Raw genomic sequence first — 140,620 nt, 5'->3', positions numbered from 1 at the left:
TCTTTGCAGAATTTGCTAACTCCACATCCTTGTCTCAGTCCTTCACTCCTCCCCGTATAGCCTGGAGGCAGAGTATATTTTTCCACCCACTTGATGCTGACTTTGGCCAAAGGTGTGTGAGCAGACACGAAGGTGAGCAGAAGCTTTCAGCACATGTGCTGGCTAGTATTGCTCTCGTGCATGAGAAGAACATGTGCGGGAAGCCACTGCTGAGGAATATGAATGACACTAAGCAGGCACGGCCCAGCCTGGCGGTTAGTCTGGGTCAGCAGAAGCCCTGCTGCCCAAAGGCCCGGGTGGGAAAATTGTGCTTCGCACAGAAGGCCACTGAGTTTTGGGGGTGTGGCTTAGACAACACGTTTGTGGCCATGGCTGACTGGGACAATCTTTAAAAGAATGAATAATAAAAATAGCTACGTATGACATTTGCTAGTGTTCGGACTTCCACATCCACTCTATCATGAAACCCCCACTTGATGGGTAATGATACTAAGAGAGAGCTAATGGTGGCAGCCCCGACGCCTGGGTCTCTGCACTTGCAGTTTCCTCTGTCCAGACTGCTTTTCCCTCCCTCACCCCCTGGAGGTCTTTGCTCCAATGTCACTTCTCAGGAAGGCCCTCCCTGTCCATCCTATATAATAAAGAGGTAATATGCAAATTGACCCTCACGCCCTCACAAGATGGCCACCCCCACGTTGTCACAAAATGCCACCTCCACATTGTCACAAGATGGCCAGCAGGGGAGCAATTAGATGTCAATCAGACCAGCAGGGAAGTGGTTAGGGGGTGATCAGGCTGGCAGGCAGAGGCAGTTAGGGGCAATCAGGCAGGCAGGCAGGTGAGTGGTTAGGAGCCAGCAGTCCCGGACTGTGAGAGGAATGTCCGATGGGTCCCAGATTGGAGAGTGTGCGGGCTGGGCTGAGGGACACCCCCTCCAGTGCACGAATTTCATGCACCGAGCCTCTGGTCCTATTATAAATTAAAATTCCCATCTCACTGACATTCCCTATTTCCATTCCCTGTTTCTTTTTCCCTCCCAGGATTTATCACCTTCTAACAGGCAATATCATTTTTTTATTTATTTCATTTCTTTCCTCTCTTCCTCCTCTAGAATGTCAGGGCAGAGGTGAGGGCAGGAAAGTTTGTTTTGTTCACCTCTAAACCATGACCCTGATCCTGGTTTTCCTCTCCTTAAGAGCCTCAGTCCTTTCCCAGCACTCAGGTCTGTCTTGCCTTCTCCCTGTAACCTCCCAGGTCTCCTTTCCCCTTGCTCACTCTGCCCCTGCCACTCTCACCTCCTCCCCGCTCCTCCAACAAGCCTGGCACACTCTGCCCCAGGGTCTTTGCCTTGGCTGTTGCCTCTGTCCAAAACACTTTTCTCCCAGACTGGCACCTTCTAAGTGAGGCCTTCTCTGAGTGCCTTCTTTTGAATTGTCAATTAGTAGGTGCCCAATAAAAATTCATTGAATAAGTAGAAAGGAGGGAGGGATGGAGGGAGGGAGGCAGGAAGGGAGGTAGAGAGGTAGGGAGGGAGGAATGAAGAGCTGTTAGCCTGCTTTGAAGAAGATAAACATTCAGGAGATGGAATTAGAAAAGGGCCCTAAGGTGTCCCTAACCTTGGAGTCTAACACTTCACATTCCTATGTGGCCTTATCTCTCCATGCACAAACATTCCCAAGGCCTCCTCTGAACCTGCTCAGCTGCCAGGGGGTGGGGGTGGGGGAGCCACAAGAGCAGAACAGAGAAGGCTCTTTGGACTTTGCATGTGGGGGAGTACAGCATGGCAGAATCACAGATCTGCTCAGCTGGAGGTGTGAATGTCCTGGCACTGAGCACACTGCTAGAGGAAGGAGCAGGCCCCGCCCTGCCCCAGTCCCAGATGTAAGTGAGAGGACTAGAAATCCGAAGGCAGGGAAAGGCCCTCCAGGGAGGCAGTTACAGAGAGGAGGAGGCAGTGAGCAGGGCCTTCTCCATGGCCTGTGTCTTGTGGTCCCTGAGTTCCCCTAACCACACCCACAAGAAGAACGGACTGGTGGGAGGAACAAATTCACCCTATAAGCCTCCATGTCCTCATCTGTAAAATGGGCAAATGCAGACCGAGGACTCATGAGATCATAAGCAGGCTAGCACTGAGCGAACTCTTGCTTTCTTGTGCACTTACTCCTCTCACCCTCCCAGCAGCTCTACGCTGGAGGCAGTATTCGTGCCCTCGACAAAGGAGGAAACAAGCACAGAGACAGTTAATAATTAGATTGCAGCAGAACTGGTCCCCATTTTTACCCTCACATCTTCCCCACCTCTACTTCAAATAGCCTTTCCCATGCAAGTCAAACACCTAGAACAGACCATTAACTGAAGGCGGTAAAATATTTTGCCAGGAGGCTGGTAAAGGCAGCTGCCTTAATGGAGGGGAGTTCAGGAGGGGCATCTGCATTCTCTAAGGACTGGCCCTGGGGCAGCACCTGGCCTAGCACCAGGCCTGTTCCTAGCACAGGCCTGGGTTTCTGACACAAAGCCGGGCATGGCCCCCCTGAGTCACTGAGAATCGAGTTGGGTGAGTTATGCAGTCCCTCTGAGTCCTGTTAAGCAGAAGTTGGCTAACTGCTCAGGAGGAAATGTGGCTCAGACTCTTGCCCTAGGGCTTGGCCAGTGAACGTACCTGGGCAGAGATGACGTTCACCCTGCTCAGGTCTGGACCATAACTCCTCCTATGAGACCCCGCCTCCCTACCCCTCTGTCCGCCCCGGCCACATGTTTTCTTCCCAGGTCTGCCTTATACCCAAGATGAATTAGGAGTCACGTGTTGAAGGTGGCAACGTCCCCATAGGCCTGGGTTCCTGAATGACTCCATGAAACAGCCACACTTTACCCCATCACAACCACCCATTGAACTTTATGTGAGTGATATCCAGGCTTCTGTTATGCTAAGCCATTGAGATCTGTCTTTATCTGCCAAAGCACCTAGGACTACCCTAATACACCTACATTTCTCATCTTTCAAATGGGGATAATAATTGGTATCGTCAAAAGTTAAGTTGGTTAAATTAAATATAAAGTGTCAGCATGCGGGGAACATTCAGTCAATGTTTAATTAAATGTTGATGAATGTTTGAGTGAGTCCCTTGGTTTGGTTGGTGTGTTCCTCAGGCAGGTTTGGGCTATCTGTGGCAGGGTGACCCGTTGTTTAAACCATGCAGGCATTGGCTGCTTACTTTGTAAGTCACCTGGAAGTAGGCTGTTCCGGAGTTCCTCCCTTGGCCCAGCAACATCAGGCCCTCCCACCCGCCCACTCAGCCATTCTCGGCATGCTGGCTCGGGTCTTCATTCTCACACTTGCCCCTTCATGGTCATGGCGGCTCCAGGCATCACGTGCCCACCCTGGAAACAACCTACATGTCTATCAACAGGAGAGCAAAAATGTGAGCAGTGATATTTCTCCAATGAAATACCATCCAACAATTCAATGCACTGCACTACACATAGCAGCACTGATGAATCTCACAGACGATGCTAAACAAAAGATGCCAAATAAAAAGAAGACAAGACTCCATTACATTTAAAAAAAAGAAGAAAAAAAAAAGAACAGGCGAAAGCAAACAATCATGTTGTAGGGATGCATACTTGGTACAGACGCTCCTTGACTTGTGACAGGGTTACATCCCAACAAACCCATCGTAACTAGAAAACATCACAAGTGCATTAAATACACCTGACCTACTAAACAGCATAACTAAGCCTCGCTTACCTAAAATGTACTCAGAACACCTTCATTAGCCTACAGTTGGGCAAAATCATCTTGGGGCTGCTGCCCAGCATCATGAGAGAGTATTGTACTGCATATCTCTAACCCAGGAAAAGATTAAAACCCAAAGTTCCTTCTTTTTCACTGAATGCATATTGCTTTAGCATCAGTTGTAAAATCAAAAAATCATTTAGTCAAACCATCATAAGTTGGGGATCATCAGTAGAGTGATAAAACTGTCTAGAAAAGAGGGGAAGTGATCACCATAAAAGTCAGAATAACGGTCATTTTGGGGGAGCGGGGTGGGGTAAGGGTTAGGAGACACATTAAGGGATTTCTGAGGGCACGTACAGTGTTCGATTTTCTGCCCAGGTTGGTGACTCCCTGAGTAGTATTTGCCTTGAGGTAACTCACTGAGATTTTCATTTCTGTTTGGTGCAATTTTCTGTTGTATGTTCACAGTTCGCAATAAAAAATTATTTTAACTACCTCTGTTTCTCTGGTCCCAGTATTTATAGTCACACAGACTCTTAACTTTTACTCTCTGGAAGCAGCTTACACTTTCTAAAAAAGTCCTTCGAAAACATTAAAACACCATGCTCGCAGGCGGCTGTTACTCCCCTTTTCAGTTAAGGAAACGAAGGCACGGAGGGAGGGCGGTGAGCAGTGGCAGAGCAGGAGCCAGAGCTGCAGCCACCTCTGATCTTCCACTTTTTCACAATGGATTGTTGGGAGAAGGGAGGGGGGGGGCGGTGCAAATCACGTTTTTGTAAATTGATTTTATTCAAAATGCCCTGGGGAGCCTGCCACTCGGGAAACCCCAGACTGAATTCATTTATTAATTGATTCAGCAAATATTTATCAAGGGCCTATTTTAGTCACAGAACTGTGAACCCTTTGCAACCTAAAATGTTCTTTCATCAAGTGACTAACTGCTCCCTTAAGTTACTGGCTACACAAGTCTACATTTTCAGATGTTGGTACTGTTTAACTTTCTTCCCTCACTCTAAAAGTAGTGCATGTTCTATAAAAAAAATGTTCAGCATTTAGAAAACATGGGAAAACAAAAAGAAGAAAATAAAATTGTCTGTACCCACCACTGAGGGATAACCGTTGTTACCATTTTAATATACATCCTTCTAACAGTTTTCTATGCATGTATCTATATTTTAACCACAATGGAACCAACTGGATTTCCATTTATTTTTTAAGCAAAACAGATTTGTGATAAATTTCTTTTTCACTTTTTTTTTTTTTAATTTTAAACATTCAATTGGAATCCATCCAGAAAAGCAGAGAGAACTATCCCAAATACATAAGCCACCCTGCCTTTCCATTTTGGGGGAAGACCACCATTAGACGTCAGGTTCAAATGGAGAATGCATCACGTGCGGATGCTGGGTGTCCCTTCTCCTGGGCTGCTGCCATGGAGGCTGGCTCACTGTGCAGGGTCCAGATGCTCCTCAGTGTCGCCACCGCCTGTGCACAGCACCAGGTCTGGGCAGGGACTCAGCTCTCTGCTCCCAGAGGAACCTGCGGAACTGTAATTAGGAGGCAATGCCAGTAAGAGAACATAGCAGCATCCTCCTAATCACCTTCGAGATTTCACCAAAATTTTGCTCTGGGCCTCTAGGTAAGCATGGTTCTCTGTTGACACAAGTCTCACCACTAGATTTCAGCACATTCCATCTATAATCCTGTGTACATGTCCTATTTTATGAAAATAACACTACCAACTCAGGTTGCTGCAGGACCTCAATACTTTTCAAAGAACAGACAATTCAGTAAGTTATACCTATTACGTCTGGCCAGCAAATGGCTGTCAGAAGTAGTGCTGTCCTTGTCCTCTCAGAAGGCAAGGCACTGGTGAGGACTGGTGGGGAGTGAGTGTAGACAGACAGAGCAAATAAAGGGCATGAGGGAGAGAGAAGAGAGGCGATGATAGATGATCCCCAACCAGTGGGGTCTACGGATATCAACAAACCAGAACCAAACCAGCACCATCCGGCAGTGAACTTGTGCCACCAGGACAAGGAGAAGCCAAGGAGCCCGCCAAGTTTCAAGAATTTGATCCAATATCTAGACCCCAGAAAGGCCACCATCAGTAGAAGTTCTTGACCTCAGAGTGAATATTCAGGGGAATATGAAGCATGTTAAGACCCAAGAACAAGTGGCATGACCATCTTGATAAAGTAAATCACGATGTAATTGAATCCCCAGTGGGTTACATATCAATACTTTCTTTGCCATAACACAGGCTATTTTATCTTATTATTTAGCACCAAGAATAACCTAAGAAAAGGCATTTTTTATAGAACAAAACTCTTGTCGCAAAGACAAGTCACTGATTTGCTCAGATGACGAATTACAAGTGAGGATTAAAATCGTCTTAGCCAGTAAACTGCTTACACCTTCACCAACTGGTTTACAGTTTATAAAACGCTTTTAAAGAAAACTTCTCAAAAAAATCTACTGGAAAAAGTCAGAAGGATTCATCAAGGCCTTGCTTTCAGACTAGGAACTGGACCCACTTTTAGAATTCTTCTCTTCTTCTTGGACACCCAGCATCTGAGCCTCTTCTCTGTTAAGAAATTTCACCAGAGCAGTAACGGGCATCTCCTGAGACACTGAGCTTGGACATAGATTCATATATTGTGAAACTTGGAGGGACACTCCTTTGAAAGGGCGAATGCTTTTGGTACTAAGAGAGTTGTATTGTGTCAGCAGCAATACACATGACATTTAAATATGTGAAAGTGTGGAAAATAAAGTGCAAGCTGATATGGGTAGTCGAAGATGGTGCCCTGAAGAAAGCCTGTTTGTTTTGCTGCTTAGCAAGTGAATCACCCTCTGCTGTGGACTGAATGTTTTCATTTCCCCCACCCCTCACTGACTAAATATGTTGGAGCCCTACCCCCCAATGTGATGTTATTAGGAGGTGGAGTGTTTGGGAGGTGATTAGGTCCTGAAGGTAGAGTCCTCATAGAGGATTAGTGGCCTTATGAGAAGAGACACAATAGAGATGATCTCTCTCCCTCTAACATGTGAGAACGTAGCAAGAAGGCAGCAGTCTACAAACCAGGAAGAGAGCCCTCCCCAGGAACCAATTGGCCAGCACCCTGATTTCAGACTTCCCAAATCCAGGACTATGAGAAAATAAATGTCGGTTGTTTAAACCCCCCAGTCTATGGTATCTTTGTTATAGCAAACTGGGCTGATTAAGACACCCTCCTATGCATGACAAATCACCACCTTATGAGTTTTGGCAGGAGGCAGAGCCCACTGACTACTTAGAAGCAGCATAGAACCCGGGGTTCTGCTTCCCAGTCTCATTCAGAGCTGGCCAGGACACGTGACCCAGGCTCTGCCAGACCAAGATGCACATATGGGGGCTAGGGGCATGATTCCAAGTCCTGCAGCGGGATTCTGGGAGTGGTGTCCAGAGATTTAGCACTGAAAACGATTCTGTAGATATTTTTATAATTCTGCAAGATACCCATTATTCTTTTAACAAGCTTTATTTCTCAGTAAATGAGCTAAAGTTGGTTCCTGAGCTTTCCAACTACAAAGCCAGATTGCTAGACTATGAAAATAGTAACATGTTATGTAGTGATGAAATCTACACTGTATTTCAAGATAAAACAGTATCATTTAATCTCTATGAAAATCTAGACATTTTTCTTGAAATCTGTATTTTCTAAAGACCTAGGTATGAATTTGTCATGTAACCTATACTAAATCTGATACATACACTGGCTGTCATTGATTGAAAGCAAAACTGTTCAAAAATTTAAAATTACAAACCAAATTTTCAAGAACAGCCCCATTTAGTTAGCATTCTCTCTTTCTCGCTAAAATCTCTCAGAAATAGCAAGAATATCAAATTTTACCTTGATCAGAACTTGGACTTAGCTGAAATGCCAAATCAAAAAAGTAAAGTATTAAAAACTCAATAAAAGGAGAAAACAGAGAAAATGCCCTTGGTTGCAGGGGCAAGAAAGAGTTGACAAGGTGCACGTATCCAAGTGAGAAACAAAATCCTTAACTGTGTAAGAGCAAAATCATTTTTGGTAAAAAAAAAAAAAAAAAAAAAAAGTACTATCTCTCTACTCAGTTTGGGTCTGAAAAAGAGTGGGCTGAGCTCCACAATCAGTCCCAGACAGAGGGAAAACATACTTGCAACACACCACCCGGCCGTGTGGCCACATGGGAAAGAGAGACTGTTCTGTGACCAGACCCACAGGGCTCGGCACTGACGGGTCGGAACCAGTCGACACTAAAAGATGCCCACACACCAATTACATCCAGCCCGGGTGCAAACCTGTCCCTCCTCCATTGAACCTGAAAGAAACAGCTCGTCATGGAAAACTGCCTCATGCAGGGATGAATCATCAAAAATAATTGGGCACCAGATGTTTAGGAAGATATTGCAATAAAGGAAAAATGAGAAATCTCACAGGATAAACATGTGGCAGATGAATACCATTTTTCTAGAAATATTGCTCCTGAGCAGCAGCAGAATAAGACAATGAGTTTTTAACTAATGAATTAAATTTTACATTACAATCATAAATGATCAAGACTTATTGAAGTCACTGCCTGTATAAAACAAGAGTACAAAGTAGATATAAGAGCTCAACACAGATGTAGACAGACAAAGAAGACAAACCATTAGCTGGCAGGAGCTAAAAAAGATCAGAAGCAGCACAAAAGACTTCAGAGGGGGTTCACCCATCATTTATCTGGACCCTCTTCCACACAGATTCTCCAACGCCCACTAACACTGTGGTTCCAAGCTTGCCACAGACCTCGCATGTAATAGCTCACTCCCTGTAAGTTGTCTTGTGTATGTATACGCACTGTGGCTATCAAATTGACCTAATTTGACAGGATTTACCTTTTATTTGATTTCTTTTGTGCTGAGTAAAGGGAATGTTCTGCGGGGTTTCTCACCCTCATTATTTCTACATGACTTCTCACTATTTTTTCTTTTCTAGTGACTGTTTACATTGTTATGCTGCATCTTGGTACATGCTAGGTATGCAAGTTGGAAGATAAAATATTTTCCCTCAATCTCATGGTCCTCCTAAACTCACTCATGAGTTGGAGCTTCCTTCTGGATGAGTGCCACAGATGTCTCCTGGTTTGCCTTGTTTTATCCAACTGACCCAACTTCCCACATGAGAATCAAAGCACATTCTTATCACCCTTTCTAGCTTCACTCTGTAGCAGGACAGTGAGAAACTAGGAAAATCCCTGGGCAGGTGAAATGGGGGAACTGAGACAAGAAAATTAAACAAGGCCACACAGTTTGGGCAGCATGCAACCAGCCTGTGAATCGCAACACCGTATCTTCCCTAACCAAGGACACTGAGAGCAAATGGTTTATATCCTCCTCCCTAACCAGGGAATACACAGCTGACATCACCCTGGCCTGGGAAATAGAGAACAAAGACCCAACTAATGCCATCTGTGCCAGCGAAACCCAAGGACAGATGAGGTTGGGGAACAAGTAACAAAAACCCCATGAAAGCCAGACAGACCCAAGATAACAGAAAAATAGACCAAAGAATAATCCAAAACTCCCCTATCCACTCATCTTGATGCATCAGCACATTAAAAATGCATCTGGAAGCTGATGACTATTCTACTGAAACCCTCCCCTTAAGATTCTCCCCTACAGGAAAAAATCCCTCAGGACAAAGACTCAATCCGGGCTCAACCTAGAGCATGCCCCTGCCCTTCCTGTGCATGAGCTTTTTATTTCTAAGGGTCCCCACAGGACTTACATCCAGGGGAGGGAGCAGTGGGCAGCAGCACTCACCCCCTGATCCTGTCTCCAAGGCCCCCCTTTTCTCTGACTGGCCAGTGAGCTAAGCAGCCCCACCTCGGCTCGCCTCCATCACTGTGACCTTCACTTCCCGTGAGCTAAGCAGCCCTGCCCGGGCTCACTTCTTCCCTGGAACATTTCTAGAGACAAAGCAGAGCCCCGCCTAGGCTCTCCCCTGCTGCTTCTTCTACCCTGGTTTCTTCCTTTCTCTCACTATCGCTACCTTTAATGAACACACTCTCAAACCCATCTGGACTCCTGTTACAAAATCCTTACTACATGGAGTCAAGAGCCCACACAGCACAGACAGGCCTGAGGCTGACCTGCTCCGGCCCACCCCTGTCCGGTATCAACTCTGTGAGACGGTTCTTCATCAAAAATGCACTGCTTAGGGTCCCCAAGAAATACATGCACACCCATGTCCACGGCAGAGGTATTCACAATAGCGCAAAGACATCAATTCAGGTGTCCATTGACAGGTGAATGGACAAATCAAATGTGGCCTTTACGGACAACGGGATGTTATTCAGCCTTTAAAAGAAAAAATTCTGACTCATGCTACAATACAGATGAACTATTGAGGACATTATGCTAAGTGAAATAAGCCAGACACAGATATGTCTGATTCCACTTATAAGAGGTCCCTAGAGTACATTCAGAGACAGAAGGTAAAACGGGGCCTGGGGAAGGGGAAATGGGGAGTTCGTGTTTAATGTTTATGGAATTTCAGTTTGGGAAGATGAGAGTTCTGCAGATGTGAATGCACTTAATGCCACTGAACTGTGCACTTAAAAATGGTTAAGAGGAGACCTGGCCGGGTGGCTCAGTTGGTTGGAACATTGTCCCATACATCAAAAGATTGTGGATTTGATTCCTGGTCAGGGCACATATCTTGGTTTCATGTTTGATCCCTGGTTGGGTTGAGTGCAGGAGGCAACCAATCAGTGTTTCTCTCTCACATCAATGTCTCTCTCTCTCTCTCTCTATTTCTCTCCCTTCCTCTCTCTTTAAAATTCATAAACATATCCTCTTTAACACTTAGGTGAGTATTTTTTTTAAATGTTTACGATGATAAATTTTTTATTATGTGCATTTTATCACAAATCAAAAAAAATCGTTTAAATTTTTTAAATGCCCTACAGGAAAGCCGATTTTTCTCATGAAAGAAAGGTTCCCAAATCTGGACAGTTACCTTGAAAAAGCATTTTTTTGACCCTTCATGATTTTATCCACTTGTGCCAACTGGGTCTGAGTTGGAAGCAGATGGCCTGGTATGGGGTGGCCAGATAGCTGTGAATCCCTCAGCCGGATGACAAAGTGCGAGAGGACCGTCCCTCAGCCAAACGGTTTAGTGGTGGTGTAGGGAGGTCGCCTGGCTCCAGAGCCCCCACGTCTGCCGCACTTCGCTGCCCCTCTCCTGATGTACATTCAAACCTGCTCTCGTGTGCACAGAATCTTCTGGAAGTTCTCTCCAGGGACTGGGGGCAGAGTTTTCGTGAGTCTTGACATCTCCTCCTCAAGCTCAGAGAGTGCTGAACACTTGGGCCCACATTAGGAAAAAGGCCCTGACTGCTCTTCCCTGCTACCCCCCACACTCTTACACACTTCCGTTTTATAATCTGTTACTTTTCTGCTTGACACATGACTGTGTACAGCATTTTCTACCATTAAACGTTCTTCTGCAACATTTCTTAATGGTTGTGGAACATTCCATTGTATGAAAGCAAAATACATGTTTGAATCACTTTCCCCCCCCCCCAGATTGTGGTTCTTTCTAACTTTTTGCTATTATAATTGCCCCTGCAGGGAGACAATTGTAGCGAAATCTTTACTCACTTAATTATTACCTTGGAATAAATTACTAGGACTGGAATTGTTGGTTCGAGAAGTGTGCACGGTTTAAAGGCTTTTGATACATTTTGCCAAATTGCCCTCCCAGAAATGTTCTACAAATGTGCACTCAGACCAGCAGGCTTTGCAAGTCCCCATGTCCCTGCACACCCCCCAACATGGGGGCTTATCTTTTTGTTTTCCACATCTCTTGCCAATTATGCTGGTTTGGGAGGAAAAAAAAGGCATCTTGTTTTCATTTGCATTTCTATGATCTCTGGTAATGTGGAGCACTTGTCATATATTTATTAGCCACTTGTGGTTTCCTCTTTTGTCCGCGTCCTTTGTCCGTTTTCCCATCGAGGCGCCCATCTTCTCCTTAATGATTTATAAAAGCTCTGAGTGTACCTGCTTTCCTGAAGCGAGGCCCAGCTGCGCTGGCTCCCTCTCTGGTTGCTATGCAGATGTGCCAGTGGCGGGGGCCAGTCTCCATGGCCACAGATGCCCAGGTCTCCGAGAGGAGAGAGTGGGGAGCGTTACCATGGTGATACCCAAGCTGGGCCTGGCTCCCCTCACTCACTGAGCGGCTTTCCTGGCCACAGTGCTAAGGGCCTGGGCACATGCTTTGCAGGCTGCAGAAGGACACGGAGGGTTGCCCACGTCCTGAGACAGCCCAGGAGAAATTTGCTGTCTGCACAGTCCTGCTTGGGTTGGGCCTGGCAAGGCCACCCACATTCAAGGAATCAAAAGCTTAGGCTATTTTATCCCTAAATACGGAGATGCGTGATAAGATTAAAAGAAGCTGTTCACGGCAAACTTAAAAATGGTGTCCCATGGCCAGAGGATCTGGAATGCAGTAAATGATCACTTTATTTTAAATATTGGAATTGTCTTGTTATTAGCATAATCGGGGTGCATTATTTGCGTGAATTGTGTTTAAAGCACTAATTTGTTAAAGCCGTCATTTAAAATAGAGACTAACTTTTTAAGCCATTGAGGCATTTCATCACTTTTTAATAAGCGAAACTCTTCAAAACAAAACAAAACTGGAAGTGCCGAGGCCTCTCTCGACCTCGCCGAGGACCTGTGCTCCCATTTTATGAGCTGGATTTTTGTCTTCCCAAAATTCACATGTTGAAGTCTTAACCTAGGAACATTTTCCTCTGGACTTTTCCTAGGACGTGGGATGGCTGCACCTAATACCTAAGACTGTATTTGAAGACAGGGCCTTAAAGGTGAAATGAGGTCGTGAGGTTGGGTCCTCCTCCAATATGACTGGTGTCCTTATAAAAAGAGGAAATGTAGACACAGACACACATGAGGAAAGACCGTGTGAACACACAGGGCTTAGAAGACAGCATCCCTAAGCCAAGGAGAAAAACCTCAGAAGAAACTAACTCTACCAACACCTTGATCTTGGACTTCCAGCCTCCAGACTATGAGGAAATACGTTGCTGCTTAGGCCACCCAGCCTGTGTTAGTTTGTTACGGCAGCCCTAGCAAACCAATACACCCGTATCCTCTCACTTCATTTAATTTGCACCATAGGAAGCTGGTGTAATTTTGTTTGTTTGTTTATTGATGTCAGGGAGGGGCGAAGCGGGGGGAGGGGGAGGAGAGAGAGAGAGAGAGAGAGAGAGAGAGAGAGAGAGAGAGAGAGAGAGAGAGAAACATCAATGTGAGAAACAATCAGTTGCCTCCTGCACCCACCCCAACCGGGGATCGAACCTGCAACCTAGGTATGTACCCTGCCCAGGAATTGAGCCCACCACCTTTTGGTGTAAAGGACAATGCTCCAACCAACTGAGCTACAGCAGCCAGAGCAGGCAGCTGGCGTTTTATCAAACTCACTGTCAGACATTGGAGTGGCAGGAAGCCAGGGGAAGAGGGTGCCAGACAGGGACCAGAGTCAGGATTTGAACCTTGGTCAGCTCCTCTGTAGCGGTATATTCTCCCAATGCACACTCTAAAAATGACTCCGGGCTTTTCCTAGGAGGTGGGAAGGCTGCGCCACCCCCTTGTTTGTAATTGGAAATACTGAGTGAGAGGTCGGCATCCTCCCTAAGGTCAACACTGCTCCACCTCTTTTGGCAACTGAAGCAAGGACTCTCCTTTCTCACACGCCCCAGCTCTGGGAAATCCTTTGCAGGTTGAAGTTCTTTCTGCCCTGGATTAGGGTTATTTATATATTTTTAAATATGTTTCTATAGATTTGAGAGAGAGAGGAAGGAAAAAAGATAGAGCGATAGAAGAACTGATGAGGTAAACATTGATCACTGTCCCCTACACACCCCCTACTGGGGATCGGGCCACAACCCAGGCATGTGCCCTGACCAGGAGTCAAACCGGCGACTCTTGGTTCATGGATTGATGCTCAACCACTGAGCAACACTGGCTGGACAGGGTTATTTATATTTTTCAATTTATTCATTCCATTACCCAACTCATATTTATTGAGCACCTACTATGCGTTAGGGAGACAGGGATGAGTGAGAGGGACAAATTCCTGTCCTCACGGCCCTCATGTTCTAGGGGAGGACAGACTATACCCAAGTAATAAAAAGGAACAAACTATTGATACATCCAACAACTTGGGTAGATTTCAAGGGCATTATCCTGGGTGGGGGGAAAAAAGCCATACTCAAAAAGTTACATACTGTTTGATTCCATTTACATAAAATTCTTGAAATGACAAAACTATAGAGATAGAGAGCAGATTATTGATTGCCAAGGGTTAGAAATGGTGGAGGGAGAGGTGGTTATGACTGTTAAGGGCCAACACAAGGAGGATTTTTATCATGAGGGACAGTTTTGCATATTGACCACAGTGATGGTCACACAAATCTGATACCTAGCAATGTCAATCTCTGGTTTTAATATTATAATGTAGTCATATAAGATGTTGCCATTGGTGAAACTGGGTGAAGGGTGCATAGGAAGTCTTTATATTATTGCTCAACTTTCTATAAATCCTCATTTATTTCAAATAAAAAGTTAAGGAACAAAGGTTAGAATGCAAAATTAAGTTCTTTACTTTGATGGCATTCATATGTATTCATAAGGATAATAATTAGCAGGGCCCAAGATGATTTAGATTTCTTAAAAAGTTAACAGTGAATGTGTTTTTGTTATTTATTCTTTTGTCAATCTGTCTAATAAGTCACTATTAGGTTGGGGGAAATTGTTCCACTTGATAGAAATGTGTATGAAAGCATTGTGTATTTGTTTGTTCAGTCCATACATATGTATTGAGTGCAAAAAAAATAAAAGCATTGAGCATCTTTAGCAATTTTCAGCAGTTTCCCAACCTGGGATGCAAGACTCAGAGGAGCAAGATACGGAGGCTTCTGTGTGCAGGTTCCCATCTCCAGAGCCAGAGGTTTGGCAGGAAGTCTTCAAGTCCAGGCTGATTCCATGAAGCAGCTTGAGGCCTCTGGCTGCCACTTCCTCCGCTGGGGCTTTGGGTTGGCTGTGGCCCTCGCCAGCAGATGCTCCAGCAACGGCTGTGGGAGGGAGGCCCCTGGACTCCTTTCTTAAGGGCCGGGCCACTGCATTCTCCTGCCACAATCCTTTCTACTAAAGCATCTCCTGGCCCCTTCTATGTGCCCGGGCAGGGACACAGCAGCAAACAGATGGACAGTCTCTCTGGAACCGCGAATACAATGCGCAGCCGCTCTCACTGACGCGGGGTCCTCAGTGTGAAGTGGAGATAACAGTAGCTGCCACATCACATGGTTGTTCTGAGGGTCACTGAGTTTTTGTGGGGGTTTTTCATATATTTTTATTGATTTCAGAGAGGAAGGGAGAGAGAGAGAGAGAGAGAGAGAGAGATAGAAACATCAATGATGAGAATCATTGATCGGCTGCCTCCTGCATGCCCCCTACTGGGGATCAAGCCTGCAACCCTGCCGGGGTCCAACCCCAGCAGGTCCAGGGGTCCCCAAAGGTGTGGATGGAGTCGGCGAAGAAGGAACGACACGGAGACAGCGTTCAGCTGATCAGCAGCCTAGCCAGGATCTCCAGCGAAGTTCTGGTTAGGATCTCCAGCCAGGTTCTGTATCCATGTTCTCTTGCTAGGTTCTCCAGGTTCTCCAGCCAGGTTCTGTAGCCAGGTTCTAGTCAGGTTCTCTTGCCAATTTCTGTAGTCAGGTTCAGTCCAGGATCTTTTGCCATGTTCTCTCGCTAGGTTCTGTCTCTAGGTTCTGAGGCCAGTTTCTGTCCAGGATCTTTTGCCATGTTCTCTCCAGCGAAGTTCTTCTGTCTCTAGAGAACGTTCTGTGTAGGTTCTGTGCCTAGGTTCTGTCTTCTTACATCTGTATTTATACCAATTGATTCCAATCCTATCAATCTCTATTTCAAAGGTTAGGGCGTTTCTTATCTCCATTCCAGGGAGTAAAGATTATGTAGCTTAAGCGTGATTGTTCATAGTTAAAGTGATTAATTACCCACCTGGCACTTAGTTAAGAGGTTTTATTCCCTCCCTAACTTCAGGGGAAAATCCCTACCTGGGGAAACAACCTTTCTCAGAGAGGAGACCTTGGTTAAAACACATAGTGCCAAGAAGGTGAGCAAACATATTAAGAACAGTATGCCATATATGCCAGGTCCTTTGAAACAGCAAGGATGGACCGGCTCCCGGCACAACCCGGGCATGTGACCTTGACCCAAATCAAACCCGGCACCCTTCAGTCTGCAGGCCAACTCTTTATCCACTGAGCAAAACCAGCTAGAGCATGAGGGTAACTGAGTTTAAATGTACCAAGGGCTTAGAAGCCAGTAAGTACTAAATAAAACCGCCTTCATTACTATTACTATTATTATTATTTATTAATAATTTATTTTAATTTCATTAATAATGTATTAAATAAGATCATCTTAGAGAGGGAGAAGCACTACAGGTAAAACACCGTTGCCTTAGAGGAGCTGGGACAGGCCTTGTCAAAGCTGTGGCCTCTGACTGATGCCCTGATGGTGGAGCAATCTCCATGGAGACCTGGAGAAGACGTTGGCCAGGCAAAGGGAAGAGCCGGAGAAAGGCCCTGAGGAAGAATCGGTCCAGCCTGTTGGCCCATGTGGCTGGAACATGGGAACGGAGTACAGAGAGGAGGAGGCCGGAGTCCCCAGAAGAGGCCAGGCCTGCAGAGCACTGAAGACCGCGGGAAGCACTGGGAGTTGCTCCCTCGCCTGCCCCCAGGATTGCCAGTCCCCTGCCCCGAAGCTGCAGGTGAATGCCCCGGGCGCTGGAGGAGCAGACCTGGGTGCCCTCTCACCTTCTCTGGGAGCTGCTCACCCTGTCCTTGGTGCGTTTGCCTTCACCTGAATGTGCTCAGGGTCAGGCCCCAGTCTACAGAACCGAACCCCACCGGATGGTGCACCCGGTATTCACTCCATCTTGTCTTCACACCCCACCAGCTGAGGCCACGAGAGGCTCCCTGGTGGGTGGAGGCAGTGTGGAGCAGCAAGTGTGTCTGCCAGCACCTGCCCTTGCCAGCCCCACAGGAAGGCGGGGGTGGAGGGGATGGGGGGAGAGCTCTGTCCAGGGACAGGGATGAGCTGGGAGAGGCAGCCCGACAGTGGGCCTGAGGCCTGAACAAGGCTCTGCTCTGAGCAGGTCTGGAGACCCTCCCCCTCCAAGCACAGCTCTTCCCTCACAGAGACACCTTTGTCTTCCAGGCCACTGGGACGACTAGAGTCCCTCGTTGCTAGGTGATGGGAACTGGGTGGGGAGCCAGTAGGGAGCAGGACTGGGTCTGGGGGAGCCTGCGTATCCAGGCACTCGTGGAGCCCACAAACCTACTACACAGCCCCGCAGGCATTTGGGGACACACGCACACATGAGGGCAGACACACTCCAATCATCACAGACATACCCCAGCAGGATCACATCTACTAGTACACCTATCAACCCTTCCCACACAATCATATGCTTGTACACAAATACACGCACCCCTGCATGGATCCAGACACGTACTAAGCTCACAAAACAGGCAGCTCTGATTCACACAAATACACACACACAGGTGCACACCAGACACCACCCACTCTGGGTCACACAGGAGCACTCCAGAAAGAGGGGAGGGGCCCGACCATGCAGACGTGGCCAGAGCCAGCGACACAAAAGAGAACCCCCAGGGGAGAGAAAACTGGGATACCCAAGAAAATTGCTTCCTGCCTTACCCACACCATCACACCCTCGTGCACACCTCCCACCCACCCAGCCCACTCTGGATCTCAGATGTTACCTTCAATGCAGGGCCACCTTCAGCCGGACGCAGGGCCTTTCCCCATTGCTGTATCCCTCGCAGTGGAGGAGACCCTCCCTACACCCCATCCTTTCATTTACACCTTCAAGCAATATTCACTGGATGTCTGGGGAGTCTGCCGTGAGGAAAACAGCTTGCCCCGCTCTTAGGACATTAAGAGTTTTATGGAAAATGAACACATCAAGCTTATAACAAGAGGCCTTGACCTAGTTTTGGGATGCCCTGAGGAGATGACATTTGGGGAGGTTCTGTCCGGTGGGGAGATTCCATGCATGCCAAAGGTCCCGAGTGGATGTAGGGGTGCGAGGGGCGGAGCGGACACCAGGGCACTGGTGTGCAGCTAGTGCATGAGGGAAGGGCAGGGCTGAGGTTGAGGTGGGGCCAGCAAGCCCGCTGGTGCCTGGTCAGGATCACCTTTATCTTGAATGCAGTGGGAGCCATGGAAGAACCTGGGCAGGCAAGTGGGGTGAGCTCTGGTTGGAGATGTGGATGCAACACCGTGGGGATGGAGTAAGGGGGCAGATGTGAGCTCCCTGGCGGGCGCAGGATCACGTGCCTGGGTGTGAGTGGGTGGAGAAGGAAGGAGCAAGAATCCTGGGGCTCACGTTTCTAGCTCAGGCAACAGGGTAGATAGGGGCCCCTCCCCGACATGGAAACTGGAGGGGCCAGGCCCACTCTGGACTCTCTCCTGCCCTGACCTGTGTCACACTTCTCCCCACCAGAACCACAACCTTCTGTGTTCCTGGCAAACCCAATTCTCCCTCCATTCCTTTAGCACAGCCCGGGCAGCAGAAGTACAGGCTCCCCCACCCAGGCCTCACTGTGGCCAGCACCTGTCCTAAGGGAGGGTGGTGGCTGTGGACCAGAGTGGGAAGGAGCGTGGTGCAGCCTGGGAGTCAGGCAGGGCTTCTTGGGGAATGGGAGACTGGCTAGAGGTTGGAGAATATGTTAGCCTCATACAGGGTGGGGTGCTCCAACCCAAGGGTCCCCAAAATGGAGCACCAACCCTCCAAGCAGGCCAAGCCATGGTGAATATGGTACAGGAATATGCTAGAACTTCTGTGCACACCCACAGTATATGAGAAGAAAATTTAGAGCTTCTATTTTGTACCGAGAGAGAGATTGGTTCATTAGTACATCCTATAAAAGCAACATGCCATCTTGCATGGGCCTCACGGCCTGGGTGTCAGAACAGCCACGTGCCCTCGAAGGGAGGGGAGGGGAGGCCTGCGTGCAGAAGGCACGCTCACAGTCGTTCTCTTTCTGCACAGGGACAGGGTGACTGGGTTTGTGGATTATAGCATCTGGTTTTAATTAGACTCACCCCAGCAGAATGGCCACGTGGCTTAAGAAGTTTCATGGGGCGGAAACCAGTTTGGCTCCGTGGATAGAGCGTCGGCCTGCAGACTGAAAGGTCCCAGGTTCGATTCCGGTCAAAGGCATGTACCTGGGTTGCGGGCACATCCCCAGTAGGAGATGTGCAGAAGGCAGCTGATCGCTGTTTCTCTCTCATCATTGATGTTTCTAACTCTCTATCCCTCTCCCTTCCTCTCTGTAAAAAATCAATAAAAAATATATTTTAAAAAAAAGAGAGAGAAGTTTCATGGGAAGGAAATGTGGACTGAAGATAATGCAAGCATGAGCTTAGAACAAAACATGGTAACATGGGCACTTACACTCCCAGGATCGGCTCACTGATCACATTACTGGGTAAATAAAGTGTCTGTCTGATCAGCTCAGACAAGAAGAAGGACACAAAAATGCCGAACTCATGGAGAAGCCTGTTCGAAAAGCTGCAACCATTCACACCAGCCTGACCTAGAAGCCATCCTGGGGGAAGAGAAGATGGAAAGGCAGGTGGCAAGACAGAGTGTGCTTTAGAGCCCATGTGATAGAAACAGAATAGTGAGAACAATAGGTGCTAACGAATGCATGAAACCTGGGGGACCATATCTGCAACCAGGCTTCCCTCTGCAGGGGTGGGCTGGTGCCATCAGCCAGGCGTCTCTGCTGATTTGGATTATTGCAATGAGCATGTATGACAATTCTAATGAGAAACACAATAAAGAATTTTTAGCAGCTGGTGTTTTTTCACGTTTCATGTTGAAATAATTTTAGATTTTCCGAAGGTCCTGTTAATGCATCACATCACCAAGGTGCGTTTATCAAGACTGAGAGATAGATGATGGTCACCAGTTTACCCACGAAAGTCCATCCGGTCCAGGCTCCACCTTGCATTTAGTCAGCGTGTCCCCTTGGTCCCCCCCAGTCTGGGGTAGCACTTCTGTCTTTCCTTGTCTCTCACGACCTTGACCCTTCGGAAGAGCACTGCCCAGTTACTTTGTAGGGTGTCCCCCTATTTGGGTGTGTCACTTTCTCGTGGTTACATTGCGTTGTGGGTTTGGAGGAAGACCACAGAGGTAGGCACCCTCTCATCACATCACAACTGGGGTGCCTATTACTTACACGGTTGGGCTGTAATTGAGATGGTGGCTGCCAGGACCACCCCCCCCTCCACCTTGTCAAGTTTTAGCAGTTTTTCCAGCAGTGTCAGGTCCCACAGGCTCAGGGGATATGGAGGGAGAACAGAGGCAAGGCAGGCAGGTAACAGGTGACCCTGACTGTGGGCTCAGACCTTCTCTCAGAGGCAAGGGGGTCGGAAGATCACTAGACAGGGAGGCACCAGAGTTGGTAAAGTCACAATGGCATCTGTGTGCAGAGAGGGCTGGGAGGCAAGGGAGGAAGCAGGGGCAGCCTGGATACCAGAGCCATGATGCCCAGGTGATGGGAGAGGCGTAGGAGAGAAGAGAAGGCAAATTCAAGAGCAACGGTAGAGGGAAGGCGGGGAGGCCTCCGAGTGGAGCGTCTCTCACTGGAAGGAGCAGAAGTCTTAGAAGTGAACCTCCTGGAGGACACCACCTGCCCTCCGGTCCAATCCCACCTCCTGCAAAGGTGGAGGCGCTGCATGAGGGCGGTGCGTAGAGCCCCTCACACCAATGCCTCCAGGCACACAGGAGCTCCCAAGGGCAGGCAGCCTTCAGACTCATGACGCAACATCAGTTCTTCCTGGGGCCTCTGGCCCACCCGTCTGCCCTACAGATTCCAGACTTGCCAGCTCCCACAATCGAGTGAGCCAATGTCCTAAAATAAATCTCTCTCTCCATATATATAGCTCTCTCTCTCTCCACACATGCACACATACACATACAAATGCACACACACATACATGCATGCATGCATACTAACAGACACAAATGAACATACACACAAACACATGCACAAACAGGTACACATGCACACATACGTGAATACACATATACACATCCCCACACATACACACACACATAAAACCAGGTGCAAGCACATACATGAATAACAGATACACATATATGCCCACACTCATATGCCAGCATATGCACACACATACCCTATTGTTCTCTGTAGAGCCCTGACTGCTGCAGTCTCGCTGGGGAGGTGCTCCTAGAGCAGAGACCTGAATGAAGGGAGTAAGGGGAGCCATGCAGGGACCTGCAGACAAGGATTCTGGGCAAGGACAGCAGGGCCACTGGGAGCTCGTGTTCCAAGGAAGCTGGAGTTGTGGAAAAAGTGGGACTGGGCTGCAGGTCGCAGCGGTGTGGGGTGCCAGAGACTGGCACTGTATTCTGCGTGGAGCAAGGTGTGGAGGGAAGCGATGCTTCCTCTGGCCGCTGAGGGGAGGATGAACTGCAGGAGGTCTGGGAGGTGGGGAGGCCCATGAGGAGGCCTGTCACCCAGGGGAGAGGGAGGGCTGCTTGGACTAGGCGACGGCATGGTAATTCTGGGTGCACTGGGAGGCAGAGTCGAAAAGCCCACCTGCTGGCCTGGCTGTGCGCTGTGAGGGATGACAGGCTGCAGAGAGAACAGGTGTGGTCAGGGCCTTGTTAGAGCTCCAGGTGTTTCAGGACTACTTAAGCCCGCCTCCCGCAGTGGGCTCTGGGCGGGAATGGGACATCTTCCAATCGTGTGTATCACTGTGCCCACAGGGCTGCATACATATTGTAAAATTAACGGATGGGCTGCCTCTGCCCGTGCCTGTGGCCTCTAGTGTGACACCATGGGCTCCAGGCTAAGGTGTGGCCGCACCCCCCAGCCACAGCAGCCAGGAGCCCTGCCTGCAAGGAACACCATGCTGGGCCCGAGAGCTTGGCTCTGCCTGAGGAGCTCCCACAAGCTGAGGAGATAAGGCACAAGATCATTAGGGAGCACAGTGTATAATTCAGTGCTACGTTTTGTGTTTTGGAGTGCAAGGTGGAAGGTTGGGCCAGGCTGGTGTGGCTGGGGAGGCAGCCTGTGCTGAAGGAGCAGCCACACCGGGACGAGGTTCTGGGTGGGGACGAGGCATTGGCAGGGGGTAGGGCAGGAGCAGGGGGAGCAGGGGGAGCAGGGACAATGAGGAGAGCAGCCCCTTAACCTGCAGGACACAGTAGGGGACGGGTGAGCACTGTGTGACCTCAGTGGGCTTCCGTGGCTCGGTGGCTTCATCTGTGAAATGAGCTCCCTGCCCAGGGAGGGGTACCCAATGGGACAGTCCATATACAGACCCCAGCAATCCCAGCGCAGGTCTGGCACACTGGAGATGCCAAGACAGAGAAAGGGTCAGGCAATCACAGACAGAGGACACACAGGCAGCCAGAGAGGGGAGCTGTCAGGTGTCAGACAGATCGTGAGACACGGACGGACAGACAGACAAGCAAGAGTCACTCAAACACAAACAACTGGGTTTGTGTGTATCTCCCAGCTCCTGGCCCTTCAGGAGCCCTGTCCGGAGCAGGTCCTATCCACACCTGTCCTACTCAAAGAGGCAGAAAGTCTGGGCTGCCAGGTGGCCCAGGGCCTGGCAGAGTCCCTAGGGAGCCTGAGTGGCTGGCTGCAGGCTGGGGGGAGCTAGGGTTGAGGAGCTAAGTCTTGCAAAGGGACTCAAGCAAAAGGAAGTCAGAGGAGTGGGCCTGAGCCTGAAGGAAGACGAGGAGGCAGGGCAGTGGGAGTCCCCGCACCCCAGCCCCCGCCCGGGCAGTGAGGCAGGTGCTGGAGCAGGAGCGGCATGTCCCCAGCACCGTGAGGCAGCCCAGCGGCAGCAAGAGGTTCCCTCTTGGCAGCACTGTGTTTGCAGCCTGGCTTAGCCTCTACCGCCTGTTGAGCAAATATTGTGACAGGCCTGCTCCATGCCCCCAGGGACAGCAGCGGCACTCAGCTGTCACTAAAGGTGGCCCGTAATGGGGGCACTGTGCATCGCAGCAGGGCTTCTCATTCCAATGCAAAGACCGAGTGCTCTGCCTAAACAAACCTGGGTCTGGGCCACGGTTAAATGAGACACACACACAGGGCACACTGGGGAAGAGGCGTGGGCAGGGCCAAGGCCGCTCCAAACTTGGGCTTTGCACACACAGGCAGGAAGGAGGCAGCACCCCCAGTCCCTCCTGCCCCCACCGGGCATCTATTTACCCATCCAACAAATATCTAGTAAGCACCTATTGTATATGGGCAATGTCCTGGGGCCTGGGACACAACAGGACACAAAGCCACCAAAAGCCTTCCTGGAACTTACCTCCTAGTGGGGGAGGCTGGCAATAGACAAAAATATCATATCTGGGGCAATAAAGAGCTAAAAGGGAAAACCGCAGTGTAAAGGGGATTGGGCATGACACAGGGTGGTCAGGGACGGCGTCTTTGAGACTTTTGGGCAGAGACCCAAAGGAAGTGAAGGAGCTGAGGAGGGATCCGGCAGAATAGCACCCAAGCATCAGGAACAGCACACGCAAAGGCCCTGGAGCAGGGCTGTGCCTGGCTTGTGTTGGGACTGGTAAGGAGATGGTGTGACGAGAGTAGAGTGAAGGTTGAGGAGAGACGCAGGCCAAGAGGCCTGAGAGGCATGGGGCACAGATTGTGTGGACTTTTCCTCTGCGGAAGGTGGGGGCCTGGAGGGAGAGACAGGATCGGACGTCAGTCTTGGCAGGGTCCCTCTGGTTGCTTGGCAGGGGCATGGTAGGGGGATAGGCTGTTGCAACAAACCAGGAGAGAAAAAGTGGGGCAGCTCAGATCGGGCTGGTAACAGTGGGGGCTGGGAGAGAGGTCAATTCTGAGTGTATTTTGGAGGTAGACATGGCTGGATTTCTTCTTTTCATTTTTAATTGCTTTTAAAATATGTTTTTATTAATTTCAGAGGTAGGGAGTGGGAGAGAGAGAAACATCAATGATGAGAGAGAATCATCAATCAGCTGCCTCCTGCACACCCCCTACTGGGATTGAGCCCCCAACCCAGGCAAGTGCCCTGACAGGGAATGGAACCGTGAGCTCCTGGTTCATAGGTTGACACTCAACCACTGAGCCACACTGGCCGGGCATGGCTGGATTTCTACAGACCAGAGTTAGGGACGGGTGGGGGAGGAGAAGAGGCAAGGAGGGCACTGGGAAACCCCACCGGGTCACAGGCTTCCCAAACAGTGCTGAATTTTCTCATTCATTCACTCATTCATACATTCATTGTTCTTTTCAGAGGAGAGGGGGTAGGGAAAGAAATAAGCATGTTTATTGCAGCATTAATTATAAGAGTAAAACTGGACATAAGCCACAGCCTTAGCAATGAGTTAATAAGTACATTGTGGCTCAGCTGTACAATAAAAGAGTCAGCCTTTCTGAAGTTCAGGTCTTTGGAGAGTTTCCAATCCATTGGTCTCTCTCCAACCATGAGCAGAACCCTGGGAGGCCTGAGACAAAACAGCCAACCCAGAGTGACAGCAGCAGAGCCTGAGCAGCCAGGCAGTGACAGCGAACCCAGCCCCGAAGGACAAGGGGACTCAGCTGGGACAGAGAGGTGCTCCCGGCAAAGAGGAGGAGGGGAATGACAGCAGACAGCCTTCTGGGAAGTGGGGTCTGGTCAAGAGGCTGTGGCTCTGAGGGACCGTGACCTGCTGGCTGAGGGTGTGGACTTGTCCTGAGACTTACTGACAGATGTTGAAGGACTAGACGTCGCCCCTGTGGCCATGAGGAAGGGGACTGGTGGGACTGGGGCTGTGATGAGGAAGAGGGGCAATGGCCTGAGCTAGGGCAGGAAGAGGTCTGTCACCCATCCCCCCAAGAGGACAGAGGTCCTTGTGCCCTGCCACCAAGACCCCCACCAGGTCCCCCCACCCCCGCCCTTGCCTGCTGAGCCAGACCCTGCCCCTCTGTTCACTCAGCCCCGGCCCCAGCCTCACAGTGTGATGGTGGGGAAGTCCCCTGTTCTCAGAGCCTCCAACGAAGGGCTGAAAGGACCCGCCAGTCCTAAGTCCCGCTTCTCCTTGTAGAGCCCAGCAACACTGGGCCAGAGGGACCTACAGCCCTTGAGAGCGGAGAGTGTATCCACCTTGGAGGTGCCCTGAGCGTCCAGTTTCCGCATTTTTAAGCAAAGCCTCCAGATGGACCTTGGCTGCTGGGGAGGGCTGGACAGCTGCTGCCCTAACCTGGCCAGCTGCTGCTCTGACACTCAGGGGATTTCCGTTAACTGGATCCTCAGGGAAGGAAAACAGTCTCCCTCTCAGCCAATCCATCCATCCACCCAACCACCCATCCACCCACCCATCCATCCATCCATCCATCCATCCATTGGGAACCTCCAGTGTGGACAAGGGCCCTGAGCTGGGCTCTGGGGATGCCGGGTGAACAAGATAACCCACTCCCAGAGGGAGCCCGCACACCTCTAGGGGGGCCCCAGTAAGTGCACAGGGAGGGACCAGAGGCAGCAGGCGGCAGGCAGAGTCCAGGAGAAAGGAGTACAGCGGTGATTTGGAGGGTTGCTTCTCTGAGGAGGTGACATTTAAGCTGAGACCTGGATGGCCAGTTGGAGCCAGTGGGGGGGGGGGGGGGGGCGGGGAGGCAGGGGTGGAACAGCAGGTGCAAAGGCTGAGAGACCCGCTTGAACATGGATGGGGGGCTGCTTACGGACCAGCAAGAAGGCCACGTGGCTGAGCCTAGCGGGCGTGAGAGGACGGGGCTTACCGGAGAACAGGGGCTAGCCTAGCGGGCGTGAGAGGACGGGGCTTACCGGGCGTGAGAGGACGGGGCTTACCGGACGGGGCGGCCGGAGGACAGTGCCAGTGCCGGCCTGGGCCCTCGCAGTCTGAGGCTTTGTTGGAAGGAAGGCAGGTGGATGTGCGCGCTGTCAGTAGTGGGGGATGTCAGGCAGGCAGCAGGGCGTTCATGCGAGCCGGGAGCCGGGCGCTGGGTTCTATTTTAAGGTGACAGGAGCCCCCAGAGGGTTTGGAGTGGAGCTCAGTGGCGGGCTTTACATGTTAACAATGAATCCAGCGCAGTCTGACTCCTGCCTTGAGAGAGCAAGAGAAAGGAGAGAGGACCGAGCCAGAAAAGGAAGCCAGAGAGAGGACCTGGGGCCCGGAAAGGGGGAGCTGGGGTGGGAGGAGCACGGGCCAAGATCTGAGTGGGGGCACGAGGTAGGGCCTGGGGGTGGGACACTAGCGGGGTTGTGCCCCAGGCACCGAGCTGGGGTCGAGGGCGGGGTGGGCGCATAAGGATGGTGGTGCGGCCCAGTTCTGATCAAGCGCTCCGCCACTCCGGCAGCAGGGCGCCCCTGCCCAATTCGCCGAGCCTGGGGGAACCGTGGCAGCCCGGCGCCCCCGCCCGCCCAGCGCCCAAGGCGACCGAGAGCTCCTTCTCGGTGCGACACCGCCCCCTTCCGCCCGCGCCCAGCATCGCACCGGGCTGCGCGGGGGAGGAGAGGAGGGGAGGTCGGGAGCCCCAGCAACCTCCTGAGGCCAGAAGGCCCCGGGGACAAGGGACTGCGAGGACACAGAGCGGGGAAGGGAGACCACGCTCAGCCCAGGCCCTGGTCCTACGTGTTCTGTGACCTCGGGTAGCCCATCCCTGCTCTGGATCTTGCTTCACAGCGGGACACCGCCCAGGTCACCCAGTGCAAGTGGCAGGCCTGGAGCCTGGGCAGGAGGGCGGGACTGTTCAAATTTGCCTTTTTCATTCTTTTTTTTTTTTTCAGCTCTGGAATGAAACACACATAACTTTGAACCACAGTCTGGTATAGAAAGATGGTGGTTTCCGAGAAGCAAGACACCCCCAAAGCCAAGTGTTTAGCCCTATTAAAACATGTCCAAAGAACTGTATTAATATTTAAAATGCACTTAAAGCAAAAGAAAAATGTCAAGAGATAAATGGCAAACGGGGGGAAAATACCTGCAACTCATATCACAAAAGTCTCACACGAAGTCAGCAAGCTTTTTCTGAAAAGGGCCACAAGGTAACTATTTACACTTTTTAGGCTACAAGGTCTCTTGCAACTACTCAACTTGGCTGTTGTAGTGTGCAAGCAACCAACGACAACGAGTGTGGCTGTGTGCCGAAAGAATTTTATTTAAAATAAATAAATCAGCAGACCTGAGTTAGCCCACAGGCCACAGTTGGGTCTAATTTAACCAATATATAAAAAGCTCCTTGAAATCAATAAAAGACAACCCAATAAAAATGAGCAGAGAATATGAACAGATGGTTTTATTATTTTTTTAAAAAGGGAAACTCAGCCCTGACCGGTTTGGCTCAGTGGATAAAGCGTCGGCCTGTGGACTGAAGGGTCCCAGGTTCGATTCCAGTCAAGGGCATGTACCTTGGTTTCGGGCACATCCCCAGTGCGGGGTGTGCAGGAGGCAGCTGATTGATGTTTCTAACTCTCTATCCCTCTCCTTTCCTCTCTGTAAAAAATCAATAAAATATATTAAAAAAAAAAAAAAAAAGGAAACTCAAAGGCCCTAAAGATAGGACAAATGCCTGTCTTCACATATGGTAAAAGGAATGGAAATTAACGATATCCTCTCTCCCCGGTCAGAATGGCACCTTTGTCAGGTGCCGACACATTGTGCTGGCAATGCCGTGGAGACAGGTCCGTTGCTGGTGGGAGTGCAAAGGGAAGCTGTCTGTATTGTCCCCCGTGGCACCCAGCAACCCCATTGCTGAGCCTGGAGCCTGCAGGTGGACCCAGGTACCATGAAATGATTCGTTTCCATGGTCTATCAGAGGAGCCGTTAATGCTGTGTTTGGAACGGTGAAAATGTTGGAAACAACCCACGCAGGAGCCAGTCACAAAAACTCTGCTGTGGGCACAGACTGGAATTCCACGCAGCTGTTCACGGCAGTGGGAGGCTCTGAGGCTGATACGGGGAAGTCCGCATTCTGGTAGACATGGGGCAGGTTAAGGGACGCACAGCACAGAGCTGTATGCTCAGTCCAAGGCCTTTGTGTAGGAGCCGGGCCTGGGAATAAGTTGCCTGTTTGTGTGTGTGCTTGGATTTGTGTAAAGAAACGCTGAAAGGGGAAGGATCCCTAAGAAACCAATACCAGTGCTTACCTGTCTGGGGTCAGGTACAGGAAGGAGAGAGAAAACTCTCAGAATAGGTCATTGTCGTTTGTAAACCCTGTGAGAATATATTTTCTATTCAGAAATTTAAAAATGGTTAAATCAGCGTATGTGGCTTTGATGAGGAATGAGGGGGAGAAGCCAAATGCACAGGAGTATATATAGACTCGGCAATTTGTGTGGGAAAGGCATGGCTCCTTATGTGCGGAGTATCTGTGGAAGGACAACCCCCTCCAAAAAAAAAAAAAAATGCTGGCAACCGTGGCCTCCGGGGAGAACACAGAGCCAGGGGTTGGAGAACACTCACCTTCCTTGCTGATCCTTTTGTAGGGTGGGATCTTTTTTAAACCATATATACAGTTTGAAGTTTTCAATTCAAAAGAAAAAGAGATGAAATAGAACGTGGGTAAGAGCCCACGGGCTGCTAAAATAATACAACAGCTCTCTCACACTGTCTGCCCTAAGCCAGGGGCTCTCTTCCCAGTGTTTGCCTGCACTAGCTCCTTTAAGGCACCATCAGGTACTACTGTTCCCTCCATCTTATAGCTGAGGAAATGGCCAAGAGAGGTGGGTGCCCTGCCCAGCCTCCCACACAGGTGGGCCCGCTGCCCATCGAGTCCTCGAGATGACCCCACGCCAGCAACTGGGAAACACTGATGTGGTCCCGCACTGCTCCACATTGGAGTTCCTCTATCAAATCCTCTCAACGCTTGCCCAGTCTTTGCCTGAATACCTCCCAGGACGGAAAGCTCATTCCCTGACAGGCAGAGCGGCCCATAGCCAGATGCTTCTGTTGAAAAGCTCCTCCTCGCTCAGGGGCTGTGCCTCCTGGCCCCTGGCACCTGTCCTTGGGGCCACCTCCTCCCTCCCTCAGGGAAAGCCACATGGGCACACAAAGACCAGGTGCCCGGGCTGTTCTTCGGGCTGAGCAGCCCCGGCTCCTGCGGTAGCCCCTGTGGGGTAACTCAGGCAAGGCCCTTTAGGGGTGACACATCCCCTTCCACAGGATTGCTGGGAGCACCAGGAGCAGCGCCAGCATGCTGGGGGGCCCCAGGCCACCTCTCCTGACTCTTCCCTTTACTCCATGCTTCAGCCGTATTCACCTTTTGTGTTCCCCCAAAGTCAAGCCTGGATACACCTCAGAGTCTTTGCACCTACTGCTCCCTGTACCTGGAAAACGCTTAAGCCTGCACCTTCTCATCCTCAGTGTCTTAGCAGGAGTGTGACCTCCTAGGAGAGCCCTTCACTGACTAGTCTAACGTAGCTTCCCATCCATTCCCTTTGCTATCTTCCCCTTTCATTATGGAATCATCTTGCTCTTTCATTTCTTTGCTCATTATCTGCCTCCCCTACTATATAATATGTGCTCAAGAGGACAAGGACCTTTACAAATTGGGTCCCGGTGCTTAAAACAGGGTGTAGCACATAGTAGGTGTTCAGTAAATACACAATCGGATGAACGAGTCCAGAGCCTGCACACTCTAGCACGTAGGGATAAGCCAGAAGGGGGCCACAGACCCACTGGTCCATGGTTCTACCTGCTCTGGAGTCTTCCCTGAGCAGCCCCGACTCAGGCCCATCACCAGCCCCTGCCCTTTACCCCTCTGCTCTCCCATTCACCACACCGGCAGAGGTGAGCCAAGAGGCCACCCTCCCAGAGAAATAGCAGGGCTCTCAGTTCCACTTAAAACCGCTTATTGCCTAATTGCTCTGCTCTTCGGTGCAGTTTGTTAGCAGAAGGGATTTTGAAGCAGCCAGGCCAGCCTAGCAGAAAATTGGCATTTCTGCCAGAGGGAATTAAAGAGGCAGAGCACTGAACTGCCACCGCTCCCAGCTGCCCAAAAGCCCCCTACACCACCACCCCCAGCCCCACGGGATGGCTCGGCCACCTGCAGGATGTGGACAAAGGAAGGGAACACTGGCACTGGGCCCTTACACACGCAGATACACGTGCGGGTCTGCTGGGAGGTGCTGGTATGTTGGGACGAGCAGATGCTTCTGCCAGCATGTTTGGACCTCTCTGCTGAGTGCTTCCCTGTGCATGGCTGTGCTTTCTTCTTCTTTATGTTTAAGCCATACGTTGGAATAGGGAACACATGCAGATGGTGTTTTAACTCAAGGTATAGATGACTTTACAGCCAACATGAGCCTCCCTTTCCCCCATCCTGAGCCCAGACCACCAGCTCCCCTCCCCAAGCACAGGCTCTTCGTTTCCTGCGGGTGCTTCTAGAAATAGTTTATGTTTTCATATGCACACAACTGTTTCCCTACAGATGATCACACGCTATAAACACTGTTCTGCTTTTTTCCCCCCACTTTGTAATTCTTGGAGACTGCCTCCGAAGAGTTTATCTAGGACTTCCTCTCTTTGGAACAACTGCATCATCAGACCATTGAATGGCTGCCCTTTGGTTCATCTCATCAGTCCCCTATGGCTGACATCAAGGTTGTTTCCAACCGTACGCTTTATAAGCAAGGTTGCAATCTCGGCCCACATACTTCACCTCACTTCCCCACATAGGAGGGTATATATGTGTAGAATTCATGTTCCTTCTTAAGATCAAGTGTGGTTTTTTTTTTCCCACTTGCAAAGCAACACTCACATCCTACCAGAATAAGTAGCACCACAATCATAAGATTTAGAAACAGTCTGTTACATCCAGCCCCTATTCCATGCTAATTCTGTTACATGCTATTTTACCCAAATGGGTTTGTAGCATTCAGACTGTTTTCAAGCTGCTTCCCCCCCACACACGCACTCAACAATAAATGATACTCATCTTCCACATAAGTAAACAGCTGTGCCTTTCGTAAGGCGCGCTGACGAGCATGCCATTGTGTTCTACTGCGGCAGTTCAGCCACCCCCTTCCTGGAATCCAGATAGCTGCCAACTTTCTGTTATGACGAGCTGCCCTTGCAGGGTAATTCCCTGGAGCCAAGCCTTGGGACACATCCTTTATTCTGTCCTTGGGGTAGCCTCCCAGAAATAGAACTTGTAGGTCACAGGCTGGGTACTTTTGTTTTGGGCTGCACTTTTTTAAACCATTTGAAACATATTTGTGTATGTGTGTTTCTGCTGTAAGTCTATAGGCCTGTGCCTGTAGGTTCATGCAGGTACCCAAGCAAGTCTGTTGTGTGGCTTTGCATAAATGAGTGTGTGTGCTTTCTCTCCACCTGTAATCTCTAAACCACTCAGTGCTGCCCCCTCCCCCCTACACCTGGTAGCTGGGAAAATACAGGAGTGTCTCCCTCGCCTGTGCAGTGCCATGCCCCCTGGACACAGCCTAATTAAGCCAACTCTCCTCTGCCCAGGATCCTTGCAGTAGTCAGCACCAGAAACTCAACCCAGCCTGGCCCTGTAATACGGGGGAGAAGTCCAAGTCATTTAACGGCCAGGACCTCGGGCCCACGCAGACTCAGGTGTTGAAAGAAGTCCATTCAGAGGCCTGTCTCTTGATGCCAGTTCTCTCCGTACCAGCTGCATCCGTGGGCTGGCCCTCCCACATGGAGGTGAAGACCGCGTGCAGTCAGTGCCAGGCTTCCAGCTTCTCGCTTATGACCCCAACACCTTCTCTTTTCCTTACCAATGCAGACAAAAGCTTGAGCTTTTCTCTCATGGGACAAGGTAAGATCACATGACCGCCCTGAACCATCAATGCATCCAAGGGACCACGGTGCTCGCGTTGGCCAGCCTGGGCCACACGCTACCTCTGCTGCCAGAGGTTGGAGCCAGCCCTCCCACCCCACCCCACCCACCTCTGCAGTGCCCTCCAGGGCCCAATGCTGCTCGCAGTGGCCCTGCCCATGTCTGCTCACCTGGAAGCCAACAATGAAGAGATCAGTGGTCAATTACTCTCACTAGTTGCCTCACTCCTAGGACACCTGCAATCTCGAAGGAGACTTCCAGAAATCCTAAAGGCTTCCCGCCCACAGGAGGAGCGGAGGTGGTGGGCAGAAGCATCATTTCAAGTGAGAGAAAGCACAGGGAACAAGGCGTGACTTGCTTTTCTTTGCAAAGCAAATAATTTGGCCAAAGGGGTGGCTGGAAAGCATTTGACCGTTTCACTGGTACAGAGACCTCTGTAAATGTTCCCACGCTGCTCCTGTTTTCCTCCATGCTCCCTCCTTAACCTGAATGAAGGGAGGTCATTTGAGGCCAAGACTGAACCTTCTTCACAGGTGAGGCTTCCAACCTCAGGTCCTATCAGGATGGACTTCTGTGCTTCAGTGAACTTCTATTCATCCTGCAAAACCTAATCCAAAGTTGCTTCCTCAGGGAAGCCTTCCCTGGCTCCCTCTGGTAGAGGTGGGTCATCTCTGCCCACTAGCAGGTCTAGGATGACCCACTCTGCCCTCTGAGCATCAATCATCTATCAGTGCTCTGGGTTGGGGGCGTGGTCTAGGGTTTCTGACTTCCCCCAGCCTCATATATCATCAGTCCATGAAAGAAAAATTTAGGGTAACGTGGATATTTTTTTAAATGCATTTTTATTGACTTCAGAGAGGAAGGAAGAGGGAGAGATAGGAACATCAATGAGAGAGAATCATTGGTCAGCTGCTTCCTGCACGCCCCCTAGTGGGGATCAAGCCCACAACCCCAGCATGTGCCCTGACCAGGTATCAAACCATGACCTCCTTGTTCATAGGTCGACGCTCAACCACTGAGCCATGCTGGCTAGGCTAAAGTGGATATTTTGATCACCTAAAGAAACAAACATGTTTACATTCATTCAATCAGTGTACCAGTATATTGAGCACCTACCAAGAAGCAGGCCTTGTGCTGAGTACCCTGAAAGAGATCATAATAATCAAATACAAGTAAATAGTGCATTATAGAGGACCTTAATGAATGAGGGACAACATAACAGAGCAGCCAAGAGCATGGGTGTGGAGCCAGACTGCCTGGGTTTGAATCACAGCTCTACCAGTTACCAGTGGGGTGAGCATAGCCATGTCACTAAACACCTCTCTGAGCCTGTTTTGTTGTAAGGATAACAGCAGCCCCTTCCCTTTTTATTCACTGGGAGGACTAAACAGGCCATTGGAGGTGAAGTACCTTAGAGCAATGCCTAGCCCATGGTGGGAACTCTACATGTGTCTGTTCAGCAAAGACCTGAAGACAGGTAAAAGGGGGCGCCTATCCTTTTTGGTAGGTCAAGAAAGGCTAGGGCTTGAGCAGAGGCTGGAGAATAAATAGGAATTAACCATCGCAGGAGAGGAGAAGCTTTCCAAACCGAAGGAGATGCATGTGCATAGACCCTGACCCCCTGGTATTTCGAAACTGAGCATCCCACCTTTGCACATCATGGCTCACCTGGATGAGAAGAAATGAGAGGGGGGCAGAGGCACCTCCATGAGGCATGGTGAAAAGGATTACACTTTATATATAAAGCATGACAAGAAAAACATATTCAATATTGGATGCGCATTAAATTTCCAAATAAAACAGTTTAAATATGTAAATGAATCTTGAGCTGACTTCAACAAACACAATTTTTTTTACACCAGTATATCAGGTGTCATGCTTGAGCTGGCTAAATACAGCGCCTCACCAAGATTTGTTTTATGGACCAGTTCTGTAGGCTCTTTGATAGTCACTGTGGATGAGACAGGCACGCACTCACAAAGGAGAGCGAGGACTCCGACTTGTGAGGCTGCTACAGAGCGCCTTCTAGTGGCCGGTGGGGAGTCTACAGAGCCAAGCCTCAATGCCTGAATGGTTCACGGAGGGGTGCCAAAATAGTGTCCCAATATAATTCTAAGTGAATTTAGTAGAATGTTTGTAAAAAGCTGATTTGGTAGCTATGAAACATCACAACCACAAACAATCTGAGACCCTCAGTGCTGGTAGATCAGTGCTGGAAAGCTCAGAATTGGAGGAGTCCACATACTTGGCTGCTGGAGTGTAGACAGGAGAGTGTGGCTCCAGGTGAGGCAGGTGAGGAGGGTGGGACCTCCAGGGGCCTTACTGAGGCCCTGGGGAGCCATGCTAGAAGAGAGCCATTGAGGGGATGACTGAGCAACAAAATCAGAGCTGCATCTGGAAAGATCTCTCTGGCTTCAGTCTGCAAAGGGGTTAGGGCCAGATGGGAATGACAGCATTGGTCTAGAAAAGATGGGATGGGCAGCAGGGACCTGGCTGCTGGCAGGGGAGGGGAAAGCCTAGGTTGGGGCTATATTTTGAAAATATAAAGTACAAAGACTTGGTGACCTAATGGCTGTAGGGGGTGAGGGAGTGGTAGGCGTCAGAAAGTCCTCCAAAGCCTGGCTTCCAGATCTGGGCAGGCCCTCTGGGGTGGTAGTGGTTGAGCTCTCCTGAGCTGGAAGCAGCTGGAGTTGGGAAGGGGGGAGTTATAGGTGAGCACACATCCCAGTTTTCTAGGGACAGGCCTGGTTTATTCCTCTCATATCATCGTGACCCCTTTCACTCTCCGAAGTGTCCATGCTTTCCTCTGAATAATAAATTTTAAAGAAAGAAAGGAAAGGAAAGTAGGAAAGCTCTTTCTTACAGTGGAAGCCAACCTGCACGTTTGGAAGGATAAGAGAGGGGTGGGGAGAGCCCGCCAGCTCTCCCTGCCCTGAGTGTGGTCCCTCCTGCAATCCAGCCCTGTGGGTCTCAATGATGGATCTGCTCTGTCTGTTACAGTTCTGAACCTTTTGGTCTCAGGACCCCTTCACACTCGGAAAGATTATGTAGGGCCCCAAAGAGTTTTTGTGGATGGGATTTTTGTTAATCAACATTTACCTTATTCTAAATTAAATACTCAAAATGTCATTTTAATTAAAATTAAAGCACATATTCTGTTGGCTGTCAGAGCTACCATGTCATCACATGTCGGGTCTGGAAAAATTCCACTGTGTACTCATGAGACAAGAGTGAGTATGGCCCTGGCCAGGTGGCTCAGTTGGTTGGAACATCAGCCCATGCATCAAAGGATTGCAAGTTCAATTCCCGGTCAGGGCGCATACCTGGGTTGCGTGTTTGATCACTGGTTGGGGCATGTACAGGAGGCAACCAATCCATGTTTCCCTCACATCAATGTTTCTCTCTCCCTTCCTTTCTCTCTAAAAAGAAAAATAATCAATTAAAAAATAAAGAGTGAGTTTGGAAATAGCTTTGATCTGACAATTCCTTCCAAGGATCTCAGAATGCCCTGCAGGGCACGGATCCCAGTGTGAACACCCTGGTCTACGTTCCCTCCCTGCCCCAGGGACAGCTGTGATGCTCAGAAGGAGACTCTGGCAGCAGTGAGTGAGGCTGAAGATGCAGAGCCCATGGCCCTAGCAGCGCTGTCCCCCCAGACACAGCTGAAAGAGCTGTTCCCCGAGCACAGTAAACCAGAAAGTCAGGCACAGGTGTGCATCACAGCGCCGTCTGCTTCCACAGTTTGGAAACAACCCGGCTGACAGCATTGACAAGTAACCGATGCTGTTGACATAACAAAATGCTATGCAGGAGAACCAAGATGGTGGCATAGGTAAGCACCTGTACTTGCTGCCTCTCACAACCACGTCAATACCACAACTAAACGGCACAACAACTACCACCCAGAACCGCGGGAAGGCTGGCTGAGTGGAAGTTCCACAACTAGAGAGGTGAAGAAGGCGCATTGAGACTGGTAGGAGGTGCGGAGGCGTGGGAAGTGCTGGCACCTGGGTGTGCTGCTCTTTTAATCGGGAGGGAGATACAAGCCTCCGCTTGCTCTGAACTCCAGTTCCGGGCAAGACTCTGGGGGACCCAGGCACATATGGGGAGAAACTGGACAGTCTGGCATCTGGACAGGAACGTGAGGGCGGCTTTCTCTTAGAGGGGCTTGCAGCGATAATTGTTCCTACACGGGGGTGCGGAACTTCTCCAGTTCAGAACTGACTGGCAGCCATTGCTGTTTGCTCTGCCCTGGTGATTCCCAGAGACCCCGCCCCACCCAATTTACAACCCCACCCAGTGCACATCGGCTTTTGCATATGAATGGCCTGTCCTTTAGCCTAAAACCTGTCAAACTATAGCTGGATCAGAGAGCCCCAGAGCTTCCAAAAGAAGGCCCAAGGCCCTGCTGGCCTTGCTTCACTGCTGGGTCTCATCTGGGCACTTCCAAACCCCATACAAAAAGGAGGAATCTGCAGATGTCTCTGTAGCTCCTGCTGGGCGGCCCCAGACAGTGGCTGACCTTGCACTTCCTTGGAGATCCAAGAGCCAGTGTATCCAGTGGTCAGAGTGAGACCATACCAGATTACAACTCTTCACATCCATAAGAGACACACTCAAGGGGCAGACTCAGTGAGCATCAAAGCCCACTGAAGCAAGTCCTTCCCCATAAGGGTGTCTCCTGTGCAACAGATCTTCCAGTGTAGACACAGCTGGTCATCACAGCCAATTGACCTGGAGGTCAGTTCCTCCCAATGATACCAACAGCAATCAAGGGTTACCTACAACAAGACTGTGCAAACAGCCCACAAAGGGGTGCACCAAGAGCGTCCACCTCAGGTGACTGGGGAGGCTGAGCCACTGGGCCCTATAGGACACCAACCACACAAGGCCACTCTATCAACTCAAGGAGACTTAGCAGCTACCCAGTACATAGAAACAAACACAGGGAAGCAGCCAAAATGCAGAGACAAAGAAACAAGTCACAAATGAAAGAAATGGATGAAAGCAAAATACTAGATATAGAGTTCAAAACCACAGTTACAGGGTTACTCAAGAATTTTCTAGAAACCTCTGAGAAATTTAGTGAGACTCTCAAGGATATGAAAAAGGACCAACCAATCAAAAATTAAGCATACACTGACTAAAATGAAGAATAATTTACAGAGATCCAATAGCAGACTAGAGGATCTCAAGGATCAAGTCAAAGATTTGAAATACAAAGAAGCAAAAAACACCTAACCAGAAAAGCAAAAAGAAAAAAGAATCCAAAAATATGAAGATAGTGTAAGGAGCCTCTGGGACTTCAAGCATACCAACATCTGAATTATGGGGGTGCCAGAAGAAGAGAGAGAGAGCAAGATATTGAAAAGCTATTTGAAGAAATAATGACAGAAAACTTCCCCTACCTGGTGAAAGAAATAAACTTACAAATCCAGGAAGCACAGAGAACCCCAAACAAGAGGAATCCAAAGAGGACCACACCAAGACACATCATAATTAAAATGCCAAGGGCAAAAGACAAAGAGAGAACCTTAAAAGCAGCAAGAGAAAAACAGTTAGTTACCTACAAGGGCGTGCCCATACGACTGTGGGCTGATTTCTCAACAGAAACTATGCAGGCCAGAAGGGAGTGGCAAGAAATATATAAAGTGATGAATAGCAAGAACCTACAACCAAGATTACTTTACCCAGCAAAGCTATCATTTAGAATTGAAGGTCAGACAAAGAGCTTCACAGATAAGAAAAAGCTAAAGGAGTTCATCACCAACAAACCAGTATTATATGAAATGCTGAAGGGTATTCTAGAAGAGAAGAAGAAGAAGAAGAAGAAGAAGAAGAAGAAGAAGAAGAAGAAGAAGAAGAAGAGAAGAAGAGGAGGAGGAGGAGGAGGAGGAGGAGGAGGAGGAGGAGGAGGAGAAGAAGGAGGAAGAGGAGGAGGAAGAGGAGGAGGAGGAGGAGTAAAAATTATGAACAACAAAGTGACAACAAATACATATCTATCAACAAGCGAATCTAAAAATCAAGTGAATAAAAAATCTGATGAACAGAATAAACTGGTGAATATAATAGAATCAGGGGCATAGAAAGGGAGTGGCCTGACAGTTCTCAGGGGGAAGGGGGTGTGTGGGGTGTGGGAAGACACTGGACAAAAATCGTACACCTATGGATGAGGACGGGGGGGGGGAGGGAAGGGCAGGGGGTGGGGTGGGAACTGGGTGGAGGGGAGCTATGGGGGGAAAAAAGAGGAACAACTGTAATAATCTGAACAATAAAGATTCATTTTAAAAAAATACTATGCAGCAGCTAGAAGTATCAGCGTAGATAAATATCAACAAAACTGAATGAAAACGCAAGTTGTGGAGGAAAAGGATTAGCATGTGCCCGCTTAATGAATGTAAAGCAAGCAAGACAGTGCTACACACTGTCCACAGATACGTGTCTATTTACTGCATTCATAACACAAAATTCAAGCTAGTGGTATAGTGAGTACGTGCTACTGGCATCTGGGGAGGGAATGTGGAAGGGAGGGTCACGTGGGGCGTTTCATTGTATCTCTGACGTTAGATTCATCAAGTTCTTTCAAAAATACCTATTTGAGTGACTGTGGGGAATGTGAAACTGTGATATGCGCCACTACCAGTTAGTTCATTTTCTGATTCTGCATACTTTTGAGTACGTGTAGCAGAGACTGCCAGCTGCCTCCCTGATATTTTCTTCCTTCCTTTCTCTCTTTCTTTCCTTCTGTCTTGTTGATTTATCTGGGGCAGCATGTGCCCAGGTCAAAAGAAAAAGAAAAAGAAACCCCTACATGTTCCAGGATCCCTTACAGTGTGGTGGCCAAATCAGCTATCGTTAGCCAGCAAGGTGAAAGAGAGGGTTATTCAAGGCGGCTTCTGGGAACACTCCTCAAACAGATGCGGGAACAGCTGACAGCATGGTTTCTTCTCACTCTTCACCCCCATCCCTTTCTCCTTCTTCCTGCCAAGGACAGGATCGTTGGAGCTGCAGCCACCATCCTGTGACCACGGCCACCTTGAGGGTGGGCGCCAAGACTAAGATGGCTGCACATAAAGAGGGAGGGGGCTGGGCATCGCTGAGACCATGAAGCCGGGTACCAGCCCTCGAAGGCTGCCTCCTGACCTCACTTCATCAGGGGAAAATCATCTCTGTATTTAGCCACTAGGGTAGGGGTGTGTCCACACGACAACTGCTCCTCGAAGCACACCTGGAGCCCACTGCCTCTCACCGCGGAGGCAGTGACAGATGCCCCAGTCCCTCACTTGCTAATCCTCTTGTGCTCTTTGCCTTTCCAGAGTCTACTATTCAAGCTTGTTGAGCCTGCCTTCCCTCTTGCCCCTTCTTGCCAAATAAGATTTCAGCATTAAGCCTAGAGAACTCTAAGCCTTTCCTATGCAAGAAAAGAAATCTCTTCAAGATAAGAACATGTTCCGCTCCTCTACAGCTGCAAGAACACAGACACTATTCCCAATCACCAAGTTGGTTTCAATAAGGGGAGAATTGGGAATGTTCACCAGAAAAGGCATATATGTTCTCCTCCTCAGTGTGGAGGCTGCTGTGAAAGTGCAAACTCCTGTTCTACTGTCTGTTTGTACAAGAGCGTCCTTACAAGGGCTGTCTGTACAAAGGAGCCTTGGACCTGGCTGCCCTGTCCCGTGAAATGGGACCAACATCTGCTTTGAGGCTGGAGGCCCGTGATGGGAGGTCATATGGCATCGTTTCTCACCCTGCGGATAGTACTAAATGTGGCCTCTGTTATTTTCTAGAATTTCTGAGTCAAACCATAAGAAGCCCGTAGCCATTTGAGAGAGGAAAAAATTAAAACTAAGACGTTGTTGGAGTCCCTATTTGAACCAAGATGCCAAGAGCCTTGTCGCACTGAAATCACACTGACCTAGCAGTCTTTGCACATGTCCTCCTGTCCCCCACTCTGTCCCCCACTCTGCCCCCCTTCATTTTATTCACATTGTTCCCCTTCAAGCTCACCCAGTCTCCATGTTGGAAGGACCCTGCCTGTGGCAGAGCTGGGTCTCCTTCTCCATGCCCTCAGCCCCCCTCCCCTCCCTACCCCCCAGCATCTCCCTGGTGTAATCCCCCTTTCATTCACATTTGCCACAAGGCACAGAAGCCCTATTCAAACTGGCTTGGGCAAAAATGGGGCCGCTTCAGTTCCTGTGCTTGGAAACCTGGCAAGAACACACCCAGGCACAGATGGATCCAGGTGCTGGTATTTGTTTCTGTGTTTTGCTGCCTATCTTGGCTCTGCTCTAACAAAGGGGTAATAGCAGCTTCAGACAACATTCCACCAGCCCAGCCAACCCTGCAGAAAGAGAAGTCTTGTTCTGAAGGTCCAGAAGCAGCTCGGTGGTTCTGATTGGCTAGGCCCAAGTCTCATTTCTATCCCTGAGCCAATCACTGCAGCCTCACATGGGCTAGGCCTGGGCCCACCCATGGAGGCAGGGAGAGGGGACTGAGAATCTGAGAATAGGAATGTTGGAGGGCCAGTCCATGAAAGTGAGAAACGGAACCCTGGCCAGTGTGGCTCGGCTGGTTGAGGTGCGTCCCATGCACCAAGAGGTCGCCAGCTCAATTCCCAATTAGGGCACATGCCCAGGTTGCAGCTCAATCCCCAGTAAGCAGCCAATCACATCGATGATTTTCTCTCTCCCTCTCCCTTCCTCTTTCTCTAAAATCAATAAAAACATATTTTAAAATAACAAGACTTTCAGCTCTGGAAGTTAAAAATTTTTTTAAAAAGAGTGAGAAATAGGGTTATCAGTAGACTAAGCAAAAGAGCACAGCAATGTCAGGTTGCAATCTGTCCTCTCAATTGCCACCTGTGTCTGGACCAGCAAGCAGTAGGTGCTCAGAAAATGTTTGTGGGATGACACAAGTGGGGAGGACAAGATGCAGCCTGGGAGATGTTACTTCGTTGCTGTGCCATTAGAGCTTCTCTGATATTTCAAATTCCCATACGTACAGGGGCCAAGCAGAAGACAGATGATTGCTGCAGGCCAGGGGACCTGTCAGAACTGGGGAGAAAAATGCCCCAATCAGGGATTGTGGCCTATTGTGATTCATTTATTATTTATTATTTTTGAGAAACTGAATATCTGGGCATGTATGTGAAATCTAATATTTAAATTCTGCCTAGTTAAAAAAAAAATTTTTTTTCAAAAATAAATAAATAAAAATTTCAGCAAGCCCATGGGCCATCTCTGTTTATGAGGATGGTGAGAGTCGGTATTTGAAATTAGGATGTGAGGGAAGAGCAGGAGCCTTCCAGAGGCCACCTTCTGGGGTCAGGGGCTGCTTGGATGACTACACGGGAGTGCAGTCACCCCACACAAACCCCAGGTGTAGGCCATGGTGGGAGGGCCCAGCCCCAGGAGGGCCATCCCCTCTGGTGGCTCTCACATTTTCCACCTGGAATCAGGCCTGTCTTCCCCAGGATGCCCTTTGGCCCAGCAGAGCAGAACTGATTTTGCATCCCAGGGTGCCCAGAGCCCCGAACGAGAGCTTGACTGCAGCAGCTTTAAACATTCTTCACAGCGGGTGATTGGGTCTTGATCTGCTGGGTGCATTCAGCTGAGTCACCAGCTCCAAACAATATGAGAAATAAAACACTGGCCAAGCTCAGGGCCAGCAGGTGCCTCCTGATATACAGGGCCAATTACAGGAGCACTCCCAGCAGCAGCCCCAGCGCTCCCACCCAACCCCTGCCAAGGTCCTGCTTAGGAACAGAGGTAGGCAGCCCCCTAGATGGAGAGCTGCTCTGTGCCAGGCCCCGCACAGCATGGGGTGCAGGGCTCCATAGAGGCCCAGGAGGCCTGATCAGTGCCATATTACAGGTGGGGAAACCAAGGCACAGAGAGGGAGGCGCCCTGCCCAGGGCACATGTGAGGGAAAAGCAGAGCTGGGGATAGGAACCGGGTTGTCTGCTCCAGACCCAGTGTGCATTCTGGACCCCACTCTGCCATAAATGCCAGGAAGCGCTGTACCCTCCTTGGCAGTCTTTTGATGTTTTCCTACACCCCCAGACGGGCTGTGGGGTGGCTGCGGTTTCCTCACCTTGGTCCAGTGGCCCAGAGGCAAGGCTTAGAGCCCTTTCCATGCAGGAGGTGCTTCTGTGTCTTGGCGGCCAGGTACACTGGTTAGAGGCCTAGGGTCGAATCTCACCTGCCCTGTGTGTGGCCATGGGACTTCTCAATGCCTCAGCTTCCCCATCTGTGAAATGTGTGTCCTAATAGTGAAACCCACATGGAGTTTGGGGAACCACAATGATCGCAGACCCCTGAATAACAAACAACTGTCGATATCTCCCAGGATAACCAACCAGCAGCCTTGAATTCCAACACAGGGCCTGCTGGATAACCCTGACTTCCTCTCCAGCTCTGGTTCACACCTTCCATACCCGGTGCCATTGGGGTGCAGTGTGGGAACCCACTCTCCCCAGGCCCCACCTCCCAGCTCCACTTCCCACGAGACAATAATGACCCCTCTGAGCTTCGGAGTCCTCATTGTACAACAGGACCCGCAAATACCTGTCTCACAGGGCACTACCAGGGGTGTAGACTTTCCTCTGTTGGCTGGCCTGGGTATGAACAAGGATAACTGGCTTGCAGAGGAGCCTGGAGCTCTGAGCCACAGCCACCCCGGGACACCAGAAGGGCCTCCCTCGCCCCTGCCCTGCTGGGACTGCGTCCAAGGCCGAGCCCTCGTATGAATCCCCAGGACACGAGGTACTCAGGAGGAGACCTTTAGGTCTCACTCGGTTGTTGTAGTTCTGCGGAATGTGAGTCTTGGCCCGGCCCAGTTAGACCGCCACTCTGCTCCAGGCCACTCACACCAATCTGTTCACTGGGGCCTAGAGCCAAGGGGTATCTCTGACCCCTCGCTCCTCCACAAACCAACCTCTGAGACTGAGGACACACTGCTTGTGGCTGCGGCCTCCCTTTCTGATGGTTCGGCAGCTGCTTCCCTGGACGGACTGTGTCCCCTCATGATGCCCTGCCCTAAGGAGGCGGCGGGGCAGACTCCGGCTGCAGGAAGAAGGGGAGCAAGATTCTCTCAAGCAGCCCCGGGCTGTGACATGGTGTCGGACAGCCCAGGTGGCAGGTGTAGGCAACCTGAGCATCGTTGGAGACACGCCCAGGAAGCTAAGCTGCTCTAAGAGGGGTGACTCCCCTCAGCCCCAGGAGACAGCTTAGCCTGCCTGCCCTTCCTGGGCTCAGGACCTGGGACTGCAAAGTTCAGGCAGCTTGTCAGTGACACCTTGTCATGGAAGGGACAGTGCTTCCCTGTCGGCATTCCAGGAGGTGGCTCAGCACAGGGTACAGGGGACGCTCTGTAATAAATGGTAGCCATGATGCCAGTGTTTCCTCATCTCCAAAAACAAGCCTGTACCCCCACAATGCATCAGCTGTCCCCAAGGTCACTTGGTCCCCCATTCCGCCAAAATGGAGGTAAGGCTGCTAGAACCTGAAGGAAGGGGGAGGGCGAGGGCAATGGGTTATGAGCCTGGTCCCAGTGTCTCTGAGGGAGGAAAGCCACGAACGGAAGGGACAACTTCTGTGTGAGGCTGACAATGATCCATGAAGTCTGAAAATGAGGCCCATGAGGCAGAAGGTGAAGGGATGACCCTGCAAAACCAGACATTCCTTGTTCCCACTGAAGTCTTGCTCTCCCTATTTGCTGGAAACCAAATTAACTGAGCGCACTTACGTCCCATTGGCCAGAACTTAGTTACATGGCCACATCCACCGGCAAGGAAGGCTGGAAAAGAGAACCTTTATTCCAGGTAGCTGTGTATCCAGCTAAAAACCAGGGGTTCTATTACTGTGGAGGAAGAGGAGAGTATATATCGGAGGCCAGTTATTAGCCTCCCAGAAGACTATAAAACTAAAACAATTTAATTAAGATTGTGTGTTCCAGCAATTTCACTTACATGAATTACCAAAAGCATATTTATAAGAAATTTTGTTGCTGCATTGTTTGTTGTTAGGAAATGTCTTAGAAACAAAAGTCCACCCCAAGGGAACTTGTTAAATAAATGGCCACATATCCATAATGATGTGTGCAGCTGCCAAAGTGAATGATCAGCAGATCAATTACCAAGTGGAGAAAAGAAGCTACAGAGCATTTATGGCCCCTAAACTAGGGGTAACACACACACACACACACACACACACACACACACACACACACACACACGTCCACAGGCTCTGGAGACCCCGGTCTCCCAGGGCTTCTGAGAGGGGGCAGGAACTGAAGGCCAAAGTCACAGAGATTCACCTCTTGCTGTATATATCCCTGGTAATGCATGAACATTTTTTGCCACCTACATATATTTAAAGAAACAAACTTTAAAATCAGAACAAAAAAGCAGCCGGCTTCTAACCTCTTTGCTTCTGCTGATGCCTCCCTGAGGACTTGGCCGCTGGCTCGGTAATCTGAGTAAAGCAGGCTGTCGCTATGACGTCTGAGATTGTGTATACATCAGGGGCTCCCGATATTGAACCCAGCTCTGAATTTGACTGTAAAAGCCCCTGCCTGGCCTCCGACACTTGCAGGCTTCCCTTTCTCACCTAACAGGATTCTTCAAAAGCTGTGAAGTTGCAGCAGCGTGTGCCACCCAGAGAAAGCCTGCAGGGCGGGGGGGGGGGGGGGCGCCAAGCAGCCCTGGAGTCCCCTCAGCGGGGAGCCCAGCTCACCGGCTGTGCCTTTGCACTGGCCATGCCCACGCCGATGCCAGCCCGCTGGGCCCTGGACCTGGGAGCCTGGCGCATGGGGCCCCCTGTCACAAGCTGTATTGGAGCTGGTGCCCTCCGTGCCCTCCTGAGAAAAAGGGCAGTAGCAGAGGCAGGTGCCAAGTCTGACTCTCAGCACCTCCACGGCCTCGGCTAAGGCCTCCTCCCCTCTGAGAGTGGGAATTCCACAACTGTGACCCCCTTTTTCCTCTGGCTGCCGAAGGACTCAAAACCAGCTAGCTGCACCAGCAGCAACATGGACACGTGGCTCTTCCCTCTTACTTCCACTTTCCCATCCCAGTGTCTCACTCTGACTCCGCCCATTGTCACCTCATCGCATCCATTCTTATTGCGAGTGTCATTCCCCAGCATCCTGTCTTCTGAGTGCCTACTGGGTGCCAAGCACTGCTCCAGAGGCTAAAAATAATATGCTGTCATTACTGTTCGATTCCCAAGTGCCAGTCATCCCCACACTTACTATTTCCTAGTCCTCACAAACATACAGACCTCCTATCCCTTTTAACAGAGGGTAAGACTGGAGCTGCAGGAGGGAGTGGCTGGCTCCAGCCAAGAGAGCAGTAGTAGAGAAAGGACGGCACCGAAGGGCTTATTCCAACTGCCACACACTTCAACAGAGCGGCAAGACCGCCCACAGAAACCACAACTCTTCTTCCACACTTGTCCCTCACTCACACAGAGATGGCTGGGGCCAGATTTCTCTCCACCGCCCAGCAGCCAGCAGGGCCTGCGCACTGGCCAGTGTTTCTTGGTTGAGCCTCCCTGGGCTCAGGATGCAGAGGGATCTGCCGGGATCCTGAACATCCCAGCCGTCGGGCTCCTGAAAGGAACCAGCCCCAGTACTCCCTACAGAATCTCCACAGCAACACCTTGTGCTCCTTTTCTTTTTTATTAAAAAATAAATCAAGAAAATATACACACTTCAGCCCACCTGCCAGAGTGAGCTCTGAAAAGGCCAAAGTGCTGTCGGGAGGGGTGCCAGTTCGGGTGCCCAGGCTTTCTCCTTTGGAGAAAAGGTGTCCTTGGCCAGCATAAGAGATCATAATCTGGACCACATTGTGGAGCAGGGCAAGGGCAGACAGACAGAAGGGGGGGTGGGGGGGGACAGCTAGAGCAGAGATGGCTGAGGGCACCGGAGGCCCAGGTGGAAGGACAGAGCCTGCAGAGCACTGCCACCCACACAAGGCCCTTGGCCTCGTCCTCCAGGACTCTGCACTGCCTGGCCTCCTCTCCCCTCTGCCAGCCACAGGCCCCGGGACTCCTTCCAGCCAGGGTGGCTGCAATCAGGCATTGAGAGGCTTCCAGCGCTCACTGTCCGTGCTGTTGATGCTGCCGGTGTGGCAGGGCATGGAAGCAATGTCATCCAGGTAGGACACGCCGCTGGCCGAGTCGAACTGTGTGCTGGCAGCACCTGCTGCCTCCAGGCCCTCCCGCCGGGTCACAGCGTAGGGATGGGGCAGGTGCATGTCTGGTTCCTCAGTCTCATCCACTTGGCATTTGTAGGAGAAAAGGATCTTGGGCTCCGAGCTAGTAGGGAGGACAGAGGGGCATGGGGAGCCCCACAGCCTGAGTCCAGAAAGGCCCTCCTTCATTGGGCAATGAGGCCATCAGACCAGGAGGAAATGCATTTACGGCTGCCTAACGCCAAACCTGAGGTCCCTATCGCTTGGACCATAGAGTCCAACAGGACTAACAGCCAGCCTCCTCCTCCTGGCTGTGTGCGCTTGGGCAGGAGGCACTGTGCCTGCTTTCTCACCCAGAATGGGTGCCACAACCCCAACCTCAGACGCTCTTCGTGCAGGGTGACCAGCCTGAGGCAGTACCTGGTCAGCATGCTCAGCAAGCATTGGCCATGACCCCACCCCTGCACTCTGAGCTCACCCACTCCCTCAATCCTCAGGATCACTATTTGCGGGAGAAAAAACTGCACCCAATTTGCAAACAGGAGCCCGAGGCTAGATCAGAACTAGGCTGGAATCAACCTAGTCCTTCTCACCCTACCTCTAAAGCCCTCTCCCAGCTTTTCCATTCAGAAGGAAGATTCCCTCAGACCTGGCAGGTGGGGAAGGTTGGATTGGGGAAAAATACATGAGCTTCCACCACCTCAGAGGCCTGGGGTCCAACCCTCAATCTCACGTCTTTAGCATCCCATCTCCCTAAGAGACCTCCAAGCACACATGTGCATACCCACCCCGTGCTCAAATGCACCCTAGACTCCCCACAACCCTGCTCCTCTGCCTAGTCACCCCCAGCTAGAATAGAAGCTCTGTGGGCACGAGAATCTGTGTATAATTTGTTCCCATTTGTATCTCGGGTATAGCAGTGCATGGCAGTGTGAGTGTGTGCTGAGGAATGAATGGACTAATCTATTCTTAAATGAAAAACAGCAAGTGCAGGACAATGTGCATAGCTACTGTCTATGTCGTACAGTAAAGTGTATATTTCCATGTGTGTTGCATATATAATATGTATAGGTGTGCATATGTACATTTGTGCACGTGTGTGTTTGTATATGTATGTACATGTGTGTACATGTACACACACAGAGACACTCGTCTGCCCCTCTCTCCTGTCTTAGCTCTAGAAGCTGTACCAGGCAGGTGCACACGCTCAGGAAGAAGGCGCGGTTCCGCCCGCAGCCACGCGGGGGCGCCTGGAGCCCTCTAACCCCGGGCAGTGGGCTGGAAAGCCTGGAGCTTTGCCAAGACCTCCAGCCCACCAGCCCCCACTCCCTCCCTCCGGGGCCCCTGTGGGAGGACTCACCCGAAAAAACCCCGGAGGAAGGCCACGTAGATGAGGGGCGCGAAGAAGCTGAAGTAGAGGAACGTGGTGGCGTCCACACAGCTGGGGGAGGGGGACAAAGGGGACAGGTTGGAGCATGCCTCATTGGGCGGGAACCTCCCCAGCCTGGGGCTCCCTGTCCCAGCTCCCCCCAGCCTCCATACCAGAGCCCCTCGATGATGTCAGCACAGAGCAGCGCGCTTCCCAGCCCCTGCAGCAGGTTGAGCAACGCCAGGATGCCTGCGTACACATAGAAGCTTCTCCGCGCTGGGGGATGGGGGGAGCGTGAGGTCCTGTCCTCTCCGCCACATTTGATCCCAGTGTGTTACTGGGACCCCTCGGTCCCCCAAGGAGCCCTCCTTCCCTCCCTCCCTCCCACCCAGGGCTCTCCAGCTCCAGGCCACCGTGGCCCAAACAGATTCTCCCTACCCTCCCACCCAGCAGTGTCCCAGAGCAGCTCACAAGGCAGGGAGATGCGGTCCTTCAGCGGGGTCTTGGGAAGCACCACCACCAGAGAGTACACCTACAGAGACAGAAGTGGGGCTCAGAAGGGTGCTGGGGAGCACCAGGCCTGGAACTAGGCCAGGTACCACGGAGTCAGGCTCCGGCTAACTCGGCCACTCCCAGCGGGTCGAGGCCCAGGGTCCACCCTCTGCCTCACCAGGAAGAAGAAGCAGGAGCTGACCAGCCAGAAGTGGCGGCCCCCGTGCCCATAGATGTTGAAGTCCTCGGCTGAGAGGTGGGCATCAGGGTACAGGATCTCCAGGGTCCCCTGCAAGGGCAGGCAGGGGAGGGTCTCAAAGGATTCTGCCACTTGGAAAGTCCCCTCCCTGGGGCCTTCCACCACAGAAGCTATCCACCACACCAAGCCCAGCCCAGCCTGGTCCCCAGGGGTTCCTGCTCCAGCTGACTCTCTGGTCACATCCTTCCCATCCAGCTACAGCACCCAGAACAGGCCCAGTTGGGGCAAGGGACAGAGCTGGGCAAAGGGCAATACCTGACCCAAACTAAGAATGTGGTCTGCAGACCTACATTCTCCTACCTGGGCGGCTTGCTAAAACCGCAGGTGATGGGCATGCCCTCCCCCCCCGCCCCCCCCCCCCCCCCCAGATCTGTAAGAAGGAAATCTATAAGAAGGAAATCTGGGAAGGGCCCCCAGAACCTGCCTTTTTAACAAGCGCACCAGGTGACTCCTTAGATGCACTAAATTTGGAGAACACTGCACCTGATAAACATTCAAACCCAGATCCAGGACCAGGAGGCCTGGCCTTCGCTGACTGGAAGGGAGCCCCCAGGGCTGCCCCGCCCCGCCCACCTCCTTACCTGGGTGACAGAGTAGGCCAGGGACAGCACGGTGGTGATGGCCAGCACACGCTTGATGCTTGACTTGCTCTCCAGGTGACCTGGAAAAAATGTGCTGGTCAGTCAGCAGGAGCCAACCCAGGTGACCATGGTGGGGTTGGCCCCCAGCCAGGGAGGGGCAGGGCGAGCATTAGCCCCAGCAGCAGACGCACCAAAGGCAAGGCCCAGGATAACCACACTCAGCTCGATGGCCAACAGGAAGAAGCGGGTAATCTCCCACAGGATCTGGACACAGAGTGGGCAGAGTGTCAGCCTGGGGCCCAGTCACCCCTCTCCCCAGTGCCCAGCACCCCCCTTGCCAGCAGGTCCAGCCACACCTTATCAGCAACAGTTGCAGCATCCGAGGTGCTGACCGTCATGCTGACCACGGCCCGGGCAATGCCCACTAGCGCCACCACGAACACCTGGTGGGTGAGAAGGGGGTGCGGTGGAGTCAGGGAACCAGACCTCTGGGATCGCAAGGACAGCAAACCCACCCCCCACATCTACAGCAGTTCTGGTTCCTCCAGAATGGAAGGATTCCAAACTAAACAAGGCAGGAGATAGGGAGACCACCCTCCACTTGCCTGGTCCTCCCCTCTTGGGCCTCAGTGTCCCAACTACACTGACAGCTACAGAATGGCTAGTAGGGTGACATGATAGAGCCAGACTGCCTAGGTTCAAATCCCAGCTCCGCTGCTTCCTGCCTCTCTGACCTCAGGCAAGTAACTGCTCCTCCAGCCTGTTTCCTCATCTATGAAATAGAAGTAATAATGGCACCTATTGCATCTGAGCACTGAGGGATCAAATCTGTAATAATAAAAGTGTAATATGCTAATTAGGACAGACTTCGGGGCGACCTTCCAGATGAAGCCGGGGCTGTGAGCGAAGCCCGGGTCCCGGGTGCCAGAAGGAAGCTGATGCCCCGGCAGCTGGGGGAAGGAAGGCCTACTCTTGCATGAATTTCGTGCATCGGGCCTCAAGTGAGTAAATAAATGTGGATGTGTGCCTCGTACTCAGTAAGGACTGGGTCCACAACTGCCATTCGTCTTGTCATAGTAATGGTTTTAATTCTGAGACCTGGGGGCTGAGGAAGGAGGCCACAGAGAAGAGGCATCCAGACCCTAGGGAAGGTGCCACAGGAGTAGGTTTTGCAGAAGTGCCTGTGCTCAGCATCTGTAGCTTTTGTCACCTAGTATCCACCCTCTTCCTCTGCCAACAGCTTCATTCCTGTCCCACCCTCCTCCTTCACATGGTTTGGGGGGACTGACCCCAGCACTCCTGACTTCAGGGACTGACCTGTGACCTAGGGCTGGCCATTCTAGTATGCCATTCCACTGGTTTAGGAATGGGGTGGTACCCAAGGGAGTTGAGTGAAAGTCACAGCCAGGACAAGAGGTGCAATCACTGGGAAAGGAAGCTGGGGGAATGCAAACCCAGAGCTGCTGGGGCTGCCTGGCTGCCATGAGGGTGGAGACTGCTAGAGACAGGGCCATCAGAAAGACACCAAGCTAAGAAGGAGGTAGAGACAGAGCCGGAGCATCACTGAGCCTCTGAATCCAGCCGTGCCCACAGCCCTGGGACTTGTCAGTTTCTCAGTCTGGCTTCTGTGGGTTTTAGTTTTCTGACACATACAAACAAAAGAGCCCACATTCATACATACTCTGTCCTTTGTGCCATGAAAGCCACGTCTAAGCCTTGGGGAGGCCTACACCCCTCAGCAGGGCAGGCTGCAGACGCAACCAACTGCCATGTGCCTACGGTATGCCAAGCCCTCACTGGGCAGAAGCTATGCACGCTGTCACTTGGTGCTCACAGGAGTGCCACAAGCTAAATCAAATCTGACATGTAGAAGGGCACTGAGGCACAGAGAGGTCAAGCCACTGGCCCAAGGCCATCCTGCACAGCTGGGGTTTGGAGGTGGTCTGCCTAAGGGCACTCTTACCCCTGCCTCCTCTCCAGGACCAAATCCCCAGGAGGAAGAGGGTGGGCCAGTGCTGACTCCCCTGGCCTTGCCTCATGTTCCTGGGCATTGGCCCTGGGTTTCTTTTCTTGCCCACTCCCCCGGAAAGAGCATCTGCCTGACATACAGTAGATGATTAATATCTGCTGAATAAATACACAAATAATAAATGGTCAGAGAGGCTGTGGGAGGGGGCAAAGAAGAAAGCAGGCCTTGATCCCCATCCCTATTCGACACCACCTCACAGGGCTGGGGTCTAGTCAGCAGGTCTACCAACAGCCTCCCCTGCCACTCTGCCTGCCCACTACCCATTCTTCTGACTGGGAAGTTCTGACCCCGGCCACAAAGGGGAGACCAGGGAGCCACTCAGCTCTCAGGTAGTGATCGCTAAGAGGCACAGAAAGGGAGGACTCCAGTCGGTCAGGCGTGAGTCCTGAAGAAAGGGACTTCCGAGATTCACACCTGGGACTGCCTTGTCAGCCACAGCCCTACCTCTCCCCAGGCAACACCCACCAAGACCACTGAGTAAGAGACTGCAGGCTCTCACACAGGCAGGAGGTCTCAGATGGATGGATGGAGGCTCACTGGGTAATTTTTCCCCTCAGCATCCATTCGTCTTCCCTTTAGTAATGGCTCCCCACTTGTCTTCCAGGGACTAGCATCCTCCTCTGGTCAGGCTGAGCTGACCCCACCATCCCAGCTCCAAAGTGTCCCATTCCCCATAGTCACAGTAATTGGCTCAGGGCTGAACACAGAATCAAAGTGGGCCAATCAGAGGGCAGTCCAGATCTACACTAGAGGTACTCTTTGCTAAGTTAGCAGAAAAACAGGATATGAGCTCTAAGCTGCTCTTGGCTATCTTTGACACCATAAGGGGAGAACTCATCTGAGATAAGGCCAGAGGAGAGCAGAGATACAGAGAGACAGTCCTGATGACATTACTTAATCCCCTGGATCCAGCCATACCTGAAGCTGACTTTCCATTTCAGAGGCAGTTAATAATTCCCTTTTTTGCTTAAGCCAGTTGCAGTTGGGTTTTCTGTCACCAATTGGAGTGAACTCACCAGGATATAGAAGGTGATAAAAATGGGGCTGGAGGTGATGCAGATCTTGGCCCGAGCAAACGGAAGCTTCCAGAGCAGGAAAATGAAGAAGAGCACATTGGGGATGAGCAGCAAGAGGTCCCAGTAGCGGACCCTAGCAAACAGGTATAAAAACCAGTTCACTAGTGAGGTTGTGTCTGCATTCCTCTCTCTCTCTCTCTCTCTCTCTCTCTCTCTCTCTCTCTCTCTCTCTCTCTCACACACACACACACACACACACACACACACACCAGGAAAACCCGCTCACACACAGTCAGGCAGCCAAACAAGCTGTGACTGCCTTACCGAGAGGTGCCGATGTCCTCGTACAGCAGCAGCAGGCAGCGATGTGGCACACTGATGTTGGGGGCCAGGGGTGGGGACAGCACTGTGCTCCCGTTGGCCCAAACCACCTCCTGCACGGTTTCCATCTTGCCAGCAGCCAGCCTTGGGGGAGTGAGAGCCACGAGGTTAGCAGCGCAGAGGCTGTGCAGCCCGGGCCTCCGGTCTCAGGCTCCCAGGGGGAGTACAAGAGGGGCTGCCCACAGTGAGCCTGCTGCCCGCTCCCCATCACACCAGGCAGGAGGTGAGGTGTGTGCTCCTGCTCATGTACCAACCCAACCCCACACAGGGGCCCAGTCCCTTGTCTCAGGCTGTCTGTCTCATGACCCCCAAACAATGAAAGCTCCCTCAGTGACTGAGCCTGCCTCTCTGCCAGGCAAAGCAATGCAAGCTATTTGGCATCACTTCTGTTGGTCACTCCAAACCTGAGGGAGACACAGCTCATGCCCCAGCCTGCCTCTTACTCCCTTGTCTTCTCTGTGCCTCAGTTTCCCCTGACCCAGGAATGGGAGTAACAAGTGTCCATCCAGTGAGGTTGCAGTGAGTACTAGATACGTGACGTCAGGTGCCCCTAACAGCCAACACACATGAAGTCCTCAGTAGCTGAGCTTCGGCTCCAGCCTTCCACACCCAGGCAGAACCCACCTGGAGACCGAGTGCGGTCACAGCCACCAAGTGCCTGCGCGGGGTATCATGCACACTCAAGTGGCCCTCAAGCCCTTGTCTCCCTTTGCTGCCACCCTAGAAAGACAGTTACAACTAGAGGGTACACTGCACTGGCCCCTAGAAGAAGCACAGAGGTCTCTAAGTGGAGAGGGTGAGAGAAGGGGAGGCACTGCGGAGGGAGGGAGAGGAGCTGCTGAGGAAGTGTGAAGGGTGGGGGCAGTCCAGCGCCCACATGATTTGAGAATGAGAGGGCAGAATCCAGCCTGAAGATAGGAGACCTGGTGCTTTAGGGTCCTGGAGCCTCCGTGGACAACCGAGGCAGGCTTGCAGGTCACAGGACTCAGGGAGAGCATCAGTAGAGCTGGCCTGCATCGACAGTGGCAGGGACTTCCACAGGGAGCTCGGGGGGCTCAGGGCAGGTGAGCCAGGTGTGGCCTGCTCACCAGGATGTAACAGATGCCAGCGTTTAAAATGATGACTTGGACAGAATTATGCCCATGTCTCCACTTCGGGGTATGTTTATAATAGCCCCAAGCTGCGGGCAGCCCAAATGAGAATGCATGTGAGAACAGCAGTGCTCATATAAACAACAGTGGAATACTGCACCGAAATAAAAAGAATGGGTTACTGCTACGGGCAGCAACACAGAAGACCCTCACAGATAAGAATCTTGAGAAAGCCACACAAGGAGCAGAGCAGACGTGCGGTTTAACCCCATGGAGAGACTGAGTAAGGGTCACCTTTGTGGAGGATGGAGGGTAGAGGGGTGGATGGAGGCACACCGGCTTCTAGATACTTGATCTGGGTGGTGGGTACCCAGGTGCGCTCACTGTGTCACAATTCATGAACCTCTGCTTTGGACACGTGTATGGGTTACACTTCAGTAAATTTTTAAAAATTGAGATGTTCTTTTACACGCCAAGAGCATAGGTGTCCCACTCAGCAAGGAGCAGCCCAGGACCCTTAGCAGCACGGCAACAGGAGCCCGTGCTTATCTGGCACTAGCACTATTCCTGAACAACAGCAGGCCAAGACAGGGCTAGAGGGAATGCAGGGACGTGCTCACTGTTTCTCACAGCCATGAAACGAGTGCTGCCTCTGGCTTAAAGACTCCCAAGGGCTGGGCAAGACCTGGGGCTCAGGCCCCTCCATCCCTCTCACCAACAGGCCACTGAATAGCTCTGGGATCACATGACCACCTGCAACTTGAGGACATACCAACAGTGAGGAATATTAAAGAGAACATATGCCTGACACACAGTAGGTCCAAAAAAAAAAAGTTGGTTCCTTCCTGTTCTCTACTAATGGGAAAGGCAGCCAAAGAAGTCCACCCCTTCCTTCATTCATGCATTCTTCCACCCACCCATGGCAGGCAGTGCCAAGCACCTACTGTGAGCCTACTGTGACACACCTGCCCCCAGAGGGCCTTCCTTCTAGGAGGGGAGGCCTAGAGCCAGTGCAAAAGCCCACATTTTAAAAGCAAACTTCTAGAGATAAGTGCTGAGACAATAAGAGCACAGAGGCGTGGTACAAAACAGCGGTCGCCAACCAGTGGTCCACGGACCACTGGTGGTCCGTGAGGTCCGAAAGGTTGGCGATCGCTGGTACAGGACAGGAAACAGTAGAGACTGCTGCAGTCCCCAACATGCATCCTTTCCTGAAGAACTAGAGCCCTGGATTTAGCTTGCACATGACTCCCCAGAATCACAGCCACTCTCCCAGGTCCCCTCCCCCTGGCTGTGGCCATGTGAACAGGTTGTATCATGAACAAGTTGTATCCAACAGGACCTGAATAGTGAGGTTTGCCAATTTCAGGTTGTGTCCTTCTCTGTTCCCATTGGCTGGAATGTGAATGTGGTGGTAGGAACAAGAGCAGAGCCATCTTAGATCACAAGACAGAAGCCACATATATTGAGGATAACAGAGTAATAAGAAAGGTGTCTGGTGTGGGAAACCGCCTATTGTCTTCACTAGCAGAGAGGTGAAGACACAGAACCCGGAAGGCTAGTGACCTTTGAAGCCCTAGCAAAGGTCAGAGCTGTGCACCCACTGTTAGTCCAGATAATGATAGCTTCCCCACCGGATGGTCATGTAAATCCTTATTGATAAGATTGTCTGTGTGTTACGGGAACTTGTCTGCCTAAGGGCTATGGGTGTATTCCAAACCAATAAAAGGTTGGCGAGGCCTGAGCACCAGTGGAAGTCCTTCCCCTTGAGTTGGATTTACCCGCCTGGCCCCCCAATATTTCCAAATTATCTCTTCTCTCTTCTCTTTCATTTGTGTGCGGCTCCTCTTCCAGATCCTGAACCCTGAACCACGCGGGATGTGGAGGGAAACATTTACAACAGCCTGGCCCTGGCCAGTGTGGCTCAGTTGGTTGGACATCATCCCATGCACCCAAAGGTTGCCAGTTCCATTCCCAGTAAGGAGGTATGCCCCGATTACAGGCTCAATCCCCGCTACAGGGCATTCAGGAGGCAGCCAATCAATATTTTGCTCTCTCACTGATGTTTACCTCTCTCCCCCTCTCCCTTCCTCTCTCTCTAAAAATCAATTTTTAAAATCTTAATAAAAGAAAGAAAGAAAGGAAGGAAGAAAGAAAGGCTTCTGGGTCCCAAACATGGTAGGGCTCCAGTCATGTCCTGAACAGGTTGCATGAAGACTATTATGCAACAGACAGGAATAATCTATCTTGTTATCTTGGCCTTTGTTTCAATGGCTAAGCCTGAATCCCAGGGAACATAAAGGGGTGCTGCCTAAAATTGGGCTGTTACACAAGGTGAATATGAGCTGAGATCCAAATAACTGGGGAGGAGCCAGCCTTTAAACAATGTGGACAAAGAGCAACCAGGGAGAGGACAACAATGCAAAGGCCCTGAGATAGAAACAGGCTTGGCCTGTTCAAAGGGCAAAACACAAGCCGGTGTGGTTGGACATGAGATCAGAAAGGTTGGTGGGACCAGGTCAGACAGGGACACATGACCACGTGCAATGTGATTTTATCCTAAGTGCATCGAGAAGGGTGTTCCGAAAGCAGTTGACAGGGTCCCATTTTCCTGAGGAAAGGAAGTCAGAGTCATTGTCAGCTGCTGAGAACAATGGACTAAACGGGGGAAAAAGAGTAGAGGCAGGAAGACTCAGGAGATACTGCACCAGTCAGGACACAAGAGGACAGTGGCTTAAACAGTGGTGGTAGTGGGGTGGGGTGGAGGGATGTGGGATACCTTAGGGAGGTTAGACCACAAGACTGGCTGGCAGACACAAAGACGGAGAAAAGAGAGCAAAGAAGGCAGGTGTGGTGTCTGCCCTGAGTCCCTGGATATTTAGCAGTAGTGAGGTCAACACTGCCAACGGCACCCTCAGCAAACACTGCCCCCTTCTTCTTTGCTACCAGCTACTATTTTGTTCCGGGACCCGCCTCCATGATGCCCTGTGTTCCAGGCAGAGCCCTCCCCAGCACCAGAAGCTGAACCTCAGTGAGTATAAGCCAACTGTGTAGAGCAATACTGGGCACCCCAGCAGGTGCACAGGGGCTCCGTGTGACACAGGGGCTCGGGGGCAGGGTGCTCTGGATTTTTCACAGACAGAGTCCAGGACTGCCAAATGTCCCGCCATGCACGAGGAAGTCCACCAAGTGAATGGCCGTCCTCCCTTTGCCAGCAGTGCCCTGCACAGAAGCTCTGCTCAGCCAGGGAGGGTGGGCCCACTCTCCTTGTCAGCGGCTGGTTAGGCAGAGCATGCGATGTCACATGGGGAGTCTCCTGAGGAAAGTGTTCCTCCCTGACCAGCAGGCACCCCCAGAGACAAAAGCCCCCTCCCCTGTGCCTGTATGTGACTGCTGAGGTATAACCGGGGCCTCGCTGTACCCACATGAGGACCAGGCCACCATGCTGAGCACAGGGAGTCTACAACTGGGAGGGGGTTCTGGAGACCTGAGATAATGTTCAAGTGACGGTGAGACAGGGGAGATTCCAAAGCCCCTTCCAGCTCACTCCCCGTAGAGCGAACTTCTGGTCTTAGCTTCCCAGGACCAGAGAAACCGAGACAGTTTCTCCCACCCTGGGAAGGCATCTCTTGACGTCATGAACATTCCAGAAACTATCTTCCCACCCAGTGCTTGGGCCTCCACGTCCCTCCCTCTGTCTTTGGCCAGGCTGCAGGGCAAGAGGCCAGCGAGGCTCAGGTCATGCCGTCCTGACCTGCTGTGAGCGCCTGGACAGTGCCCCCCCTCTCCCGGCCGCAGCTTCCGTATCCCTCACCTGTGCAGTGGGACTGACCAAACCTCTCCCAGAGCTCCCAGGTGGGAAGCCTGGGGAATCAGAAAGCCCTGAGAAGAAAGAGGCCAGCGATACTTCTTCACAGGCGCCATAACGCCCTTCCATGCTTCCAACCCCCAGCAGGCTGTTTGTTGTGCTTTTAAACCCCCTTATCCTTCAGCGGTGGTGGACACTGTCTTAGAGAGGCCACTCCACGTGAACTGCCAGCAGCCCGACCGGGAGCCCCCCAGAAGGAAGAGAGGCGCTGGGCCCCTTCCCTTGCCTTCAAGGCCCAACTTGACCCGACCCCTGCCTACTGCTCTGCCTCAGTCCCTTCCTCTCCCCAGGCCCTGGCTTTCATCTTGTTCTCCGAACGTTTGCCTACCTCGGGGCTTGCTCCTCTCCCAGCGCCGTCTCACCTTTCTGGCCAGCCCCTCCGAGCAGCCCTCCTTAACCATGTCTCCCGGCTTAGCCCGCACTGTGTTTTCTGTACGGCACGTGGCCTCTGTCAGAAGTGGCCCTGTCTGCGTGTTTATTCATTAGCTGTCCACCCCCGTGTGCTCGTGGCCCCATACCCTAGAACAGGGCGAGGCACAAAATAAGTTCTCAGCAAATGTTATCATTTGGGCAAAAAAAATCCCCAGTGCAGTGCAACCCAGCCCCTCTGGGGAGCGGGAGAAGGATCCATGTGGAAGGACCCCGAGGCCCATCACCACGCACAACTCCCCCCTCCTTCCCCTGGTCCTGTGGACGCAGAGTCCTCCAGCCTTGCAGGTGGCCCCTCGCACAAGGGCAAAGCCTGGGCACATGAACAGCACTCCCCTGCCCTTTCAGGCGGCTGAAGGCCACAGCAAAACTGGAGGCAGGCCTGTCACCCTGTTTGTCGATGGGAACAGAGGCCCAGATGTGGGGGTGTCTTGGCCCTAGACCTCCTCCTGCACAGCCTCAACCCACAGGTCAGCAAGCCCTGCTCACTAGCCACAGCCCTGGGCCTGTGCAGCTACGTCTGTGTGGTCACTGCCCCCGCCTAGGGCCTTCCCCACCCCCCATGGGACTCCCAGTTACCTCGTCCCCTCCTCCTTGGTGCCCCCGCACCCAGAGACCCCCTGGGCCCTCTGAAACCTCCCCAACGGGGTATTCTCTGAGGCTGTGCGATAAGTGGTGACACCCCGGAGAAAGGAGCGGGGCGGGTGGGCCCCGGTCCAGCTGTGGGGATGGGAGTCCCCATCAGCTCCGGGCACCCTGACAGCCGCCGCGGAGAGACCCCCAATGCACCCAAGGCTCCAGGGCTACCCGCCGGGGAGGGAGAAGGGCTGGAGATGGGAGGCGGAGGCCGGGGACCTCTCTGGAGTGGAGGTGCCAGCCCGGCGGTAGGGCTTCAAGCCAATGACAGGAGCCGAGGGTCCCTTTTACCTGGGGGCTCCGGGCCGCGATCAGGCCCCGCCGCCGCGGTCGCCCATCCGCAGCCGCTGGTGCGCGGACGCGGCACAGACCGCGGGACTCCGGCCTCCAGCGCCTGGGGCAGGCGGCCGGCTCCGCGGAAATGAAGGGTCAGAGGGGAGGGCGAGAGGCGATCAGCGAGCCGGGCCCACCGGCTCCCGGGACGCCGTGAGGCTCCTCCTCGCAGCGGCGACCCGGAAGGAAGGCGCGTCCTTTTAGTTCAGCCAAAACTGCAAAAACAGCCACAGTCCTTCCTCGGAGCATTCGGACCCGCCCCAGCCCCCAAGAGCCTATAGGAATGGTGCTACGTAGCGGAACGAGCCAATCAGATGCCAAGTGGGCGGGGCCCTCTGACCTCAAAGGCAGAGCCCAGGCGGGGGCCGGAAGCCGCCGCGGGGAGGAGCCCCGGCCGCGTCTCCACGCACCTGAATGACGCGTTTCCACCGGCGTCCACGCGGCCCGGGCAGCCTCCATCACATCGCACTGGCATTCCTGAGCTTCGTCCAGGTTCCAGGCGCTAATTTTCACAACAACCCTGCAGGGAGGTTATTACTAGTCGCATTCTACGGAGGAGAAACTTGAGGCTCAGAGACGTTAAATAACTTGTTCAAAGCCACACAACCAGGACACGACAAAGCTTAGCCGCTCTGCTTTGAACTGCCTCCGCTCGCATTTCTAGCTGCAGCAATTCTTCAGGTAAATTCCTCAATGAAGCCTTCCTGGCACCTGTGCTGTGTTCTCTCCTGGCTCTTCTCACGCTGGCCGCTCACAGCCCGCCCCCTCTTCCGAGTCCTCATCGCCCACTGCCCCGCCCCCCACCCCCACCGCCCCCCCAGCCCCCATTCAGCTGTTCAAGCCACAGTGGTTTCTGTTTCTCTTCCTGGACTGTACCAAGCTGGTTCCTGCCTGCGGGTCCCTGCATCTGTCCACTGCCCGGCTGGCTCTTGGTCACATACCCTCCTTAACATTCTAGCTACAGTAGCTGGCCAGCCTTTGTCATAATGCCCTTTTTTTCTTTCTGAGCACCGGCTCACTAACATTATATTAATTTGCTTCCTAGTTAGTCATCAGCCTTCCCGCCTCACCAGAATGTCAGTGGCATGAGGACAGAACTGTGCCTGTCACATTCCCTGCAACGTCCTGAGGCTGACTCAGTGCCTGGTGCAAATTGTCGACATCCACTTAACCCAGAAAACCCAAGATACGCATCCCATGATAACAAAGTTGCTTCACAGTTGGGCTGGAATGAGATTGGACCCTGTTCTTCGCCTAGCTCCTGTTCTAAAAGGAAGGAAGGGTTAGGATGTCACCGCCTGTGACCATTTGGTACTTGGCGTATCTGGGACTGTCCCACCCTGGCCATAAGCCAGCGTGCATAGTTTCTGTATCAGCCAGCAGACGTGCTGCTCCAGACCTATGCCTGCATTCATGAATGAGCTGTGAGGAGCCAAGGTCAACAACTAGAGTTTCTGCCAGGAAGTCACACACATCACTCCAACTCACATTGGTAAAAGCCAGTCCTGGGCCACTTCTACTAGTAACCTCAAGGAGGCAGGAAACTTCTCTCCTACCATGTGTCAGAGAAGGACAAATGGAGTATCTGTGACCAGACTACCCTCCATCTTTACTTTTAGACTTTGAGACAGTACAGAATTCCTGGAGGAAAAAAGTTTATTACTGTCATAATGCCCTCATGTAGGTTTCTGTGGATCTTGTTTGTAGAACTCAGGGTTTCTATTTCACCGCCTCCGTTCACCCCAGGCAGTGACTTCTTCACTGCAGTATTCCTACACACAGGGCAGAATGAAGCATTAGCAAATTTCAATAAATAATAGTTTAGTAAACAAAGATCTGTCTCCCAAGTTCTGTTCCTTATCCTACACCAGGCTCTGGGGTGGGCATCCTCTCTAGGCCATGGCTGACAAGGAATCCTTTTACAGAACTGGCTTGCTGGTAGCAATGGGGGTCCCAAAATAATAAAGACAAGACGGTAGTCCTGCCAGTGTTGCTCAGCGGTTAAGCATCAACCTATGAACCCGGAGGTCACAGTTCAATTCCTGGTCAGGGCACATGCCCAGGTTGTGGGCTAGGTCCCCAGTGTGGGGTGTGCAAAAAGCAGCCAATCAATGATTCTCTCACATCATTGATGTTTCTCTCTCTCTCTCTCTCTCTCTCTCTCTCTCTCTCTCTCTCTCTCTCTCTCCCTTCTCTGAAATCAATAGAAATATATATATTTTTAAATAAAAAGACAAGATGGTAGTGCTCAGCTTTAGGAGCAGTGGGTGCCATCATCATATACCATTGAGGTCAAAGTAGTAGCCAGAAGGCCGAATAGATCACTGGGATAATCAGCAGAACACCCACTTTGGTTCCTTGGTTTGAGTGGTGAGAGATTTCATAGAAGTGAACATCCCTGAAACTTCTCCTCACTCACCCACATCAGCCAAGATAATAAAAAACAATCTCCCATACCAGGGAAAATGGCAAAGATTAGTGCCACCTTTGAAGACCTAAAACGTGGAAAGGGTCGGGGCCCATCACATCCCTCCTTAATTCATCAGTCTGGCCTTGGAAAAATACAGAGAGTGATAATAGATTGCTGCAAACAAAAAGTACTAGTAGTAGCCCAAATTGCAGCTGCTGAGCTAATGTCAGGGCTAGGACAGATCGGTATGGCCACAGATCTAACCATCCCTATCAGGATCTGTTTGCATTCACAGGTGGGGACAGCAGTTTACTTATGGTCACAGGCCTATGGTCACTCCCCACATTGTCATAATATAGTCTGAAGAGCCCAGGCCATCTAGACATTTTGCAGAATATGGCTTTGATTTATTATACCAACTAGAGGCCCAGTGCACAAAAATTTGTGCACTCGGGGGGGTCCCTCAGCCCGGCCTGTGCCCTCTCTCAGTCTGGGACCCCTTGGGGGATGACCACCTGCTGGCTTAGGCCCGCTCCCCAGAGGATTGGGCCTAAGCTGGCAGTCAGATATCCCTCTGGCAGCCCGGGAGCCCTCAAGGGATGTCCACTTGCCAGCGGGGAGCAGGCCTAAGCTGCAGTCAGACATCCTTAGTGCTGCTGAGTAGGTGGGAGAGGCTCCCACCACCAACACTGTACTGGCAGCCATCAGCCTGGCTTGTGACTGAGCAGAGCTCTCCCTGTGAGAGTGCACTGACCACCAGGGGACAGCTCCTGCATTGAGCGTCTGCCCCCTGGTGGTCAGTGTGTGTCATAGTGACCAGTCATTCCCAGTCGTTCTGTTAGGGTCAATTTGCATATTACCCTTTTATTATATAGGATAGAGGCCTGGTACATGGGTGGGGGCCGGCTGGTATGCCCTGAAGGGTGTCCTGGGTCAGAGTGGGGGTTCCTGCTGGGGTGTCTGGCCAGCCTGGATGAGGGGCTGAGGGCCATTTTCAGGCTGGCCACACCCCCTTCAGGGAGGGGGGTCCTGCTGGGGTGCCTGGCCAGCCTGGGTGAGTAGCTGATGGCTCTTAGCAGGCTGGCCACAGCCCCTTCAGGGTGGGGGTCCCCGTTGGGGTGCCTGGCCAGCCTGGGTGAGGGGCTGATGGCTATTTGCAGGCTGGCCACGGCCCCCAGCTACCCAAGCTCCCAGTGGAGGCTGGCTGGAAGCAGGTATCTGGGATTTATTTGTCTTCTATAATTGAAACTTTGTTGCCATGAGTGGAGGCCACAGCTGGCTCAGGGCAGGTGGGAAGCTTGGCTTTCTCCATCGCCCGGGCAACCAAGCCTCCTGCTTGCTCCAGCTCCGTGGCTGCCAGCCGCCATCTTGGTTGGGTTAATTTGCATATAGCCTCTCTGATTGGCTGGTGGGCATGGCTTGGGCCATAGCAAAGGTACAGTCAATTAGCATCTTTGTCTTTTATTAGTGTAGATGATATCCTGCTGATTTGGCAGAATGAACAAGTATATGAAGACCTCCCAAGGGTATGGTTCTGTGAAGTTTATAGGGATCTAGTGGTCTGGGGCATATCAGGACATCCCTTGCAAAGTAAAGGACAAACTATTGCATCTTGCACACCCCATCACAGGAAAGGAAGTACAATGCCAGAACCCACTCTTTGGGTCCTGGAGATAGTATATTCCATACCTGGGAATGCTGCTCTGCCCCATAAATCTGTGTGTGACATAAAAGGCTTCCAGCCTGGAGTGAGATTCACAGGAGGAAAGGGTTGTACCATAAGCCACAGGACTCACAGACCTTATGATATTAGAGGCATATGTGGTGGGAAAAGATGCTGTGTAAACTTTATTGCACCTAGTGGGTGTCAGTTAACTGACTGAGAACTGCAAGGCAAACAAAAGTTTTATTTGGGTGTGTTGGGTATTTTTAGGAATTGCAAATCCGGAGACACAGATTTGGGTAGAAATCCAACTTCATTCCTGGGTGAAAGAAAGGAACAGAGTTTATAAGGACAAAAAAAGGGGGTTCCCAAGGAGTTACACAATTTGCTTTGAAAGAGCTGTGATTGGTGCTGGCAAGCAGACTTATACTATGCTAACTTAATTACTTACTTATATTTATTGCTAGGTTAAAGCTTTATTTTTAAGAGAGTTCAGTGGTGCAGAGCTAGTTCCAGGAACTATATCAGGAAGTAGCCATTTAGCTTAACCCAGATCAACAGTTCAGTTTCATTTGGAGAGGATGTTAGCTCAGCTTCCTGGAGGTCTTCTGGCTCCATGGAAGAGGGAGAGAGAGAGATAGAAACATCCATGAGAGAAAAACATCTATAGGCTGCTTCCTGCATACCCCCTACTGGGGATTGAGCCCACAACCCAGGCATTGACTGGCGACCTCTCAGTGCATGGTTCAATGCTCAACCACTAAGCCACACCAGCTCCATTTTTTTTTTTTTTTTTTTTAGGTTACAACAAATTTTAATTACATGAAATTACATTTAATAATTCTTTTTTTTTAATATATTTTTTATTGATTAAGATATTACATATGTGTCCTTGTCCCCACGTTACCCTCTACCCCCCACCCCCCCCACCCCCGCTCATGCCCTCACCCCCCCGTTGTCCATGTCCATTGGTTAGGCCTATATGCTTGCATATAAGTCCTTTGGTTGATCTTTCCCCCGTACCCCCACCCTCCCCTACCTTCCCTCCAAGTCCCGACAGTCCAATCAATGCCTCTCCGTCTCTGGATCAGTCCTTGTTCATCAGCTTATGTTGTTCATTATATTCCACAAATGAGTGAGATCCTGTGGTATTTATCCGCTCTCAAGTTCCATCCATGCTGTGGCAAATGGTAAGAGTTCCTTTTTCTTCTTCCTCTTCTTAAAGAATACCTTTCAGCATTTCAGATAATGCTGGTTTGGTGGTGATGAACTCCTTTAGCTTTTTCTTATCCGTGAAGCTCTTTATCTGACCTCCTATTCTGAATGATAGCTTTGCTGGATAAAGTAATCTTGGTTGCAGGTTCTTGCTATTCGTCACTTTGAATATTTCTTGCCAGTCTCTTCTGGCCTGCATGGTTTCTGTTGAGAAATCAGCTGACAGTCGTATGGGTACTCCCTTGTAGGTAACTGACTGTCTTTCTCTTGCTGCTTTTAAGATTCTCTCTTTATCTTTTGCTCTTGGCATTTTAATTATGATGTGTCTTGGTGTGGTCCTCCTTGGATTCCTTTTGTTTGGGGTTCTCTGCGCTTCCTGGACTTGTAAGTCCATTTCTTTCACCAGGTAGGGGAAGTTTTCTGTCATTATTTCTTCAAAAAGGTTTTCAATATCTTGCCCTCTCTCTCCTTCTGGTACCCCTATAATTCTGATGTTGGTACGCTTGAAGTTGTCCCAGAGGTTCCTTACACTATCTTCATATTTTTGGAATCTCTTTTCTTTTTTCTTTTTCGGTTGGGTATTTTTTGTTTCTTTGTATTTCAAATCTTTGACTTGATTCTTGGGATCCTCTTTTCTGCTGCTGGATCTCTGTAAATTATTCTTTATTTCAGTCAGTGTATGCTTAATTTCTAGTTGGTCCTTTTTCATGTCCTCCATGGTCTCCCTATACTTATTGAGGGATTCATTAAATTTATCGGCGGTTTCCATAAAATTCTTGAAAAACCTTATAACCGTGGCCTTAAACTCTATATCCAATCGTTTGCTTTCCTCCATTTCTGCCATTTGTGACCTGTTTCTTTGTCTCCGCATTTTGGCAGCTTCCCTGTGTTGACAGAGTGGCCCTGTGCGCCAGGTGTCCTGTAGGGCCCAGTAGCTCAGCCTCCCCAGTTACCTGGGGTGGACACTCTTGGTGCACTCTTGGTGCCTTGGTTGTTGTAGGATCACTGGGAGGAATTGACCTCCAGGCCAATTGGCTGTGAGAATCAGCTGTGTCTAAAGTGGGAGAACTTCTGTGCTGAAGACACCCTTCTGGGGCAAGACTTGCTTCAGTGGGGCTTTGGTGCTCACTGAGTCTGCTCCCTGAGTGCGTCCCTTATGGATCTGAGGAGTTGCAGTCTGGATGGACCCCCTCTGACCACTGGGTACAGTGGCTCCTGGATCTAAGGAGGTGCTAATTCAGCCTCTGCCTGAGGCCACACAGCAGGAGCCACAAAGAGGCTCAGCTGTGAAGCAATGCAAGCCGCTGCGGGGCCTTGGGCCTTCTCTTGGAAGTTCCAGGTCTGCCTGGTTCGGCTGCAGTTAGGTACATTCACATGCAAAAGCCTCTGCCGCAGCCTGGGTGGGGCGGTGTCTCAGGGAGTCAGAGGGCGGAGAAAGCGGCCATGGCCGATTCTCCGCCCGGAGTCGCGCGTCTCAGTGTTCCGGTAACGGCTGCAAGCACCTCTGAGGGAAAGCCGCCCTCAAGTTCGCTCACTGCCGGACAGACCAGCTTCTCCCCGTATGAGACCTGGGTCCCCAGAGACTTCCCGGAACCGGAGTTCAGAGCCGTCGGGAGTTTGTGATTCAAAAAGACAGCCGCGTCCTCAGGTGCTACCCCCTTTCCTCGGGCGCGCGCGCGCCGCCGTACCTCTGCACTTCACCTCCGCAGAGCCTCTGGCTCTCAGCGTGCTTTTCTTTCCTTCTAGTTGTGGAATTTACACTCAGCCAGCCTTCCTGTTGTTCTGGATGATGTTTGCTCAGTCCTTTGCGGTAATTTTCAATTGTTGTGTGAGGCGATAATTTCCCGGTGTTTACCTATGCCGCCATCTTAGTTCCACCAGCTCCATTTTAGATTGCTCTCTTGACAATACCAACTTCATGTTGCTGTTTTCCTTTCACATTTCCTCCTTTTGATCAAGATCTTTCCTTAGAAAGCATCAATGATCAACCATCAGGATATATCGTTGGTCTGTCATTGAAAAAGCAACATTGATCCCTTGTCTCCAGGAAGGCTCATTTCTGCTATGTCACATCCATGTAGGGGAAAAGTAATTTCCTGAGTATACAGTAAGAGAGCTTATGGACACATTTGAGCAATAGGAGGCTTGTCAGAAGCAGAGCTAAGTCACATATTCCTCAGATCAATAGTTCCTTTGTAGAGGTGGTCTCAGATTTATTCATTGTAACATCTCTAGGTGTTGGGCACTACCATTATTCTGGTAGTGGTTGTTAGTCATTGTTGGATATACCTTGTGAGACACCTAGTTAAGGTAAGTGAACAATATAATTACAAAAACCAATATGATTAAGGCCTGTAGTATAGAATAAAGCCAAGTTCCTATTTCTGCAGGCAGCCAGCTAAATAAGTCTGTCCAATCCCAACTTACAGGGTAATGTTCTGTCTGTTCAAGGGATTTTAATGTTTTGTTTCAGAACCTCAAGCTATTGCATCACTTTACCTAATTTGTTAACATAAAAACAACATTCCTTTCCCAATAGGGCAAAGTACCACCTTGCTGGGCAACTAATGCATCATTCCTTGTTGTTCTTCAAGAGCAGCTGCAATCACATTCCATGACTGTGCTACAAGAATAGAAAGATTTCTGATAGACTTTTCTAATTCAGCTACTCCCTAACAAAGAAAGAAAGCGCTAGTGAAGGAATGCCCAAAGCCTTGCTGATCTATTATAGGGTTTCAGGTGAAAAGATCAAAAAGACCATGCCCCAAATCCAAATTCCATTTGGTCCACTTAGTCAAAGTTTATAGACAAAAGTGCCTCCACTGGGGCTAATGGCAGAGGAAGGGAGAGTACATAATTAGGCCCTTAAACCCAGACTTTGAGGGAAGTATTAAGCTTATTTCTGAAGGAGGGATTTCATGTCCTCCATATGTTGGAGAATCATAATAATCATCAACACAGACAACATTAAAGTCATCATGAGATTAATGAGTGTGATTAAAATAACACCGTTTCTTTATATTTGGGTTAGGTTGGAAAGATTAGCATGGATTTGATTGTTCTGTTTTGGGGCTGGGATTCTCTAAGACAGCGGTTCTCAACCTGTGGGTCGCGACCCCTTTGGCGGTCGAATGACCCTTTCACAGGGGTCGCCTAAGACCATCCTGCATATCAGATATTTACATTACGATTCATAACAGTAGCAACATTACAGTTATGAAGTAGCAACAAAAATAATTTTATGGTTGGGTCACAACATGAGGAACTGTATTTAAAGGGCTAGAAGGTTGAGAACCACTGCTCTAAGACATGGATTTTATCTGTTTTCCATCAAACACCAGATTTTTTATCCTGTCCCCAAGTAGTATTTAGGAGTGAAAGGACATCTGCTTTCCAGGATTGAGTGGCATTATTCCCTGATTTCCCCACATTAGAGAGAGATTGTAAGAAGTAACATTGTAGTCACTTAAAGCCCTTTGAAGTGTGAACTCAGGCTCATCTGAGACATACAAGAGTGTAGTTAGACATTTTTAAACGGGCAACACTCAAGATTCTGCCTGAACCGTTTATATTTTCAAAACAGACAAGTTATCAATAACAGTCCAGATTTATTAGTATTATCTTGTGGGTTGGGGGGACCTTATAGATGGATCAGGCTATAGGAAGGTCATGTGTTCCATCAACATTTTTTGAGGTTTGAGAATAAAGGACTTTAAATCCAGTGTTATGTCCAGTTAGGTTTTGTAAGCTTGTAAGGCTTAAGAGCCAAACCACTAATTCTGGTTCATCATGAGCATGGTTCACTCAGGTGCATATCCAACAGTTAGTTAAACTGTTGGATATTCGTTGGATAGCAGGAGCAAAGGGATGTTGCAGGGCCAATAGGATATTCATTGAAGTAAGCAGACATAAGAATCTGAGTATGTTCAAAGAGTTAGGAAAAGGGAGAATGTTTTCTCAAGAGTTTTGTTTAGGCAAAAATTAGGTTATGATAGCAATACCATCAGTAAATTAAACAAAGGTAGTTAAAGGGAAGATCAAATGTAAGGGTTGCTGGGTGGAATCATTTATGACTGGCCTGGTCAGGGGTTTGGGGAGAGCCATTTATGTTGCATGCTGTCTGTTTTGATTCCAGAATGAGAGTTCTAATGGTGGTCCTAGTTGTTTAGAGATTTTTCAGCTTAAGATCTCCAAAAGGCTGAGATGACCACTCAGGTGTGAGTGTCCTTTTTAAATGAGAAACATGAATCTATTAGTCAATACCTTTGTTAGGCAGCACAAGCGTTAGTTAGCAATACCTGATAACCCTTGCCATTGAGGTTGAAGGGCATCTTTATGGAGATGGTGTTTACAATAGACAAAATCTGGAAATCATGACATCATAGATCTTCATCTCCCAGGAGCACTCAATGGAAAGATTGCCCCAGGAGCTGCTAGTCTTAAGGACCCTTATAAGTTCTTTACAGAAAATCAGGAGGTCTCTTTTCAACTATCCCAGGTTCATACATTCCTTGATCTAATCTAGTAATAATTTCAAAAGGAGACAGTCTACATTTGCCAAAGCAATACCAAGGGCAGACCCTCTGGTGAAGGCAGATGGAAAGACTCCATTAGTTTTGCCAATTGAGTTTGTTGTTGTTATTGTTAATCCTCACCCAAGGATATTTTTTCCATTGATTTTTAGAGAGAGTAAAAGGGAGGAGGAGAGACAGAGAGAAACATAAATGTGAGAGAGACACATGCATTGCTTGCCTCCGACCTGAGTGGAGATTGAGCCTGCAATCAAGGTATGTGTCCTTGACCCAATCAAACCAGGACCCTTCAGTCCGAGGGCCAAGGCTCTAACCACTGAACAATTGGCTAGAGCCCAAATGAGTTTTAATTACCCTGTTAGTCCATTCTACAAGACCAGGGGGCTGGGAATTATTCTAAATCAGCAAGGTCTTACAGATTACAAAATTTGTCCTGTGAAATGTGTTCCCCGTCACTATGGAGCGCTGTGGGAATTCCCCAAGTTGGAAAGATCTTCACAACTTCTGTTGAGGCTGTGGCTCTGTAGCAATGGGAGTGATTCCACGCAATGAGAAATCATATAAATCATCACTAACATATACTTATATCCTTGACAAGAGGGCAACTGAATAAAGTCAATTTGCCAGACTTCAAAGGGGCCTGAAGGCAAGGGATAATGCCTGAGAAGAGAATGAAGGGCTTTCCAAGGTTGTGCTTTAGGCAGATTTGGCATTTTTGGTATACCTGGGAAGTTATCTTTGGAGACTTATAACACTACTAGAGGCCTGGCTTGCAGGGATCAGGCTGAAACCAGCTCTCCAACACCCCCCGAGGGGTCCCAGATTGCGAGAGAGCGCAGGCCAGGCCGAGGGACCCCACCAGTGCACCATTGGGACCAGGGAGGGACCTTGGGAGGGCTCCAGGGTGTGTCTGGCCCGTCTAGCCCAGTCCCAATTGACTGGACCCCAGCAGCAAGCTAACCTACTGGTTGGAACGTCTGCCCCCTGGTGGTCAGTGTGCGTCATAGTGACTGGTCGAACAGTCAAACGAATGGTCTGACACTTAGCATATTAGGCTTTTATTATATAGGATTGTTTTCCCTATGAAACCATTTTTTTCAGGGTTCCAGTGAGTTAAGTCATGTACATATTGTAATATGTGATATTGTTTGCAATCAGGGAAGAAGGGTTGGTCATTTGGACCTACCCATAAGTTTCTTTTAGGGTCAAATTTACAGCTATGCTTTAACCACTACTTTCTATTTTGTTGAACATCTAAATACTATGCTTCCCTATCTTTTAAATCTCTAACTGCTTCAGTCGGTAGCATAGGTGCTTCCATTAGGGGCTGAGATTGTTTTAATGCTGCTAATTTAGCACCAGTGTCAGCCAAATGATTAACTTTATTTTTTATCCGTGTTTGCCAATGAAAGTTCAGGGACTTTTATGACTGCTAAAGATTTAGGTAACTGGATAGTCTCTAAGAGTTCTAAAACCTATGAACTTTTTTTTATCTTTTGTCTGGAAGTCAAAAATCCTCTGTTTCCAGAGCATACCAAAGTCATGGGCAACACCAAAAGCATATCTTCTCTAGTATAAATGTTAGCCATTTTACCAATTGCAAGCTCAAATTAATGCACAGAGCTCTGCTCGTTAAGCAAAATTTCCTGGGGCATTGGACTGGCCTCAGTGGTCTCATTTAGAGACAAGGCCTACTCGATAGTGGCCTACTTCATATTCCAGATAAGAATCATCAGTAAATTAAACTAAGTCAGCATTTTCAAGAAGTGTTTTCAGTAAGTCAACTTAAGGATTTAGTAGTTGGTCTTAATGTCAGGCAGTCATGATGAATTTTGTTGAACAGAGGAAGGAGAGTAGCAGGACTGAGTATTACACAGAGCTATCATCACAGTAGATGAAGACAATGAAGGAATTTCACAGGAGGTTCGTCTGCTAGCAGAGAGATGCAGAGTAAGATCAAAATTAAGTAAGGCTTCCACTGAATGAGGCACATGAAGAATCAGTGGAGAGCCCTTTATTTATTCTACATCTTGTAGTGAATTGGCAGTGGCCACAATGGCTCTCATACAGGGAGAGTGACCTTTGGCCACTGGATCTAATTGCTAACAATAGTACCCAGTGGGCCCACGTTGACTTCCATGTCTTTGGGTCAAGACACCTAAGGCATTTCCGTCTGCAAAGAATTGTTCAAATTCACCCTTCTCATTTCCCTACTCCTCAGCACACTCTAATGTGGTGTATGACACCAATCCAGCATAGACCTGCTCTTGCCAGGGCTACCAATGAGTCCTGGTCCTTATCCAAACCTGACCTCTTGGCAGCTTGTAACCTCCTGTCCCCATCTACCATCTCGACACCCCTCCCCCCCGGTTGGCAGTCTCTGAGACAGCCCCCCAAGATCCCCTCTCCTTGACAGTGGGCTAAACCTAACGACTGACTTCTAACAAACAGGGTATGGCAAAAGTGATGGAATGTCACTTCTGAGACATGGCTTCTGTCTTGTATGGCCTCTCTCACCCTCTCGTTCACTTGCTCTGAGCAAAGCCAGCTGCCATATTGTGAGGTGCCCCATGGAGAGGTCCACATGGCAAGGAACTGAGGAGGCTCCCACCCAAGAGCCAGTGTGAAACTGAGTCCTCATCAAACAGTCAAGAACTGAAACCAGCCACATGAGGGAGCTTGGAAGCAGGACCTCCCCGAGCTGAGCCATGAGTGCAGCACCATGAGTGTAGCACCATGGGTGCAGCCAGTGAGAGACCTTGAGGCAGAGGCACCAGCCAAACTGAACCCGCAACCAGACCACAGCCACGGAGATAATATGCAGTAATTGTTTTAACCTTCTAGATTCCCAGACAATTTGTTATGCTTAAATCTATAATATTAAAAGGGTAATATGCTAATTAGATTAGACGTCATTCCAGACGTCCTTCCTGATGATGCCAGGCCAGAGGGAAGCCATCCCAGGTCCTAGGTGCCTGTGGGCGGCTGGAGGAGGGAAGCAGACTGGGTCCCGGGTGCCAGAGGGAGGCCGGTGCCGGCAGCCAGGGGAAAGAAGGCCTACTCTTGCACGAATTTTCATGCATCGGGCCTCTAGTAGATAAATAATACAATTCCATCTGTCATCTCTTCTCTGGCTTCTCGCTCAGCAGCTCCCACTATCCCAACTCCTGTCCAGCATCCTTTGCTGGTGCCTCTTAACTGTTAGGGTTTCCCAGGTCCCCTTCTTTTCTCCTCTCTGCACTCACTATCTGGTTATCCAACCACTCCTAAGGCTGGCTGGAGCCCAAACTCCCCCCCCCCCCCCCCCCCCCCCCCCCCCGTCCCATGAATGAATGTCAAATGGCATCCTGAATAGCTGCACTCAGGACCCATGTTCAATGCAGCCAGAAACAAACTCATCCTCTTTCCCCCAAAACTTACTTGTCTTCCTCCTGTGCACCACGTCTCAGAGGTGGTGCCATCCTCCTCCTAGTCACCGAAACCAGAATCCTGGTGTCATCCTGGATGCCTCCCTTTTGCTGTCCTTAATCCCTATGACTGATAGACTCCATCTCCTAAATATTCCTTGAATGTTTTTAGTCTTCATAGTCTCTCCTGCCCATATTCTGGGTCCTGTCCAGATGCTGGTTCACTGCACTGAAGTACCAAGAGGGCTGAGATCTATCCTTGCCCGGCTCACCAAGGGTCCTCCCATAGCCTGAGCTGCCTGTAACTGGAGGAATAGCCACAGCGGCCGCCTCCAACCTGGTTCAATCCACTTCCACCCAGAGGCAGCCCAAGGCCTTCTCCTAAAACCCACAGTACTCATCTAACCTGCTCAAAACCCTTCCGTGGCTCTCCACTGCCCTCAGGATGAAGCGCCAACTCCCTACAATGACTCGGGAGATCTTCCTGACCTTGGCTCTCCAACCTCGTCTTGCCCTTTTCTGGGCATCACAAGCTGTGCAACCTGGACTACGGAATTGCTTGCAGATACGCACGGTGCCATCCATGCAGGCTACATCTTTACAACAGTCGCTCTTTCACCTGGAACATCCCTGCATTTTGCTCCTCTCAGCGAGGATAACTCCTACAGTAACATCAGAAGTGGCTTCCTGCCCAGCTGGTGTGGTTCAGTGCTTGAGCCTCAACCCATGAACCAAGAGGTCGCTGGTTCCATTCCAGCGAGGGCACATGCCGGGGTTGAGAGCTCCAGCCCCAGCAGAGGGAGTGCAGGAGGCAGCCGACCAATGATTCCCTCTCATCATTGATCTCTCTCTCTCTCCCCTTCCTCTCTCTAAAGTCAATAACAACATACACACACACCCAGTGGCTTCCTACAATTCCGGAGAGTTTAGAAGTGTTCAGCCTGAGAACTTTCGGAGAAGCTGAAACTGAAACGGATTTTCCACCCAGAAGACAGTTAAGACCTCAAAAAACAAAGCTCTGAACTTCAGTTGCCTCATCTATAAAACGGCTTGGTCACGCAGCCAGCAGTTGGGGCGGGTCCCCACTGCCCGCCCCCGCAACTTCAGCTCCCAAACTGCTGCTGCTCAGCTGGTGGCGGGGCTTCCAGCATCATCGGCCCGACCCGTCCGGGCGTCGTGGGCGGGGCCTCCGGGCGTCGTGGGCGGGGCCGCCCCCTTCGGACGCCCCCTGCGCGCCCGCTGATCGCAAATAGACGCCGACGTCATGACGTCATGTTTCCTCAGACGCCTCCCGGGGTGGCGGGTCACGTGAACCACTTTTCGCGGGAAAACTGTTTTGCTGGCGGAGCGGAGAGGAGCGCGGCGCTAAGATGGCGGTGAGCGGGCGGGTGCGGGGCTTGCGGGTGGTCCCCGCGGCTCACACGTCAGTACCCCCTGGGGCGCGGGGCAGTGGGGGGCGCGCGCCAGCAGCTGGGACGACTCTGGGGGATGCGGCGCTGCGCACTTCTAGTCCTTGCCCTCCTTGGGCTTATGCCCGGCCATGGCCCCCACCCCCCGCCGCCGGGGGTCGGTCCTTCGGATGAGGTTGGGCTCGGGTTTGGAGCTGATTTCTCGGGGTCTGCAAAGCCAGCGGGCGCGCACCGCTCGAGGCCGGGTGATGCTGCCTCCCGTCCCAGCCTGGGGGCGTTGGGCTCGCCGAGCGGGGCGCAGCCTGCCAGACCGCTGTCGCCTGCTCACTCCGCACGTGCTGGCTGGGCCCTCTCTGTGCCTGGCAGCAGGAGTAACACAAGACAGACAAGGTCCCGCAACTTCCTGCCTTCTTACTGTAATATTTTTTGTCTCTTTGTCTTGTTCATTTTTTGACCCTTCCACTAGTCTGTGAGCATCAAGACCTCTTACGTTTTGTTTAGTTTTTAATAAATCTTTATTGTTGGAAGTATTACAAATGTCCCCTTTTATCCCCCATTGACCCCCTCCAGCCAGCACCCGCCCCAGGCCCAGGTCTTCACCACCCTAATGTCCGGGTCCACGGAAGACCTCTAATATTTTGGTTGCTCTTGTATGGAAGTGCCTGGCGCAATGTGGGTGCTCAAATGGGTGGGAATGCTTGCTTATGGGGAGGAATAGACGATAAACAGGGACAGGTGAGGTATCCTCGGTGACTTGTCATGGAGAAAACACTGTTGTGAGCGACCCGTTGTTGGGGGAAGTGATCTTTGAGCTGGTTCCGGTGTGTCAAGCCATTGGTTCAGCTCAGGAGAGCTTTCCATGTAAAGGAAACAGCAAATGCAGCCTTGAGGCTGGAAGGGATTTGGTGTGGAGGACAGGATCACTGTAAGGAGGCCACCTTACCATAGGAAGCTAAGTCAGCCCTCATCTTCTTGGTCTTCCCTTGCAGGAATCATCTGAATCCTTCACCATGGCCTCCAGCCCGGCCCGCCGTCGGCAAAGCAACGATCCTCTCACCTCCAGCCCTGGGCGAAGCTCCCGGCGCACAGATGCCCTGACCTCCAGCCCTGGGCGTGACCTTCCTCCCTTTGAGGATGAGTCTGAGGGGCTGTTAGGCACAGAAGCACCCCTAGAGGAAGAAGAAGAGGATGGAGAGGAACTTATTGGAGATGGCATGGAGAGGTACTTTCATTCAAGGCCCTGCACTCCACACACAGTTCTGTAGAGCGCCCATTGTGCGTCAGTGACCTTGCTTTTGAGAGCATGTTGGTTCAGGGTCTGGGGGGAGACAAACAGCTTCTTGGGGCCACAGTGTTGGTCTTTGTAACTTGCTGTATCTAAGACTGCACCTAAGGACAGGATAAGCCCCCCAGCTCCATGAGATGTGTGGCCCCAGGAGATATAAGGGCTCTCTAACCTGGAGGACCATACCAGGGATGTCAACTGGGAAGGACAGGAAGCAGGCAGCTGAGTGTTTTTCTGCAACTTCAGAGAAACAGACTAGGGGGTGGCGGGTGCCGATTAATCAAGATTTAGATTCGAATCAGCAAACGTTTATTGTGCCTAATCTGCACCAGGCCCTGTGTTATATACTTTCACACTTATTAGTAAACATATAAACATGTATTAAAGGTTATTGAGGCTTCATGCTAACACAGTGAAGTAAGCTTTGCAAGAAAGCAGGGTTACGTGTCTACTGCCTTATCCCATACTTACAACTGGGACTTGGTAGGTGCATCAGTAGTAGAATTACGTGAATACCCAGGAGCCTCATGAACAGTCTCCTTCTGAGACTTGGCGTTCCAGAATCGGTGTGTGTGAGAGGACTGGACAGGCCATCCCACAGTCCACAGGGAATGCTTTGTGAGCCATCCACCGACTGTCAAGGGCACTGTGAACCATTCAGATCTTTGCTTTAAGTGCTGTCATCTCGCCGAAACCGGTTTGGCTCAGTGGATAGAGCGTCGGCCTGCGGACTGAAAGGTCCCAGGTTCGATTCCGGTCAAGGGCATGTACCTGGGTTGCGGGCATATCCCCAGTAGGAGATGTGCAGGAGGCAGCTGGTCGATGTTTCTCTCTCATCGATGTTTCTAACTGTCTATCTCTCTCCATTCCTCTCTGTAAATCAATATATTAAAAAAAATAAAATAAAATAAAATAAGTGCTGTCATCTCAGACAATCAGGCTGGGTGTGCAGTACATGCCAGACTGGAAGGAATGAGGAGTCTGGGACCACCATCCCTGGACAAGTCCTTGTGTGCTGTGGAGTTGTTCAGGCAGTACACCCCTCCCTCATCCTCTACCCTCTGTTTCCACCTCTCCTTGCAGAGAACGAGAAGCCCTTTGCAGGGTCCTCTGGATAGAGGTATCTGAGGGCTAGCTGGGCCCAATTAGACTGTGCTTTTATGGCTTTTTAATAAACATGTTTATATTTTAAATTTACCTGTTGTAAGAATACAATTCAGGGCTTTTTCGTCAATTTCCTGAGTTTGGCAACCATGACCACAGTCCAATTTTAAAACATTTCCTTTTTGGGGACGTTCATCCCAATAAGACCCCTTGTGCCTATTTACAGTTAATCCTGGTTCCCATCCCCACCCCTAGGCAGCCAATAATCTCCCTAGATTTGCTGCCAATTCTGGCCATTTCGTACAAATGAAATCATAATATATGACTGGATTTTGTGACAGGCTTCTTTCACAGTGTGGTTTTCAAGGTCCATCTGTGTTGTAGTGTGTGTCAGTACTTCATTCCTTTATGTGGCTGAATAATGTTCCATTGTATGGACAGACCACATCTTTTTATCCATGACCATTTGATGGACATTTGGGTTCTTTGCACTTTTTGGCACTTAAGAATAATGCTGCTATGAAGTTTTTATGTGAACACAATGTTTTCAGTTCTCTTTGACAAATACCAAGGGGTGGAATTGCTGGGTCATATGATAATTCTATGGTTATTTATTTAGTTCGTTAATCCTCTCCTGAGGATATTTTTTCCATTGATTTTTAGAGAGAGTGGAAGGGAAGGGGAGAGATAAAGAGAGAAACATTGATGTGAGAGAGACACATCAATTGGTTGCCTCCCTTATGCCCTGACAAGGGCCAGGGATGGAGTCTGCAACCGAGGTGTGTGCCCTTGACTGGAATCAAACCTGGGACCCTTCAGTCCATAGGCTGACATCCTATCCACTGAGCCACACCGGCTAGGGCTCTATGGTTAATCTTTTGGGGAACTGCCAGGCTGTTTTCCAAAGCAGCTGCAACATTTCACATTCCCACAAATGGTATATGAGGGTTCCCATTTTTTCCATATTCTTCCCAACACCTGTTGTTTTCTGTTTTTTAAATAATAGCTATCCTAATGTGTGTGAGGTGGTGTCTCATTCGGATTTTGATGTACATTTCTCTGATTCTTTTTTTTTTTTTTTTAATATATTTTATTGATTTTTTACAGAGAGGAAGGGAGAGAGATAGAGAGTCAGAAACATCGATGAGAGAGAAACATCGATCAGCCGCCTTCTGCACATCCCCGAATGGGGATGTGCCCGCAACCAGTTACATGCCCTTGACCGAAATTGAACCTGGGACCTTTCAGTTCACAGGCCGACACTCTATCCACTGAGCCAAACCGGTTTTGGCCATTTCTCTGATTCTTAATGATGTGGAACATCTTTTCACATGATTTTTTTTTAAATATATTTTATTGATTTTTTACAGAGAGAAAGGGAGAGGGATAAAGAGTTAGAAACATCGATGAGAGAGAAACATTGACCAGCTGCCTCCTGCACACCTCCTACTGGGGATGTGCCCGCAACCAAGGTACATGCCCTTGACCGGAATCGAACCTGGGGCCTTTCAGTCCGCAGGCCGACGCTCTATCCACTGAGCCAAACCGGTTAGGGCTTTAAAGAGTTTTTATACTGGATACAAGTCCTTTTATCAAATATATGATTTGCAGATATTTTCTCAATCTGTAGCTTGTCTTTTTCCTTTTTTTAATGGTGTATTTTGTAGCACAAAAGATTTTAATTTTAATCAAGTCCAGTTTATCAATTTTTTTATGGAATTTTGCTGAAGACGTTTTATGACTTAAAATTCTTGAAGAGTGAGATACGTTTTCCCTGAGAATTTAAGAATTCAGAAACAGATGAGCCCAGAAATTTACCTGTCTCTGGCTTCTGTTTCTAGCATCAGCAGTATACGATTACTTGGTCTGAAAATGTAGTTTGACAGAGTAAAAAACAAGGAGAAAACCCCAAGTAGTAGCAGTTGCCCTAATCGCCACTTACTGACAAAAGGGAAAAGTCAAGAGGGTTATCTTGGGAAGGCAGTGCGGCATGGGGAACAAACTTTACGATTGGTAGTTGGATTGTTTTTTGACACCCAGCTCTGCTGATCGACTATTGGCAAAAGTCATATTATTCCCTAATGCTCAGTTTGCGCCTATTTTGGATGGAGCAGTGATGTCTACTTCCCAGAATTTGCAGGGAGAGAGGTTCCTTGTTAAGGCATCATTCCCTTTCAGATCGCTGCTAGATGACAGTGTGGAAGATGAGCCCTTGACGGTGTTGGAGAAGCTGAGAGGCTTGCGCCACTGGGCAGGCATATGAGAGAGGCTGATTTGGCTGATGTCAATAGAAGACCCTCCCAGGACTTGAAGGGGTTTGAGGCTGCATTGTCTGAGGGGGGAAACTCCTGCCCACCCAGGGAGCTGGGGTTGACTCTCTGAAAGCCTTTTTAAGTGTGCTCATTGGCATTAAGTACATTCACATTGTTGTGTGATCATCACCACCATCTCTAGAAATTTTTCATACCAAGCTGAATTGTACATTATTTGTATTTTTGTGATTGGCTTATTTCACTAAGCATAATGTTCTCAAGGTTCATCCATATTGTAATGTGCGTCAGACTTTCCTTCCTTTTGGAAACTGAGGAGTGTTTCATTGCCTGGATAGGCCACACTTGGTTTATCCATTGGAGATCCTTTTGATCCCTCTGTGTTTCTGGCCTGGAAACTTCAGGCCCAGGCCCAGTTGCTGGGTGGTGTTTTGGTGGTTTTGTTTTCTGGGGTTGTTGTTTTTATATATGTATATACTAACAGGGTCCATTTGGGGGTCTCTCAGGGACTACCGTGCCATCCCGGAGCTGGACACCTACGAGGCTGACGGACTGGCCTTGGACGATGAGGATGTAGAGGAGCTGACAGCCAGTCAGAGGGAGGCGGCGGAGCGGGCTATGCGGCAGCGCGATCGTGAGGCTGGCCGGGGCCTGGGCCGCATGCGCCGTGGGCTCTTGTATGGTAGGTTGAGACGTCCACACCCCCAAGGGGACTAGTCCTGCTTTCAGAGCCTCTGGGAGCTGGGAAGGAGTGCTAGGGAAGACCACTCCAGGATGTCCCTTTTGTCCCCAGACAGCGATGAAGAGGAGGAGGATCGCCCCACCCGGAAACGCCGCCATGTGGAGCGGGCCACAGAGGACGGTGAGGAGGACGAGATGATCGAGAGCATCGAGAACCTAGAGGACCTTAAGGGCCACTCTGTGCGCGAGTGGGTGAGCATGGCCGGCCCCCGGCTGGAGATCCACCACCGCTTCAAGAATTTCCTGCGCACCCATGTGGACAGCCATGGCCACAATGTCTTCAAGGAGCGCATCAGCGACATGTGCAAAGGTTTGGCTTCTGTACTCCGGGCCTCTGCTCACCGTGATCCACCTTGCAGAACTCTCCTGCAGAAAATTACCACTTTGGCCCAGTAACAGCACACTGAATGGAGATTGGAGTGTAGGCTACATTAAATAACTTTCCTGTTGCTGGTCAGGAACCAGGCCTCGTGCCCACAATGTCCATCTTTCAGACAAATACGAAAAGTATTGTGAGTCTGTACTAGGACAGTCCAGCCGACTGTCCCAGGAGCACCTCTGTACACTGAAGTGTATTTTAACATGTTTAAAATTTGGCACGTCAGCCTCAGCCAGGTGGCTCGGTTGGAGTGCTGTCCAGGACACCAAAAAGGTTTCTGGTTCGATTCCTGGTCAGGGCACATACCTACTTTGCAGGTTTGATCCCTTGTTGGGGCCCATACGGGAGGCAACCGATTGATGTTTTTCTCTCACATCAGTGTTTCTATATCTCTGCCCCCCTCCTCTCTCAAATCAGTGAACATATCCTCAGGTGAGAATTTAAAAAAATAAATTGGGCAGGTTTTATGTAAAAACCTGGATTACTACTTTGATTAGAAAGTAGCAGCATATTTCTGTGGGACAGAAGTTACTTTATAAGGAGGCAGGCAGTTCTTTGTTTCCTGCTGCCCCCTCCATGTCCTGTGTCTTACATTGGACACAGTTTATTCTTTGGTTTCCTTCCTGGTCCTTATAGGCATTTCAGGTTGCAGCCCTGCTGTATTAGCCATTCTGTGTGTATTATTTTACTTAATTCTCCCAGTGACTTCCTCATTTTACAGATTGGGAAGTTGAGGCTCAGGATGTGTCACTGAATCTAAGTCACATAGTTAAAGCAAGGCGGACTTAGAAGTGAGAGCTGGGCTTTCTCTCCTCGCACGGTGAAACAGAAATCGCCTCCTCTGGCTTGACACTGTTTTATTCCCCTCTAGAGAACCGTGAGAGCCTGGTGGTGAACTATGAGGACCTGGCAGCCAGGGAGCATGTCCTGGCATACTTCCTGCCAGAGGCGCCAGCAGAGCTGCTACAGATCTTCGATGAGGCTGCTCTGGAGGTCGTGCTGGCCATGTACCCCAAGTACGACCGCATCACCAGCCACATCCACGTGCGCATCTCCCACCTGCCTCTGGTGGAGGAACTGCGCTCACTGAGGTGAGCTGAGGACAGGGCAGGGCCCGAGGGTGTGGTTCTTGGCACCCTGTGGCTCAGGCATCATTCAAGAGAGCTTTTCAAGGTGGTGGTGTGGGCGGATGGCTGCGGCCAAGGAGAGGCCTCAGCCATGAGTTTGGCTTGCATAGAGTGGGGTACGATGGATCTGGTGGTGCCAGGCCCCAGATTTTCAGGATCTGATGTTGGAATGCTCTCACATGCTGGCCTCACCTCTCCAGAGGGTGCAGGTCAAGCATCGGGGCTCCAGGCCGCTGAGGTACCCTCTCATCTCCACAGGCAGCTGCACCTGAACCAGCTGATCCGTACCAGCGGGGTGGTGACCAGCTGCACAGGTGTCCTGCCCCAGCTCAGCATGGTCAAATACAACTGCAACAAGTGTAGCTTTGTGCTGGGGCCTTTCGCTCAGTCCCAGAACCAGGAGGTGAAGCCCGGCTCCTGTCCTGAGTGCCAGTCAGCTGGCCCCTTTGAGGTCAACATGGAAGAGGTGAGCAAGCACGCAGCACGGGTCCCGGTCTCGGGTCCCTGGTTTGAAGGGCCTGCCTGACATTTTAGGCAGTTTGGAAAACCAGCATGGCAGCAGAGGGAAGCAAGAAGGTATTGTGTGTTAGCCATACTATAGGGCAAAGCACATCTGTCTGGCCAGCCTGTTTAGTTTTGCCCGCAAGATGTTTTCAAAAATTCAAGCCAATATTTAAAAATTGATTGATTTTGTTTAAAGCATCAAAGTTGATGGCTTCTTATGAAAAAATGGGAAGATCTGGCTAAACTGGGCCCACTGTTTGCCCAGCTGCTTTCCAGCCCATCACTCACCTGGAATGCCTGCGGTCCCATTGGCACTTCCTCTTAATGTTTCTGTACCTGCCTCTGCGTCTTTGGTTGGGGCTCTTGGATTGGAACCACCTTAGACACTATATTCAAGAGACACTGCTCAAAGCCTCTTGGCCTTACGGCTCTAGGCACATTGCATATGCCTTTGTAGTTAACAACTTCATCTATAAAGTCATATTGCCTGCAGTAGATGCACAGATGTCCTTGTGCCTTGCTGCCCTGAGTGTTGGCTTACTCACCATAGTTGCCTTGCCAGAAAATGCCTGGGAAGTCGTGCTTTTAAAGCTGACCTGTTTAAAAGTTCAACTATGTCTTGCCTGGTGAGAGACATCTGCAAGACTGTACTTCGCCTGAGCCCATGTCTCTGCCCAGGCTTCCCTGCCCTGTCTAACTTTCCTCCTTTATGGATTCCATCTTCACAAAAGTCTCTTGTGTAGGAGCAGAGCTTGAGGTTCCACCCCTAGGGAACTTGAGACAGTAACTAGTAGAGGATTAATAATTATAGCTGGCATTTCTAGAGTATTTTCCAGGTGCCTGGTGAAACATGTAGTCCTCCTCATGCCCTCTAAGGCAGGTACTATTACCCTGTCTTGCCAATGAAGAAATTGGCTAGGGTCACCCAGCCAGGAAGTGACTCAAAAGATTAGAAGTCAGACATTTTGACTCAGCATCTCTATAAACAGCTGTATTACATGGTCAAGGTCAGACAATATCATTCAGTGCTTGAAAAAGTGTGAAGTGTACCCCACAGGGACAGGTCCCATGACTGTGTGTTTGTCCCTTGCAGACCATCTATCAGAACTATCAGCGCATCCGCATTCAGGAGAGTCCGGGCAAAGTGGCGGCTGGCCGGCTGCCCCGCTCCAAGGATGCTATCCTCCTCGCCGATCTGGTGGACAGCTGCAAGCCAGGAGATGAGATAGTATGTGGCCAGGAGTGGGCTGGGAGGGAACTGAGCTGCTAAGGAGATTTGTGGTGGGCTGAGGGAGGGGTTGATGGCAGCTGGGGGGAGTGGGATGAGTTCTTGAGTGACCCTTGTACTGGACTAGTTATCTGGAACACTGGGTTGAGGACTAGTTGTGCTTTGGTTTTGTTGAGTTTCTCATTTTGATGTCTGTAGCATGGATGATTTGAAGGAGAAGCAATTGGATGAAGCTAGGTGTGGAGGTAGATCCAGCTCCCACTGTGACCCCGGCCGGAGCTGGCCCCACTGACCATATGGTCTGCCTTTTCCCAGGAGCTGACCGGCATCTACCACAACAACTACGATGGCTCTCTCAACACTGCCAATGGCTTCCCCGTTTTTGCCACGGTCATCTTAGCCAACCACATAGCCAAGAAGGACAACAAGGTTGCCGTGGGGGAACTGACTGACGAAGATGTGAAGATGATCATCAGCCTCTCCAAGGACCAGCAGATTGGGGAGAAGGCAAGTTGAAGTCTTGCAGGGCTACTGTGCTCTGCAAGGGCTCAGAGAGGGTGTTGTGGGTGCACAGGGCTCGCTGCCCTAGCCTTGGCTACTACTCCAGGCTGCCCTGATACCTCAGTCTTTATTTATTTCCAGGTATTGGAAACTGGACTTTGCTTATTTTACTTCCAGTGGCAACTCAGTAAACTTGCCTTGATGGGGGTCCCACACTCCCCATAAATGTTGGTGAGATTGGCCTGAGCCTGTGTCCCCACCCAGTTAGGACAGGGTTATAAGGATTCATCAGGTCATGTGGAGCCCATATGAAATTGAAATGGAAGCAGAGCTATAGCAATAACTTGTCTCAGGTAGGTGTGCCCTGGTGTCAGACGCCTACCCACAGTCTTCTCCAGGAAGAGCGCTGCTGCAGTATGGTTTTGGTTTTTTCATGTAGACCTTGTCACTCAAGGTTGGGATGAAGGGGATTGGCATTGTAGACACAAAGATATAGAATGTTAAATTTCTGTTCACACAAGTCCTCTCCCATTTTACCTGCTTAGGTGTCACCAGCTGTCAAGTTGTAGGTGTTCTCAGGCTCAGACTTCTCTTAATTTTTTTCCTTCTTTCCTCTCTGCTTCACTCTCCATTTCCTGTTCAGTTTTTAATGCCGAACAGTTTGGCTGTCTCTCTGGTCTATGCTTTTCTGCTCCTAAAGAGCCTCAGTTAACAGTGGTTCTCAACCTTGGCTGCACATTAGAATCACCTGGGAATCTTTTTAAAATCCTGATTTCTGGGCCTCATCCTCTGGAAATTCTGTTTCTTTGTTACTAATGTTGTGGCCCCACCCCATTACAAAGAAACAGAATTTCCGGAGGATGAGGCCCAGAAATCAGGATTTTAAAAAGATTCCCAGGTGATTCTAATGTGCAGCCAAGGTTGAGAACCACTGGTTTAGGTGAATCAGTTCAGGTCCTAGTGCAGGGGTCCTCAAACTACAGCTCCAGGCCACATGCGGCCCGCCGAAAATACTTATCCGGCCCGCCGGGTGTTTTTGCCACCGCTGCCTGTCCTGCTTAGCAGCCGACTCGTCTTGGGCCCGCAGTGCACATGTGTGGAATGTCTGAGGGACAGTGAACTGGCCCCCTGTTTAAAAAGTTTGAGGACCTCTGTCCTAGTGACTTATTTAATGAATGGGATCCTTCTCTTTATAGTCTGTAAACTCCCTGAGGGCAAGGCCAGATCTGATGGCTCACCTCTGCCTGGACCACCTTTCTTTGTCTGCCAAGACTTGGGAATCCACAGGGGTCGCAGATATTCGTCAGCCTCAGAAGGACTTCAGTTCTGCCAACATATTCAGTCCTGGAATACCTTCTAGGGCAGGGGTGGGCAAACTTTTTGACTCGAGGGCCACAATGGGTTCTTAAACTGGACTCAGAAGAAGGAACTGTGGCCGTGTTTCCTGACGTTGCCATGTTAACACTGCTGCTGGTGAAGGAGCGGAGGGGAGAGCAAGAGAACCCTCCGCTCTTTCAGCTCCGCAGGCGGATAGAACAGCCGAACGGGCCGGATCCGGCCCGCGGGCCGTAGTTTGCCCACGGCTGTTTTAGGGTCATGTTCTGGGATCTTGGTGGGAAGTCTGACATGGTCCTTGCCCTCATGGAGCTTATATTTTATCAGGATTTGAATTTTGGCATAATCCTTAGTATGATCAGATGAACTCCCCCCATCTAAGAATGAGATGATGGTAGTATCTATTGCAAAGTTGTTACAAAGATTAAACAGATGAACACGTGATGTGCTAGCTGTGGACTACTCAGCAGCTAGCTGTTACTAATATAGGTTCTTAAAAAGTTGAACTGGATACAAAAACTAGGTGGAGGTGCCAGCATGGTGTGTGGAAAGCATAAAGGACCAGTAGGAAGGTAAACATAGCCTTGGGCCTGGCACCTCAGTTGATCCCTCGAATTGTCTCTTGTTCACAGCAGGGATGCAGGTGGGTATTCTGAAGAGTGACGGGTTAGTGCACACAGTTAAGAGCATGAGCTTGAGGTTAAGTGAAATAATTCATGGGAAGCACTGTGATATTTCCTGTCAGGTCTGGGTTTGAATTTACCCTTCTTATCAGCTTAAGTTGGCCTGTTATTTTCTAAGAGTCACTGGGTCAGCCACAGGGCATGGTGGGCAGTGTAGGCAATAACACAGTTGCCCCTTCCCCTACTGCCCTAAAAGGGAGGCAGGGGGTGTCCGCTTGGGAACCTGCCATACACAGCAAGCAGGTTCCAGGCCGCTTCTCGTGGTCCTGGAGGGGAGACACGAGTTCATGCTGCAAGGCTGCCCGCTACCAAAACAGCTCTGAGTAGCGGTCCGGATAAAGAGTTAGGACTGACAGCACACGGTGTGTAGGAGGATAGGGAAGCTGGGGCAGGGTATCTTCCAATATCCCCAATGCAGATGAGGGTTTAATAAGCAAATTGTTATATGTTCCCAGTACTGGGTGTCTGCTTGGCACTGTTTAGGTAATTTCCAGATAGTAACAACGATCCTATAATCTAGAAGTATCCGCGTCCATTTTATTGATGAATAAACTAAGGCACAAGAGTTTAAATAAGTCACCCACGTCACACAGCTAACAAATGGCAGAGCCAGGATTTCTGCCCAGGCAGTCTGGCTTCAGAGACTCCCAATGACTGCACCCTGCTCCCTCCGTACAGTAGCCAGAGTTTCAGAGGATGCATGTGTACTTGGTAATTGTCAGTTCTGTGGGGTACCCTAGCACAGGTCCTGATCTATATTTTAAAACTTTATTACAGAAGTTTTCAGTTGTGTATATGGAATGGTATAGTGAACCCTTATACATCCCTCACTCAGCTTCACCAGTTGTCCCAGTCTGGCCAAGCTTGTTTCCTCTGTACTTGCACCCCCTCTCAAGTATTTCCAAGGATATGCCAGCATTTTATCTGTAACTATATTAGCATGTGTCTCTAAAAGACTCTACTAAAACCTAATCACAGTACCATCATCACACTTAAAAATACTTAGCAATTCCCTTCTATCAGTTATTTGGTTGGTGTTGGCATTTCCATGATTGTAAAGTTGTACGTTTTATGTCGTTGAGGTTTCTGTGCTATGAATATTGCAGGCTCCTTGCTCCAGAACTGGAATCAGCTATTTTTCCAAACAGTCCTGTGGGAAATATTCTTTCCTTTCAGTGGGAAACAGTATTTGGAGACGTCTGCCTCTAGATGCACTAGGCCTGGACCACTATGAGCCACTAATATTAACAGTGCTAACAGCCTCTGCTTGGACTGGGTATTGCAGTAAATTTTAGGGTCAGAGAAAGAACCAAAAAAGGTGCAGTGTTGTGGAAACAGACCTCTACTCCTAGCTAGTAAAATCGTGGCAGGAGGCCTTTCTGGCACCAGCACCACTGGTACCAGCAGATCCTGTTGCCAGAAGGTCCTGCGGTCACACGGTCCTGACTCTGGTGGATAGAGGCCATACACAGAATAGATGGCTGACCCTGAGCGCCAGTTCCCAGAAACGGGTTTCCCTCATCTCCGTGCTTTCAGGGAAGCCGGAGGGAGTAACTCTTCCACTTGGCTGTGGCTGAGACCAGACAGCTGGATCCAGCACTGTGGGGGTGGGTCTCCCTCAGCACGTCTAGTGCTGATTTCCCGACAGCCTCATCCCGGGGCCTGGTGCTTCCCACGCCGCTCAGTCTGGCTTGTGAGGACACCGTGCTTTGCAGACGGTGGAAAGGTTGAGAATAGTGAAGCCACAGCCATGCACAGGTGGAAGCTGACTCCCATCAGCAAGATGTGTCTCTAATGTCTCCTTTCATCTTAACATTCAGCAGATTTTGCATTCTCTCTCTCTCTCTCTCTCACTCTCTCTCACACACACACACACACACACACACACACAGATGGGAAATGTTTCAGTGACTCACCGGTTGAAATGACCTGAATTCCTGGTGGCTGCGTCTCCCTGATGCTCTGTATTTATATGTTTCAGTGCATCACCTGTATGTTGCATTGTGTGCTTATCACCCAAAGTTCAGTCTCCTTCCAACACCGTCTATTTGACCACCTTTACCTTCTTCAACCTCCCCTAACCCCCCTCCCGTTGGTAACATCATACTGTTGTCTGTGTCATTGAGTTTTCTTTGATTGTTTTGTGTGTTCATTTGTTGCTTTCTGTTTTATATCCCACATCTGAGTGAAATCTTATGGTTCTTCACTTTTTCTGACTTATTTTGCTTAGCATCATATTCTTAAGATGCACCCATGTTGTCTCAAATGGCAGTATTTCATCCTTTCTTATGGCTGATTTGTATTCATTCCATTGTATATATGTACCACATCTTCTTCATTCATTCATCCATTGAAGGACACTTAACACTGTTTCCATGCCAGATCTGGCTTTGTATTGTATTGTATTTCTCCATCACAGGCTGACCACAGAGCTTATGTGAGGTGTCTTCCTGCTGTCAGAACCTGGGTTTTGTCTCCTTTCTGCTCTTGATCTGCAACCTTGGGGTAGTCTTTTTTATTTTTTTTTTATTTTATTTTATTTATTTATTTTAGTTATTTATTTATTTATTTATTTATTTATTTTTAAATATATTTTTATTGATTTTTCACAGAGAGGAAGGGAGAGGAACAAAGAGTTAGAAACATCGATGAGAGAGAAACATCGATCAGCTGCCTCCTGCACACCCCCCACTGGGGATGTGCCCGCAACCCAGGTACATGCCCTTGGCCGGAATCGAACCTGGGACCTTTCAGTCCGCAGGCCAACGCTCTATCCACGGAGCCAAACCGGTTTCGGCTTTTTTTTTTTTTTTTCTTTTTTTGGGGTAGTCTTCTTTAAAGTAGGACAACATAAAGGGGTCTGACCAAAATTCTTTTCAGCATTAAATTCTGTGACTCAGGAAGAGCCAACCTAACAAGGCCCATAGTCATAAGGTCGGGCTTAAGGCCAGATGTGGTGGGATCGAAGCAGCTGTAGTGTGTGGGTGCTTTGGGGCTGGAGCTTCTCCATCCCCTAAGACTGGAACAGGGTGGTTATCTGCCCAGACTCCAGAGCAGAGATCCTATTCCCATGGCTCGCTCCCTTCCTTCTTCAGATCTTTGCCAGTATTGCTCCCTCCATCTACGGGCACGAAGACATCAAGAGAGGCCTGGCGCTGGCTCTGTTTGGAGGGGAGCCCAAAAACCCAGGTGAGCAGCCTCTGCGGGGAGTTTGGTAGGAGGCAGAGTCTAGATACCAGACAAGGCAGGACTCTGTATTTAGAGCTTGCTAACAGGTGGCTCGGTCATCACAGGGGGACACAGCCCAGGGCGTGGCATCTTGGGCATCACAGTGTCCCTAGCTCTACCATTGCCTTCCTTTGTGAGGAGCAAATTCATCTTTGCTTCACTCCTGTTTTTAAAACTTTCTCTTTTAAAAAATTGTTTTAACTTAAAAATATATGTATTTTTACTTATATTACATCTTCTTCGTAAATAGAAGTTAGAGAAAAGCCAAAGTCACTGTCGACCACCCTTTTTAATCCTAGTTCCCTCCCTGTAGGTCACTCTTCTGGTCTTTGTGGTTTGTGCACTCCCAGACCTTTGTGTGGCTATTCATAGGTTTAACACACGTACTTAGAAAACACAGGATTTCACACAAAAATGCACGTTTCTCCTTGCAGTTCCTGTATGTGTGTATAAGTGAGTATGCATAAAGGATCCATCTTACTTTTTCTCACTCAAGAAACACATCTTTGGTATCTTTTGGTATTAGTGCATACCGAGCAAGTTCATTCTTTTAAATTACTGTATGTAATTTAAATTAAATCATGGTCCATATAGCATAATGTATTTGGTTATCTTTCTAGTTAGAGAACATTTAAGTTGCTTCCAGTTTTTTACATTTACAAAGAACATATTTATATGCACCTCCTATGTACCCATTTTTCTGGGTTCATTGCTCAGTAGTGGCATTGCTGATCCTAGGGTATTGCATCCCTTTCTGGAGAGAATATTTCGTTGTCATTCATAATAGGCTAAGAAATTGGAGATAAGCCCTTTACCCCTTACCTTCCTTTCGTCTCCACTCCCTCTCCTCCCATCCTTGCCTGCAGGGGGCAAGCACAAGGTGCGAGGTGACATCAATGTGCTCTTGTGCGGAGATCCTGGCACAGCCAAGTCTCAGTTCCTCAAATATGTTGAGAAAGTGTCTAGCCGTGCCATCTTCACCACCGGCCAGGGGGCTTCAGCTGTGGGGCTCACAGCATATGTCCAGCGGCACCCCGTCAGCAGGGAGTGGACCTTAGAAGCTGGAGCCCTGGTTCTTGCTGACCGAGGAGTATGTCTCATCGATGAATTTGACAAGGTGGGTTCTGGACCTTGTGGGTGATGGATTCAGGGTGTGTTGGCTTAGCCCACAGTGGAGGATAAGTGTTAATGAGGCATATCATGGAGAATCGTGCATTCGACTCCTGCAGATGAATGACCAGGATAGAACCAGCATTCATGAAGCCATGGAACAGCAGAGTATCTCCATCTCGAAGGCTGGCATCGTTACCTCACTACAGGCTCGCTGCACCGTCATTGCCGCTGCCAACCCCATAGGTACACCAGGCACACTAGCTGGCAGGGCTCAGGGCCTGCTAAAGGGGACAAGACCTAGAGAGACCCTGCCTTTGGGAATCAGGAGCCCACAGCACCCCTCCTTCAGTCCCAGATCTGGGTTAGGAATTATATAACAAACGGCGATTCTTTCTTGCCTGGCCTGCCAGAGTGGGAAGTGATGTGCCTGCGTTTTTGTTGAGCCATGTTCTCAGAACCACCATGGCCATTCTTAGAACACCTGAGAGAAGAATCTAGGTCATTGTCTAAGTGTGGGTGGAGTGGTTGCTAAACCCAGCCAGCAAGTGCTTAGAGAGCCCGGCACCCTCGCCTGTCTGGTTGGCTGTTCCTGCCAGGAGACAGGCATGCTCTCCGTCCGAGGCGATTTCGGTCTGTGGCTCGGGGAAGCCTCTTCTGTCTCTTGTCCAGACCACCTCAGACAGCGGGCGCGGAATCTCCACCCTCCTAGCTCCTCTGCCGAAGCGCTCTTCCCCTCTGTCACTGAGGCAACTGGGGTTGGAGAGCACTTTGTATGGCTCAAGAAGAGAAGGTGTGCGGGAGCATGAACCTGATAGCTTCCTTTGCGTTACAGGGGGCCGCTATGACCCCTCACTGACCTTCTCAGAAAACGTGGACCTCACGGAGCCTATCATTTCCCGCTTCGACATCCTGTGTGTGGTGCGGGACACAGTGGACCCAGTCCAGGTACACAACCACCTGTCCCAGGTTCCATGCAGTAAGTTCTGGGAACCTCCGTGAGGCTTGGGGCCTATGGTGTGCCAGGCGTGAGGAAAGGGGGCACCACATGGACCTTGGCGTGTTTTCCACTCTTGTTCTCATATCCAGAAGTCAACTTTGATTTCTGTTTCCTTCACTGGTCCACTTCCCAGCTGTCCATCCAACACAGTCCACAGTCTGCCACCAAGTTCTATTGGTCCCACTGCCTGAGTTCACTTGCTGCTTCTCTTGCTCTCATTGAAGTACTGTGGTGTCTGGTGGTTAGTCTCCTGGCTTCCACTCATGCCCAATTTAGACCTCCAGTTAGAAGCCAGCCTGTCTTTTGAAAGCATAAGTCAGGTCATGCCTTTCCTTCTTAAGAACCTGCTAGCAGCTTTCCCTGTAACTCACAGAGAATCCACCATCCTTGCTGTGGCTGCCTGCCTAAGAGATCTCTGCACGTATCTCTTCTTCCTTTCCTCACTTCATCCACACCTTAAAGATGCCAGAGCTTCCAACTTGCTCTTTTTCCTTCCTGGAATGCTCTTCTCTGGGACTGCCAGATGACAGAGGTATTCTAGCAACCTCACCTGGAGAAGTCTCCTCAGGCCCTCACACATTGCCTTACTTCTCTTCTTAGCACATGTTACTTTCTGTAATTAATTTAAAAACTATCTTTTCTACCCTCCCTGGAGGTGAGCTCCATGAGAGCTCGGTCACATTTACCAATGGACCCGGGTACCTAGAGCTGCCTAGCACATAGTAGGCCTGGGATATAAGTGTTGAGAGAACATTCTTCTGAAGCATATCAGCTTGCACTTCTTCCAGCCAGGCCACGAGACTCCCCTGCGACCTGCCCTCTTCCATCTTGTCTTAGGATGAGATGCTGGCCCGTTTCGTGGTCGGCAGCCACGTCAGACACCACCCAAGTAACAAGGAGGAGGAGAGGCTGGGCAGCACCCCAGAACCCACCATGCCCAACACATTTGGCGTGGAGCCTCTGCCTCAGGATGTCCTGAAGAAGTACATCATCTATGCCAAGGAGAAGGTCCACCCGAAGCTCAATCAGATGGACCAGGACAAGGTGGCCAAGATGTACAGCGACCTGAGGAAAGAATCCATGGTGTGGCCCTGGGAGCCAGAGGGCTGGGTGGGGTTGGGTGGGGCAGGAATAGGCAGCAGCTTTCTCATCCTTGTAGTCAGTTAATCCAAAAAGTGCTAAAGCAGGAAGGCTTTTTAAAGGAAACTTACATAACTTAAACCTGAAGTGTTTTGTTTCAGATGGCACTTATGTGTGCGTGCATTTGTCTCTGTGGGTATAGGACCAAGGTCTTTTGACAGCCACTGATTAAGTTCCATGTTGACTTTGCATAAATCTCACCCAAATCATCAGGTGCTCTGAACTGGTTTCAGTTCTCTGATGGTAGGATGAAGATTTAAAGGCAGCATGCAAGCATTTGGAATACAGAATTCTTGTAGATTGGTCCTTCTCACACGCCTAATCAAGATCACAACTCTTTTTTTTTTTTTAACCTTTTCATCAAGTCTTCTTAGAGCATTCAACTTAGTTTTCATAAAAACAACAGCTTATTTTTTTCTACATTGTACATAACAGTAGCAAGGACAGCTGGCCACAAGTATAACAGATTCTGGGATGCATGTAAGTGAACGGTTGGGGGCAAAATGTGCAGGTGTGATAGTGGCAGGCCATAGCATAGGCATCCACTGGGCACTACCACACTTCAAGGAGGAATAGAAAGTGAGCTCACCTGCTGGCTCTGTGGAGCACTTCTGCCATAGGGTGGTTAGATGTGCCCTTTGGGTGTGGGCTTTTGGCATTGCCACTGTTGTTTCCTTGGCCTCTCTTCTGCCTGAGGAAATCTGATGCTGTCCTCCTCTCCAGGCCACAGGCAGCATCCCCATCACAGTGCGACACATCGAGTCCATGATCCGCATGGCAGAGGCCCACGCGCGCATCCACCTGCGGGACTATGTGATAGAGGATGACGTCAACATGGCCATCCGAGTGATGCTGGAGAGCTTCATCGACACGCAGAAGTTCAGTGTCATGCGCAGCATGCGGAAGGTGGGTGTGCACTGAGGTGGGGTTCCTTAGGAGCTCAGGGTCAGCTTAGCACAGGAGGGAGGCCACATGGGCATCTCGAGACGCTGGCCTGGCACTGGCTTTGCTGTCTGCCTGGCAGCAGAAGGCCCTGGCTGCTCTTGCTGGTGGGGAAGGAGCAGGTGGGAGTGGGGTGACCACATCCTTTAGTTCTGAGTATCCTGGCAGGGAGGGATGGTGATTTTTTTGCTCTTGCCTCATGCAGACCTTTGCCCGCTACCTTTCATTCCGGCGTGATAACAATGAGCTGTTGCTCTTCATACTGAAGCAGTTAGTGGCAGAGCAGGTGACTTATCAACGCAACCGCTTTGGGGCCCAGCAGGACACTATTGAAGTGCCTGAGAAGGACTTGGTGGACAAGGTACGGGCACAGATGGGAGGTGAGGGCAGGGTTGGCTATCTGGGGAGCTGTCAGTCATCTTTGGGGGCAGAAGGTCCTTGCTCTGTCAGTGAGTGGGTGGGCCTCGGATGAAAGCCATTTATTGGGTGTTTGTAATGTGCTGAGTACTGTTCCGTACGTTTATAATCTTGACAGCAGCCAAAAGCGGTAAGTCCTGTTACTGTTATCTCCTCCTACAGAGGAGACATCACAGGGCACTGAGTAGCTCTCCTGAGCCCACCGGCAGTTGACAGAGCTAAGATGGCAAGCCTGTGTCTAGCTTCAGACCCTGACACAGCCAGCCTCTGCCCTGGTTGACTTTCCCTATAATGGAGATGGGAGGCCTTCCCAGCCTGCGGTGAACGGGCCTTAGAAAGCGAACTGAACCCAAGGCTACTTGGGCATTCTGGAATCCATTCCCATGGCTCACTTGACTTTTTCTCCTTTTAGGCCCGCCAGATCAACATCCACAACCTCTCTGCCTTTTATGACAGTGAGCTCTTTCGGATGAACAAGTTCAGCCATGACGTGAAGCAGAAGATAATCCTCCAGCAGTTCTGAGCCTCTACAGCAGCTTCCTCTTTCTGGCTGGGAAGTCTTTCCATGCTCACGTCACCCCATGCTTCAAGGATACAAAACCCAAGTGCAGGGAACACAGAGTGTGGTGGGGCCAGGTCTGGCAGCTGAACTATCTGGCTTCCCCAGGCTGCTGGGCTTGGGTTGTGGCTGGGAATGTTATTTATTTCTTAGGCTTCTTTTCTGCTTCTCTCACCATCTTAGGTGGGCATGCTTTACCAATATTTCTTTTTCAACTGCCCAGTAACCCACCATTTATGGGTGGTCTACCTCCACTTCATCCTGGACCAAGTCTAGTGTGTTCAAGATACAGCCTTTTAGATGGCTAAGCATATAAGGGTTTTCTTGGCTTGAGTTCTATATCCTGGATGCTTTGGCCACTTTGGCTAAAGAGCAAGTTCAGGTTATAGGTAGTGTTCTTCTGAACTTTGTCCTGCACACCTAGGCTTCTGTGAGTGGAGAAATCGTGTGGGTAGGAAAATGCCCCAACCCCTCTACCCTCTGTGGCGACACAGCTTGGTTTCCTGCAGGAGAAAGGGTCAGAGGGGTTGATATGCTAATGAGGACCACTGCTCATACCGCTTAGCCTTGCTGTGTTAATCATTTTTCTCCTACCTAATCATTTCCCCGTTTTCTTGTTTGTACATTTAATTTGTTTCTGTGGTTTAAGTTTTTAATAAAATCTAAATACTTTGATCCGTTGGTCTCAATTCTGTCTTCATATAATAGCCTGTGCTGAAACACAACTGAGCCTAGATGTTATCTCTAGTTTGACCAAAACTGTGTCTCTGGTCAATAGACCAGAGGCTTTTTTTTTTTGTAATCCTCACCCAAGGATATGTTTTTATTGATTTTTAGAGAGAAAGAGACATCAATGTGATAGAGTAACATCAACCAGTTGCCTCCTGACCGAGGATCAAATCTAGGTATGTGCCCTGACCAGGAATTAAACCTGAAACCTCTTGGTGCACGGGAAGATGCTCCAACCCACTGAGCCACCTGGCCAGCACAGACCCAAGGCTTTGTTCCTGATTATGGACCAGAACCTCATTGATATGGACCAGAACCTCACTGTCCTGAGAGCTTAATGCTTAAGGGAGTGGTCATGCAAGGAGAAGGAGACAGGTGAGTCAGGATGATGAATGAGGCCAGTTTGAATCAGCTTTCTGTCTGTTTCCCCATTCCACTTGCCAACGAATGTTCTTAACTTCTTACTGTCCTGCCTCACCTAGAGAGTGTGAGATGCGCTACCCTCCCTGAACATGGATGTGTTCTTGTCCACCCACCCAGAAGCTCTCCAAAGCCCTTTAGTTAGGGCTGTTTTATAGAGTCTTCATTAGGTAGACATGATAATTAAATCATTGGCCATTAGTGATGAGCTCAACCTCCCAACCCTCTCTCCTCCCCAGAGGTCAGGGGCTGAGGCTAAAAGCTCCAACCCTCCAATCACAAGGTTGGTTCCCCTGGCAACCAGGCTCCATCCTTAGGGGCTTTCCTAAAGTCACCTCCTTAACCTAAACTCAGGTGTGGTTGAAAGGGGTTTGTTATGAATAACAAGACACATCAGCATTACTACTCCAAAGCTGGTTCAGGAACCATGATAAAACCCAAATGTTACAGCAAAAGATGATTCTATGGTTCTTATCACTTAGGAAATTGCAAGGGTGTTAGGAGTTCTGACAAGGAGCTGAGACAAAAACCAAAATACACATTTCTGATTCATAATATCACACAGGCCTAATACGGCCTCACATCTGATTGTCATAGACAGCTCTTGAAGGTTGTAAGCAGGAAAGAAACACAGTCCAACGTATTTAATAGATGATCCCATCTGGTTACTGTAACTTGTACTGAAGAGAGAAGAAGAGTTGAGTGGAAGTCTGTGGTGTAGCCTAGAGATGGTGGTGGTCTGGACTCGGGTTGGGGAAAGTGGAAATACTTTAGATCAGTTATGGTGATGAGCTCGGCGTGTCAGCATTTTGAAAAACCCTAACTTCACTCTGGTGCTGTGTCACATATAGAAATTTTTTGATATTTGCAACCATAGTAAAACAAAGACTTATATTTTTGATATTATTTTATATATTTAAATGCCATTTAACAAAGAAAAATCAACCAAAAAAATGAGTTCGCGTGTCACCTCTGACATGCGTGTCATAGGTTCGCCATCACTGCTTTAGATATATTCTGCAGGTAGGTTAGACAAGATTTAGTGATGAATGAGCAGTGGGAGAAAAGAAGAAACCATGGATGATGACCAGTTTCTAGCTTGAGAAACAGATTGAGGTTTAGTAGGGATAACCAGGAGTCTCATTTTAGACATGTTGGCTAGATAGGCCTTTCAGATATTAAAGTAGAAATGTGAACTTTAAAGACAGATTTGAGTTTGGATTGCTGAGAAGAAGTTTGGGCATGAGCTGGAATCCACTGACAGCTGTCACAGAGAGAAATGATTGCCGAAGGGAACTTGAGTGTCTACCATTTGAACCAGCAAAGGACCCTTAGGAATGGGCAGAAGGTGGGAGGAAAACTAGGGGAGAGGGTGTTTATGGAAGCCAGAAGAAAAAAATACAAGGAGATTGAGGTCAGTTTGGGCCAATGTAGCTGAAAGATCAGAAAATAACAAACCTGTCCGTTGTACTATGTTTCACTGAATATAAGATGCCACCTAGTATAAGAATCACCATTATTTTATGTGCAACCAAGACAAAAATGCTAACATTTAGAATGATTAGATGTCATCAGCCATAAGCCATCCCATTCTAGAGATGTTGGAAAATTATTTTAAATGTGCATCTCAAGGTGAAACCTGGTATTTGTGGTACTGTGGAGGTTGGTGGTGACTGATGAGCAGTTTCAATGCAGTGTGAGTAGAATAAAGGGGAAGTTAAAAAGTAGAAATTGTCTATGTAAGAACTTTTGAAAAGTTGGGTTCTGAAGTGAAAAAGGACAGCTGGCAAGGTACACAGATCAAGGGAAAGCTTTTCTTTTTGGTATTTACTTTAGGATTGAACAATTAAATTTTTTATTCATGCAATAAAAGCTTATTAATAGATTAATCTGGAAGATAATTTTGAGTGAAAAAATAAAATGCCAAAGATGTATCAAATATATAAAATTTTAAAATATATAATGATACCACATACTGTTTATGTATATGTGTTAAGTATGTTAAAGATAACATAAAAGTTATGCGTATGTATTCTTGTTTTCTTTAGTATCGGGTTTATTGGGCTATAATTTACATATTATATCATTTTAAACTTACTTATTTTAGAGAGAGGAAGAGAGAAAGAGGGAGGGAGGGAGAAACATCAATGTGAGACACATTGATTGGTTGTCTCCCGCACGCACCCTACGGGGCCAGGGACGGAACCTGCAACAAAAGGTACGTGCCTTTGGCCAGGTATCTCTCCTGCGATACTTTGGTCTGTGGGCTGACACTACCCACTTAGCAATATGGGCTAGGGCTCTTTTTTATTTTAGCCATCTTAATGTTAAGTGGTTTTTCATTGTGATCTTGATGTGCATTTCCTTGATAGCTAATGAGGTTAACTATCTTTTTTTAAAATATATTTTATTGATTTTTTACAGAGAGGAAGGGAGAGAGATAGTTAAAAACATCGATAAGAGAAATATCGATCATCTGCCTCCTGCTCATCTCCCACTGGGGATGTGCCCACAACCCAGGTACATGCCCTTGACCGGAATCGAACCCGGGACCTCTCAGTCCGCAGGCCAATGTTCTATCCACTGAGCCAAATCGGTTTCGGCAGGTTAAGTATCTTTTCATTTGGGTGTTGATAATTTGTGTATCTTGTTGGAGAAATATCTTCAGATTTTTGCCCATTTTTAAAAATTCAGTCGTCCTTTTTTAATATATTTTTATTGACTTCAGAGAGGAAGGGAGAGGAAGAGAGAGATAGAAACATCAATGATGAGAGAGAATCTTTGATCAATGTTGAGAGAGAATATTTGATTGGCTGCCTCCTGCACGCCCCCCACTGGGGATTGAGCCCACAACCTGGGCATGTGCCCTTGACCAGAATTGAACCTGGGACCCTTTATCCGCAGGCTGATGCTCTATCCACTGAGCCAAACCAGCTAGGGCTCGGTCATCTTTTTATTATGGAGTTATTAAGAGTTCTTTATATATTCTAGACACAAGTCCTTTATCAGATTTATAATTTCCAAATATTATTTCCCATTCTGTGGATTGCCTTCACTTTCTTGGTAGCGTCCGTTTGTAATATATCCATCCTACTTGGTAGTCTACCATAGACTAACTTCTATTTAGAATTCATAATTTCGCTTAGATTAACCTGTAAACCCTCTTAAATTCATCCTAAATGTTATAAGGCTTATGTAATCATATCCTGTAATTTGCTAAGAGTTTAATAGGAAGGCTAAAACTTGATTAAACTTCCTTTCCCGCCTATGCCATCCCTGACATTGATGGTTGCCAGAGCTGGTTTTTAGGAACAAGCCCAGGCTGTTGTGCAGCGCCAGGAGTTGATCTCGCAAAAACTGCCCAAGGCCAGTTTCAAGCGGCTTCGAAGACCCTCTAGTGACCCTCTCAAACTTTTCTCATTGTAATACTAAAATCTCCTGCCAGGGGCCGTGATTTTCTGCCATTTTTGAGCACTCCATGCATTTATGGGCCTGTTTCCTAACTATGTATAGATGATGTAGCTCACCTTAAGTTTATGCATGATTCCCCTGAATAAAGACAAATCCGATCCTTTGAAGACACACTGTTTTTGGAAAGTGGCCCCCGATGTGTCTGTCCTTGATTGCTGGCTCAGAATTAGATTTGTTCCTTCTTGTAAAATCATCTCGAAGTCGTCTTTTGGCTGGCAACTACTGACTAATTAAACTCGGTTCTGTCTGGTAATACTTTAAAGCACAAAAGTTTAAAAAATCTTTTTATTACTACAACAAGCATTTATTTCTCGTTCATGTTATAATCAGTGGCTACAGGCCAGCTGCTTCAGCTCTGCTCCACGTGCTTTTTTTTTGTTTGTTTGTTTTTAATCTTTGTTGTTGTTGACAGTATTACATAAGGCTCCCTTTTTCCCCCATTGACCCCTGAGGATCACAGTTGCTGCCCTGGGACCCTGCATCTTGCACCAGTGCCTCAAAGGACACATGCAGTCCCTGCCTGTTACCCACAGATACAGCAGGTGGGCTAACACGGCACCATCTCACTGCATTATCTGCTCCCAGATAGTGTGAAGGTGCCCAAAGTCACTGGTCTCCAGGTTCGAAGCTGCTTGGATCCCAAGACTGCACTGTCACACACTACAGCCACCACCAGGAGTAATGATTATCCTTTTCTTGTCCCTCACTTAGATGGCAGTGCTTTTCATATTTCTTCATTAGTATGATGATTACTGTAGGTTTCTGGGAAACACCCTTTTTTAAATTAAGTAAATTTCTTTCTACTTCTTGTTTGCTTCTAAAGTTTTTATTTGTTCCTTTTAACAGAAATAAATGCTAAGTTTCATTGCATGCCTATTTTGGGGGGAGCCTCTCCTAAAATTTTTTTTAACTTGGCTCTCTTATTGCAGATAACTAAATTAGTGGCTTTTTCTAATACTGAACCATTTTTTAATTCCTAGGATGAGCCCTACTTAATCAGGATATATCAATATTTTTAACATATGGCTGTAATCAACTTGCTCATATTTTCTCTATAAAAGTTGCATCTGTGTCCGTTAAGACTGACTTAGGGTTTTTTTCTATTTATATTATTCTTAGTTTTTTTCTGTTTGTTTTGCTTTGTGGTGGTTGTTTTTTGTATCAGGGTTATAATAGCCTCATAAAGTAAATTGGGGGGCTTTCTAACTTTTTTCTGGAAGAGTCATGTTCAAGGTTTGTAGAATATACTCATTTTAAATGGGCCTTATGTCTTTTTAAGGGTAGATTTTCTGCTGTCTTTAGTAGTCCCATTGTTATTGGTTGGTTTAGCTTTTCTACTACTTTAATAAATGTCAGTATTTTGTTTTCTTTAAAAGTATTCATTTCAATTAGATTTTGAATTTTATTAATAAATTATGTTGAATTTAGCTTATGATTTAAAAATCTTATTTGTAGTTTTGTTCCCATTTTCATTCCTAATGGTATTTTTTTACATCTTCTCTTTTTTATCTTGATACTAAAGGTTTTATTTCTTTGTTCACCTTTTCAAATAACAGGCTTCTATTAATTGGTTCTACCAGGTTTTATTGTTATTTTAACAGCAATAGAAATTCATTGATGTGTATGTGTTTTAAAGCTTCTTAAATTGAATGCTTAGTTCACTTTTAACCTTTTTTCTCTAAAAAATTATTTGTGGCTATAAAATATCTCTGTGAATTGTTGGCTGCATCCCATGGATTTTGATATGCAATAGTCTCATGTTGTCATTCATTTCTAAATACACTAAAATTTATATTGTGATTTACTTTTTAACCTCAGACCTATTTAGAATGGCATGCATTTTGACTGTGGGTTCTCCATCAATTTAATCTCATTTGCTTTTTTTTTCCCTTCAAGTGACTCCTCATCATTTTAGATCCACCAATTGATCCCATCTTGTTTTCCAGTACTATTTTGGACTGAAGTATATATAAATGTACATTTCTATGATTTCTAGGGTCAAGAGCTGGAAGGTCAAGAGCTGGAGGGGAAAGTAGGCAGATGGACTCAGTGTATCAGCAGCATGATCTCATCTCCCCCAGCATTTTTTTAAGATGAGAGATTCCAGATCATGTTATTACCTAATGAGAGCAGCCCAGAAGAGAGAGAGACAGACACTGTCAGAAAAGAGATACTTTTAAATGGAAGTCCTTGAAAGGAGACAAACAATGCAACGAGCGCAAAGTGAGGAAACTGGCCTGTGATAAAGAAGAGGTGCTTCCTTCATTGCAACAGAGGAAAGAAGGAGAGAGATGATGGGTTTGATGCATCCTAGTGTTCTCTTTATCAAGCCAGATACTCCCAGCTTTCACAGTTGGTTTTTAATGATATCTTCCTGGATTCCTCCTGTTACTTGGTCCTTAATTAAACAATCAAACGGGGAGAAAAAAAAAAGATTACTGTAAAAGCATAATGTTGATAAAGATCAAACAGTTCAGAATAGCAGGACCATTAACTTCCTTGTTCTGGACACTGTCCTCTTTTTAAGTCCAAAATTGCTTTATACTCTATAGTCATTGCCTATTTGTGGGCTTTTTTGTGTAAACTGTTATAAACTAGGTCTTGCCTAATTTGTATTTGGATAGAGAATAGCACAAAAACCCACAGTCAACAGGACTCAATTCAGTCATTCTCTGAAACATATTAGACCTGTCTCTGGGGTGTCTTCTCAAATCTGCTGTGCTAGCCCCAAGTCAGACTTCTACCATCTGCTACTGGGACTCCTGCAGCAATCTCTTCACTGGCCATTTTTCTCTTTCTTCTATTTCTAGTCCTTACTCCTATTGCTCTCAGAATTGTCTGTCTACAGATAGCCCTAACCCATGCCATGATTCTTATATAAGAAATGAATTTCTAGAGAATAAAGTCTAAACTGCTCATCATGACCTTCAAGATCCTTTACTATCTATCTGGTCTTCACCTACCTTTCTAGAACCCACAATGTCTATTGAACAAAAGGGGCTGTGGAGTTTAAATTGAACACAGGCTAAATGAAATGATGTAGTTCTATAAATTAAATAAGAATATCTTTACCTAAAATTTCTAATTTTACTTATTGCTTTTCATTACGTTCTTAGACATGTCACTTTTCCTTTGTGTTTCACTGCTTCATTTATAATATAAGGGCCTACTACTTTGTATGAATTCACCAAAAAATTCAGTAAAATATTTAACTAGTAAGTCATCTCTCTCTTTTTTTTAATATCTATTGGTCAGTAGTATTTTTTAAAATATATTTTTATTGATTTCAGAGAGGAAGAAAGAGGGGGAGAGAGATAGAAACATCAATGATGATAGAGAATCAATTGGCTGCCTCCTGCATGCCCCACACTGGGGATCAAGCCTGAAACCCTGGCATGTGCTCTTGACCAGAATCAAACCCAGAACCCTTCGGTCTTCAGGCCAACGTTCTAGTCACTGAGCCAAACCAGCTAGGGCAAGTCATCTCTCTTTTTAACCTTTTCTTCTGCCTCATCCTAATCATGAAATGATCATCTAAATTCAGTATGGAAAGTACTATCATACTGAGCTACCTTTTATTCATGTTCTTTCCTTTAAGAACCATTTCCACTCTATCACCCTCTATCCCAACTCCTATTTCTCCTGTCAATGTAAGAAACATTCAAACCTGTAGAGAATTTTTATGAGTTTATTTGAGCCAAACTGTCTACAATTGCCGGGAAGCAAAATCTCAATGGATTAAGAAAATGCTCCAGAGAATGGTAGTTTTGCACCATATTTTATACATTACAATCAAAAGAGCAGATGCAGTGGGCTACATGAAACCCACTGTTGATAGATTAGGGAGGTGAGAGAAAGCAAAGCAGGGAAACCTCTGGGGTTGAAAGAAAAGTAAAATGATAAGGAGCATATATCTTTTACATAGGTGGGTACAGGATAGTTAACAGTCAACAATTAACTCAATAACAGTGAGGGGATTTGTGGTCTCCGCAGAGTGGTGCCTGTGCTTTGAGGGGTCCAGAAAAAGGAAAAAGACAGCTCAGGTAAAGAGAAAGATGCCAGCCTAGGACATGACTACCCATCATAAACTGCTTTCAGTTAAAAAGTTTTAATTTCAGACTATCCTTTGTGATTACTTTAGGTCTTTGAGTTTGCAAGGCTGCCATGCAGGCCTTCCCTGAGCTTGTCAGGTTAGCATGTGGCTCCTATTAGTCCACAAATTTATTTGAGCCAAACTGAGGACAATTGCCAGGAAGCAAAACCTCAACAGATTGAGAAAATGCTCTGGAAAATGACAGTTCTGCACCTTACTTTACACATTACAATCAAAAGAGGAGATGTAAGCCCTGACTGGTGTGGCTCAGTTGGTTGAGCATCATCCCTTGCATGAGAGGTCACAGGTTCCATTCCTGGTCAGGGCAGGCCTGGGTTGCAAGCTCCTCCCCAGTAGGGGGTGTGCAGGAGGTTAGCCGGTCCATGTTTCACTCTCTCTCCCTCTCCCTTTCTCTTTCTTTAAAATATCAATACAAACATATTTTACAAGAAACGAGGAGATGTAAGTGGGTTACCTGAAACCCATTGGTGTAGATTAGGAAGGCAGGAGAAAGCCAAGTGTGGGGTGAGGGAGTTGGGGGACAGACACACAACCTCTGGGACTGGATAAAAAGTAAAATGACAGACACATACTTCTTATATAGGCAAACCCTCTGTTCTATGCTGTCTAGTTGCTCCTTCTCCTCTTGACAGACCTCACTACAGTTGTAATCATGGGACCAGTTGTGTGGTGTTGATTTTCCCTTGTCTTCTTCACTAAACTGTGAGGATGGGGGTGTGACTGTTTTGTTCCCTACCTGGTGCGCAGCACATGAATGAACTTTAGTTGCCACAGGGACAAAACACTTAAAAGTTGAGAAACACTGCCCTAGCGACTCTCTCAATGGAGTGCACCCTCGCCTTTCCCCGCCTCCTTCCCCCAGGCCCTTTTCCTTGTCTCTCTCCTAAGCTCCAAGCGCCCTTCTTTTGCCGCTGTAACTTGTTTCCTGAGCCCCTTTCTTCCACGGATCACTTCTATTTCTGTGACTTTCTAAATAAACTTTCTTATAAGTGTGGGAAAAAAGAGAAATATTGCCCTAATAACTCAAAGCCCGCTTTAAAAAATGAGGCGACTGGGGCCCAGAGGTGCGAAGAAGTTCACCCAAGGACTCCGAGCCAATGGGAAGTAAGGATGTGCACAAGCCTGGATCCAGGTGGGTTCTCCGCTCCCTCCTGGCCCACGGCCTTTGTCTGTCTTTCCCTCACCAGGGCTTTCATGGCTCCCTGCTCAGATGCCCCCGAGAAGCCTTTCCTAACCCCACTCCTCTTGGAGCTGCAGTGCAACCTCGTGATGCACAATTGGCAACACTCCACGGTGACAGCGCTGGTGGTCACTCCCAGTCCTCTGAGCAATCTCATTTGGTGCCGGCGATCACTGCCTGCCTCCTGGGTGCGCAGGTACTGTTTCCAGGGGATGGGTGACTGGGTGGCTCTGGCGCTCACCTCCATCACGGGGGCTGGACAGGCGACCTGGGGTCCTGTGCGAGGTGTGAGGCCCCGAATTCCAGGCCTCACGGTGGCGGTCCCGCCTCCTCCAGGCCTCGGCAGCGCTGATTGGTTAATCCGCATAGCGGAGGCGGCGGAGGGGGCCACCCGCGCCCCCTCCTCATCTCCGCGGAGGCGCGCCCGCGGCACGCGACGGGGCGGGGCCGAGGGTGAGTGACGGCCGCCCGGTCCAATGGGGCGGGCGCGCGCCGCAGCCGCCACCACCGCAGCCGCCGCCACCACCGCAGCCGCCGCCGGAGCTCGGCCCCTGACGCAGGCCGAGGCGCCGCGCCGCTGCTGCTGCGGGCGGCGACGGCTGCACCATGGGCCGGCTGCTGCGGGCTGCCCCGCTGCCGCCGTGGCTGCGGCCGCTCCTCCTGCTGCTGGCCGGGGGTGAGTGCGCGCCGGCGGCGGGCGGGCGGCGGCGGGGCCGGGCGGGCTGGCGGCGGGCCGCGGTGCTGGACAGCTCCCGGCCGCCAACAAAGGACCGGCGCGGGGCGGGAGCGCGATCTGGCGGGGCTGTGGCGCCGTCCTCCCGCCACACGCGCTCGCGGGGAGCGGGGGGCGTGGGGCGACCGCGTGTGCCTGCGGTGTGTGTGGTTCCACGCGAGCGCCACACCCACACATGCACATCAACGAGAGAGCCCGAGAGTCGCAGCGCCTGAGCACGCTCCCTGCGGCGCCGGACGAGGGGCGCTCGGGGCCGGCCCGGGGCGGGGAGGAGGACGACCGGGCCCGCCGGCCTCTGCGACAGCCTCCCGGGAACGGGAGACAGCATTTGAAGGTCCCCTGGGGCCGCGACAGCGAGCGGGGCGGGGGGGGGGGGGGAGTGTCTGCGGCCGCGAGGGGGGCTGCAGCGCGCCTCTCCAGACCGCTGCTGCGGCAGCGGGGGCGTGTTTACGTGCGGGTGGCGCTGGGCCGGAGGAGGGTGTGTCGTCGTGCATGCGGCTCCCAGGCTGTGCAGGACAACTTACTTTATTCCGAGCCGACAAAGAAGAGGCGCGGCGGCCCCAGCAGGTCCCTGCGTGTGACAGTGACAGTGCTGGATAGCTCCCGCGCAGCGGACAGCAGGGATGTGAGAGCCCCTCTGAGATGGCTCCCACTCAGTTACTCAAGGGCACTGGCATGTATGTGGGCGATGAAAGGGTCGGGGTGGGGGCAGCTGTGCAGTGGATGTGCCTGTGAGCAAGAGGCAGTCTGAGAACAGCCGAGTGGCAGACTGGGGGTTTAGGTGTGTGCTGGGGGAGGGGGGGCACAAAGTATGTGACAGCCTATGAGACAGGCCACCAACACAGAACGGGGGTAGGAGTAGGGAGAAGGGCTGTCTGCAAGAGTAGGTCATCTCAGGACGTGGCTAAACAGCCTCTCCACGTGGCTGACAGAGCGAGGGGGAGAGATGGCATGAGCATATATTAAGGTCTGATGGGTAACTGGTGTTGGTGGAGAAGAGCACTGGGCTGAGTGTGTGCGTGGATGTGGATGTGGATATGCGCTCCTGGATCAGATAGCCTGGAGTGACTCCATTTCCCACGACACACAGGGGTGTGACGTGCTTATATGCAGCCGCGTGCATGGGACACTGGCTAGGAAGCACTTCCCATAGTTAACCCACCAAGGCCGGCACGTTGTGTGATGTGTGTGAGTGGAGGAGAGACTGGTGAAGGGGCTCTTCCTGAGGGGAGGAGCAGCCTTTGCTTGCTGGTGGCAATGAGATGTGCCGTTACCATGGGCCATAGTGACAGAATCCCAAGAAAGCCGCCTGGGAGGGGAGAGGGGCCATGCTGAGCATGTCTCAGGAAGGCCGGTTCAGCAGGGGTCAGTAGGGATGGGTAAGGACCTAAGTGGTGTGCACAGAAAAAATGTCCACAAGTGTTTCAGACACACACACACATACACTTACCTCCATCCTTGCAAATCTTAAATCCTCTTTGAAAAAGGTGAGATTCAACAAATAAGTTAAAATTGATTAGTTCACTAGTTCTTTTTGTGACAGCCACAGCAGAACTGGCCATGCCCAACTGTAACTGCCTGGACCCTTACATGGCTAGCCGTGGATTACTGTGGGCGACTTTTCTCCCTTCTATTATTTCCCCTTCTCCTCCCTCCCATACACATTCCTCATGACACACATATTATCTCCATGTATGGGTTACACGTGTGAGTCTAACAGTATGTCTCTTTCTTACACACCTTTGTGTAGAAACCCTACAAAACCCTGTAGCGTTGTTTTTCTGACACAGACACACATGAGTGAGTGTAAGTATGTATGTGGCAGGGTGACAGTGCTAGACAGTTTCTGCTGTAGCTGACACTCACGGGTGTGAGGGCTGTGTAACAGATACTGCCGGGCAGCTCCAGGACTGGTGTCTGGCAAGGGCTTAGGGAGATCTGGACTACAGAGCTGCTGATTAAGAGGATGGAGCTGATGGTGAAAATCAGAAAAGGATGTCTGCATCAGGAGCAGATTGCAGGGGAGATAAGACATGGGATTACTAGGCCTTGTGTTTTGTTTTGTTTTCACTCATTTGCCTGTTTTTTGGAGTGATTTTCATTATTTGAGGCTGATCCTCTCAGTGGTTCTCAACCTTCCTGATGCCACGACCCTTTAATACAGTTCCTCATGTTGTGGTGACCCCCCAACCATAAAATTATTTTCGTTGCTACTTCATAACTGTAATTTTGCTACTGTTATGAATCGTAATGTAAATATCTGATATGCAGGATGTATTTTTCAGGGGTCGCGACCCACAGGTTGAGAACCGCTATGGCATGCCCCTTCTTTCTCTCTCCCTTCCTCTATTGGCAGTGATGAAGTAACAGAAAATTATAGGTGTTAGAGAAAAAAAATTACAAAGAGTGTAATCCTGAAATTTTAAATCAGGTGGGCTCTCAATTAAGGCCAATTAGTTAAGTGTGAAAGTACTTATACAGAGAATGGATAAGTCTCAGCTACTATTTTGATGGGCAAGTTTGAAAATAAGTAACCTTAATTACCTAAATAATTACTCATTGCCAAAGCTGTTGAAAACATCAAGGTCTATTAAAAAAATAATTATAGGGAAAAATAACTTCAAGAACATGGAACTGTTTATTGGAGAAAGAATGAAAAACTAGATTCTTTTTTTTACACACAGCTTTCAGTAAGGTTATCAAAATATCTGTTAATTCCTGCCAGGTTGTTGGGAAAGGAAGATAAGGATGGGGAAGGGAGAAGAAGTAGAGAAAGATGGTGGCTTCTCTGCTTGACTGGTAAAGGAGTGGGGTTCAGAGAATGGAGGAATCACCTGTCATAGAAGTGGTAGGGAATAGACCCAGTGACTTCCTCAGACCATAGTCCTCTGCACAGAGAGCTTCACTGACTAAAAAGGATATTATCCCGAGAGATGGGAAATCAACAGGACTGCTGGTCAGACTTTCCTCAAGAGGATAGACACAGTTTTCTTAAGATCCAAGCTGTGCTGGAACCTGCCCAAGGCCCAGGGGCAGTGACTTCTCTGCCACCACACCACAGTTCAGCTCTGAGAGAGACAGTTCTTGGATTTTGAAGAGGCAAGGTGTGTTTGATCCTCCAGTTATTTTGTAAAAGGTAAAATTCCAAGAATTCTTGCTCGGCTGGCATGGCTCAGTGGTTGAGGGTCGACCTATGAACCAGGAGGTCAGAGCTCAATCCCCCGTGGGGGACATGTAGGAGGCAGCAGCTCAATGATTCTCATCATTGATGTTTCTATCTCTCTCCCTCTCCCTTCCTCTCTGAAATCAATAAAAAAAATATTTTTAAAAATTCCAAGAATTTAAAAAATCAGTTTGCACTTTTCTAAAAAAGCTGAAGTGCCCGGCCAGTGTTGCTCAGTGGTTGAGCATCGATCTATGAACCAGGTGGTCAGTTTGATTACCTGTCAGGGCACATGCCCGGGTTGCGGCCTCAATCCCCAGTAGGGGGCGTGCAGGAGGCAGTTGATCAATGATTCTCATCATTGATGTTTCTATCTCCCTCCCTCTCCCTTCCTCTCTGAAATCAGTAAATATGTTTAAAAAATTTTTTTAATGAGAATGGCATCTCAGAATCCCCTCGCAGTCCCTGGGTCTTAGGACTGTCCCCCAAAGCCCCACCCCGCCTTCAGGTTCTTTGTTGTGGAGACATGTCTTAACCCCACAGCAGCCTGTCCTCTCTGGCCTCTCATAACCATCGGGCTTTTGTGTTTGTGCAGGGGTGTCCCTGGGCACGTGTGCAGCCGGGTCTGATGAACCTGGCCCAGAGGGCCTCACCTCCACCTCCCTGCTGGACCTCCTGTTGCCCACTGGCCTGGAGCCGCTGGACTCAGAGGAGCCCAGTGAGGCCATGGGACTGGGAGCTGGCCTGGGAGCCCCTGGGTCAGGCTTCCCCAGCGAAGAGAGTGAAGAGTCCCGCATTCTGCAGCCACCACAGTACTTCTGGGAAGAGGAGGAGGAGCTGAATGACTCTAGTCTGGACCTGGGACCCACTGCAGGTAGCTCTTCTTAACAGTGTGTGCTGATTGCAGCTGGGAAGGAGCCACTCTTGGCAAAATGCCAAAGGACCATTTCCTTGCTCAAATCATATCCCTTCTCTCTCTCCACCAGCTTTCTCTGTGCATCAGAGCCAAGTCTCTGGGATTCTGAACGTCTTATAGGCTCAGGAGGCCCTTTTCTCTTTAATATTCACTGCTATTTAGTGAGCCTGTATTCTGTGCTCATAATATTACCCCCAGTTTACACATGAGAAAACTGAAGCTTAGAAAAGTTAAAAGCATGCTTAAGGTCATGCAGCTGTTCAGATTGTCAAGTCATGATTCAAGCTGAGGTCTTTCCAAGGCCTGGGATTGTTTGTTTTTCTGTACTGTGCTGTATTGTCTCTGTTGAAGGTTCCCAGAAGTCCACACATGCCATGTCCTGCCTTAAGTCTCTCTGGCCCCCTCAAGGTGTTCTAATTGTCTTGCCCTCAGTCATGGACCAGAGCTGGTTTCTGGACTTACAGAGCATGACCAATAGAAATGTGGGACCTGGGCTCAGCAGGAATGCATGCACCATGGCTGATTACAGATGCAACAGAGCTTCCATGCTTCTAGCTACAGCAGCTGTGCACGTGTCCTTGGCCAGCAGGAGCCCATTTTAAATGCCAGACTGTCAAATCTGTGTGTGTGTGCATGAGTGCATGCACATGGGGGTTACAGAATTTAGCTCTAATTACAAAAACAATATATGAAAATTGTAGAAAATATGAAAATACAGAAACAGTACAAATATAAAATCCTGATCTCACAACTAAAAGATAATTACTATTAAGAGTTTGGAGTGCATCCTTCTAGTCACTTTTATGTACAAAAATGGAATCATAGTGGACATAATATCTTCACTTAAAATATTTCAGAAATGGCCCTGACCGGTTTGGCTCAGTGGATAGAGCGTCGGCCTGCGGACTCAAGGGTCCCGGGTTCGATTCCAGTCAAGGGCATGTACCTTGGTTGCAGGCACATCCCCAGTGGGGGGTGTGCAGGAGGCAGCTGATCGATGTTTCTCTCTCATCGATGTTTCTAACTCTCTATCCCTCTCCCTTCCTGTCTGTAAAAAATCAATAAAATATATTTTAAAAAAAATATTTCAGAAATGAATTTCTGCATCATTAATATTCTTTTATAACCTGATTCTTAATAACTACATAGTATTTCATCATGGGGCTCATCATATGTATGAAACCAGTTCTCTATTGTTGAATATGTAGGTAGTTTTTAGTTTTTATGCTGCTATAAATAGCCTCATATGTTTTTGTACTTTTCTGATTATTTGTTTAGATAAATTTCTAAAACAAAATTTCTGGGTCTAAAGGTTGTCAGTCAGCATCCCAATCAGAAACTTAAGACAGAATCAAACTAAGATAATACAAGGAGGGTTTACTTACAGAGCAGTGAATTTACAAAGGTATAGGTAGGGAACAGGTGACCACAGAGGAATACAAGGCTATAGAGCCATCAGTGCCCTATACCCAAAGGGACAAAAGCAGGGAATGATGAAATGAACCTTCAAGGGACAGACAGTGGTAGGGGAAGGTGGCCAGACAGGGGAGGTACCAGGAGAATAAGTACTCGACTTCCCTCCTCCTATCTCCTGCCCATAATTCTCCTTTCTCTTCTGCCCAAGAGTCAGGTCAGGAAACAAAGCATGGCCTGTTGATGTAATCCACTAGGTCAGTCTTCCTGGGTGAAGGCAGGGTAGAAAGGGTGGAGACTGGATCTGTCTGACACAAAGGATACGAATCTTTCCACAGCTTTTGTTAAATATTTCAAAATCACCTTCTAGAAAGATGGTTCCAATTTGCATACCCACCAGACATAATGAATGCCAGTTTTTTTAATCCTTCCCTCTACTGAATTTTGTCATTTAGAACTCTTTGTCAATTTGATAGGCAAAATTATAATGGCTTTTGATTACTTGTAAATTCTAACTTATATGTGTATATATTCACACACACACATATTATAGGTATGCATATTCTATGTATTCTCTATATATGATATATATATATTCTGTCCATTTATAGTTCTCCTATTTAATTTGAAGCATAGTGTAATTAAGAGAACAGGCATTAGAGTTAGGCAGATTCCACAGTTCCAGCACTGCCATTGAACAGCTATATGATTTTTGGGAGGTAACAACCTAAGTCTGTTTTATCATCTGGAAATGGGGATAATACTCATATCATAGGGTTGTAAGATTTAAATGCAATAATACATTTAAAGTGCTTACTACAGTGCTTGGCATATTATAAGTCTTCTGTAAATATTAACTATTATTATTATTACTTTTTCATTTTTTTCTACTGAGGCTTTATCACTGTACACATCTATATATATAAAAGCCTAAGTGACCGAACGACCGGTCGACCGGTTGCCATGATGCGCACTGACCACCAGAGGGCAGACACTCAATGCAGGAACTGCCCCCTGGTGGTCAGTGCACTCCCACAGCCAACCTCCCATGGCCGGCCAACCTCCTGTGGCCGGCCAACCTCTAGTGGCCAGCCAGACTCCCAACCCCCCATTGGCCCTGATCGCCAGCCAGGCTGAGGGACCCCACACGTGCACAAGTTTGTGCACCAGGCCTCTAGTTTTCATAAAAAGGATACTAATCATTTCTCTGACATATAGAGAAAACATTTTTCTGGTTTGTCAATTACCTTTACTATAGTAATTTTTGATATATCTACATTTAATTTTTATAAGCTTCAAATAATCTTTCTTTTCTCATTTAATTTTTAAAAACATGTTTTCATTGATTTTGAGAGGGAGAGGGAGATAGAAATATCAATCAGCTGCCTCCTGCACACTCCTCACCAGGCATCAAGATTGCAACCCAGACATGTGTCGGGACTGGAATCGAACCAGTGACCTCTTGACACATAGGTCGACACTCAACCACTGAGTCACACCTGCCAGGCAATAGTCTTTCTTTTGAAATGTTTTTGTGTGTTTTTCTTTGCTTTATGTTTAGAAAAGCATTTCCCTCCCTGAAATATATGCATCTTTATTTCTTATATATTTTGGGGGCCTGATTTTTTAATATTCTAACTGTAATTTATTTTTGCATGTGGCATGAGATAGAGATCTCATTCATTTTTCCCATGTATATAACCTATTGCTGCAGCAGTATTCATTGATAAGTCTATCCTCTCATCACTGAAGAGAAATTCCACTTTTACCTGGTACCAGACAATTATATGTACTTGGTCTTTCTTTGGGCTTTTTCTTTTGTTCAAACTATTGCGATACCAGTCTAAGACAAGCAGTCATTCAGAGAGGCTGGTTGAGAAAGCAGTAGTTATGCACTTAGACCTTCCTCAGGATCACAGCGTAAGGTCCTGATTTCGATGAACTGCGATTTGCTTCACACCCCTCCTTGCTTTGTTCCCCCCCTTTCATCTCTCTCTCTCTCTCTCTCTCTCTCTCTCTCCCTCTCTCTCTCTCTCCCTCCACCCCCTCCCCCCATTCGATTCTCTAGGTGTCATTATAATAAAAATGCCTGTCATTCATTGAACACAAGCCATGTAATGGGCACTTCGCACACACTCTGCTCATGCCAGGTCCACAACACAGGTCTGTTTTCTTTTTTAAAAAATATTTTTTATTGACTTCTTACAGAGAGGAAGGGAGAGGGATAGAGAGTTAGAAACACCGATGAGAGAGAAATATCCATCAGCTGCCTCCTGCACACCCCCTACTGGGGATGTGCCCGCAACCAAGGTACATGCCCCTGACTTGAATCGAACCTGGGACCCTTGAGTCCGCAGGCCGACGCTCCATCCACTGAGCCAAACAGGTCAGGGCATAGGTCTGTTTTCTTATCTCTGCTGTACATACCTGAAGAACTGTGAGGTGGGGACACAAGTGCCCTCCAAGGGCAATGGGCAAGAGGTATAGAGCAGGTGGAGGAGGAGAGGCGTTTTGTCCAGGCTCCCTCATTGCTCATCTTTGGATTAGTCTGCTTGCCCACAGTGAGAGCTTTGCCCAAGGGCACATACTTGTGTACAGCAGAGCTGAGTCTATAATCAGTTTTTCCTGAGCAGTGGTACCTGTGGACCTGGGTTCTTGCCACAGGAGCACATGGATGGGATGTGTTAGTTAGGAAACCAGTACATTTTTTTAATTGGAAAAAAATATATAGAATGCTTCACAAATTTTTGTGTCATCTTTGCACAGGAGCCATGCTAATTGTCTCTGAATCTTTCCAATTTTAGTATATGTGCTGCCAAGGTGAGCCTGTACCAGTACATGTTATTATTACCTGTATTATTGTACATCTCATTCTAGTTTGTTATGCCTAGAACTAGAGCTGGTGCCTTCCTTCCCCTTCTGTAGCAGTGATCCTGGGGGTGGGGCAGGGGTCCAATGGCAAAAACAGCTGGTGGAGTTTCTGCTTGACTGATGATGAGTGGGTTCCTTTTCTAATCTTGGCTTCAGTCTCTTTATCTGTGAGACCATGCGAATGATAGATTGAAGTCTTTTGTAGATTTAAAATATTATGATTCTCTGACATTTCAATTGAAAAAAAGTAGTTTCAACAAAGTAGGGAAAAAGATATGTAAATTTGCCACTTTACCATCAAGCCAACATAAAGCCAGATCAATTAACTCATGCAGAATGGTTAATGATTAAGGATATTTTGCCTGGCCAGTGTCACTCAGTGGTTGAGCATCAACCCATGAACCAGGAGGTCTCAGTTCGATTCACCATCAGGACACATGCCCTGATTTCTGGCTCGATCACCAGTTGTGGGTGTGCTAGAGGCAGCCAATCAATGATTCTCATCACTGATGTTTCTCTCTCTCTCTCTCCCTCTCCCTTCCTCTCTAAAATAAATAAAAATATATATTTTCAAAAAAAAGAATATTTCCCCAGGTTACTTATTTATCTCAAGACTTAGGTGTCCCTATTGTCACCCTCCACTTCTTTCATTATCTAAACTCCTTAATAAAATTCTCTGCAAGCAGTTTTAATTTCCCCAGTGAACAAGCTGGTGTTCTACAAGAAGAGATAACTCTTTGGGCTTGGCAAGTTTTAGAAAGCCTACTCAAACAGGCACACAGGTGTTTCCTGGCTCAGTAACTGCAGGTGGGGTCCTGGGGTTGAACCTGAGTCAGAGCCTGCCTTGCTCCACCGTGCTTCCCCTTCGGGCTTCATTCTTAGGCAGGCTGTTCCTGTGTGGTGGCTTCAAGAGCCCCTAGTACCTGCAATTTCATTCTTCTTTTATGTAACAGCCCCAGCAGAAGCAAAATTTGCCTTTCCATCACTTTTGGAAAAATAACAGAGGGGGGAAGCTCATTAGTTTGGTTGGAGTCATGAGCCCATCTCCCACCAGTCCTAAGGCCATGGGGACAGAGGTCTCTCACTGGCTCATAGTGGGTCTTGGGGCCCTCTACTTCTGGACTTAGAAGAGGGGAGAATTGGAGTGCCATTAATCAAAAGAGGGGGGTGGAATGATGGTTGGGCATAAACCACATTGCATTTGAGGAAAGAACATTCATAAAGTATTTATATTTTATAAAGTATTTTCACATACTTTTTTACCTCACTGCAACCAGATGAAATTTGTAAAAGCAGGCATGGTTAGTATCGCTGTTTTATAGATAAGGAAACTGGCTTAGAGAGGTGTAAAAGTGGCACTAAATTACACAGGTAATAAGTGGCAGAGCTGAATCTCAAATCTGAGAGAGATTTCTACTTCAAGATCTGCTATTCCTTCTCTATATGAAATCACTCATGAGGCTACTTTGAATTACTGTTGCCTATAATGAATTTTATAGAAAGCAGATCATCAAAGCAGTTGTCTGCTGGGACCTAGACATTCATTCTATACAATGAATCCTTGTTGAGATTATGTCTGCTATAGAATGATTTAGCCTTCTGAGTCACTTCCCATACATCAAGCATGTTTACTAAGAGGAGGACCAGCTGACAGAAGCACTTCACCTAGGCAGCAAAAATAAATAAATAAATAAATAAATAAATAAATAAATAAATAAATAAAATCTGTATTTTTGTTTTATGCTAGTAATGAGTATCATTATATGAAAGTTAGAAAAGGTAAACAAGTTAAAAGGAGAAAATAAAAACCACCTATAATCCCATCACTCAGAGTTAACAAATGTAAACATGTGTATCTTTCTGAACTTTTCCCATATGGGAAATACATAAAATATACTTTTACAAAAAATTGTTATTATAGCGTACAGATCTTGCTGTTTCAGTTACCAACATCTTTCCAAGCCAGCGAACTCAGCTTTCCAACCTCATCTGTAAGGCTGATCTCAAGAGTGATGGGCTTCCATTTCTCAGTCTACCCCCTGCTGTGTGAGACTGGTTGGTTCCAGTCTTTGTTGTGTGAACTGTGCCATGATGGAAATTCTTTTTTTTTTTTTTATGGGAAGTCTTAAAACCAAATTGTTATGAACATCCTTAATTGTTTCCTTAGGACCGTGGTTGGCAAACTGCGGCTCACAAGCCACATGAGGCTCTTTGGTCCCTTGAGTGTGGCTCTTCCACAAAATACCACGTGTGGGCGCGCATGTACAGTGCGATTGAAACTTCGTGGCCCAGGCACAGAAGTCGGCATTTTGTGGAAGAGCCACACTCAAGGGGCCAAAGAGCCGCATGTGGCTCGTGAGCCGCAGTTTGCCGAGCCGCAGTTTGCTGACACTTAGGGTGTCAGCCTTAGGGTGTACTTCTAGAAGTGAGATTGTGGGTTCAGAATGTGTGTTTTTAAAACTTTTCATTCATATTGCCACCCTCCTCCAAAAATGTAGACTGATTTCTGTTCAAGTCAGCACTGATTAAAAAATGGCATATATATATTTTGTATGTTGGTAGGCCAAAAAAATTTATCATCTTGTTTAGTTTACGCTTCTTTCATGACTATTGTGGTTGAGGTAGTTTTTAATTATACTGAAAGCGTCTTCCTTTGTATCTTTGTTTTATACAAATCTATTTTGAGTTTTGTGAGTATTTTTATATTAGCGTTCAGTTAACTGGCTTGAGTGTTGCACTCAGGGGACAATTTTCAGTGATTCAACATTAATCTAAAGGGATATTTAAAGTGATTTTCAAGGCCACTGGCCCTGATGCCTATTTTAATTCCATGTCTTAAACAGAGGAATCAGTTCATTAATATTTAAGCAGATACAAAAGGTCATCCATGAAATATGGCTTTCTTGGATGGAAGAAATAAAGTCCAGTGTGGCCTTGATAAGCTGGGGAACAAGACCTCGAAACTGTGATGAGCCCTGGCCAGTGTGGCTTCATTGGTTGGGAGTTTTCCTGTGGACAGAGAGGTTGTAGGTTCCATTCCTGGTCAGAGCACTTGCCTGGATTTCATGTTTGATCCCGGTGGAGGTGCATACAGTGCATTCGGTGTGTCCGGGAGGCAAGCGATGGATGGGTGTTTCTTCTTCCCTCGCTCTCTAAAATAAATGAAAGCATGTCCTGGACTAAAAAAACAAAAACAAAAAAACAAACAAACAAAAAACCTGATGAAATAAATATAAGAGAGAGAAAATGCAACATGATCGATTTAGAGAACAAAAGCCAGTACTATAGTGAGATTCAAAGGGAAAAAGAAAAGAATCCAAGTTGTCAAGAGACCTGGAGCTTCATCATAGTGACCCCTAGAGGCCTCTGAGCCACCGATCACATCGCTGGGGAGAATGTGGCTTAAGTGCTGTGATGAATGATGTTACTCTGTCAAGAACCTTATTTTACATTGTGTATCAATTAGCCTCTAGTTCAGCGGTTCTCAACCTGTGGGTCGCGACCCCTTTGGCAGTCAAACGACCCTTTCACAGGGGTCGCCTAAGACCATCCTGCATATCCGATATTTACATTACGATTCATAACAGTAGCAACATTACAGTTATGAAGTGGCAACGAAAATAATTTTATGGTTGGGTCACAGCATGAGGAACTGTATTTAAAGGGCCAGAAGGTTGAGAACCACTGCTCTAGTTAGTGGATCTTGTTTAGTTTCAACAAAATTCATTCAGCATATATTAGTTTTGTAACTACTCTGTTGATTTTGTATAACGACTGTTAAAACTGTGGCGAATCCAGAGTTTTCACAAGAGAAGAAAAATATTAATAGGAAGGGTTGCAAATAAGGAATGATTATTGATGGTTGTTTAGCCCCAGGGAAAGAAGGCTAAATTAGGGCAACTAAGACATATGTATGTGTGTGTTTTTCCTGAGGGAGTTACTTCCTAGGTGATCCTCACTTAGTAGATAAAACAGAAATGGGCTTAAGGTTTAAGGAAATTAGGGTGAGAGAAAAAAAAAGCCAACAGCAGCAGTTCCTCTCTAAGGAGGCCAAGATGTGTTTTTGAAGAGGATTGTGAACCCACCTTTTCTAGACTTCCTAGGCACCTGCCAGAGGGCTGAGGCAATCAGATAGCCTCCCAAATCCCTCCTAATGTTAGACCCCAAGAACCCTGGTAGTCCCATTATAATAACAGGTTGACCACAGATGATATCTACTGGAGCTGGATTGTGTGGAAAGCTTAGAGGAGTGCAAGACATATAGTGAGACTTTTAGAGATTGCCTTGGGGAGAAAAAGGTACCTTCCATGGGACAGGTGTTTTTGCATTCATTATGTCATTTCATCTTAGCCTCCTGTCTCAGAGGCTGGGTGTGCAGAGGCTAGAGGCCAGTCACCCAGAATTCCAATCCCTGCCTGCAAAACTCTGAAGCTTGACCTTGGCTCTCACATTTCACCCAATCTGGTGATTCAAGCACAGCTTTAAAGAGATTGGCTGTGACCAGAGGGGCAGATGAACTGGGGGAGGTAATGTTACTGCTGTCAATTTGCTCTTCTCAGCATCTGAAGAGAAGTCTTAGGGCTGCAAAGCCAGTCTTTCAAGACACCTCCTACCTCCTGGTCGCCTGACCAGGAGGTAGGAGGTGTCTTGAAAGACTGGCTTTGACTACATATGAGCCTGAGTTTTACAGCTTTACAATGTGCCAAATTTAGCTTCAAAGCTTAGAGAAAGTATCCTCTACTCCCCAAGCTCTCGTTTCCTCACCTGTAAGAGGAGGGCAATGGGCCCTTGGATCTTGTAGGGCCCCTGTCTGATACCCTGTATCTGGGATGGAGAGCCTGATTTTCCCCAGGACTTACAGAAGGTGTAGTTTCCAATGATGGCCACCAGAAGAACTGCAGCTTCACAGCGCTGGCGCGTCACCGAAGGAAGGAAGTTCACAGCCCATCACTGCACGAGGAGACTAGAGGACTTGGAGTGGCCCACCTTACCTGGAAAGGAGACCCATTCCCCCCTCCCTCCTCCTCACCCTTGTTGCTGCCCTCCTCTCCTCTCCCTTTCTTTTCTCGCCGTATCTCTGGCTCTCTCCTTTTCCTCATCCACCTCACTTCTTTTTTTCTCTTCTTCAATTGCCAATTTACTCCTTTATTCCCCTCCAAAATGACAGCTAAGGCTTCTGCTCCTTACTCAGTGTTGCAAGTCCCTGGAAGCCTGGTCTCCCTGCCTTGGACACCTGAGTGGGACAAGCATTCTTCCCTGTCCACCAGGCTTGTTCTCTGTCATGGCAACTGTGTTCCTTTCTCCTGGAGTGTTCTGAGCTCTTAGTCCAGGATGACCTGCTCTCTTCTCTCCTGGTGGTTCCAGCACATTCACTAACCAGTTAAAATGATATATATCTCTATCTCTATCTCTGTCTCTATCTCTATCTCTATCTCTCCCTTCCTTCCTCCTTCCTTCCCTTCCTCTCTCTCCCCTCTCCCTCTTCTAAAATTTTCAATTTACAGAAAACTTACAAGAATAATTCCTATATACCTTTCACTTAGGTTCCCCTATTGTTAACATTGCTTTATGCTGTATATCTATATGTAGACATATAGACATAGAATTTTTCTAAACAATTTGACAGTAAGTTGGAGACATGATATTCCTTTACCCATAAATACTTCAGTGTATATATTTTATCAATACTTACCTGAAGAACGCTGGCTGAGTGGAAGTCCTACAAATAGGAGGAAAGAGAAACGCATACTGACACTCAGAGGAGGCGCAGTGCTGAAGTCAAATTCTGAGGTGCGGAGGGCGCGGAGCAGGCTGGCGGCGGAGGGCGCGGTTGGCGTTTTCAATCGGGAGGGAGTCGCAGACTCTGAGCTCCAGATACGGGCGAGTCTAGGGACCCAGACTCAAACGGGAGAAGCGGGACTGTCTGGCTTCGGTCAGAGCGAGTGCAGCTTTCTCTCCGAGGTTTGCGGTTGCTGGGACTCAGAGAGGCAGAGTCCCTGGGGACAGGACTGAGAGCCGCCATAACTGCTCTCTCTGGCCCACCCTGTTGATCCTGTTCGACCCGCCCCGCCCAAGCCCTGCACAGAGGCATTTGCCGGATAGCCTCAGGCAAAGGCTAGATTAGCACCTCCCTAGAGGACAGAAGTTCTCTCACTGCAGACACAGCTGATTCTCACAGCCACTTGGCCTGGAGGTCAAACCCTCCCTGGTATTAGCTACAACAATCAAGGCTTAACTACAAGACTGCGCACAAAGACCACTAGGGGGTGCACCAAGAAAGCATAACAAAATGCGGAGACAAAGAAACAGGACAAAATTGTCAATGGAAGATGTAGAGTTCAGAACCACACTTTTAAGGTCTCTCAAGAACTGTTTAGAAGCCGCCGATAAACTTAATGAGATCTACAAGAAAACTAATGAGACTCTCGATGTTATGTTGGGGAACCAACTAGAAATTAAGCATACATGGACTGAAATAACGAATATTATACAGACTCCCGACAGCAGACCAGAGGAGCGCAAGAATCAAGTCAATGATTTGAAATGCGAGGAAGCAAAAAACACCCAACCGGAAAAGCAAAATGAAAAAAGAATCCAAAAATGCGAGCATAGTGTAAGGAGCCTCTGGGACAGCTTCAAGCGTGCCAACATCAGAATTATAGGGGTGCCAGAAGATGAGAGAGAGCAAGATATTGAAAACCTATTTGAAGAAATAATGGCAGAAAACTTCCCCCACCTGGTGAAAGAAATGGACTTACAGGTCCAAGAAGTGCGGAGAACCCCAAACAAAAGGAATCCAAAGAGGACCACACCAAGACACATCATAATTAAAATGCCAAGAGCAAAAGATAAAGAGAGAATCTTAAAAACAGCAAGAGAAAGAAACTCAGTTACCTACAAGGGAATACCCATAAGACTGTCAGCTGATTTCTCAACAGAAACTTTGCAGACCAGAAGGGAGTGGCAAGAAATATTCAAAGTGATGAATACCAAGAACCTACAACCAAGATTACTTTATCCAGCAAAGCTATCATTCAGAATTGAAGGTCAGATAAAGAGCTTCACAGATAAGGAAAAGCTAAAGGAGTTCATCACCACCAAACCAGGATTATATGAAATGCTGAAAGGTATCCTTTAAGAAGAGGAGGAAGAAGAAAAAGGTAAAGATACAAATTATGAACAACAAACATGCATCTATCAACAAGTGAATCTAAGAATCAAGTGAATAAATAATCTGATGAACAGAATGAACTGGTGATTATAATAGAATCAGGGACATAGAAAGGGAATGGACTGACTATTCTTGGGGGGGAAAGGGGTGTGGGAGATGCGGGAAGAGACTGGACAAAAATCGTGCACCTATGGATGAGGACAGTGGGTGGGGAGTGAGGGCGGAGGGTGGGGCGGGAACTGGGAGGAGGGGAGTTATGGGGGGAAAAAAGAGGAACAAATGTAATAATCTGAACAATAAAGATTTAATTAAAAAAAAATACTTACCTGAAGATATGTTCTTTGATTTTTAGAGAGAGAAATATTGATGTGAGAGAGAAACATCGATGAGTGTCCTTCCATATGTGTTCCACTGGGAATAACCTTCAACCTAGGCTTGTGCCCTGATTGGATTTTCCCCAGGACTTACAGAAGATGTAGAGGCCCTTGGCCTCTCGCTAGCTCTCCTTGCATCTTTTTCATCTCCTAGTCAAGGCCTGGGTTATAGAATAAGAGCACAGTTTAGGAACAATGGTCATAATCTGTGGGTCTCATCTGTTCCTGTGATCAGAGGGTCCTTACACCTCATACAGGGAACCTTTTCTAATGGGGTGTCCTTGGTGAAATCCCAAGATGAGGAAAAACAAGCAAATTATAAAAACAATAGAGAAGATATCCATCAAACTGTTAATAAGGGCTATATCTCTGAGGGGTATAATCATATAAACTTTCTACTTTATACATTTCTATATTCATGGAATTTGTGTGTCAGATTTATGTCATTTTTATTATCATGAAGGAAATGAGGGCCAGCCTGGCCTCTGTTTCCCCTGCAGTCTGCCCCTTCCCCTTACCCAGGTATATTTCCCAGTCTTTTCTGATATAACCAATAGTGCGACCTCCCACTGTCCTCCCGAGGGTCTCATGGTTCTTTTATATCATCTGCTCAGCAAATACTGAACAAATCAATGAATAATAAAACCAGTGAATGAATTTTCCATCTCTGTCCTTAGATTATGGTTTCCCAGACTTGACTGAGAAGGCAGGTCCTATAGAAGACAGCAGCCAGGGCCAAGAGGCATCGAGCCTCCCCCCTCCCTTGCCTAAGATGAACCTGGTAGAGCCACCTTGGCATATGGCTCCTGGAGAGGAGGAAGAGGAAGAGGACGAGGAGAAAGAGGAGGAGAAGGAGGATATAGAGAAAGAAGAAGAGGAGGAGGAGAAGGAAGAACTGCTGCCTGTGAACAGAGCCCAAGAAGAAGCCCAAACTCAGGTCCACGACTTTTCTCCCACCAGCAGCAGCCAGACTCCTCTGGCCCCCAAACACAAGCATGAAGATTCTGGGGACCAGGCCTCCTCAGGTGTGGAGGTAGGGAGCAGCATGGAGCCAAGACTGTCACCACCCTCAGTCACCCCAAGTACAGTGACCCTAGGGGGTCAGGACTTCACCAACCAGGAGGCAGGGGACACAACACTGCCAGCTGCAGGGCGTGAGGTAGATTTTGAGGCTCCGCAGGAGGCAACTGAGGAGGCTACCATGGGAATAACTGTGTTGGCTGGCAAGCAAGGGGAGGTGCTGTCCTTGGCCTCATTCCCTCAAGCAGAAGCCCCAAGTGGGGCTGAGACCCCAGATGAAGACCCCCTTTACCCTGGAGCCTCAGCCACTGTCCCCCTGGCCTCCCAAGACATGGAACTGACACCGTCCTCTGCTACCTTGGGACAAGAAGACCTCAGCCAGCAGCCCCAGGAAAGGCAGGCTGCCGAAGCTCAATCCAGAATCCCCTGGGATTCTACGCAGGTAACGTGGAGGCACATGCAGGCCACTGGCTATTCTGGGGCTGCACTGCGGTGGGAGGTCTGCCAGGCTGAGCATGGAGGGCCTTGAACCAGGCAGAGTCTCAGCAGAACTGCTGGGGGTGCACACCTCATGGTTCAACAGTGGGTGTCCGCACCACACTTAGGTGCAAAGTGGAAGCTTTGGAAGAGCCTGCTGCCTTGGCCTGGTTTTTACTTGTTCAGATGCTACTGCTGCTACTCTTAGCTTCCACACTGCTTATGACAGTGGCGAGAGCTTGTGCTTGACCTGCATTCTCTCCAGCCATTTCCATACCCACCATCACATGCACAGTCACCCTCTGCTCCTCCCCTCATCATCCCTGCCCTGCGTGCACGCCCTCCAACACCAGAAGGAAAGGAAAGGGGTCCTGAGTTTTTAGCCTATGCATCTGGCCTACAGAGCATTAAAAACAAAGTTTGTTCCTAGCTGGGGCAAGCTCTCTGTAGTCTGGCCCCTTGGGCACAGATTCCTCTTCCTTTGTGTCACTCCTGGCTACCTCCTCTCACTTGCTCCCTGAAGACATATGGGTTTGTGAACTTGGGTTGGATCCTGGGCATGTCACCTTGCAGAGGCTGTCAGCTCCCACCTAGCTATCACAGACCTATACCTGGCCTTCACCTCCAAGCTTCTCAGAGTTTCTACCCAGGCTCTCTCTGGATGCCTTTCCTTATACCTTTGTAACTGTTACTCTTCTTTCTGTTTCATTGTACAGGTGGTCTGCAAAGACTGGAGCAATCTGGCTGGGAAAAATTACATCATTCTGAACATGACAGAGAACATAGACTGTGTGAGTGCTGAGCTAGGCTGAGGACCGCAGGCTGAGATTGGAGGCAGGCGGGCAGAGTGGAGGCAGTGGGCAGGCACTGGGGAATGGGCAGTGGATGGGGTAGAAGGCTTAGCTCTTAAGTCAGAGGGGGGCTAGCTTCACCCAGGGGATGAACCAACATCCAAGAAAACAGTGCTTTTGTGTTTTCAAATTTCTAAGGGCTCTTTTGTTCTTGCCCCCTCCGATTTTAATTTAAAGGAATAGTTTTGCTCATGCATGCAATATCTTATCTCTCTGAGGATGTGGAAATCATTTTTTAAAATCTTTTCTTCCTGATAGGTTGCTTTCCTGATTTCTTTGTTTCAGTCTCAGATTTCCACATGCATACTCTCTTCAAATGTCTGGCGGTGTTTGCCACCAGGAAGCTGGCTGGAAGCTTTGGGCGTGGTGATGGAGTTTCTTAACTATGGCTTCTCAGGAGGGTGGTCTGACCGGGTCATTTCTTTTGAAAATTTCTAATCCCAACATCATTAGGTCCTTCCTCCTAGGTGATTAGGTCCTTTGAAAAGGGGACTTCTTTTCTACTGGGAGTATAAGGGGCTGGTTGCCAGTGTTCTGGGAGCCAGGGTGGGGAGAAGGCTGGGTGGCTCAGTATTAGAAACATATGTGCATGCATATATTTTACTCCCTTGTTTACAATGTGAGCCCCTTTCATAGTTGTGCCTGGTGTCTCCTGAGCCCTCTCTCCTTGGCTTGTAGATCAGTGTCCTCACATGGTGCTTCCCCTGCTCATATCTGTGTCCTCATCTTCTCCTCTTGTAAGAACACTAGTCATTGGATTAGGGCCCTCCCTAATGACCTCATTTCAACTTAGTTACCTCTTTAAGGGACCTGTCTCCAAATACAGCCACATTAGGACATACTGGAAGTTAGGACTTCAACATATGAATTTGAGGGTGACACCGCTAGTCCTTAGCAATACTCTTGCATTTTTCCCCTTTAACAATATAGTCTGGAAACCACTTTATGACCATTATAGAGATCATTCTTTTTAAAAAATATTTATTTTTTTAAATTATATTTTTATTGATTTCAGAGAGGAAGGGAGAGGGAGAGAGAGATAGAAATATCAATGATGAGAATCATTGATTGGTTGCCTTCTGCACGCCCCCTACTGGGGATCGAGCCCACAACCTGGGCATGTGTCCTTCACTGGAATCGAACTCGGGACCTTTCTGTCCACAGGCCGAGGCTCTATCCACTGAGCTAAACCAGCTAGGGCAAAGCCTTTATTATTGAGAGTATTACAGATGTTTCCCCCTTTCTTCCCCCTTGCCCCCCACTTCCTGGTTCCTGCCCCACTATCTGTGTCCATGGGCAATGCATATATGCATATAAGTTCTTTGATTAAACTCTTCCAGCTTCTCCTTCTCCCTTCCCTCTGAGATTCGCCAGTCTGTTCCATGATTTCAAGCCTCTGGTCCTATTTTATTGTGTTCATTAGATTCCACATATAAGTGAGATCATGTGATATTTGTATTTCTCTGTCTGGTTTATTTCACTTAGCAAAATCATCTCTAGGTTTCTCCATGCTGTCTCAAAGAGTAGATCTTTCTTTTTTACAGCTGCATAGTATTTCATCGTATAAATGTACCACAGCTTTCTTATCCATTCATCTAATGATAGGCACTTCGGCTGTTTCCAGATCTTAGCTATTGTAAATAGCATTGCTATGAACATAGGGGTGCATATGTTCTTCCTGATTGGTGTTTTGGGATTCTTAGGAATATATTCTAAGTGGGATCACTGGGTCAAATGGCAGTTCCATTTTTAATTTTTTGAGGAGACTCCACACTTGTTTTCCATAGTGGCTGCTCCAGTCTGCATTTCCACAAGCAGTGGACTAGGGTTGCTTTTTTAAAAAATATATTTTATTGATTTTTTTACAGAGAGGAAGGGAGAGAGAAAGAGAGTCAGAAACATCAATGAGAGAGAAACATCGATCAGCTGCCTCCTGCACATCTCCCACTGGGGATGTGCCCGCAACCCAGGCACATGCCCCCGACCGGAATCAAACCCGGGACCCTTCAGTCCACAGGCTGACGCTCTACCCACTGAGCCAAACCGGTTTCGGCTAGGGTTGCTTTTTATCCACATCCTCGCCAGCACTTATTGTTTATAGAGACCATTCTTAATCATTTTTTACAACTGAATAATAACTCCATTATGTTTGTATACAACAGTTTATTCATCAAATTTCCTTTTATGGGCAATATTCTGCAATTACTTCCAATGTTGCAGTGAATAATGTGTGTGTATGTGTGTATTTTTTGCGTGGTTGGAATGTATATTCAGAGTAAATTCTTAGAAATGAGATTCCATATGCAGTTTGTTAGATATTGCCAAATTCCCATTTCTTTCTCATTCTTCTTAAAGGTTTAGGGCCTTATTTTCCCATCTACTTTGTCTTTTATTATTTTTTTAATAATTTTTTTTTTTTAATTTCAGAGAAGAAGGGAGAGGGAGAGAGAGATAGAAACATCAATGATGAAAGAGAATCATTGATTGGCTGGCTGCCTCCTGCACGCCCCGTACTGGGGATCGAGCCTGCAACCCAGGCATGTGCCCTTCGCTGGAATCAAACCCGGGACCCTTCAGTCTGCAGGCTGACACTCTATCCACTGAGCCAAATAGGCCAGGGCTACAATGTCTTTTAATACACTTTCATGTTTTCCATGTCTTTAAAATCTCTCTGATGCATTCTGGGTGATTTTCTAGCTCTAGCTTTCAAATTAGTAGCTCTCCTCAGTTGTATCTAATCTTCTGTTTGACCTACCCATTGAGTCATTAATATAGATAACTATTTTATATTTTTAGAATTTCTATTTGATTCCAAGTCTCTTTCTTTTTTAAATTTTGTTCTCTTCTTTCATTATGGTTTCTATTCCTTCACTTCTTTAATTATTTTAAACATACTTATTTTATTATCTCTTTTATATTTAGTGACACCACATCTTGACCTGTCAGTTCTCCTGTTTGTTGCATTTATACCTTATTCCCTCATATGGATCATAATTTATTGTGATCTCATTTTAACCCCAGGCTGTGAAAGAACTTCTACAGAGGGACTTCAGGGAACCTTCAGGAGTTCTAATAGTTTTAGAATAATTTTAAATTTATTTATTGGCTTAAATTTCTATACCACAAAAGACTACAAGTTGAGACTCCACTCCCAGGTGAAGTGCAAGCCTGGGTTTTTAAGTGATTTTATGTAACATTATTTCTCCTACCCATGGACACAGGCATACCCTTTATAGCTCCTCCAGGTGAGTGGAAAATTTTTTGAGTCCCCATTTTACTGAAAGGGCTGCTCTTTGAGGCTCTGTCCTGGTACTCTGCTCTAATTCCCCACCCTGCCTGGGCCAGGAGCACATTTCCTGTCTCCATGTGAGCATTGGAAGTCAGGTCCCCAACTGCTGGATCCAATATCTGGGTCCTAGAATTACTGTGGATTTAGTGTCAGCTTACTCTCCTGGCTTCAAGTTCCATTTGTTTTTGCCTCCTTTGAGCTTGAAGTTGGGCATGCTTTTAGAACATCTTCATTGTTTTGTTGTATTTTGTCCAGTATTTCTATGTGTTTGTAGCAAGGTGGTAGAGCAGAGCTTTCATCAGTTCTGTCTGTCATCTTGCCAAAAGTCAAAATGTTCTGATGAATAATGAGATGTCCCTTCCTGTTTGTCATAAGAACCATACCAGTGGAGCTGGAGCCCCTACAGTGGGAGAAACTGTGTGATTTGTGAGGCTCATCTGCCCAGGAGTTAGCAGAGAAGACAGTTTATACCTCTGAGTGCACTGCACTTAAGAAAGGTTCTAATGACTTACAACATACGTCCAGAAAGGCACACAAATCTTAAGTATACAGCTTGATGGATTGCCTGGCTGGAGCCCACAGACTCACAGTATCACTCCTGGGAGAGTCTGATGACTGTATATAGACTCATACCATTGATTCTGTAAGTAGGAACTAAGTGTCGGTGGCCTGGGAGAAAAGCCCTGGCTTTGGAATCTAAATCATCTGGGTTCAAATCCTGGTTCTGCCATTTGTCAGTTCCATGACCGTTAGCAAAATACTGCACCTCTCTGAGCTTCAGTTTCCCCATCTGAAAATGTGGGCTTTGGTCCTAACAGCCTGGGCTTACGATGATGATCCAGCCAGGCAGACAGCTGGACCCGAGGAAATGTGGGGCATGCACACGTGGTGAAGCACAGGGCTACTGCATGGGGGAGGCACTACCTGTGACAGGAGGGTGGGGTTTTTTTTGCAAGCAGTGGGGCTGCTTGGACACAGTGCATTCTGTGTACCTGCTCAGGCAGGTGTGAGCTTGCACCCCTTCCCTACACACACACACACACACACACACACACACACACACACACACACACACACACGAAGATGTTAAGAACCATTTCAGGAACTGGGACTTTCTAGCTGCATTTGGCTATCTCCAGGTACCAATCTTCTTCCAAATTCAAAACTGAGTTGGATTTCTGTTAGGCCAGTGAGTGCCAAAGCTTGAGCCTGAACCTGGCACTTGCCATCCTAGTGGCCTTCAGGTTGACATGACGTCCAGGGAAGGCTCATTAGTTTGGGCTCTAACAGAAAGGAGAATAGGAGTGTCAGCGGTCCCAGAGGGGTGGCCTGGTGAGATGCCTGTGCCTTACGGCAGCCCTGGCTTGCAGCTTCACAGAAGGGCGCTCAAGAGAGAGCTGAGCAGCTGACAGGGGTGTCTCTGGCAGGGAATTTTGGACTCCAGAAGTAGGGGATAGTTGACTTCCCAGGTATAGGAGGGAGAGGAGCTAGGGCTTAGGGATGCGGGGAGTGGGTAGCAGTCACAGGGCCAAAGGAGGGTCTCATCCCACATGGGGCTAGGCAGGGACAATGGCAGGCTGGGAGCCAGAGGCAGGGTCCTGGTCTCCAGCCCCAGCCTGAGCTCCTGCCACTCACTGAATACCTGCTCAGTGCCAGGAATATATATATCCCCCCCCCCCCCAAGACAATCTGATCAGTACAAGAGAGTGTCAGATGAGAAAGAAGTCTCCTTACATCCCTCCTCTTGCTCCCAGTCCTGCTTTTTTGGGAGTGGGGGATTACCATTTTAACCACCTCTGCTTAGTTCTTCTGGCCACCACCGCCAGCATTAGAGTACTCAGACATCTTTCTTGATTCCCCAACTGTATGCTGTATCTCTACAATGACAGAAGAGAGATGAGCACAGTTAGACTGCTTCCCACCTCACCTCCTGATCTTTGGTGGCTGTATGGTTGAAAATATCTTGTTGTTTTTCTTATCCCTGCACCCCAAAATATTTATTCCTTACACTATACATTTGAACACGGACTCACCATGAGCAGTCTTCCATACTCCTTCGCGTGCTACACACTCACTTCCTGGACTTGTCATCATATGTGGGCCTATCTGTACCCCCAGCTTAACTGCGGGGGTATCCCTGGATAGGCCCCACACCCTCCTCATGGTGCAAAGCCAAGGTGGGAAGGAGCACCTGGATGCCTGTAGGCAACACACCCACAGTCCTCTAGATGGCAAAGCTCACAGCCTTTCCAGTGGTCCAGATCAGCCCCCTCTGAAATAGCCAGATGGCCTTTCCCAGCGTTTGGCTGATGGGCGGAGGTTGGAGTGAGGCTGGGTCTCAGGCAGGGGTATTTAGAGCTGTCTCCCTCACTGAGCATAGGCTCTCTTTCTGCCCCTGTAGGAGGTGTTTCGGCAGCACTGGGGACTGCAGTTCCTGGCTCTGGTGGAGGAGGTGCTACCCCGGCACGGTAGCGGCCACCACGGGGACTGGCACATCTCCCTGAGCAAGCCCAGTGAGAAGGAGCAGCACCTTCTAATGACCTTGGTGGGCGAGCAGGGTGAGCGGGGGGAGGGGCACCCACAAGAGGGGGGGGCGTTGGTATGTTTGGGGAGAGGGTCCAAGAAGGCAGTGGGGGGGCAGGCCAAACCCAGCAGAGGTTTCCCAAGGCCACGGGAGCTCCCCCGCAGAGCTGTGAGAAAGTGCAGCCAGGGCTTTTGGACGTGGGGTGAGCTTTTAGGATAGCAGGATGAGGTGCTGCTTGAGCCCCTAGTTTAGGATCCAGGAGTACCAACAAGCTTGAAGGCAGGAGGAGGAGGAAGGTGGGAACACTGGGAATAGGAAGGGGAAGAGTGTGGTTTCAGTGCAGGTGCCAGACAGCGGCACTGTATACTTTGTGGCGGGCTGAGAAGGAATGTGTTCAGAATGCAGACTTAAGGAGCTGTGGAAGTGACCGCCTGGTATCACACCTGTTACTTAGTAGGCACTCACTGAACCTTCTTAATGAGTCAATCAGTGGGCAGCAAGCAGAGGAGAGAGTGGTTGTGCATATACCAGGGAGCCAGGGAGTGAGGCTCTAGAAACTCAGGCCAGAGGCTGTCCAAGGGGACCAGGAGTCCAAAGGGGGAGCGCCCCAGTGGCCAAGGCTGGGCTGATGATGCTGTCTCCCCCCAGGGGTGATGCCCACTCAAGATGTCCTTTCTATGCTGGGTGATATCCGCAGGAGTCTGGTGGAGGTAAGAGGGCAGGGACAAGTTCCCGTCCTGTTCCTTAAAGCTCTGGCAGCCGGGCTACCATCCCTGAGGGCAGAAGGGTGGCCTGCACCATGTGGTGCAAGGAGCAAAACACAAACTCTTACTCTGTAGTTCTTCCTTTCAGGTCTCCTAAGACACCATCCCCATGGGAGAGACAGAGTATATGAGCACTTAGCTATCAACTGCACTGTGCATGGGCCAGCCAGGGACTGCCAGCTGGGAGTTTTCTGGGGAGATAGTGGGAGAAACACTACGAGTATGTCTGGCCAAGGGACTGTTCAGAAGCCTGATGGGTGGGAGCACGTGCTGTGGCTCTAGAACCACAGGAGAAAGCACAAGAGGCCTGGGCATTTCTTCGGAGACCATGAGAGTCTGCAGTGCTTGGCCAGCTGGGGGTGAGGGGCGGGGCTCAGGACACAGCAGACAGGCCTGTCTTCTTGAGATTCACCCCTGACCCAGCCTCTGGCCCGTCCTGGAGACTGTGGCTGAGGAGACAGGCTGGCCACCTGTGCATGGTGGAGCAGAGCCATGACTGATAGGAGGGGCAGGTCCCCATTGTTCCTCCTGTTCCTCATTCACTTCCCTTCCCAGGGACAGTCACCATCTCTAACAAACCCCCTTCCACTCACTGTGAAATCCAGTCATCTGTCATCAGTCCTCCTTTTTTTTTTTTAAAAAAAAATATATTTTTATTGATTTCAGAGAGGAAGGGAGAGGGAGAGAGAGAGATAAAAACATCAATGGTGAGAATCATAGAAACATCAATAATGAGAGAATCACTGATCAGCTGCCTCCTGCACACCCCCTACTGGGGATTGAGCCGGCAACCCAACCTGAGCATGTACCCTTCACTGGAATTGAACCTGGGACCCTTCAGTCCACAGGCTGACACTCTGTCCACTGAGCCAAACTAGCTAGGGCCAGTCTTCCTTCATATTGAGGGCTGTGTAATATTTGACAGCAAAGATGAACTGTGCATGACTGTGGTTCTGTCTCTTCAGTACACTCAGGGCGAAGAGGTGGATTCTGTGGGGTTTCTGTTTTTTTGTGTTTTTTTGTTGTTGTTGTTTTTTTTATCAGCAAAGCGTATTGAATCATTACTGAGTGCCAGACGGTGCTCGGTTTCCTCACCACCGCCCCAGGGCTTGTGAGCACAAATAAGGCACCCTACTGAGTACCCTCGGTGCTCGGTGCTCCATTTAAGGTTAGAGTGGGAGCCCAGGGAAGGCGGTGACTCACCTGAGATTGCACAGCTAGTAGTAGAAGAGCCAGGCTTTGGACTAGGCCTGAATAACTCAAGACGCTGGTCTTCCGCCACAATGCAGTGTCTATACTAAGGGCTGTTCTGGTTGTGAAAGTCTTGGTTTGTGAACCCTGAGAACTGGTGGGGAACAGGCTGCCCTTGATCTTTTTTTATAGACTCTCCTGACTCTTTTCCCAGTCCCTGGGTGTTCTGGCTTTAAAGGACACTTCATGCTGACTGACATGGCCAAAGGCATGCCGGGCATTTGGAAGTATATTAGTGGGCAAATTTAGCAAGTTCTAGCAAGAAATATGGACCCTTAATAATTTCAGTCAATAGAGGAAGGTAGTGGAAATATATAGGCGATTCACAGAAACCAAAGGAGAGCTGAATAACTGGCATTTGAAAGGGGAGTGCAAGGCAAAAAGGGGGCTCCCAGCTCTGCGTTGGGAGCCAGGAAAGAGCACCTATCTTTTGAGGAGGGCACCTCACCTTTGCTCCCTTTCTGCCTGGCTGCTGATTTGTGGAGAGAACATCTGCTGGGCCAGGTCAGGGCACAGCAGCCTCTGGACCAGGGAAAGCAGGCCCACCTAAGACAACCTGCAGTGTGGGAGTAGGGTTGGGCAGCTAGATACCATTGGTGACCACTCCAGTGGGAAAGGGGAGGGAGCTGGGAGGCTGGGGTGGCCCCTGTGGGCTGTCCCAGTATCCCCTGCACTGTCTCTGGCCCATAATGACCAGGATAATATCAGAATACCCAGGGGCCTAATTCAATGGTGTCGTGTGGTGGAGGATGTGTGGCAAGGGGATCACAGCTGCCCTTGTCTGTTTTCTTCCTTTTTAAACTGGTGGGACAGGTGTGGAGACTCAATCTAGTTTGGATCATGACTGGCAGCATGAGCGTGGGCAGCCTCAGTCAGGGGCGGGGAGTGGGGGGTAGAGTCACACCTGATGGATTTTGAGCCACACTTCTTTCCCACAGGGTCAGGGTCAGGCAGTACCATGCTGGGGGTGTAGGGGGAGCATGCAATAGAAATGTAGGGTAGAGAGGCTTGGAGCTGCCCCCAGGTGAACAGGGTGGACATAGGGCAGAGAGAGTCCCTCATGAACACTGATCAGGCCCCTCAGGGAGCTTCAGGAGCCAGGAGTGTGCCAGCTTCTCAAAGCCTGTCCCTGTTCCTAAGCCCCAGCCCTATGGGGGTGGCAGCCATGGCACCCAGGGCCTCAGCTGAGGAGCCTGGTCCCTCCCACCCCCAGATTGGCATCCAGAACTACTCCACAACCAGCAGCTGCCAGGCCCGGGCCAGCCAGGTGCGCAGTGACTACGGGACGCTCTTTGTGGTGCTGGTGGTCATCGGTGCCATCTGCGTGATCATCATCGTGCTGGGCCTGCTCTACAATTGCTGGCAGCGCCGGCTGCCCAAGCTCAAACATGTGGTGAGTGTGGGGGCAGGTGGGGCAGAGGTCGTGGGCTGGGGGCAGTGCTGGTGGAGATGGGAGTGCCCCGCAAGCTGTCATCTGCAGACTCTGTCATCTCAGGTGGGCTGGCAGTAATGGCCTGGGTTGGGGTACTGAAGGTGAGGCCACTCGTCCAGAGCCTGCATCTCAGTGGACCTTCTGTGCAGGGCACCAGCCCCACCTGCAGGAGCCCTCCATGGCACCAGCCCCTCCTGGGGCAGGGTGGCCCTGCAGGCCTGAGCTCATTTGGATGTCTCCCTAGAAGCCCTGGGTCAGCAGAGCACAGGGGTCCAGGAAAGACTCCTCACAAAGGAGAGGGCAGGGCAAGACGCCCTTTCCCAGGAGTCCCTTGGAGTCTATCAGGAGGCTGTTGAGAGGGATCAGCTGGTGTTAGTCAAAGGATCAGAAGAATTATTTTAAGAAAGGATTTGGGCTGTGGGAACAGAGCAGAAGAGAGCAGGAGGGAAGTGGCATCTGCGGAAGGTCCCTGGGGTTCCCTGTGTCGGGTCTTACAGACTAGGGAAGGAGCAATGAAGTGACTTGTTCAAGGTCACAGGTCAGGTCAACGGGGCACGTTGTGCAGCTGGTGGGTTGGGCTGGGGCCCGGGCCGAGGCCCTCGCCCAGCAGCCTGGTCCCTGCCCGCAGTCGCACGGCGAGGAGCTGCGCTTCGTAGAGAACGGCTGCCACGACAACCCCACGCTGGACGTGGCCAGCGACAGCCAGTCGGAGATGCAGGAGAAGCAGCCCAGCCTGAACGGCGGCGGGGCCGTCAACGGCCCTGGGGGCTGGAGCGCGCTCATGGGGGGCAAGCGGGACCCCGAAGACTCGGACGTGTTTGAGGAGGACACGCACCTGTGAGGCGGACGCCGGCGCAAGCCCGGGACAAGCAAGGCGGACCCAGGGCGTAGTCACGCCCCTTCCTTCCCCGGCCTCGGCACCCTCCGCAGCCCGGTTCCCGGTGCCGGCTCCTCCCACTCCCCACCCGAAACGATAATGGCACAGCCTTCCCCACCCCAACCCACGTCCCGAGGGGCGGGTCCCGGGACCCCCATTAAAACTTCCCGGAGCTCACGCCGGGCCCAACCCTTCCGCCTGCCTGACTTGATTTATGCTGCGAGGCGGGCGCTGGTGGGGCGGGGCGAGCGGGAGGAGGGGCGGGGCTGGTGGGGCGGGGGCGGGGCGTGGCGAGCGGGAGGGAGGGGCGTGGCGAGCGGGAGGGAGGGGCGTGGCGAGCGGGAGGGAGGGGCGTGGCGAGCGGGGCGTGGCGGGGCCGGCGCCTGTTTACGTCCGGCTCCGGAGCGTCAGTGCGTCCGCCGCGTCTGCGCCATGGATATCAGCGACCTCTTCACCAGCTGCAGGAAGGGAGACGTGGGTCGAGTGCGGTGAGGATCCCGCAGCCCCGGGAGAGTGCGGCGCCCTCAGAGCGCCTCCAGCCTTGGGTGTGCAGGGGACGGCCGCGGGACAGGCGGGCGCCTTGGCCTCAGCACCCGATCCCCCCCAAAGCCGCCCCCTCACAGGCCACGGAGGGACCACGGCAGCCTCCCCAGCTGGGGTGCCCGGGGGCGGGTCCCCGAGGAGGTGCTGGAGAAGACCGCCACGGAAGGCCGGGAGGAGAAGTGGGCGGAGAGGAAGTTCACCCTCCGAGTGCTGGGGGCAGACTGGGGGCAGGTTTGGGACTCCCGATGTGGTCCTCTCATGCCTCTGGACCTGGCGTTGGGAACATGTGGGGACCAGAATCGGCCTCTGGTCACCGGGGATTCAGAAATTCATAAATGTAGCTAAAGCAAATATGGCGCTGAAATCGCCATCTCAATGGTTCTGTCGAAGGGAGACAGTGCCCTATTGAGGGTGGGTAACCTGTCTTCCTTGGCCCTTCCTTCCTCATTACTTATGCCCACAGCTTCCCTTGACCCCTCCCTCACATCGGTGCCCCCTAGGAGTTAGTTGGTAACTCCCAACGCTAAACGCTGCTCCGCACTCCTTCGTGCAACCTGGATGCCCCCCAAGGCGGCCCTGCTCAGTGATGGCTCCACCACCATCCATGATGACCCCCTTACCTGGACGGACATTCCATCAGCTACCTCCTCCTGACTTCCGCCTTCTAGAATCTGTCTACTTCTTTCCATGCTTCCATGCCACCAGAATGCCCGCAGGCATCTTCCTCTTTGGACCCAAGCTGTCAGAGCGTCCTGTCGAAGCAGAGCAGGGGCCACCTCCTCACTCCCAAATGCCTGCAGGCCAGTTTCAGCCTCTTCAGCTCAGGGTCTGCCTTTTGTGTTCCCACCTCTACATCCTGCCTCACTGGCCCTTTTGCTAGGAATGTCTTTCCTGCTCTGGTCTGCCTGTCACCTGCCCTCACCTGGGGGAGACTTCCTTCAGCCAAAAAGAATGTCTTCCCTCCTTCCCCTTACACAGGTGTCTTCTCTCCCAGACTATGAGCCTGCCCTGACCCAGGCTCTGACCTCCCCTTTCCCTGCCCAGGTACCTGCTGGAGCAGCGAGACGTGGATGTGAATGTATGGGACAAGTGGGATAGTACCCCCTTGTGAGTGCTAGGGGGTGGGTGGTCAGGGTGGGTGGGGCAGCCCCTTCCATCCTGACAGCTGCCTCCCAGTACTCCTTCCTTCTCCCCCTCAGGTACTATGCCTGTCTATGTGGGCATGAAGAACTGGTACTCTACCTTCTGGCCAATGGTGAGGGAAGGGGACAGGAATACCATCCACCAGTGTGTGTGTGTGTGTGTGTGTGTGTGTGTGTGTGTGTGTACATGTGTTCAAGGGCTCTAGAGCATGTGTACACATTTGCAAACACCCTGAAGTCCCCTCCCTCACCCCTACACCCAGTTAGCAAGTACTGTTAGCTCTACTTTCAGGACCTGTTCTCTCCTCTGTCCACTTTCCATCTCCATTGCTCCTGCCCAACCCAGCTACAGCATCTCTCCCTGGACCATCTCTCCCTGGATGCAGTGCCAGCCTCATCACTGGTCTTATTGCTGCCCCTTCTGCCCCACCTACAGTCTGTTTTCTATGTTGTAGCCAAGTGGAGCTCAACAAATGTGATGAGCTTATTAAAATCCTCTAATGGCTCCCACTGTATTTAGCATAGAACTAGAATACCTTGCTTTGCCTGGGAGCTGCTACATGGCCTGCTCTTCCTTCTCTGGCCTCCTCTTTGGCTCTCCCAAGTGCTCACTGTGCCAACCACACCGGTCTTCTCCTTGGTGCTCCAGCGCTCCAAGCTTGCTTCTGCCTCAGGGCCTTTACACGTGCTAGTCCTCCTGTTTAGAATGCCCTTTCCCAGATCTTTGCATGGCCAACTCTCTCACTTGATTCAGGTCTCTGTACATTGTCACCGCCACAGTGCCCTCTCTGGCAGCTGCCATCACAGTCACCCTTCATCTTGCTTTGTTTTTCTTCATAGCACCTGATATCATTTGTTAATCTGTTTATTGTCCTTCTGCCTCACTGGAGTTGTCACTTCAGTGAGGACAGGAACCTGTCTTTTAATGGTAGTGTCTCCAGTGCATAGAACAGGGCCAGTCTCTGAGCCTATTCTGTTTTGTGTAGTTTGTGGTATGTGTTAGTGAATATGTGTATGTGAGTGTACAGGACTTTGCCTGGTTGCCTGAGCCCTGGGGTCAGAGTGGGCCCAGGGTCATTTAGGAAGGAGTCTCTAGGGCTATGGGCCCTACATGTAGGGAGAAGTGGAGGAGGAGGATGAAGATTAGGATTTCCCCAGGCCCCTCTTCAGCTGCAGCATGCCACCCATGGCCCTGCTAACTGATGAGCTCTGCTGCCCTTAGGAGCCCGCTGTGAGGCCAACACCTTCCACGGTGAACGCTGCTTCTATGGGGCTGCAAGTGATACCATCCGCCGGGCCCTGCTTGATTATAAGCAAGTGACACCCTCCTCCAGGAGGCGGGACTACTATGATGAATTCCTGCAACGGTGAGATGGAGCGTGGGGCATCTGATGGCCTTTGCCCAGTGGGTCTGTGATGGGTGTGGCCTGTAGGGGGCTGAGAGCCTTCCTACAGGATGATACGAGGGACTGGAATGGTGAGACGGAGGAGAGGCACTCTCCTGAGCCCTCTTCCACCTGTTCTCTACCCCCCCCCGCCCGCCCCCCCCGCCCAGGCTTCTGGATCAAGGCATCCACAGTGATGTGCTCTTTGTGGTGCACGGGAAGCCCTTCCGGGCCCATCGCTGCATTCTGGGTGCACGTAGCAGCTACTTTGCCAACATGCTGGATACCAAGTGGAAGGGCAAGAGCATCGTGGTCCTCAGACATCCACTGGTGCGTCCCTCTCTGGGCGGGAGAGCAGAGGGACAGCGGGGGGCTTGTGCTGGACCAGGCTTCTGACCTTCCTTCCCGGCTCTCTGCCTGCAGATCAACGCTGTGGCCTTTGGGGCCCTGCTGCAGTACCTGTACACAGGTGACACCCCAGGCCTGGGTCGGGCGGGCAGGGAGAGGGCTGCGTTTCTGTCCAGCGGCAGGTCCAGCTGTAGCCTTGGGCTGACCTTCTACCACCTGGTGCTTTGTCCCCTGCATTGCAAGGCAGTTCCAGTTGCCTCCTGGGTTGGGTTGGGAGACAATGAGCTGGGCTCTGCTAAGTAAGAGCTTATTTCACCCAAAAACTGAGCCTCCCTTTATCTGTTCTGGGGTCTGTAGGACATAGACAGTGGCTCTTGTGGGGAAATTAAGGCAGCATGTAGGCCCAGAAGTCTCAGCAGAGGGACCACCTATGAAACGCTGTGTGCCTGGGCACTGCTAACGGCCGCCCTCAGGCTCTGAGCCTCCCCACGCTGCACCCAGGTGGCCTGGATGTCGGTGTGGAACACATCAGTGACTGTGAGCGCCTGGCCAAGCAGTGCCAGCTATTGGATCTGCTCAATGACCTGGAGGCCAAGTGCAAGGAAGTGTCTGAGTTTGGTACGTCCAGACTTTGGGGTCCAGGGCTTTGGGCAGGAACTGGCAGGGCCAACCTGGCTTCCTGAAGCTGCACTATCTCTGCAGTGGCGTCCAAGCCAGGCACTCATGTGAAGGTGCTGAGCATGAGGCCCCCCGCAGAGGACCCCCGGCTCCGGGAGGACCTGGCCTTATTGGCTGACTGTGCCCTGCCCCCTGAGCTCCGAGTAAGCACACTGGGGCCTGGGACTGGGCCTGGTGGGCAGGTGACTTACCTGGGGACAGCTGTGGTAGGCAAGCCCCACATTGGGGTTCAGTTCCTTATGTGGCCTTGAGCCATTCATTTCCCTTTTCTGAGCCTAGTTATTTACTTTTGTTGTTTGTCTTGTATTTAAATCTGCAAATGAGGTTGCAGTTCACCCCCCTTCACCCCTCCAGGATCAAGCTAGAGTGGGCTCTTGGCCGAGGCCAGCCACTCTGCCTTCTCTCACCTACATTATCTAATGGTGTCTCCTCTCCCATCCCCCAGGGTGATCTTGGGGAGTTGCCTTTCCCTTTCCCTGATGGCTTCAACAGCTGTCCTGATGTTTGCTTCCAAGTGGAGGGTTGCAGCTTCCTCTGCCACAAGGTGCTGTCCACCCCACAGCTCCCTAAACCCCTGCCTTAAGCCCTAGGCCAGCTTCTGTGGGCACAGCCCAGGCCCTGGCCTTTCCTAAGCCCAGCCTCCCCCAGGCCTTCTTCTGTGGCCGCAGCGACTACTTCCGGGCCCTGCTGGATGACCACTTCCGAGAGAATGAAGGGCTAGAGGCCTCTGGTGGCCTCCCAGCCATCACCCTGCATGGCCTCACGCCCCACGTCTTCACCCATGTGCTCTACTACATATACACCAACCACACCGAGGTGCGGACTGGGGTGGGCTGTGTGCACTGTGCCAGGGGCGAGGGGTGGGGGGCACAATGGTCAGGACAGGTACACAGCCCATGTCACTGTGGGGCTTCAAGGGTCTGCCCAGGTCCTCACTGGCTCTGAGGGACAGGTTTCCCATGAGGCTGGAGAGCGAGTGTGGGGCCCACTTAGATTTTTCTTTCAGGCAGAGGCGTCCTCATTAGATCCACGACAGGAATGATTGACAAGAATTATGTCATGGACACTTGACACTTGGGGATGTAGTGTCAGCCACGTAGGGCCCCCAACTTCTTCAGCCAGAGGACAGTGACACTGGGTTCCCACAACAGTGGGAAGCCCTGAGCCCCTGCCTTTAGTTTGCTGCAGACCCCTAAGGTTCTCTGCCTCCCTGTGTCTTCACCTGCCCCAAGGCCCCCCCTAACATAGGGTGACATGGCAGCAACAGATAGACCAGCATACTCTCTGGCAGGGTGTCCTCTGGCAGGGTATGTGCGCGCACACGCGAAGGTTACTGTAATAAAGAGGCCCCCAAATATGGTAGCTTACAGAAGAGAAGCTTCTTCCTCCTTCAGGTGGAGGTGAGTTCCCTCTGGCAGGCCAGTCCATCTTGGGCTGGAGTCCACATACAGCTCATTTCATTAATACATTTTTACTGGGACACAGCCATACCCATTCATTTCTCTACTGTCTGGTGGCTTTGCACAATGGCAAAGCCGAGTGGTTGTAACAGAGACCCTGTGGCACAGTATTTACCACCTAGCCCTTTAGAGAACCCCTCCTACCTCTTTATTTCATTTCTCCTGCGGTATAGTTCAGCTCTCTGGCCCCTGCCACCTAGCATCCACCTTGGCCCATCCTGACCCTAGAAAGCTTTGCCACCCAGAGGGCAACTTCTTAACGACTCAGAGCAAGGACTTGGGCTCCAAACCTGGTTTTACTCTGGGTTAGCCTCACCCCTACCCCAGAGCTGGGTGATCTTGGGCTAGTTACTCAACTGTTTTGTGCCTCAGTTCCCCCTCTAGAAAAGGGTGATACTGATAGTTATTAGCTCCTAAGCTCTTGTGCAAATGAACGTGTATGTTGCAAGTACAGTGCCTGGCACGAGTAAGCACCGTGCACATGGCCTGTGAGGGGCTTAGCAGAGGTCCTGTTTGCTCCGTTTCCAGCCTGCTCCCTGTGGCCATCCACAGTCTGGGTGGAGCACATGGTCTCTCCCAGCACAGGGTACAGCCTCTATGGGTGGGAAGGAGCTGATAAATAGTTACTCCCCCAACTTTTTAGTAGGGTCCTTGCCTCAGTTTTTACAGAAGCAACTTCTGTCACTTTTCTGGCAACCTTTTAAGGCAGACATGATTGTGTCTGCATCTCGCAGAGGATCTGAAGCACAGAGGTGAAGTGATTTGCGCAAGGTCCCACAGCTAGAATTTCCAAGCTCAGGTCTGTGTGATTCAGAGCCCAGGCTTTGCCCTGCCTGAGCCATGGGAACCCCAGACTCTGTGTCCCTTCTGGTCCCATGGATGCCTGCAGGGGTCTGGGTCAGGTACCTGGCAAGGGGAGGAAGCTCCTGCTCTGCCTGAAGCCTCCACCTTCTGGCCAGCAGGTCCCAGCCCTGCTGCCAGCCCCTGAGAGGCCTTGCTGACCTTAGGGTGCACCCTCCCTCATCCCTTTTTTCACTGCAGGTGCCCCCGGAGGTGGCCTATGATGTGCTGAGCATGGCCGACATGTACCTGTTGCCGGGCCTGAAACGACTGTGTGGCCGCAGTCTGGCCCAGCTGCTGGATGAGGACAGTGTGGTGGGCCTGTGGCGTGTGGCCAAGCTGTTCCGCCTGGCACGCCTCGAGGACCAGTGCACCGAGTACATGGCCAAGGTTATCGAGAAGGTGGGCCGGTGGGAGCTTCAGTGGGTGGGGGCAGGCTGTGATGGATGGCAAGCAGCAGTGTGCCCTGAGTGTGCCTGTTCACAGCTGGTGGAGCAGGAGGACTTCTCGGAGGCCGTGAGGGAGGAGGCGGCGGCTGTGAGAGGCCGGCAGGAGCAGGACTCCATCCCTCTGGTAGATGACATCCGCTTCCACATCACCAGCGTGGTGCAGACCTACAGCAACATTAAGGAGATGGAGCGGCGGCTACATGCACTTGAGGACCTGCTGGTGTCCATTGGCCTGGACTGCTGACTGACACTGGGCCACGGGCTCCCTGTGGACTACGCATGTGGTTTGGTCGACCGCGTGCTCCGTTGTGTGCTCCTTGCGCCCTCCAGGGCATCGTGGTGTGTGGAAGAGACTCATTGAGGCTCCCTACCCTGGTGTGCTTGGAGGCCCCAAGGAGGGTTACCTAGGATGAGCTTCCTCCCCCGTGCACAAACCAGCCCCTCAGCCCTGGGCTGGGCACCACTCAGGGAAACCTGGGGTGGGATCTCTTAGCCTCCTTCCCCAGGTCCCCCTCCCCTCCACTCTGGCTCTCCCTGGCTGCTTGCTTCCTAAAACCACGCCACCTTCTCACAGGCACAGAGTTGGCCAGGAGGGAGCAGCAGAGGCTGTGTGGCAATAAAGCTTGAATTCACTGGGAACTTGAGCCCCGGGAAGATGGTGAGATGGGGTGTAGGGGCAGTTTCTGGAGTTGGGGACCCTCATGGAGAGGTTTAGGTGCCCAGCAAGGGCTACTCAGGGATTAGGGGTTGCCTGGGTCTATGGGTCTTGAGTAGGCAACCCCTGTTTGTGGGGGCCCTGAAATCTCGCAGCCAAGCTCCTCATCACACCCCTGCCCCGGAGCAGGACTCCCCTCAGGGCACAGCTTCCCTCTGGGCTCCTCTTGGTGAAGTCACACTGACCAACTGCCTGGCCTGGGGGCCCTGGAGGATGTTGAGTGGGATAGGGCTGACTGAGGACACAGGCTGCTTCCCCCTCAGGCCAAGGGAGGATTGGCTTCTGAGCCATAGCATTTCTAGCACTCATTCACTGAGCACTTACTCTCTCAGGAAGGCTGTTCATATGGCTGAAGTGTCTGGTCATCCTGCCCATGATCCCAGGCACCGGGACAGGCTGGGCCACAGGCAGGACCGAGGAGAGGCCTGGCAGCAGCTGGCTCTGCAATCCCAGGATGCAGGGCTCGGAGAAGTGGGTGCAGAGAAGTGAAAGGGGGAGGAAGCCCTCTGACTCTCCCACTCCCCACCCCACTGGCCACTGGCCGTGTTGGGCCTCGTTCCAAGAGGGGGACTGTACCTCCACTTCCCCTCAGCCCCAGGCCAGCCTCCTCCTGGACGTTATTAGGGAGGTCAGAGGTGGCTTTCTCAGGATGCCCTTCAGGCTTTCAGACCCCTAGAAGCCCCTATCTGGTCCCTGGGGCCCAGGTGTTGTGTAGGTAACTAGATATTAAACGAAGAAAGCAAAGGGAATCAGACATTGTTTCACCAGGAAGTTACAGCTTCACACACTCCCAGGGAACCACTGGTCCTTTCCTGCCAATCACTGGGGCAAGGGACAGAACAATGAAGGGGGAGGTACACAGTGCGGAGTAGGAGTAAATTGGCTCAGGGAGGTGCTTCTATGAGGCATGCGCATAGAAGCCAAATGACCACAGAGGACTGTCAGTCAAGCCTGGGGGAAGAATGGATTGGTTGGGGTGATCCCATCAGAAGCTCTGGAAGCTTGGAAATTGATTGGTTACTTTGAATACACGGGTCCTTCCCAAACCCAGGTAATCTAATCCCAGGAAACAAAGCCAGTCCCTCCCTTCCTCCCTCCCTCCCTCCCTCCCTCGCAATAGCACACGCTCACCCTTTCCTTCACTTGTTCTCACTCCATAGCCATGTGGCCTTCGCAGTCCCATGGCCATTCTCTAAACACAGGCTCCAGGCAGAGCCTGGGTACAGCAGCACAGCTAGGATTGCAGCCAGGAACCCGAACCAAGCTAGCTGGGTGGTGAGAAACTGTGGACTGGACTCAGCTTTAACGTGGCCCAGGGTCTCTGGACGCTGGGTCTATTTCTGGCCCTGATGTCCCATGGCAGGAGGGACAGCGATGGGACATGGGGAACTGCCTTCTACTTCCACCCAAATGAATCTTACCACCAGACCTCATCCTCCCTTGTGGGTCTCCCA

At 49.5% G+C, this 140,620-nt stretch overlaps 4 protein-coding genes and 1 non-coding gene across 10 annotated transcripts; 3 read left to right on the top strand and 2 right to left on the bottom strand.

Moving 5' to 3' along the window:
• Positions 1-45,360: 45,360 nt before the first annotated feature.
• Positions 45,361-58,610, bottom strand: TPRA1 (transmembrane protein adipocyte associated 1). Of its 2 annotated transcripts, XM_036321772.1 has the most exons (11): positions 58,336-58,608; positions 51,964-52,104; positions 51,640-51,772; positions 48,951-49,037; positions 48,786-48,858; positions 48,595-48,674; positions 47,933-48,043; positions 47,734-47,794; positions 47,436-47,538; positions 47,254-47,334; positions 45,361-46,017 (listed from the first exon to the last, which is right to left on the bottom strand). In XM_036321772.1, exons 2-11 carry the CDS (start codon positions 52,086-52,088, stop codon positions 45,774-45,776), a joined length of 1,098 nt encoding a protein of 365 aa, XP_036177665.1. In that variant the 5' UTR covers positions 52,089-52,104; positions 58,336-58,608; the 3' UTR covers positions 45,361-45,773. The 2 variants fall into 2 exon arrangements, with proteins under 2 accessions (XP_036177665.1, XP_036177666.1); XM_036321773.1 differs by lacking the exon at positions 47,933-48,043 and having other exon boundaries at positions 58,336-58,610.
• Positions 58,611-58,780: 170 nt separating this feature from the next.
• MCM2 (minichromosome maintenance complex component 2) lies at positions 58,781-93,241 on the top strand. Of its 2 annotated transcripts, none has more exons than XM_036321771.1 (16): positions 58,781-59,058; positions 74,003-74,235; positions 78,179-78,354; positions 78,466-78,723; positions 79,664-79,883; positions 80,178-80,385; positions 81,517-81,651; positions 81,967-82,158; positions 87,266-87,359; positions 88,265-88,515; positions 88,628-88,754; positions 89,344-89,456; positions 90,346-90,591; positions 91,372-91,554; positions 91,796-91,951; positions 92,420-93,241. In XM_036321771.1, the coding sequence occupies exons 2-16, from the start codon at positions 74,024-74,026 to the stop codon at positions 92,528-92,530; spliced, it is 2,682 nt and encodes an 893-aa protein (XP_036177664.1). In that variant the 5' UTR covers positions 58,781-59,058; positions 74,003-74,023; the 3' UTR covers positions 92,531-93,241. The 2 variants fall into 2 exon arrangements, with proteins under 2 accessions (XP_036177664.1, XP_036177663.1); XM_036321770.1 differs by lacking the exon at positions 58,781-59,058 and adding an exon at positions 72,829-72,980.
• A 9,274-nt stretch (positions 93,242-102,515) lies between these two features.
• Positions 102,516-131,790, top strand: PODXL2 (podocalyxin like 2). 2 transcript variants are annotated; one of them, XM_036323497.1, is made up of 8 exons: positions 102,516-102,676; positions 106,972-107,250; positions 119,799-120,583; positions 121,335-121,409; positions 127,160-127,316; positions 127,931-127,992; positions 130,511-130,690; positions 131,358-131,790. In XM_036323497.1, exons 2-8 carry the CDS (start codon positions 107,103-107,105, stop codon positions 131,568-131,570), a joined length of 1,620 nt encoding a protein of 539 aa, XP_036179390.1. In that variant the 5' UTR covers positions 102,516-102,676; positions 106,972-107,102; the 3' UTR covers positions 131,571-131,790. The 2 variants fall into 2 exon arrangements, with proteins under 2 accessions (XP_036179390.1, XP_036179389.1); XM_036323496.1 differs by lacking the exon at positions 102,516-102,676 and adding an exon at positions 103,002-103,156.
• On the bottom strand, positions 111,427-111,533 carry LOC118663965. Its single transcript, XR_004970245.1, has one exon. It is a non-coding gene; the product is annotated as a U6 spliceosomal RNA (small nuclear RNA).
• A 183-nt stretch (positions 131,791-131,973) lies between the features above and the next one.
• Positions 131,974-139,090, top strand: ABTB1 (ankyrin repeat and BTB domain containing 1). 3 transcript variants are annotated; one of them, XM_036322308.1, is made up of 12 exons: positions 131,974-132,094; positions 133,194-133,256; positions 133,349-133,404; positions 134,514-134,658; positions 134,847-135,006; positions 135,100-135,145; positions 135,526-135,642; positions 135,727-135,845; positions 136,148-136,246; positions 136,351-136,518; positions 138,204-138,404; positions 138,489-139,090. In XM_036322308.1, the coding sequence occupies exons 1-12, from the start codon at positions 132,039-132,041 to the stop codon at positions 138,693-138,695; spliced, it is 1,437 nt and encodes a 478-aa protein (XP_036178201.1). In that variant the 5' UTR covers positions 131,974-132,038; the 3' UTR covers positions 138,696-139,090. The 3 variants fall into 3 exon arrangements, with proteins under 3 accessions (XP_036178201.1, XP_036178202.1, XP_036178203.1); XM_036322310.1 differs by lacking the exon at positions 133,349-133,404 and having other exon boundaries at positions 132,015-132,094; XM_036322309.1 differs by lacking the exons at positions 133,194-133,256; positions 133,349-133,404 and having other exon boundaries at positions 131,983-132,094.
• The last annotated feature ends 1,530 nt before the right edge of the window (positions 139,091-140,620 follow it).

The sequence above is a fragment of the Myotis myotis genome, unplaced genomic scaffold (assembly GCF_014108235.1).
Source record: "Myotis myotis isolate mMyoMyo1 unplaced genomic scaffold, mMyoMyo1.p scaffold_m19_p_9, whole genome shotgun sequence".
In the NCBI taxonomy this organism is placed as follows: domain Eukaryota; kingdom Metazoa; phylum Chordata; class Mammalia; order Chiroptera; family Vespertilionidae; genus Myotis; species Myotis myotis.
This window is presented reverse-complemented; position numbering and strand designations above follow the sequence as displayed.

Coding starts and splice junctions, on each gene's coding strand:
- TPRA1 (XM_036321772.1), bottom strand. CDS start 52,088: ATGGAAACCGTGCAGGAGGTGGTTTGGGCCAACGGGAGCACAGTGCTG. Junction 48,859..48,950: donor CTGCAACTGTTGCTGATAAG/GTGTGGCTGGAC, acceptor CTCTGTGTCCAG/ATCCTGTGGGAGATTACCCG. Junction 46,018..47,253: donor TTCCTCCGGGGTTTTTTCGG/GTGAGTCCTCCC, acceptor CCTCCCTACTAG/CTCGGAGCCCAAGATCCTTT.
- MCM2 (XM_036321770.1), top strand. Junction 74,236..78,178: donor ATTGGAGATGGCATGGAGAG/GTACTTTCATTC, acceptor GGGGTCTCTCAG/GGACTACCGTGCCATCCCGG. Junction 79,884..80,177: donor GAGGAACTGCGCTCACTGAG/GTGAGCTGAGGA, acceptor TCATCTCCACAG/GCAGCTGCACCTGAACCAGC.
- ABTB1 (XM_036322308.1), top strand. CDS start 132,039: ATGGATATCAGCGACCTCTTCACCAGCTGCAGGAAGGGAGACGTGGGT. Junction 134,659..134,846: donor TATGATGAATTCCTGCAACG/GTGAGATGGAGC, acceptor CCCCCCGCCCAG/GCTTCTGGATCAAGGCATCC. Junction 135,007..135,099: donor TGGTCCTCAGACATCCACTG/GTGCGTCCCTCT, acceptor CTCTGCCTGCAG/ATCAACGCTGTGGCCTTTGG.
- PODXL2 (XM_036323496.1), top strand. CDS start 103,087: ATGGGCCGGCTGCTGCGGGCTGCCCCGCTGCCGCCGTGGCTGCGGCCG. Junction 103,157..106,971: donor CCTCCTGCTGCTGGCCGGGG/GTGAGTGCGCGC, acceptor GTGTTTGTGCAG/GGGTGTCCCTGGGCACGTGT. Junction 120,584..121,334: donor TCCCCTGGGATTCTACGCAG/GTAACGTGGAGG, acceptor TTCATTGTACAG/GTGGTCTGCAAAGACTGGAG.